Here is a 142,681-nt window from a genome sequence, read left to right as displayed (position 1 = left end):
GGTCCTATGGGTGGCCTCTGCAACTGCCCATTGTTCCTGGTCTGGCTGCACAGTGAATGCCCCCATATCCTCTCGTGCTTCCCCTCTTCCCAACAGGATGTACACTCATGTACGCTGACTGGTAAGCACAGATGCATTTCCTTGGAAGTCAGTCTCTCGGAGCTCAGAATGTGCATGTGTGGTATTGTCTCCTTTTGCCTGGAATTCTGTAGGCTCGAGGGGCTTGTGGCACAGAGCCTAGCCATGCAGGGTGTCTTGTTCTGACCTCTGAGAGTGAAGTTAGGTGAGGGCTTAGTGGCAGAGACTGACTTATTAAAGATCCTGTGGGCAGGGTGCTGAGGTATGGCTTAGCAGTAGAGTTTTTACCTAGCATGTAAGTCCTGGGCTCTATGTCCAGTACTGCAAATAAGTAAATGTATAAATAAACTGAAACCAAAGTACTATTAGGGGCTGGAGAGATGGCTGAGTGGTTAAGCGTTCATACTGCTCTTACAGAGGACCTGAATTTGATTCCTAGCACTTTTATTGGGCAACTTACAGCTGCCTCTAACTTCAGTTCCAGCTCCCACATTCAAGTGTGCATGCCCACCCACATATACATATTTAAAAATAAAAATAAGTATTAAAAAAAACCCTATGAACCATCAGAGTTCAGGCCGGACATTCACATGCCATGTATCACACCGTTGCCTCTACCCCTCTGGCAGCAGCTGATTTGCTTGGCCTCTCTTCTACAGCAAGAAGTTTAAAAGAACCTGGCCCTGATGGTTAGAGAAAGGAAAGCGGTGTGGGGGCTCTGCCCTCAGCCAGTTGTCAAGTAAAGAAAAAGTGTTTGGATATGCTGGGTGCATATCCCTTTACAGTAGCCTTACCCTGTCTGATCCCTTACTCCTCCCAACAGCCCTGGGAAGTAGGGACATCTTTTCTCTTTAAAAAAGAGGGAACCAGGTGAAGGATGTATTTGCACTATGTCATGAGACTAGTGGACTGCAGGGCAAGAAGTCTGGCTTCAGATAGTTCTTAACTACTTATTAATCTCTAGGCTCCCAAGAGCATGTCTGTACCAAGGCCTCCATTCTAATATAGATTACATGCCCTGGGCTCTCCACTACTTTCCCTAGCATTAAGAGAGTATTGGAACCAAGGTCATTTGTGTAGTGGCTGGGGTTCCTCACATGCAGTTCTAGTTTCATTCTTGTGCTGTAATAAAACACTCTGACAGGAAGCAACTTAGGGAAGCCAGGGTTTATTTCAGCTTACAACTCCAGGTTACAACCATCACTGTGGGGAAAAAGCGAAGGCAACAGGAACTTGAACTAGTCACGCTGCATCCACGCGAATGCGTGCACACTTCGTCTGGGCTAGCTTTCTCCACTTTCTAACATTTACTTTTATTTGATGTGCATGACTGTTAGCCTGAATGTTATGTCTGTGCACCACGTACACGCCTAGTACATGCAGAGGTAAAAACAGTGTCAGGTCCCCTGGAACTGGAGTTACGGACAGTTCTGAACCTTTGTGTGGGTGCTGAGAATCAAACTGGGTCCTCCGAAAGATTGAATGCTCGTGACACCTGAGTCACCTCTCCAGCCCCTAATTTATTCTTGTACGGTCCAGGGATCCAAACTAGGTATGCTAGTTTTATGTCAACTTGACACTGCATATAATGATCTGAGAGGAGGGAACCCCAATTGAGAAAATGTCTCTGTAAGATCAGGCTGTAGGCAACCTGCATAACCTTATTTATTTATTTGGGTTTTTCAAGACAGGGTTTCTCTGTGTAGCCTTGGATGTCCTGGACTCACTTTGTAGACAATGCTGGCCTCAAATGCACAGCAATCCACCTGCCTATTCCTCCTTAGTGCTAGAAGTGTGCCACCATGCCCTGCAGAACATTTACTTAATTGATGGGGGAGGTCCCAACCCATTGTGGGTGGTGCCATCCCTGGGCTGGTGGTCCTGAGCTCTATAAGAAAGCAGGCTGAGCAAGCCACAGGAGCAAGCCAATAAGCAATATTCCTCCAGGTTCCTGCCCTTGTTTGCATCCCTGTCCTGACTTCCGTCAGTGATGAAAAATGATGTGGAAGTGTACAACAAATGAAGCCTTTTCCTCCCCAACTTCCTTTTTGGTCATGGTGTTTCATCACAGCAACAGAAACCCTATGATACCAGGGAACAGTGCTTTCCACTTCAGTTAAGACAGTCCTCTACAGACATGCCCACAGGCCAACATGATCCAGACAACCCCTCAACGAGACTCTCTTCCCAGGAGATTCTAGGTTGCATCAAGTTGAGTATTAAAACTAATAGCCAAGTGTAGTGGCCTATGCCTTTAATCCTGGTACTTGGGAGGCAGAGGCAGGCAGATCTCTGTGAGTTCTACACAGTGAGTTCCAGGACAGCCAGAGCTACACAGTTGAAACCGTCTCAAAACAAACAAACAAACAAACAAACAAACAAACAAACAAACAAAAAAAGAACAACAACAAAAAACCCACAACAAAAAACAAACCAAAGCAAACTACAAAACCCCAACCGTCACATGATCCCTCCTTTCCTATTTCAAGACACTAGCTTTTCTCCAGAGACAGAGAAATCTGTGTTTGCCTGAAAACACATCTGCACCAACCAACACGAGGCTAGGGATCAGAATACTGCACCCTTCTCTTTGAGCCACAGCCACTTCTTCACACCTTGAGGTTCTGCCTCAGGAATCCGTGCTTGCACCTTGATGGACCTTATTCACCATGGCTACCTACCTTGGTTGTTTCAATCTAAGAGGCAAAAGTATGACCATGGACAGATGAAGCAAAACACATCAAAAACAGGGAGAAAGTCATGAGCAATTTCCTCACAAATAATTACTCTGAAAATGTTTTTTTCTGGCAGAACACTAACAGCCCTTAACAAGCCACTCCTTTTATTCAATGTTTTATAACCTTGGAGTGCAGTAAGGGCAGAGTGTCGCATTTGAAGATGCCAGATTTACACTCCAGGGTCAGTGTCCTGGAACATGAACTTTGTTTTCCAGCCACGACCTTGAGGTCAACAGACCTGTATAACCTATATCATTCTGATTCTACCAGATTATAGGGTACAGGACACTCCGATGAAGTTATAATTTATGACATCTTTGTTTCTGCTATTCAGTGCCCGACCTTTGGAGATGATAAAGCTGTAGGGAGGGTTTTAGGGCACTCTAAACCAGGTATTCCTGGCTGGAATACTTAACTCTCACTATAGCTCTCATGATTTAAATCTCTCAAGGAGTGGTGACGGGTTAGTTCTGAGCTTAGGCAATAAAACGAAAAGCCAAATGCGCAGAACCAATCTAATATCAGAACTGCATCGTAGAGCATGTAGGGGACCAGGAAGCAATCTTTATTTCAAAAGGATGGGAAAACTTTCAGGACATCCTCTCTCACTGTTTCCTACGTTCTAAAACAGGCGTATTAAAAAAAAAAAAAAAAAAAAAAAAGAAGGAAAATGAACATTGCCTGAAGATCTATTGAGTTCCAGTCACATGCTTCTATCTTAGCTAATATGATTCTCTTCCTTACTCGGTAAGAACTTGGAACCAGAATACCTGAATTAGGACTGCCTGTCGCCACCAAGCCCCGATGAGTAGACAGGAAATGCATCTTTGTTGTGCTTTGCACACAATCCTAACCCGTCCTGCGGTGTCCTCTCACACTGCTAGCATTTCAGGCTCCTGAGCACTCGGACTGAGAGACCTATGGTTTGTTCAAGGTGACACACTGCAGCAAGCTCTGAGTAAGAATCCGAACCCGAAGCAGCATCCTCCCCGCTGCGCCACAGCCGGGGCTCCGAAAACGCAGGTCCGTCGCGGGGAGACTAATGACCCGTGGGTCCCCCTCAGCGCGGTGCCACACACCGGGAGCGCGAGCCTGTCCTCGTGACGCCCGAATCTTTCCATTTTCACCCAAGTGCGTGACTGCGGGAGCGGGGTGGCCACGTGAGAGCCCGCTACCCCCTCCGGGCCGGGCACACGGGTTCGGCCAAGGGCAAGTCCCAGCACACGCGCTCTTCCGCGTCGCCACGGAGCTCACCCGGGCCCGCGCGGGGGAAACTCCCCACGACCTTGGCTGCGGGCCTCCGAGTCCCCGCGCGACGACCTGCGGGGCCGGACGAGACTTCCCCACAGTCCCCGCCCGCGGCCACCCGGCGTGGCCAGCGCAGACAGGACGACCGGGGCGAGGCTGCAGGGAGGAGGCCGGCCAGGCCCACGTGGACCAGCTCCCCGCCGGAGGCGGGGCCTCCGGGGCGCTCGGGCCAATCAGCGTCGCGGCCCCGCTCACCAGGCCAGGCGCGCCCGGCCAGCCTGCGGCTGCGTCACGTCGGGGGCGGGGCTTCGGGCGGGCGCGAGGCCCGGCGGGTCACGTGGGGCGCGGGGCTGGCTATAAATAGGAGCCGGCGGCGTGCTCGCCGGATGATGGCCGCCGGCGTGCGCTGCGCGTCTTCTTCTCTCCGCTGCTGAGGCCACCGCGGCTGCTTTCCGAGCGGGTAGCGAGCTCCCTCCGGGCCGTTCCCGGTGCCGCCGTCCCGGACTGTGCATCCGCGGCCCCAGCCCGCCTCTGCCCCGTTCTCTCGGTCTCTGCTCAACCCTCGGTTTCCTTCGGTGAGTGGCGGCGCGCGCGGCCCCCTTGCAATGCTTCTTTCTTCTCCGGAGCGGGCCCCGGGGCGAGGGGAGCCGGCGGCGGCGGCGGCCGCGGCCCCCGCTGCGTGGCCGCCCGCTGCGTGGCCGCCCGCCGCGCCCTTCCGCGGGCCCTTTCGGCGGTCCTCGGCCGGCGCGCGCGCGCGGGAATGGCCTTTTCCGGTCTTCCACGGAGGGCGCGCGCGGGCGGCGGGCGGGCGGCCGGACACTGAGCTGGACGCGTGGGGCGGGGCGGGACGGCGGCGGTGGGGGTTTGCACAGAGATCGCCATGTGCCCCACCTCGTACGGCCTTTTGGGGACCCAGGGCGGGAGTGGCGGGCGGAGGACACTGCGGTGTCCCAGGCTGCCTCCTTCACGGGGATGCTCCGCTATTGTTATTTTCTCCCACTTCGTCCCTTCAGGATGAACTTGCGTCCCTTCTCTAATCCGCCATGGAATTCTGCTCCGTGCTTTTAGCCCTCCAGAGCCAAAGAAACCTCAAACAACAGACACCCAAACGCAGCGTATAGCAGTAACTCCCCCAGCTCGGTTTCTGTGCCGTAGTTTACAGTATTTAATTTTATATAATATATACTATTTATTGTAGCATTTTGATACCTCATTCCGTTTACACATCTTGAAAGCCGCACAGTAATTGTCCTTGTTAAAGATCCACTACACTCGAGAATGGCATCTACTATGGCACCAATTACTAGTACTCTAGCTGCTGTTACTGCGCCCGCGGCATCGATGGGTGATAATCTATGGATGCTCATCCTGGGCTTCATCATTGCATTTGTCTTGGCGTTCTCCGTGGGAGCCAATGATGTAGCAAATTCGTTTGGTACGGCAGTGGGCTCAGGTGTAGTGACTCTGAAGCAAGCCTGCATCCTAGCTAGCGTCTTCGAAACTGTGGGCTCCGCCTTGCTGGGGGCCAAAGTGAGCGAAACCATCCGGAAGGGCTTGATTGATGTGGAGATGTACAACTCAACTCAAGACCTGCTCATGGCCGGCTCTGTCAGTGCTATGTTTGGTAAGTTCGTGCTATACCGCCTGTTCCCTGCAAGATTAGAGCCAGTTTGTATCCTGGAGTGGTTCCGTTTGTTGTTGTGGTTTTTTGTTTTTTTTTTTTTGTTTTTTTTTTTGTTTTGTTTTTTTTGTCCCGAACCTTTTCCGCTTATTTTTATGAGAATTCACTGCTTACGTAATGGAGTTTTGCCATTTACCTAACAAAATTATTTGGTTGATTCTGTTTCAGGTTCTGCTGTGTGGCAACTAGTGGCTTCGTTTTTGAAGCTCCCCATCTCTGGGACCCACTGTATTGTCGGCGCAACCATTGGTTTCTCCCTCGTGGCAAAGGGGCAGGAGGGTGTCAGGTGGTCTGAACTGATAAAAATTGGTATGTTTAATTCTGGATGGTTTAGGTTTTATTTTTGGCATTTTTATAATACCGCGTAAGGGGAGTGAGGACATGGTATGGAGTAGAGGGGCAGATTTAAGAGTGTATCAGAAATGTAATACCTAACATTTCAGGAGCATGGTTCCTTAGTGTCATTTCTTGACACTTTACTTTGTGTTCTGTTTCAGTGATGTCTTGGTTCGTCTCTCCGCTGCTTTCTGGTATTATGTCTGGAATTTTATTCTTCCTTGTTCGTGCATTCATCCTTCGTAAGGTAACCTTTCTCCTCTATGACCTTTCATGAGTCACATTCAGTCTTGTTCAAACTCAGTGGTATTGTTTCAGATGTGACTGGTATGTAAGTATGTGGCTTTGGGAAGTTAAAAAGTTCTTTGTTATGTACTTCCTGTATGTTGTGGAGTTCTGTTAAAGAAGCAAGTTTTTAATGCCCCAGAGGGCATTCAGGAAGGAAAAACTAGGTAGTTATAAGGGCTGCCGAGAAATAGAGAGACTGGGAGTGAAAAATAAGGACATTTGTTTAAGATGGCTTTGTCTAGCCATGTACAGGTTACTACTTTATCTAAATCGCCATGACATTCAGGATAGTTGGAATTGTAACTTTTGAGTTTAGCTACTCACAAAATCCTTTCTAAATTGCCACTTAAGTGGGTGTCTCCCTTGCTGATTGTCACCTACATATAAGCTAGATGAGACCCCTACTTGTAGGTACTCTGCTTTCTCAGGTAAAAAGAGTGGCTAGAAGTAGGCTGTTGGGTATGGGGTTCTTTTGTTTTGTTTTGTTTTTTGGTTTTTGTTTTTCTTTTTGCTTAAAATAAATCAAGTAGCCATTGAATTTCCTGACCATTTGAGAACCCCTTTTGAGAGACCTAGTGGCATTTCTGTTATCATGGAGTCTGATCCTGGCTCCACAAAAAATGTAGACAACAGGGATTATGTTGGCACTGGACTGAATTACAGTAAGAATAAATGAATTTTTCTCAGGAGACGAGCTGTCCTATTTTCTAGGGTGAATGGCTTTAAACAGTCCTTTGTTAAGTTCTTTCAAAATTTCTGTAAACTGTAGAAATCTGAGTGAGGGGAGATAGGTACCTTATCTTAATGGAAGGAGTGTGTTTAGTTTCCCTACTTCTTGATCTAGTGCTCAGAGTCTCTGGGGAACAATTTATGTCTTTCTCAATAGAAATCTTTCTCTGGCTCCTTCCTGATTCACTATACTCACTATTATGTGTTGAGCATTAGAAATGTCTCCAGCTTGGGACAGTGACTGAGTAAACAGTTCATTGGTGCCCAACTTCTAGATTGGGTATTCGAATCTCATCTAGCAAGCAGGTATGGTTAGCATTCTCCCTGGCCCCCTAACTTTGGGATATGCTAATTTGAGTCTCAGCAGTACTCGGGAATCAGTTTTAAGTGTTTGAGTTAGAGCCATGTATCTCTCGACAGACCAGAATAATTAGTAGGATGCTGTTTGGATTCCTGCTTTACATAAAGGTTGATGATGGCCCCTTTGATTATTGGAAAATAGGTTGTTCTGATTGTGGAGAACTTCCACTTACCTGATCTCCAGAAAACTGACTGGTGGTCATTCCTGGAGAGGGGAACTGAGGTGGAAAAAGGAATCTCTCAATGCCCAGAACCTCTCATCGAATATGTATGCCTAGTATCTTTTCTCTCACTGTGTTACTGAGAGTTCAAGGTGGACATGTTAACGAATTATTCTTGTTTATGGTCTCATGTAGCCCAGGCTAGTCTTAAACTTCTTATCCTCCTGCATTCACCTCCCACGTTCTTCGCTTAGTGGTGCATTCCCCCACTCCCAGCTTAACAGAGTATTTCTTGTAACAGTATGGGAGGGCCATGGTCAAGAATGATTACTGTAGTGCTGACTTTGAGGATCTTCTCTCTGTCTCACCTGCTTACTAATTCCTCACTAACAGATGAGGGACCCTTTCCTGTCCCCGTAAAACTGAGGTGTAGTCACATGATTACTAAGGCTGTAACTACTTTGTCTCACTCCTTCCTATATTGAGCCCAAAATAGTTCCTAGAACTCTGTTGACCTGACTGAGACCTCGTGCATATTTATCACTGTATGTAAAAGGCAGGGAGTTCACATGATGAGAAAACCATCTTATAAAAAAATCACTAGCCTAGTTATAAAGAACTGGGAGGAGGCAGGGAGGGAGAGACCTTAATTTATCATTTTCCTTGACTCTTACAAAGTTACAAACCACTGAGCCTGTATTTTATAGTGTATTAAGACAAGTCATTTCCTACCCTGTGCCAAGCTATATACTTTTTAAAAAATTTATTGTTATTTTGTTACTAAGTCTCTGTAGCCTAGGTTGACCTTGAACAGGTCTTCTGCTTCAGCAAGTGCAGTGCTCTGGTATTCTAGGTATATAACACCAGGTTCACAGTGGCCCCAGTCATGCTACTGCTTACTTTAGGGAATATTTAATTTGGCCCTAAGGGGGGGAAATTTGTAGAGGCTACTTTTTACATGATGAGTCCGTTACTAAATAGCCTTTGAAAATTTGATAAGAGTCCTTACCTAATGCCTACAGAATACTCTTGAAACCCTGGACTAGCTTGTCTACCTCAGGCTCTTGTCTGCCTTTAGGTGTGGCCTGTAACTATTTAGTTATTCAGGGTGAGTCATGGGTTCTGTAGGTTTCTGCTCTGGCATCACACTGTTACTCTCCTCCTAAACAATGGGTAAAGCTTAAAATTAAGTGTTTTTCAGTGAGGGTCTGTATGGATTTGAAAAGATATCCTTTATGAGGAATTTTGTGCTTTTTCTTTAACTTCACTGATTTTTAAGCCACCCCTCCCCCAAAGTCTTGATGATTGTCAGAAACTTATAATCACACTTACCTCTTTCTTACGTCTGTCTCACCCTTAAGATTTTCAACTGGAATTGTGACAAGTGTAGCATTAAACTTTTGTGTTGAAGGTTTGCTATATTCTCATTCTTTTTAAGTGTTTGGCTTGGAAGTTTTTCTAAGGAATTATCTATAGTACATACTTATAACAGGAACTGTTTTCATTTTCAGTCACAATGGCCTTTGGTGATTCTGAAACCTCTCACAGCTTTGCCTTGGGGTCTTACTTGCTCATACCTCTGCCCACTCCACGCCTCCCCTCAGTGGACAAGTGGCTTGCACTTTCCACACTCTTGAGACATTCATATGTCAGCCCTACCTATTTCACTCATACTTCAATTAAAATGTCCCTCTCTTATCAACATCCTCTTGCCCGTTTTTCCCCCTTTAACGCATTTGTCCGCCCAATGTTATTACATAGTAGAGTATGACACTCAGTTCTATGAAAATGGAGAGTTAGTCTGGTTCCTCTTCTAGTCTAGTTCCTTTCAGGGCTACGAACAGTTCTTGACAGTCACTTGACAGAGTGGATGACTAGTTTCACAGTTGACTTGACTTTGTACTTTAGTAAAGTCTTATGCCACGTTGATCAGATAAATAGTTATGATGGTTGTGTAAAATCCTCTTTTTTAAGTTAACGAGGCAGAACGTCGGGAAATCAGGATTTTAACCTGGTCTGTTTGTTTATCTTTTCAGTGCAGTACATCCTGGGCCTGAGTTCAGACTTAGAGATGGACTTTGGATAACCCAGGGGAACTGATTATTTGGGATATCAGCTACCTCCTTGTTATTAAGAATAGGGAGGAAAAGTCACCTATGGAAAGAAGGTAGCATTAGCTTTCTTAGGGAGCAAACGTAGGACAAAGCCCAATTGGCTTTGAAGAAATTATGATGGGAGGCTGTTGTTAGCACCATAATTCCCTAGCTTGTCTTGCCACAGCGTGCTCTGGAAATAGATCTACATTTACAACTTTTAAGATACTGATTTTAATGTTTACAGGCAGATCCAGTTCCTAATGGCTTACGTGCTTTACCAGTTTTTTATGCCTGCACAATTGGGATAAACCTCTTTTCCATTATGTATACTGGAGCACCGTGTAAGTACAAATCAAGATATTTAAATGTAAATTTAAGGTTATTTATAAAACTTTCATTAAATGCCCAATTTACCCCTTTTTGCTTTACAGGGCTGAAATCTCCTAGAAGGTGGCTGTCCTGCGCCCATTTCAGAAGGCTGCAGGCTAGTGTATGCTGAGTTAACCTAGATAGGTTTTCAACCAAAGAGACCTGCTCAGATTCTAAATCACTACAGACCTTTCCTCTTTAGTCTTCACAGGATCCACTGATAATATGACCTTCTCCCTTCCTTTCTCGTACCCATGCTAAGAACGCTGGAAATGATACTGGCCTGAGCTACTTAAGAGTCATTAGTTAAGCCTGCTCTTCAGGAATCGTCACTTAGGACTAGTTGTTGGCTGTCACTCTTCTCTCCTAATGGGAGCAATTTCAGTTTAAGTTCTCAGTTTGCGCCCCTGAATTTACTTGAATGAGCAGAGTTGGGATGTGTGTAATGTGTGCTCTAATTACACTTGGAAGAAGAATTTCCGCAACTAACAGGAAACATTTGAGAGGAATGTAAAGGTTCTAGTGTTGATTGGTTTCATATTGGGACTGAGGGAAGGCAAGAATTCAGTAAGGCAGCTGAGAGATTGACAGCTTGGATGCTGTGAGGCAGAGCAGTACAGTTCTGGTATCTAGGCTCATTTGGCTTGCTGGTTCTTCGCTGCACAGGACCTTAGACACTGACACTTACTCTGCTGACTAATCCATGGGAAGAAGAAAGATTGTGTGCTGCCCGGGGCACCTCATGTCTGTGTGTGTAAATAGAAAGGACTAAAGCAGCAGAATGATTTATCCTTACGTAATATATGCTCTCAGCTTCAGTTCTTAAAGGATTTTAATGCTTGCTGCCTTTAACTTGGTTCTACCTGTAGCTCATGGGTTGTGACCTGTTTATTATTGCCACTGAAGTAAAGTAGTCACTGAGCAAAAGAAAACAGTATTTCTCACATTGTCATTCCTGACTTTATGACAGGACTGGCCATGATGCAGGGACTTTGCTACTTTTGTTCTGTCTTCACAGATCATTTGTGTTAAAAAAAAAAAAAAAAAAAAAAGAACAAAAACAAAAAACCCAGTCCTTTCATTTTCCCTTTGACTTGGAATGTGGACAAATTTAAATTGCAGTAGAGACTGACTAAACCTCATATATTTTACTTTGTGTGATATAACTCCCCAGTCACAGTTGAAAGCAGAACTTAAGATGAAAAGACCAGTAGTCACCACAGAACTTCAGGTCTGAAGGATCTCAGTTTATGTCTGATTCTTAAAGTCTAGTTCTTAGTATTTTTTTGGTCTTTTTTACAATGCTGGGGATTAAATCTAGAGCTTTCTGTAAGCTAGGCTGAGGCACAACCCAGCTTAAACAGTTTTGATGGAACAGTAATGTTTCCATTTTATAAGTGACTTAATATGCAGTAAGCAGAATCAAGTGAAACAAGTGCAGGTGACTAAGCTGCTGTGAGAGGGGACCTTCAGACAGTGGTACCGTGGATGTCCATAGTGAGAAATGGCCAGCAGCCCCAGTTGCCTGAGTACCAGTGGCTAGCTGATGCTGACCAACAATGCTGATCCTGAGATCTTTGACCCAAGGGAAAAGTATTGGAGAACAAGTTTCTCTATGGCTTGTTAGTGAACTACCACCAAACTTGTACTTTTTGAAAGACAATTGTTCAAAGTAACTGTCTTCCCATAGTTAACAGCCCTGTTTTCTGTTAGCTTGATGATGCTTTTGCAGAGAATCAATTTCCCCAAAGGCTGCCTGGTAGAGTGAATGTGGTAACTTTGAACAAGTGTGTCAGCGTGACACTGGCTTGAGACACCTTCCTTTTTGACATTAAAATTAAGCATGTGTAAGTGTAATATGTGGCAGTTAGAATGAGAAGCTGTGTGGAGAAAGGAATGCTTTTGTTGGTTTTATAGCTACAGGTCCTCAGTGTAGTAATTCTTCATATCTACAGAGCCAAGAACATGAAGAAGCTTTGTACAGGAGTCCAGCTAGTGTTTCAGTGGGCCTGGTTGCTGTGGGTGTGAGGTGGTCGTTGGGCTTTTCTCCATGGTCTATTTAGCCACTAGCCTAATGAAACTGGAGTGGCAGCAGCTGTCAAGGGTGACGGGCAGGCTTGGGGAAGCCCTCCTTCCCCTCAGGAGGGTTTACACGTTGTTGCAGGGGGCTGTTGCCCTGGGGTTTTCAAGATGCACCATTTTATCTCGTAGTGCTGGGCTTTGACAAACTTCCTCTGTGGGGTACCATCCTCATCTCGGTGGGATGTGCAGTTTTCTGTGCCCTTATCGTCTGGTTCTTTGTATGTCCCAGGATGAAGAGAAAAATTGAACGTAAGTAATACAGTTTAGTAGTGCTCTCCCTCTCCCTCCGCCACCCTTTCCTTCCCCTCCTCTCTCCCTCCTTCATCTATAAGAGTACACTATTTGGACAGACTGACAACATAGGGATTTTTAATGAACTAAGAGTGGCCCGAGACCTAGCCATTAAGAATATGTGACTAAGGATGGGTACACAGTCATTTTGATAGAGGAAGAATTTGCCTCAGCTGCCTTTGTATACTCAGCTTAGATGTATGTGTGACAATGCGTGCATAACGCAGACACATACGTGTACGTTGTCCTTGTGCTAGAGCTGTAACACATGTAGAAGTAAACAGTGTTAGATATAAGGAATCTCTTTAGGTCATTGAAGACCTAATGGATTAAATACCGAGCAAGTTTTGATTGGTACCAGTCTTTGTATCTTTCTTAGTGGTTAAGATAATCCAGCAGAATCCTGTTCTGTCCTGTCAGTGTGTGGAATGTTAGTCTGTGGACGCACAGCAGTGCAGGCATGCATAGACTGCAGTGGCTTTAGAAGAGTGCTGCGTCATTGCAGCTGAACTGAGGAGCCACCCAGAGCTCTGTGCTAGTCAGCTGTGCCGCATGCACAGAGGGAATGAGGCTGTCAGGACTCTGACCTCATTTTTGTCTCTGTCTGGGAGGAGAGGCAAATTTTACTTTAATGCTATACTAGTGTGAGGTGTCTGAGCTAGTAGGTGACGGTGGTAAGCATTGGCCTGAGGGGCAGAGAGACTGCCTGCCTACTGGATGTGCAAGTGTTTAGGATGGCTGTTATAGCTCAGTTGTCTGTACTCTTGGTTTAAGAGTTGGGAGATCCCTTATGGAAGTCTAGCTCTTTAGTCAGCTGCCACCCCCAGCCTTGAGCTCCTTTTTATGACCAGGAGCTAAGCGGGGAGGGAGTTATGGTGTAAGGTATAAACATAAAAATCAAGAAATGGATCAGAACCCTAAAATATTTGCTATCTGGCTATTCACAGCAGTTTGTCATCCCCCATTTTCCCCCAGTAGAAGGTATGTCACATGGCTGGCTTGTTCCCAAGGGAAAGATGAATTTCTGTAATGAAGAGAGCAGTGATGTTAGCTTGAATTTTTGCTAGAATTTACACCTATTATTTTGAGATGGGTTTTAGGGGTGGATAGAAAGGGGTGTGGAACAAAGTAGTAAAATCAAACCAAAAATCCCCTTTATTTTCTAGGAGAAATAAAGTCTAGTCCCTCTGAAAGTCCCTTAATGGAAAAGAAGAGCAATTTAAAAGAAGACCATGAAGAAACAAAGATGTCTCTTGGGGATGTTGAGAATGGGAATCCCTTGTCTGAGGTGGCGTGTGCCACTGGGCCACTTCGGGCTGTGGTGGAGGAGAGAACAGTGTCATTCAAACTTGGGGACCTGGAGGAAGCTCCAGAGCGAGAACGGCTTCCCATGGACCTGAAGGAGGAGACCAGCATAGACAGCACCATCAATGGTGAGTTGACCTTCTGGGGTTTCCTGATGTCCAGTGGGGTGGAAAGGCTGCATTCTGGACAGCCGAGCTTATCATTGAATGTTCCCTTTTGGTTTTGGCTAGGTACGGTGCAGTTGCCTAATGGGAACCTTGTTCAGTTCAGTCAGACTGTCAGCAACCAGATCAACTCCAATGGCCACTATCAGTATCACACCGTACACAAAGATTCTGGCTTGTACAAAGAGCTGCTCCATAAGTTACATCTGGCCAAGGTGGGAGACTGCATGGGAGACTCTGGGGACAAGCCCTTGAGGCGCAACAACAGCTACACGTCATACACCATGGCAATCTGTGGCATGCCCCTGGATTCCTTCCGTGCCAGAGAAGGTGAACAGAAGGGAGACGAAATGGAGACACTGACGTGGCCCAATGCAGATAGCAAGAAGCGGATTCGGATGGACAGTTACACAAGTTACTGCAATGCTGTGTCTGACCTTCACTCTGAATCTGAAATGGACATGAATGTTAAGGCTGAGATGGGTCTGGGTGACAGAAAAGGAAGCAGCGGCTCTCTTGAAGAGTGGTATGACCAGGATAAGCCTGAAGTCTCCCTCCTCTTCCAGTTTCTGCAGATTCTTACAGCCTGCTTTGGGTCATTTGCCCATGGTGGCAATGATGTCAGGTCAGTCCACATAACTCTTACTGTTACTAACTCTATTTTTGAGCAGACTTACCCTCCTGTGTGTAGTGCTCTACCTCCTGGGGGACACTGGGTAATCTAGACAGGATGAGGTCATAGTTAATAAAGCAAAAGGAAGTTCGTTTAGGTTATGAGAATGTCTTTTCCTTTATTTCTAGACAAGGTAAGTTAAACACATATGTCTCCTGGTGGGAACTGAGTCTTTGGTAAATTGTGACATCAATGATGAAAAAATTAAAATCACTGATTGCACTGAGAATGGACTTAGGGGTTATTAGCCTTGTTTCTCTGGCCTGTAAACTTCACTGGGGCCTGAGCCTTGCTGTGTGTGGGAGGAGAAAGGCCACCAATTACATGTACCTTTCTGTCACAGCAGCCAAGTTTGCCTTCTGTAGGGTGGTTTGCTAAGTGAGCTGGAAAGCTGGGTATAGACAGTTATGCCAGTTGCTTAACAGATTGAGTCTTGACAAGAAGTGGTTCTGCCTAAAAAGTGACCACTGCCCCCTTTCTTTTTCCAGCAATGCCATCGGTCCTCTGGTTGCTTTGTTTCTCATTTATGAAACAGGAGATGTCTCTTCAAAGGTGGCGACACCCATATGGCTTCTGCTTTATGGTGGTGTTGGCATCTGCATGGGGCTGTGGGTTTGGGGAAGAAGAGTTATCCAGACCATGGGGAAGGACCTGACACCAATCACACCCTCCAGGTGAGTAGGTGGATCGTGTCTCACGGTAGAGCTCAAGGTTCTCAGGAGACGCAGTGCTCAATGTATCCGTGGGGCTTGAGCTAAAGAGGGTGGTACAGTGGCTGCTATTATTCTCACAGTTGATCTGATCATTTTCTACTATACTTTCTGACTTGTAAACATTTTTTTGTCATTCTGCTTAGCTTTAGTGATCATGTAATTTGAGTTTTCTGTGAAAGATCTGTTGAGGTAAATAGTTATACATACATGGATTCAGGAGCCAAAAACCTTTACTTTATTCAGAATGAAAGTCTCAGCTGTTTTTTTTTGTTTTTGTTTTTGCTTTTTGCTTTTTGAGTTAGGGTCTCTCCTGGCTGGCCTGGAATTCACTATGTAGAGCAAACTAGCCTTGAACTTGGAAGTTCCTCTTTCTCTGCCTCCCAAGTGCTAGAATTAAAGATGTGTGCCACCATGCCTGGCCTATCCCAGAAGTACTTAATCCTCAGATGTTAGGGCCTTGGCTCAATTTAAGTAGGTTTGGGGGTTAGAAGAGATGAGAATGTCAGGTTTTGTCACTGAGTAGAATGGAGCAAGATTAGATTCAGCGACTTGAGCTAGTGTTGGCTTTTCAGAGAACCCTGAGTTGTTGACCAGCATCTTTGTGTGTCAACAGCGGTTTCAGTATTGAGCTGGCATCTGCCCTCACTGTGGTCATCGCATCCAACATTGGCCTTCCCATCAGCACAACACATTGTAAAGTAAGTGGAATGGGAACGCAACGGGGCCCTCAAATCATCCTAGTAACGTGTGGCTTTACTTCTTTTATTTCATTTAGAAATTGTGTGCAGTTGACAGGCGTAGATAACGACCACATGGAGAAGAGCCGTCATTCTACAATTTACTTGCAGTCCTTTATGTTCTCTTGGGTGGAGATAGCTGTGATTTCTAGCCGTGGACCTTTAGTTGCTCTGTCACTGCAGTCGGTTTCATCTTGAGCTTCGTTTCTACTTAGCACGGTTATGTCATTTTCCATGGGGAAGGCATTCAGTGGCTTGGCTGTTGGGCTGGGTGTAAGTGGACTCCTTCCGCTCGTGGTAGTAAATACACCGATTTTAACAAGCTTGTGAGGCATATTATGAAAGTATCTATCCAGGGCCTCTAGGGCCTGTAGTGCTAAGAAACTGAACTTTCAAAAGTTGCTTGATGATGGTGATGTAATTATTGGATAAAGAGGAACCTGACTTCCTTTGAAGAGCTAAAGCTGGTCCAGGCTGGGGCCTGCCAAGTCACTCTCTGGGTGTTGTTGGATCACATACCAGCTACTCTCTATAGAGTAATTGTCAGGAAACCAGAAATTTAACTTATCAAAAGCAGGAGGGAAGAGTCTTGTCATGTTTTAACACATTTAGCATGAATTTAATGCTTGAATATTTATATTGCCTTCATCTTCCCATAGGTAATTTTAACTTGTTAGAAGTTAGCTTCTGGCTGTGTCACATGCCTGTAATTTCACCTCTTGGGATGCTGAAGTAGGAGGATCACAAGTTTAATCCTGTCTGGATAACTGAGACCGACCGTGTCTCTCTCCAGACAGAAACTGCAATCCATCCATGGAGCTGGGTTCATCGCTTGTCTGAACTCCCTGTCCCAGGTTACTTCTTGCTGAGTAATGTTTGGTCTGTTTCTCCTAGGTGGGCTCTGTTGTGTCTGTTGGCTGGCTCCGATCCAAGAAGGCTGTTGACTGGCGACTGTTTCGCAACATTTTTATGGCCTGGTTTGTCACAGTCCCCATTTCTGGGGTTATCAGTGCTGCTATCATGGCAGTATTCAAATTCATCATCCTGAAAGTGTGAAGCTTCGATCAAAATTTATGTCAGTGTCTGGGACCAACGTACACATTCCTGTTCCTGACAGAATGCTCACAGTGTTGCCGAAGACAGACAAGGGTTTTAAAGTTTGGGAGCCGTGGGAAGGAAGTGTAATTTACACTATAATTGCTTTTGTGCTAAATATGAATTGTCTCAAAATTACCTATGTAAAATAGCCAGGTTTCCATTGATTGATTCTAAGGTCCCTTTTCTTCTGGGCTATGAATTCCTGTACATATTTCTCTACTTTTGTATCAGGCATCAATTCCATTATGTTTTAATGTTGTCTGTAAGATAACTTATGTGGGTTCTTTTTAAACAGCCAGGCAGAGCCATTTGATGGTACATACTCTGCTTTGTTGGCCTCACCAGCTTCTTCCCCAACACGCACAGGGATTAACAAACGTGTAACTGCAGCTTCCCTCGTAGTCTCGTAGATACAGTCACGGCACTCTGCTCCCTGTCAGTCGCGGCAGGCTCTGTCGACATATGTGGGAACCTTAGAGGGCCGAGACTCTTTGGCACGGTGAAAAGGAAAGTTCGTAGTAACTTCTTCGCAAGCAATTCATGGACATGTTGCTAAGAAGTAGGAAGACAAAGTCTCCTGGCAGTTGTGGTTATTCCTTTGAGATTTCTGGCAGTGTGGGATGGGTGAATGAAGTGGAATGTGAACTTTGGGCAAATTCAATGGGACAGCCTTCCATGTTCATCTGTCTACCTCTTAACTGAATAAAAAGCCTACAGTTTTTAGAAAATTGGTTCTTGCGGTTTTTGTTGAGTCCTCAAGAGACCTGATCATATTCAGTTTTATGATATTCTTAGGATATATATACCTTTCCGAATGAAGGTGCTATCCAAGTTCAAGCTCCCCACTACTTGTTTTCTGTGATGCCCTAAATGATGTTGCATCACAGAACAATTCGGCTGATGGTTTCTATCCTGAGAATTACTGGACAATGCTTCTGACAATTTTTTTTTGTCTTAGAGTATTATAATAAAGCTCATGACTCAGCCAGGAGAAGGCTGGGCCCGAGAAGGTAGTCCGCTGGAGAATTCTCAGTAAATGTTCCCACTTACCATCAGGCACTGAACTGTTGACACAGTCCATGTGAACATTGTGGCAGGTCTTACTAGTTCAGAGCACTTTCTTGGTGAGTATTGGCAGAGTAGATGTAAGCTCAGTATGGCTGTCAGTGCAATGGGAGAAGGTGGACCTGAGGGGTTATTGTGGAATTCAGGGCTGGGAGGAGATGCTGAGAACTGGTCCTGGCCTTCACACTTGATCCATGTATGGCATGAAAGCCCAACTCCTTCCACAGTGTTGTGATGACACAGCACAGTGCCCCTAGACATGGGAGGCAACATTGATGTTGCCTTGTTTATTAATAGCTACCTTACTAGCAAGGGCATGTGTTAGTAAGAACCCTGGCCTACTTTTCTTGGCTATAGATGTTGATCTTTAAAAGTTAAGGTTACAGGTAGAGTCAGAAGTAAAGTTTTTGGTAAAAGACAGATCTATTGCTGCCATTTGACTGCTGGGTAAGGTATGTCCAGGTTGGTTGGTTGGTTTGGTATTTACTGCTGCGTAAATAAATGTATTACTAGTTAACCCTCCCCCTTTATTTTCTTGGCCAGTTGTATTAGGTACCTGGCTGTCAGCCCCAGCACTTCTCAACTGGGCTGATTATTCTCCCTGTCTTCACATGGGGAAATACTAGGAGACATTTTGACCAGAGATGTGGCCGTGAGCATTGTGCAGCACCACGGAGGATGAAACCTGATGTAGGATGATTCTAACTGGGCTCTTTACTTGGGGATCTCATAGGGAAACTCAGCGGGTCAAAGTCCCTGTGCTTAGAATCCTGGGCTCAGGGAGGAGAGTGGTCAGCACGTAGTCTAGACTCTTTGAGCACAGGCAGCCTTTGCTTTGTTTGGCTGACTGGATTTCAGTCGCCGTGGTTTAGGTAAATACTGGTCAACAACTTGGCTCACATGTCAGTCACCCTGATGTGTGAGTCATTGCGTAAAAGTGCAAACTTCAATGCTAGCTCTGGAGTCTGAAAATCACATTTAGAAAATACCAGCTACTCATGATCGGTGGTCCAGCTCGGCTTCCAGAGTTTGCAGGTGATTGCACTTTGTGTGTTACTTTACTAGCGACCACAAAGCTTTTGGAGGCATGGCCTTCCTGAAGTAGAAACACTAGGCTGGCTCCCACTGCTGTTGGGCTGTGCTCCAGGCCGTCCTGAGGCTTGAGTGGAAATTGCTTTTAGCATTAGATTCAACTCAGCAGTCCAGGCAATGGACGGCATGACTGCAGTTCTTAAAGCTTTCCGTAGAGTGGCCTTTTACATGCTCTTAGCTATCACATCTAGGGATCCAGCAAATTGTTTACCTGAAGTTGGGAGTAAGTTGAAGGCACCATGACAAAAGTGGGTAAGAACTGTAACCCTGAGTAACCACAGGAGTCAGATCGCGCATGGCCGCACAGGAGGCGAGTGCTGCTGGGGTTCTTGTCTGGTTGGCCTTTTGTATTTTTTATTTTGAGCCCAAGGCTTTGCTATGAAGTGCTGACTGGCCTTAGGGTTTGTGGCTCCCCCTCCACTGCCTTCCCGGTGCTGGAATTACAGGCAGGCACCACTACTCTCATCCGGGGCCACCATCTGAGAGATCGTATATGGCCAGCCAGAGAGACTTATCAAGAGCAGAGGATGAGATTTTGATGACAGGAATGCAGATGTCCCAGATGGAGTGACACTGACCAGACTTGGTAGTAAGGGAGCTCACAGACACGACATGGTAAAGCTGATCCAAAAACGTGCCAAAATTCCAGTATTTTACATTCCAGTAAATGTTAACACGTTGTGTTAAACAGTGTTAAACACGTTGTGCTTGTTGGTTTTCTTCCAGTTATACAGGGTTTCTTTCTCTCCTTGCTTCCTCCAGGATTTGTGGCCCAGGCTGGCCTCAAACTAGCTACGTAGCTGAGGCTGACCTTGTACTTCTGATCCTCCTGCCTCCACCTACTGGGAACACAGGCATGCAGCACACCTGGTTTTATGTGGTGCTGGGGAAATTGAACTCGGAGCTTCCTGCATGCTAGGCAGGTCGTCTGCCAATAAAGCTACATCCTAGCCCTAGGTTTTCAATTTTGGAGCCTTCTAGTGGCCAACTTATCGTTAACCCTTCAGGGTGGAAGTCTGTTTCTGTCTACTGGAACATTTGCAAAGCAATGATGCAGCTCCTTCCACTGTGCCTCAGGATAGTCCTTATGACCATTTTTATGGTGTTGCGGGGAGGTCAAACCCAAGGTTTTCAATATACTTACTCTTCTAGGAATTCTTGAGTGGTTCATAGATTAGTAATACTTTACCTTTTCAAGTGAAAAATTAGGGCTAGGAGTTAGGAGCCTCTGTGGGTAAGACGCTTGATGTGAAAGCATGAGAACTTGGGTTCAGTTCCCCAGTCCTCATGTAAAATGCTGGTCATGGGCTAGCAAGATGGCTCAGTGGATAACGGTATTTGTCAGGTAAGCCTGTAGACCTTAGTTCAGTACTCAGAACCCACGTAAAAGTGAATTGAGAAAATCAGTTGCACAACATTGTCCTCTGACTTCCGTATGCAGAGACGCACACATAAACACACACACTAATAATGAATTTAAAACTTAATCTTTTTAAAGAGTAAAAGAAAAAAAAAAGCTGGCAAGATGGCTTAGTGGATAAGGGTATTTGTGACCAATCCTGATGACCTGAGTTGGATACCCTGATGCCTAGGACCCACACGATGGAAGAAGAAAATCAAATATGTACTATGGCATGTATGTACCCAGTCCCATAAAATTAATAAATATTAAAAATTTAAAAATTAGGTAGGCTGGTGTATGCCTGTAACCACAGCGCTGAGGCAGAAACAGATCTCCGGGGCTTGCTGGCAGCCAGTCTAACAAAAACAGCTCCAGGTGGTGAGGGCCTGTCTCAAAAAGATAAGTCAATAGAGGAAGACAGCCGAAGTCAACCTCTGGCCTCAACGTGCACACACACAGGTGAGCAGCTCCTCCCCCAACACACACACACACACACCGCAGACACGCACAAAGTGAAAAATGTATTGAATGTTTATGGGGAAACTTTTTCAACAATTAGGTATAGGAAAGAATGAGAGAGCTTCACTGCATTCCCCTCCCAGGCTCACCAACCGAGGAAATGATTGTTAAAAGCCTGCATACCTTTGAAAGAATTTTGTTCATGTGTGTATGTAACTAATGTATACATTTGTGGAATCTTTCTGAGAAATGAAGCTGTTTTTTTTTTAAATACTTATTCTTAGACAATTTCATTCATGTTTATAATGTATTTTTGACCATATTCACACAAATCCCATTCCCTTCGATCATCCCCCTCTAATTCATCCTGTAGTTCCTCTTTAACAACATGGCCTCCTATTTTCATGTCTTTGTAAAAACTAACCACTGAGTTTAATAATAGTGGGGTTATCTGTTGGATCATGGGCAACTTATCAGTGGCTATCCCACTGAGGGGAAAAGGACTCTCCTTCTCTTAGCAGCTAACTCCCAGGAGCCCCTCATCGAGGGGTGGGGCATTTCATGTGCAGCTAACAGGGTACTGTGAGCTCATAAGCATAATGCCATGTCCAGAAGACAGCACGTCACAGCTTCACTCTTCTCCACCCTCCAACTTACATTCCTTCTATCCCCTCTTCCATGATTCTGAGTCTTGGGTGGGTTTGGAGATGAAATCCATGTTCCATTTAAAGCACAGAACTTAACAGTTATTTATTCTTAGCCCTTTGATCAATTAATTGCTGCCCACTGACTACAGAAAACACGTCATTGACCAAGGATGAGAGCAGCACGGATCTATGGGTATCAACGTACATGCTTAGAAGGTGTTTTGACATCTTGTCCATTACTTGATAAAGTAGTATAGATTCCCACCTGGGGTCTATGCCCTCTTGAGCTGTGGGCTCTTGGGCACATTTACAGTACCAGGCATTAATTCTCCCTCCTGTAGAGTGGAGCTCAATCAGAAAGTGGTTCCTTACAGACTCCCATCATCTGCATACCACTGTTGCAGCAATGGGCACATCTCATCTGCCAGGTTGGTATTGTAACACCCGGGGACCAGCTGTGAAAGAAGAGTGATGACTTTTCCAGTGGGCTGCATAGCTAACCTGCTAGCACTGTGAAGGCAAGAGGCATTTCCAGGTCAGTTCCAGCCTGATATCCTACAACTAGAGTATGTGTGTCTCCATGATAAGCAAGTTCTAAAGGGCAGCCAAAGAGCAACAGCCATAGTTTGTACTGCTTTGGAGACCTCTGTGGCCTCTGTGACCAACAACCCAAAGGGAGGTATCCCAGTTGGCCCTGGATTTTCGTTTAATGACCCATGGTTTGTGGGAGTAGCATTATTCATCGCCCATGCATGGTGTCTCCACTCAAACTCCCTTTTTAAAAATTATAGCTAGCCAACTTCTTGGACCTAGTAAGGACAGGGGACCTTAGAAGAGAATCCACTACCACTGCTTTGCTAGACCAGCATAATTCCTCAGTAAACCTAAACACTTTAAACTTCCACTGTTTCCTATCTTCTTTTTGATAAATAAGCATAAATCTTATCCTATACCCACAGGGAAGTGTAGCTACCACCCCTCATCACAGAAGCCTCTTTTTACAGCAAATGGCAACCACAACAAAACCACAACTGGACACTTGCAGGGATCAATATGCGAGGAACCCAGCCCCAGTGACTACATCTGCACCACAGTTCCTGCATCTGTCGCTCAGGGGACATTGCGGAAGAGGGGGCAGAAAGACAGTAACACCCAGAGTTCCAGGAAGTCTGCTGTGAAAGAGTCTTTCCTAGAAATGACTGTATAAAAAGGACTAGAACAATGGCAGTAGCAGTGGGCATGTTAACAAGGAAGCGGGAAAATTTCACAGGGCCCCACCCCTAGACAAAGAACGACAGGTAACTACTGACTGCTTGGAGAAGGAGGTTTAGCCTCTCCCAGGAATGAGCCCCCTCACTGTTTGTCCTATCCAGAGTGATACTATATACACTCAGATAGCAAGAATGGACTCAGCAGGGTCTTATATTTATTTGTGTGTGTACACACACATACATGTAATCAAATAAAAAGAGGCTATCAACTTGAGAGTTGAGGGACATGGGAGAGGTTGGAGGGAGGATACTGGAGAGGGCCTGGAGCAAGGAAATAGAGGTCAAGTGATGTAACTGTCTCAATTAAAATATATTCTAAGATAGGGCTGTGGTGGCACATGCCTTTAATCCCAGCACTTGAGGCAGAGGCAGGTGGATCTCTGAGTTCAAGGCCAGCCTGATCTGCAGAGTGAGTTCCAGGACAGCCAGGATTACACAGAGAAACCCCGTCTCAACAAAACAAAAAGTAAAAATCATAGCATATGAAGGTTTGCATAAGGCTTCCCCATACATCCTTAGTTTTGGCTACCTCAGCTTCAACAGCTCTTGTCCTTCCCATTCCCCCTTCCTCATCCCTGAGCTGTTTATTCTTGGTAGGCTCCCGTGGAGTCTAGATGGCTTCATTCCTAGAATGAATGTCAATCTTGAGTCACCCATAAGCCTCCTATCATAATAGACAAACACGGTGCAATCCTGCTAGTGCTTATTTGCAAGTGGCCTTAAGTGTTACAAGCTGGGCCGCACTCGGCCGAGCTGGGCTTTCAATCTTTATTAGCTGCGTGCCTCACTCTTTCACCTTTAGGCAATATAACGCTGCTTGCAGAGCAAAGGTAGCAGGCTAAGACTTGCTCGGTAAACGCTTTGGCATTCCCTGTAAAGCCTCATGGTACCGAGTGCCTGCTCTGCAGGTCCTTCCCTCCCCTGTAACACACAGTGTTTGCACACATTTTAATTGACTATGCTCTTCCCTTGCTTTCACTAAAACCGGGCTTAATGCGTTGGCCTTCTTGCATCCGTTCCTCGAGGTGTGAAATGGTTTCTATTGGTGAGCTGCCTCAGTCTTCACCTGGTCTAAGAAACCTAAACACTAAGCTTCTGCTGTTTCCTGTCTTCTTTTTGATTTATTTGTGGGTCCGTGCACTTGCACGCACATACGGAGGTCAGAGGGCCAGAGGTGTCTACCTCTCTTGCCCACGAATATCTTTTCGATTCAGGGTCTCTCAGAGCCTGAAGTTTGCTGTTTCGGTGAGGTTGGCTGGCCAGCAAGCTCCAGGGGACCTGCCTGTGTCTGCCTCCCAGTGGTGGCGTTACACACTCACTGCCATGCTTGGCTTGTATGCAGGTGCTAGGGATTTGAATTCAGGTCCTCATGTTTGTGCAGCAGGCCCTTGCCCACTGAGCCATCTCTTCAGTCTCCTAAACTCGTTTCATCTGAGAAACAAGAAAACTCAGGGGGTTGGGAAGGGCGAGGGAGCTGGTGAAGATGCTACTACCGGACCCACTTTTGTGATGGCGTGTCCATGAGTCCGTGAACTGAAGCCAGCTGCTCACTAGTAGCGCTTGCCTTCCTGAAGACTGGGCTGTTGCTACAGCCGGGGAGGATGTGGAGAGCTGGGTCTCCGCTGAGAGCACAGCGGTGCAGTACCAAGCGCTTGTTTTTAAAAAGAGCGAGATGGCTATTTGCTGGGAAACGGCAGCAGGTCTCCCTGCCTGGGATATTATTGCCGAAGACCTAGATAGCAGGTCTCCACTTCCATTCATTCTATTTCTGGAAGCGAATGTTCCCTAATTGCAGGCTGGAGCTGAATGCTTCACAGTGTTTCCCACTGTGCTAATTGGAAAAATATAATTTTCAACTCACTGTGTCCTGCTTTGCACAATGATGGCTGGCAGCTGTGTTCCCGGTTCAGTCTCTCAAGTGAACTAGTACTTTGTAGTTTAGCGTGAAGGACAAGAGACCCTCGGGGGTCCCGGAGAGAACCTCTGCAATGTGAAGAACCATTGGAGAATGTCCTCTGGCCTGAAAACATGTACCCATTGACTTCTGGCTTGTTCTAGGAGCCTTTATTAAATTTAATTTCAATTAAAATGTTTGGGGAGGCAGCTCCTGAGAATATTAATCAATATGGCCCATTAGTTGAACTGTCCTACGACGGGTCTTACGTGTGCCTTATTGATCTGGAATGAAGGTAATTTTCTTTTAGCTGACATCTTGGCTCCCAGCAGGCTCCCCATCGGCCTCAGTGTGTTCAGCCTCACCAGCCTCCTGAGAATCCCATCAGCACAGGAGCCGAGAGTGGGTGAGTAGCGCTTGTGTTCAAAATCTGTTTGGTTTTTTTTAAGAGTAGTGGATCTCACCCTTCCTAATGTTGCGACCCTTTAATATGGTTAATCATGTTGTGGTGACCCCCAACCATAAAATTATTTTCGTTGCTGCTTTAGAACTGTAATTTTGTTTACTGTTATGAATCGTTCTGCTAATACCTGTGTTTTCTGGTGGTCTTAGGTGACTCCTGTGGAGGGATCATGCAACCCCAAAGAGATCACGACCCGCAGTCGAGAACCACTGCCTTAGATGGCACTATCTCTTCCCACACAGAAACTCCACCCGCAGTGGAGAGGGCTTTGCACTCATAGCTTCCTGTGAAGGCTGACATCTCACTGTCATGTCACGCCTCCCCGGTGGGGCAGCAGGCTGAGAGGCACAGGCTCTGGGACCCGACCTGTCTGGCCTCAGGCTCCAGCTCCACCGCTTCCAGATGGGTGGCCTGGGAGGCTAGTTCATTCATTCGGTTGCTCACCCAAAGGTTGGTGATGACGATAGCGCTTACGTCCCAGGATTTTCGTGAGGATTAAATAAAACGATGCATGTGATCTGCGCAATGACCTCAGCCCTCTCTGTTGTGTTTATCAGCTGATGCTATTCTCTGAACAGGCTTTTTGCGGCTGCTGCTCATGCATGCCTTCCTTGCCTCTTTCCTGTTTTCCTCTTCCTCCTCCCATGGTTTTGCTGTGTAACGGCTGCATCTCAGCTTCCCAGCTGCTGAGATTACAGGCTTGTTCCACTGTGCCTGGCTTTGCAACTCTTCTGACAAGGTAACAGTCGGCATCGACTCTCCAGGCATCTTATCTCGACTGTGTGGTGTGACAAGCAGGTTTTCTGAACTGGTCACTTCGTCTTATGTCTGAGCTAGATGTGTGCGACCTTGCATTGCTGTGTTTAGGTGGAGCTGTGAAGAGATGAAGAAAGTTTATTTTTTTTTCTCCCCAGAACAAGAAATCCCAGTCTGTTATAACAGGTCTGGGGAGGTCAGGGTACAAGGAGAGGCTCTTTCTTTCTGGTTCTGTCTTCAACGTGTGATTATCTCCAGAGCCGAGTATGGCAAGTCACCAGTCACCTCATTAGCAACAGCAGGTTTGATTACACCATCGAATCCTAATGAGCAGTAAGTAGTACAGACACCCTGGTCAGGTGGATGTGTAAGTCAGCGGGTGGGTACACACCCCACTCCTGGTACTAATCGCATCAGGATCCAGTCAGGAGACAGAAATCATCGGTTGTTCTATTTTCAAAACTGTATGTGTGCTCTGCTCATCACTCTTTACTGCATTCATTGAGACAGCTTCCTCAGTCTGACACAAGGTTTGTAGTTTTGTCTGGCTTTGAGGATGGCCAGCTTGCCTTCAGCATCCCCCATCTCCACCGGTGGCGCTAGAATTCCAGGTGGGCTTCTACGCCTTACCTGACAGTTCTCTCACTTGCATGGGAGCACCTCACCTACCCTGCCATCGCTCCACACCCTGTCCCCAAATAACAGTTATTTCATCAGAGGATTTAGACTTTGAATTTTAGTAGTTGAGTAGGTGTAAGTGCTAGCCAGGTAACCGTGGCAGCGAGGAGTTCTCCAAGGCTTCCCTGAAGTAGCAATAAGAAGACATGAGGAGGAAAGGAAAGGATGGAGTCGCCAACAGGGAGAACCCTGTGCCTCCGAGGACTGGTCATTGCCAGATTTGTGTGCTGTGTGCCTGTGTCTTATAGGTGACTTTTGTGGATGGGACGGGACGAGACTCCCGAGAACAGAGTGCTGGTGGTGGGAGTTCTACTGAGGATTATGGGGTGAGCAGATAGACAGGTGTCAGTCCCTGAGGTTCTTTGTGGCACTCTTAAGTTTGCATGGTCCCTTCATGGTGTTTGAATCCTTGATTGACATGAATTGTAGACATTTGAAGCAGTAAGAAGGAATGACGGCTTGAGCTCACAGCTGGCATCTTTTATTTGGGATCTTTACTCTGGACAGGACCAAAAGGACCTGTGGTTCTAAGCCTGTGCTGCTCGCTGGACTCACCTTGACACTTGGACATAGGTCTCTTCCAGGGACCCTGTGGTCCCTGGTAAAGCATAGGTATCAAGATGTTTAAATCTCTAGTGGGGGCAGTATTCTTGCAGGGCCGAGAACCCTGACAGCCTAGATGGGGTTGTGCCAGGACTCCTGGTTAGAGTCCATTGGGTATGACTGGGTAAATGGAACCAGGAGTGGATGTTGACATGGCTTGCTCTTAAATCAGCACTTTCAAAAACCTATCCACTGGCATAGCTACAGATTTGATTTACCACCTTCCAAAAGGGTTACTGTTCTTATCATTTATTGCAGCTCCCTTGGTTCAGATCCAGGTAATTGGCCTTAAGTACTTTTCATGACCCCAATTTCAAGCTTGTCTGAGCTTTGTAGAAGCAGGAACATGTTCTCTGTCTTAAGGATGGAGTGAGGGGCCGGTTCAGGAAATACAGGGATAAGTAGGTGCTATTACGCACTGGTCCTTCTTTTACGTACTGAATATGGGTGTGGTGGCTTACCCCTGCAATCCTGAAACCAGGGAGGTGGAGCCAGGAGGATTGTTGTGAATTCCTGGCCAGCACAAGATCCTGTCTCAAAAGAGCAAAACCTAGCAAAGCAAGACAAAAACCGCAGATAAAACACCAACTTGTGATCAAGTATTTAATCCACAAAAAGGTATAAGGAATTAATAAGTCAGGCTTGGATATAACTAAGCCATGAAACATGTGCTCAGGCTGCAGGAGGCTGAGGGTCAGTCTCCAGCACCCAAACACAAACCCCAACCAAATATAACAAAGAATTAAATAAAATGATGAACACCTTGGTTCCACATGCCAGAAACATTTATTTCACCATTTTCCTAAGATTATGTTTATAACTTGCTCAACATTTTACCCAAACCTGCACAGAGCTGTAAAGTGCAATGAGATCTTTGCATGAGAGGAACCAACAAAAATACCCGTCAAACACCGACACCATTTCAACTTAGGAAAATTTTTTTTGTGTGCTCTTTTCCAAAATTGCATAGCTATAAACTAAAAAGTGGTGGGGCCAGTGTAATACCCCAGTGGGTAAAGGTGCTTGATTAGAGTTTGAACCCCAGAACTCAAGTAAAGGAGGGAGGAAAGAACCCAGCCCACATAGTTGTCCACTGTTTTTCAATGTGTGTGAAGACATGTGCACCCACATACACACATCAAACACACACACTGACAATAAGCAATTTTCAAAAATTGCACAGTTGTAAGATGATAAAATGATGAAATGTTGGTACCCAATTCCCGGATTCAGGATCTGGGGTTTGGGATTCAGGCCCTTTCTTCCTGTCTTTAACTGCACACAAACACATATCCTTAAGGAATGTACAGCCACATTTTGCCTGTCTTTAGGTTGTATGCAAAAGCTGTTACATTTAATGTAGTCTCATACACATCACTTTCTTTTTGCTTGACATGGCGGTGAAATTCCCCCTCCTCCCCGCCTCGTAAATATGTGTACTCTGGCCACTCATGGCCAATTTATTACCTGTTCTCATCAACATGTTGGTGATTTCAAATTTTGGGCATTTCAAAAGAGTGCTTCTTATTTGAGGATAGAGGAAGATGGTAGAGCACTTGCCTAACATGTGGAGGGCTCTGGGTTCAATTTCTGGGGGGTGGGGGAGGGGAAGAGCTATTCTATTAGCACCCTTTTGGGGTTGGGGTGCCAGGGATAGAACCTAGGGCCTTGACCATGCTAAGTGTGACTTCTCCAGCCACGTTTGCTTTTTATGTTTTCCTTGGGTGGTTCTGCCCAAGGGTAGAGTTGAATGTCTTAGTTTTAGATACTCGATGACTAGGCCAGGCAATATTCTCATGAGCAGTGACTTTTAGATCTGCATGTTGGCTAACATTTGATATTGTCAGACTTTTTTTTACCCCAGATATATTATTTGCTAAACTTAACAATCCTATCAGGTATCTTTTATATTTCAGATAAAGACTCAAGTATTCGGTATTAAATTACATAAAACAAAGCCTATTAAGTAGTAAAGAGGTTAGATCTGAGCCAGATCTGTTAGATTTCAAAGCTCTTGAACATGAAGTCGTGGAAACATGAGGAATCTTCTGAGACTTTCACCAGAGCTGAGGAGCAGCAGGTGTGAGAAATGGGCCAAGATTCAGGATTTAGGCAGGAGTGCAGGAGGAAAAGAGGATGAAGATGTTAATAAAAAAAAGAGGATGAAGATGGACAGACAGCAGGACATGGTGGGAACCATTTGTCTACAGGGCCAACGTGAAAGGCTGATGTTAAAAGAATAACTGACAGCTGAAAACTGGCCATGGATTCTTTGACTCTCTTTCCACAATTAACCTGGGCTGGTCCTCCCTGAAAGGCCTTCAACTGCCTTGCTGCATGGACATTGTCAAAAATGACTGTCAGGTTCTAGGTTCATGCCTAAAGACACAGGAAGCCTCTACTTATCTCTCAGACCTCTTCCTCTGTGGGAAAAGTAATTGCTGTAAAAGAGTTCTGACTGCTACAGGGCGTAGGAGTGCACACCTTTAACCCCAGGACCTGGAAGGCAGAGGCAGGTGAGTTTAAGAGTAGAGAGATCCTGTCTTTAAAAAAAAAAAAATCTGACTGCTTCTCGCTTAAACTGATGCATTGTGGGATACCAGCTACCTCCCACTTACCACCGTAGGAGTCAGCCATCTTGGAAGTTGGCCTTCCAGCCCCATGTGAGAGCCTCCTCATGCAGGAGAAAATACAGTACTTGGTGTAACTGTTAGGCAGGGTTGTGTAGCAATGCTAGGACTCTAGCAAAGGTAGAGCTTGAAGTGAAGATGTTTTTATTCTTTATAGATACCACAGAATATGTTTGTCTCAAGGATGATGTCCCTAATCCAGTTCTCATGACTTAGCTTTCCTTGAGTTACAGAAACAGCACACCGGGACTTGCCAACCTGTGTTCCAACCCTCTGTTTTCATTTTCCCATGTTCTGTTCTGGTGTTGGCTTGAAGTGCACCCTTAATTTATAATTAAATATGTAATTATGAAACAGACAAGTACAATTTAGGTTTCCTATGTTATATAAGTTTTAGATGAGTTTGGCCAAAGGGAAATCAGACGATAATTAGGATGGCACAAATTAGTCAGGACCGGCACTAATTGACCCCCCACTTGTTTTATCTCATTTACTGTTCACAAGAACTCAGTGGGGAAGTTGCACCTTCCCGAGGAGGAGATTAAGGCACTGTGGAGACTGAGAAAGCCCTCTGAGGTCAGAGTCTGTACAAGAGGGAACATGTCATCCAGGGGTGGAGGAAGTAGATGCCCACCTGGCACACCTGCCTGAGGGAGACTGAGGTTTCTGATAGCGCTCCGATTGCTCCTTCCAAGGTAAGTGCGAGTTCAGAGGTCATTTAGAAATGCCAGGCCTGGCTAGCTAAGTTTGATGCCGGGAACCATGTGGTGGGGAGAAAGAAGGACCCCTGCCAGTTGTCTTTGACCTCCACGTGTGCTCCACAGCACATCACAGACGACGGAATTTGAAAATGCAGAGAAGCTGTTTAGAGGCCACCAAAGCAACTTGCTGCGTGCTTCCGCCATTCTTCCCAAAGAAAAGCCTGCAGCCTCAGAGGAATTGGACCCCACAGTGAATACCCCCCAGGCCGCAGTGGGCAGAGAAAGCAGCCTCCACGTGAAACTTGGGGCCTGTGACTTTGAGGGTCTTTAAAGCTAATAAAAACAGGTTAATAATTTGAAAGAGAAGGAAATGGAAGCACAGGGGGTTATTTTTGGCTATTTTGGTATTTGGTCGCTGAGGTCTCAAAGTATTATTAATATTTCCTATATAAACGAACAGTGTAGAGTTGGCAAGAGGGCTCGTTGGGTTGAAGGTGCCTGTTTTCAAGACTGATGACATAAGTACTGGTCCCAGGATCTACATGGTAGAAGTTGAGAACTGACTCCTACAAATAGTCCTCTGACACAGAGGTGCTTTGGCACATGCCTTTCCCCATCACAAACAAGTAAGCAAATGAAGTGTCCAAAAGTGAGCCACGATTCACAAGCAGATTAAAGACAGCGATAACATTACTGAATGACTGGCAGGCAGTGTGGGTTTCCCCAGTGTGGTGTGCAGGAGACCCCTGAGACACAGGAGCATCACAGGCCAAGCCTGGGCTTGACCCCAGCCTCACTCGCCACCTTTGACTTTTTTTTTAAATGTTCTGCTACACAGAGCAGAGTACACGGGTGGGAGGCACTGGGTTCCTTGAGGAGGTGTGGTGATCAGAAAATGCCAGGCCAACGGACAGAATGCATGTTTTGCAGAGATAGGGAGGCTGTTCCTGGTACTGCAGAGCCCTGGGCCGTCGGACAGCAGGTGATGGCTGTGCCTCCTGCTCCTTTCTGTCTAAGCCTTCTAGACAGTCGGGGGCGGGAGCATAATGGGGGCAGGCCAGTTGCGGGTCATCAAGGGCCGTTTGGCTGTCACAACACCATATTGTTTCCCAGACAATTACTACTTCACAGCCTTTGTCACACAGAGTTTTGCCCATGTCTTTTGTGGAGGCACAAGCCAGAGCATGCAGTATGAATTTGGCTTTGTCGGGTGTTGAGGCCATCCGAATTTCCTGTGCTGTTAGCTTTCCCAGGGCTCATAGGTTTTTGGATACTGGGGTTGGCAAGAAATGTTAAAGATGTCATGAAGATAACTCAAGTCTACTCTCTTCCAGAACAGACAGGTGAAGAACTCTAGTCTATTCAGAGTGAATTTGGGGACTTCTGCTGGGATTGTTTGTGAGGGGGCAGCATGTAGTTTTCAGTTTACACCCATGGAGCCTTTGCCAAGGAATCCAGGTGAGAAGCTGGTCCTGGTAAAATCAGTAAGCGACTAGGTGAAACCTTGCTGTGGACTTGCCCTGCCCTTTTCAGGATGGCTAGTGGTCCAGGCTGGTTTGGGCTGCTGCTTCACTTGGAAGAGACAGAAATCCCTGGGGTTTTGGGAGAGATAGACCCAGCCAGGGCCTGAACTCTTAGACTGTAGGATCCTGGGCAGGAAGCCTGGTGGCCCACTCATCCCAGCATCTGCTGGCAGAGGCAGGACCCTTCTTCCTAGAATAAGAGAGGCTTCGGTTCTGTGTGTGTGTGTGTGTGTGTGTGTGAGAGAGAGAGAGAGAGAGAGAGAGAGAGAGAGAGAGAGAGAAAGAGAGAGAGAGAGAGAGAGACAAGGCGAGGTCAGGAAGGTAGGATTCTCCTACCTACTCCGGCTCCTCTCATGCTTAATCCTCTGTAATCAGCACTCCTGAGGGTGTGGGGGGCAGCAGAACTGTATCTACCCTGTGAGCAGGCACCCACATCCTGCCTCCATCCTTCCCCATCTTTGCTTAGTACCAGCAGGCCAAAACTCCGCCTCCTCCCCCTGGGTTTTGCTTTCTGTAGCTCCTTCCCTCTGGGTCCCACAGATGAGCCTATCTGCCGCCTTTTCACCTATCAGCTCCAGGCAGCTGCAGCCTGCGGGTCCCACCCCAAGCGGCACTGCCTTGCCTTTAAAGGTGCTCCCTTGGTGATCCCCTCCTGCAGATTCTGCCAGGGTCTCTCTCGTTCCATTTCTGCCTGATTATTCAATAAGATTATCTTCTTGGGAGGATTTAAAAACAAGAAGAAAAAGAAGGAGAAGAAGAGGAGGAGGAAAAGGAAAAGGAGGAGGCTGAAAGAACAGAAATTATTTAACAATAAATAAGATGAATTTATTCAAAAATAAATAAAATAACGTTTTTAAAATGTATTATAAATAAATAAACTGCAACACTGAAAATAGTTGAACACTACTAGCCCAAGAAAAGGCATCATCTCATTGGAATAGAGTAGGAAATTAAGAACTAGACGTAAGTGCTATTGTATATAAGAATTTTCTGTATGGAGAAAGTGGGCAAAGCCTAAACCAACCTCAGCTGGGGTTGGCCTCCCCTTTCTAAGGATAATTTGAAGTCAGGATTTGAAAAACTTAGTCAGTGGGCTCTCGAATCATCTCCAATAAGGTCTAGAGGAAAACATTTTATCCTTGTGATAAGGACTTTCACAAGCATACAGAGCAGAAGTACTGAAAATAGTATTGGTACAGTTAACCTACAATCATGCAAGAGCACTGATCAGAGCACATGCAAAACAGAGACTGTAACACAGGAGGCAAAGGGTTAATATTCACAATATGCAAAGAGCTTGCAGAAATAACTAAGAGAAAACAAAAGAGATCACAATAAAAATGGGCAAAGGAATTGGATGACTAGGAATATATTACTTAAGAAAAGAAACACGGGATGAATGGGAAAGAGAGTACCCCTTTTCTGAGAAAAAAGGGAGGGGAAGTGGGAGGGTAGGAGGGATGGGGCTACAACAAGGATGTAAGTGAATTAAAAAATTAAGTCTGTGCTCATCAAAAGAAAGAAAGAAAGAAAGAAAGAAAGAAAGCAAGCAAGCAAGCAAGCAAGCAAGAAAGAAAGAAAGACAGCCCAGGGTTGATTGCATAAGACCAGGGCTCCCAGAGCTTGGGAGGCAAAGGTGGACAGATTGCTGAAAGTTCTAGGCCAGCCTGAGTTACATAGTGAGGTCAGATCAGGCAAGGCTTCATGCAAAACTTTGTGGTGGGGTGAGGGAGGGGAGATGAAGAAGGGAAGAAATGACAAGAGGAAAAGAAAGAAGAAAGGAAAGCGTGAGCAGCCAGGGAACACTGTGGTGCAAGCCTGTGATCTTAGCACTTGGGAGGCAGAGGCAGGAGGAGCCAGAGTGTGAGGCCAGCTACCCGCCCTTATCTTTAAAAAGTGGAGAGGGGACTGACTACACATGGCCAGCAAAGGATGTTTAATTTTCTGCAATGAGCAGAGAAACAGAAATTGTGTCTTTACTAATCTGGAAAAGATGAAAAGTGGCTAAAGAAAGACAGCATCCTGTGTCTGTTAGGGTAGATGGAGAAGTACGCACTCTCTTGGATGATGAAAGCTGGAAGGTTACGGCACTCTGCACGCAATAAAATGCACCCGTTTTCAGTATATGACAAGATTTAATAAACGTGTAGACTAAGGTAAATATCATCATCATAAAGTTAAATGGACTTTAACTTTAAAGTTCGAGAGCTGTAATCTTCCACCATCCTAACTCCTTTGCAGCAACCTCCTCTGCTCTTGCTTTCCTTTGTCATAGTTTCACCTTTCTAGAATTTCATGGAAATTAGATTAGGCAATTGTGCCTGGGCCTTTAACAAAATGTCTGTGAGATTTCGTATGTACCTATGGACATCTGTAATAATTCCCTTTTTATTGCTGAGTAATATTTCATTGTATAAGCATACCATAATTTTTAATGACTCATTTTTGAGCTGCAAATATGATCTTTTCAGCCCAACCTTTGGAGCCACTGGAGGTCTACATTTGGGACGTGCTGAACTTTTACCTCCCACCGGCCAAGCTAGGCTTCTTGCCCTCTCTGGGTCTTACCTTAGGCCTAATGAAGAGGAGAGCTGGCCTTTTGCTGCCTGCTTAATATGTTTAAAGGGCCCATTACTGCACACATAATATAAAGTAACATGGAAATGTTTCAACTAAGAAATAAAAATGAGAAGTATATACAATCCTGTCAGCTCTGCAAATTGACTTAGAGCCTCAAGAGTCATTAAGCGACCACCAATCCCTCACCATCTGCCCTTTAAAGGGCCTACCCTTTTACCAGAATGCATACTTTACCTTTCCTTCTATGTAGGCATTAATATATTTGTAGAATAATGCACTGCTTTTTTAAAAAAATTCAAAACATTTAAAAATAATGCATAAATATGGCTTTACATTTTTTTAAAAGGCTCTTTTCTCAGAAGCAGCCTTAGAAGCAGTGAACAGGGTGACGGTACTCTCCCTGACATTTGCAAGGTCCAGCAGGACCATGCATACAACCCGGGGGCTGGAGAGACGGCTCAGGGGGCAAGAGCATGCACTGCTCCTCCAGAGGTTCCACGTTCAGTTCCCAGAGCCTGCAGCTGGAGGCTCACAGCCACTTGAGAGCTCCAAGTGATCCGAGACCATCTTCTGGTCTCCTCAGAGACCTTCCTGCACGCGACTCCCCCTAAAAAAGAAAAGTAAATCTTTTTTAAAATAAAAAAAAAAATAGAGTGGCTGGTAAGATGTTTTCAGTGCACTGGTTAAGAGCATTGGGTTTCTTCTAGAGGACCTGGGTTTAATCCCCACCGCCACATGGGGACTCACGACCTCTGTTGTAACTCCAGTTCCAGGGAATCCAACACCTTCTTTTATACTCTGAGGGAAGCGCCCATATATGCACTCCAGTAAAGTACAAATACAAATAATAATAATAACAACAACACAAAACTGAAAACAAAGCCATGTTTTCATGTTCCCGACTTAGACAGTGACAGGGCAATCGCCCTCATCCCTGCTACCTGGATCAATTATTTATTTATTTATTTATTTATTTACTTATTTATCTATCTATCTGTGTAGTGTGTGTGCACACGGCTGCACAGGTGCACACTGCACGGGACACTCTCTGGTGTCCTGCTCTGTCATCTTCTGCCTTCTTCCGTTGAGGCCTCCAATGGGACTCTTGCTGTTTAGCAGGAAGTGTCTTTCTCCGTAGAGCCGACTCGCTGGCTCTGATGAGTGGGCTTTACGGACGGTTTCATACCACCAGCTTCCAGTCAAATGCTGCATGAGTTTATCTGATAGGTGGAGCCCTGGTCCACCTCTTCTTATGAAGGAACTGGGACCTCGAGCCTCTCGTTTTTCAGTTTTGCAGAAAGTCTCCCCTCTTATAGATGGACTCCCTTAACATAGGGGTTAAAATTTTAGGGGCTCAAGAGGATGGAAATTGCCCACATAGTAGCACCCTGCAAAGCTACAAACATCATGTTTCGTCAGCCCTCAGACCCTTCCTTTCTCTTTATTCTAGGTCCCTCATCCTCATCTTGGGCCATGAGAAGCTCCCTCTTCTCTTAGATGTGCTGTGAAGGCAGATGCTTAGGGTTTAAGATCATCCCCTGCTACCCACACATAGGAAAAAGGACACACTTGCCTGTCTCACCAGAGGAACGCTACACTCTGCATAATGCCTGGTACCTGTTCTGAACTGCAGAGCCTGTTATTTCTTTTTTTTTAAGTATTTGTTCTTTCACAATGTCATATCTGTCTGTAGAGATATGTGTTGTGTATTTTTTATTTTATTTCCCTGTTATCCTTGCTAATTGCCTTTCTCTTCCCACTAAACCCTTTCCCTCTCCCTCCTACTTTCATATCTTGTGCGTGCATGTGTGTGTGTCTGTGTGTGTGAGAAAGAGAGAGAGAGAGAGAGAGAGAGAGAGAGAGAGAGAGAGAGACTATACCACTGGGAAATGTATCTCACCCCCCAGCAAACATTACCATGGGGTATCTAGGGCCTCAGGGAGGGAGGACTTCATGACCCTCTTCCCCACACATGTTGGAATATCAATGAAGGTGATTTCATTCGTTTTTTAAAAAAAAGATTTTATTTTACCTTTAATTATGCATAGGTGTGTGTATCTATATACATGAGTACAGGTGTCAGTGAAGGCCAGGAGAGGGTACTGGATCCCTGAGCTGGAGTTACAGGTACTTGTGAACTTTGAACTTAGCTGGGGTCCTCTGGAAGAATGCTACATGCTCTAGCTACTCAGCCATCTTGCCAGCCTCAAGACCAGTGCTTTGGTGAAAACAACTTCTGCTGGCCACGAGGCCTTCGTCAGCCCTCAGGAACCTGCCCCGGGCTGCACCTGTGTGGCTGTGTCATTAGGAAGCTGGCTTAGCCCAGCTGCAGAGGAATCCTCATCTTTAGCACCTCTGGTGTGAAGTTCTACTGGGCCAAGTGGGCCTCCTAGGAGCTGTTTCTAGCCAAGTCTCCATATGCCTAGTGGGTGGCTGTAGAAACCCGGGTAAAGCTTGGCAGGCGATCTGTTACAATCCAAACAGTCACAGGGTATGCAGGCTTCACATGTCTCTTCCACATGCCTGGAAGTAACCACTAGAAAATGCAAGACTGTGCAAGCCCTAGAAATGGCGATATTAGAGGAAAGTGCCCAGGGCGCACCGGACAACTTGGTATAGTGTCTCCTGGGCATCCTAAAAACCAAACGAGCACTTAGATTGTCATCTGGAGGGAAGCACACCCAGGTCAGTCTTTCCACTTTGGGACTGAAGGAGAGATTTTTTTTGGTCACCTGAGCTCCTGGCATTCAAGCCTTGCTCTGAATGTGACAACTCTCAAGGTCAGATGTGGTTTGGGAGGAAGCATTCCTCACAAGCCAAGTGGAAGGACATGTGCTCCACGCGAGACACAGCCTTTGGACTCCATTCTGGACTTTGACTGCTGCGTGGAGTGAGGCTGGAACTAGGGAAATGTCACCGGACTGACTCACTACGTGGGCTCCCAGTCAGTGAGTGGGTGATCCCTGCTGAGGCATGCAGGGCTCCCCTGGCAAGCTGGGACTTGACCACCAGCTCTGCAGTAACAGAGAAGACAGCCACAAGAGCCACAGGAGCCCCCTCCCCGGCCCCCTGGGTCAGCATCTCTCTACCCTCCCCTGCTTCAGCCATCTCTGTTGCCCGATGCCCCCCCCCACTTTCTTTGCTTCTTCCTCCAGAGCCCTAAACTCTTGGATCTCACCCACGGCAGATGCTGGAATCACTGACTTCCAGGTATTGTGGCAGTGTTTCCCTGGTTCTGTGACTTCTGTCCCAGGTCACCCTGGGCAGCTAGGTGTGAACAATCAGGGGTGGGAGAGAGGGCACAAGGTCTGTGATGCTCTGGGAGTGAGGGCTTAGCTGATGAACACTGAAGCACTCCAGAATGTTCTTCCCTGTAGCTGCACTATGCTACTGCAGGATCCTTAGATCCTTTGAGAAAATGAAAGCGTTCCTGCTGGGAATCCACTAAAACCCAGATACTGTCATTTGTGTGTTTCTTTCTGAGGCCTAGGAAAAATAGCTGGAGAGATGGCTCCGTGCTAAGAGCCATCTTGGCTACTCTTGAAGAGGAGTTGGTTACGTTCCTAGCACCCAAGTGCTGGCTCATAACCATTTATAACCCCCATTCCAGGGGATCTGATGTCTTCTTTTGGTTTCTGTGGACACTGCATGCATGTGGCGCACAAACAAACATGAAGGCAAAACACCCATGTGCATAAAATAAAATGGAAAAAGAAAAGACCCAGTAAACAGGGCTGGGGGGTGGGAGACCTCAGCCGGTAAAGAGTTTGCTGAGCAAGCACATCAGAGTTCTGCTCCCAGCATCCGGGTAATATCTGAGCACAAACCCTGGCCATGGGTTGGCAGAGACTAGCTGAAATTGAAGGCTTGCTGGCCGTACTGTCTAGCAGAAAGGACAATCTCCTGTCTTAAAAATAACATGGAGAGTGAGAGAGGATGATATCTGATGACCTCTGGTAAGTCCTCTACCCCAACATATGTACACACACACACACACACACACACACACACACAGAGAGAGAGAGAGAGGACACAGGGTGCGGTAGCACATGCCTATAATGCCAGCACTCGGGGAGACAGAGGCAAGCAGATCTCTGTGAGTTCCAGGCCAGCCTGGTCTACAGAGCAAGTCTAGAACAGCCAAGGCTACACAGAGAAACCCTGCCTCAAGCAGAAACAAAACAAAAACAACAACAAAGAAGAAAGGACATAGGCTTGGTGCTTCAGAAATAAAGAAAAGCAAACCAGGAACTGGATTTGAGAGCTGGGATCTTCCTCGACACTGACTTTCTCATCTCTGCGGCACAGAGCAATCCCTTGAGTCCTTTACTTTGTAGGCTATCTGGGGGAGGAGCTTTGAACCGCTGTTAGTGTGAGTGGGGTCACTCCCTGCTGCTGCTTCTCTCCAAAAGAAGCAGATACATGTCTGCCCTTCTCTGCCCCAGTCCTGGGGCTTGAGTCTTATGGGCACAACAGCAAATGAAAGGGGCTTTGTCTGAGCAGGCCTCTTCAGACAGAGCTGAGACAGAAGCTGGGCCTGTCTTCAGACCAAAGCCTGTGATAAGCCTCTGGGCTCAGAGATACAGAAAGTCTCTGTGGGCCTGTCTAAAGCACTCTGTTTGTCTGGGCTATTATTTCATTGCTGTTGGTGGTGTTTTTATTTTTAGTTTTTGAATTCTATTTTGAGATGGGGTCCCCCTGGCTGCCTTGGAGCTCGCTATGTAGACCAGGCTAGCCTCAAACTCAAGGAGATCTGCTTACTTCTGTCTCCCAAGTGCTGGGGTTGAAGGTGTGCTTCACTCTGTTCAGCCTTTAGTTGGCTTGTCCTGTTAATAAAATATCATGAACAGGGTAACTTGTGAACAATAAAAAACTTCCTCCTTACTTCCTAGAGCAATAAAAAACTTCCTCCTTACTTCCTAGAGACTTACCAATGTAAGATCAAACCATTTTCTGGCTATCTTCAAATGGTAGCTCTCCAGGGACTATTATGAGGGCAAGTTCCAATTCCAGAGGCTCCTACCTAGTGGCCTCATCACTTAAGGGCCTCACCTCTCTCACAGCCAAGTGGAGGCTAAGCATTTTAGCATACAAATTCAGGATGGCATAAGTATTCAGCTTGTTAGACCCTCTAAACACCCTCTGTCTCTGATTGTTTTCAACTTCCCAGCATAAGTATCTTTTGTACCTGGAGCCATAATGGCGTTCTATAGAAACGAGAGTAAAGGGACTGCGCAGGATCTAGAGGGACTTCCTGCCTGCCCATTCTGCATCTGCCTGGACAGAACCCTGCTCTGGCGGTCTGCTGGCTACAGAGAAGTGCCTGTCCTTTCTGGAACAAGGTGAGGTACCTCTCCAGTGAAAGCTGAGAGGGCTCAGCCAAAACTAGGCCTGGACTAGAAAGAGATGGGGTTTCGGGAAACAAAAGAAAGAGAGGAATCTGTCATAGGCAGCATGGCTGGAGGAGTGTGAATGAAGGAGCTGATGAAGTCAGGGAGACAGACCAACAGGGACAAGGCAAAAAGGGGTGCGAGTCCAAACCTCAGAGGTGTTAAGTAACACACCAGGGCACTCAGCACACTGTATCCCATTCGTGATGATCTCCTTTGTGTGGAGAATATCAGGTGACACACGGAGGATAAGCATTTTAGCCTGTGAACTGGGCAAAAGAGACTGCCTCTGACCTGGAAGGGAAACCGGAAGGATAGAAGTGGGGTGCCCACAATCCCTGCTGCTCCCATGATTCCCCAGGCAGTCCCCTATACCCACTTTCAGGTCCTCGAATCCCTCCCCCATGTTTCCATGGAAATGAGGCATCCAAGCCTGAACAAGTGCTTGAGGCAGTCAGCCTCCTTAGTCTGTGGTTATTGTGTAGAGGGAAAGGACGGAGAAAACTCTAATTATCTGGTCGCCTAAATGCAGCAAGCTGGTGGGAAACTCGGGAATCGTCCACTAGGTGAAATGGACTAGCCTCCAGAGGAGTTATGTGTCCAAAAATGGCACAAAGGACATATAACTTAAGAATATAACTTAAGAAATCCTGTTCTGCTGGGCTTAGTCGTGCACACTTTCAGTCCTGACACGTGCAAGGTAGAGGCAGGCAGATGTCTGTGAGTTCAAGGCCAGCCTGTTCTACACAGTAAGTTCTAGGACAGTCAAGGTTCCATAGTAAGATCCTGTGTCAAATAAGCAAGGAAGCAAGCAACTAAACAACCAACCAACCAGCCAACCAACCAACCAAAACAAAGACAAACTGACCAAAAGAAGTCTTGTCCAGCTAGTTGGAAACCTACTTGTTCCTGGATAGCCTCAAGCAAAGTTTTTGCTACACTTGGGATCTGTGATGCTTCTAGATTGATCCTGAAGCTGTTCAAAAAGCTGGCTGGGTTTTGTATACAGTAGCTTTTCAAACAACATTGTATCATGGGCTCTGGAATGCCTGTGGGGGTTCTTGTAGATTGATCTCTTTCTTTCTTTCTTTCTTTCTTTCTTTCTTTCTTTCTTTCTTTCTTTCTTTCTTTCTTTCTTTCTTTCTTTCTTTTTTTCTTCCTTCCTTCCTTCCTTCCTTCCTTCCTTCCTTCCTTCCTTCCTTTCTTTCCTTCCTTCTTTTTTCCTTCCTTCTTTCTTTCCATCTATTCATCATGTAAGCAGATAAAAAAAACTGTACATTTTCCATAGAAACAGAACAAAAAAAAAATTAATAAAATGTCCACTGTAGTGGTGGCTCATGCTTGTGATCCCAGGACTCAGGAGACCTCTGTAGGAGGACTGTCATGCATTAAAGACTAGCCTGGGCTATGGTGTGAAGCCCTGTCTCAAAACAAAAACTCAATAAAAAAAAAAAAACCAAGATGTACACTAATTCTCTAGTTTGTTAATCCAGGTTTATTTAACATGTTTCTATGACATATCATTTTGAACTTTTTTTAATCTTAGGCATGGTTTTATATCTTGCAAAGACAAATTTTTCCTTTGTTTTCTTGAAGCAAAGTTGGAGTTTGTTGAGAGAACGTTTTAATATAGATTTAAGCATGGGCAGGGAAAGAGAGACTGACTTAGAGAAAGAATAGGACACACCCGATTATCAACATAAAATTTAAAACAGATCTTTTATCCTAGGGTGTGACTGTGGTACCTGGAGTATAATTTTGGTTTTGGTTATAATGACCTCTTCTTATATGGTAATTACCCACAGTGTTTCATTGACTTTTATGAACAGGTAACATAGCACCTTGTTCAGGACTGTTGAACACGAAATTGTGGGCAAAACCTTTGTCCATATTTATGCACTCTCTTTCCCACCATCTTTTCTGTTTTCTGAAGTTTGGTGTTTAGTTTCTTACATACCCTCCCAGTGTTTCTTATATAGATATGAGCCAATCCAAACACAGACTCTCATCCCTTCTTCTCAGAGACTGAGACACCCTATTTGTTCTTCAGGCTCCCGACTTGCCCAGCGTATCTTGGAAACATTTTCTTCTTGATAGATGAAGGGCTTCTGCACCCTTTTATTACAAATGGAGTGGGACAGACTTTCACAAAAGTTATGTGTATTTCCCGTGTCCATCTTCATGAGTTGAATGAGCATAAACTTAGCTGTTACCCTCCAAGAGCTTCCTCTCTTCCTCCTTTCCTGGTGACAAGAGCTTTTTCTCCCAAGCTAGCCCGGATGGGGCTTACTATATATAACAGGCTGATCTTTAATTCCTGGCAATCCTCCTGCCTCCTAAATACTGAGATTACAGTGAATGCCACCATGCCCCGCATTGCTGCTTGCATTTGGGGGGATACAGTACAATGATGCGAGCACCGGGCGCCGGGCTGTGCAGCAGGTCTCCTCGTCTCTTCTAACGGAAAGCCTCTCAACCATGTCTTTTAGTTCCTCCTCCCCCTGCCCAGGAACCTCCTCAATCATTGCCCTCGTTCCTTTCTTTTTTAAAATTAATTATTTTTTTGTTAATTACAGTTTATTCATTTTGTATCCTTGCTGTAGCCCCCTCCCCTATCCCCTCCCAATCCCACCCTCCCTCCCTCTTCTCCTTCCATGCTCCTCTCCAAGTCCACTGATAGGGGAGGTCCTCCTCCCCTTCCCTCTGGCCCTAGCCTAGCAGGTCTCATCAGGACTGGTGGCATTGTCTTCCTCTGTGGCCCAATAAGGCTTCCCCCCACCCCCGATCAGGAATAGGTAATCAAAGAACCAGCCACTGAGTTCATATCCCACTTGGAGACTGAGCTGCCATGGGCTACATCTGAGCAGGGGTTCTAGGTTATCTCCATGAATGTCCTTGGTTGGAGTATCAGACTCAGAAAAGACCCCTGGGCCCAGATTTTTTTGGTTCTGTTGCTCTCCTTGTGGAGCTCCTGTCCCCTCCAGGTCTTTCCTCTCCCGCTTCTTTCATAAGACTCCCTGCACTCTGCCCAGAGTTTGGCTGTGAGTCTCGGCCTCTGCTTTGATACCCCGCCGGGTGCAGTTGCCCTCATTCCTTTCTAATAGTCATGTGCATACATGTGTACAAGGCATTCCATTATGGGGGGGTCTTAGCCCGTCACGCAGCATGTGTCTTACTCCCGTGCCGCCGTGAGTGTCTGTGTCTGGCTGGCTCTTCTGGGTCTATGCAAGCCAGTCTCACGTGTGAAGAGGACTTCTCTCAGTTTTGATAGATGCTGCCGAGTTGCCTTCCCAAAGGGGCCGTGCCAATTTACACCTTTACGGAGACGGTGATGCGAAAGGCCCACCGCCTCGTTCGGCCTTGGAGAGCGCTCTCCACCGCTTGGACTCTTACCGATCTCATAGGTGAAAATTGGCATCTGTGGCTTTAATTTGCAATTCTCTGATGAGTTTGGTGGTGGTTTTTATACAGTCAAGAGCCTCTTGCTCATTTGTCTCTGTTTATTGATCTTCTTTTAGGAACTGTGTATTTTAGGAAGCGTCCCCTGTGAGAGAAGATGGGAAGCCTCTGCCCTGCAGCTTGTAACACACCGTTTGTCTTCATCTCTAGGGGTCCCTTTCTAGGTTCCTTTCTTCATTCATTTGTTGGTTGATTTATTTATTCACTCACCCACACATGCATAAGATCTGATTCCATAGTCCAGGCTGGCCTGGAACTCACTTTGTGCCCAAGATGAGCTCAAGCTTACGCAACACTTTTACCTCAAGGTCAACCTACTGGGATTACAGGTATGCACCAACACCTCTTTTTTTTAAATTATAAGCTATAATATTTGGTGCACACACACACGCACCACTCTTTTCTTTTCTTTTCTTTTTTCTTTCTTTCTTTCTTTTCTGAGACAGAGTTTCTCTGTGTAGTCTTGGCTGTTCTGGACTCACTTTATAGATCAGGCTGGCCTCGAACTTACAGAGATCTGCCTGTCTCTGCCTCTTCCCCCCCAGAGGCAGGACTGTGCCACCTCACCTAGCTCACTCTTGTTTTTTGGAGACAGGATCTTGATATTTAGCCCTTGGCTGGCCTTGGACCTCTACAAATGTTTCTGCCTCAGCCTCCTGAGTTCTGGGGTTACAGGTGTGTGCCAACTCTCCTGACTTTGCTTACAATGTATGCCATCGTACTACTTAATCACGTTTTCTTTGTTCCACGGGACCCTGAGAATGTCATGTTCACCTCTGGGTCTGAGGAAGACACTCAAGAAGCCGGGGAACTTGTGCTAGTCCATCTGAACATGTCTCTTGCACCAAGGAAATCCAGCGAATCGCTCCAGTCAGTGCCTCGGTGACTGTGTGTCTCTGCAAACGCACATTTCCTTAGGGGCTGTGGGGTCTTGCCAGAGTGGGAGGAAGGGTTCCAAGCACGTGTGCATCTTCAACCAACCCCATAGCACGTTAGCAGTAATGCGGTCCACCCCCTCCAGCATCTATGCGAGGCCATTCTGTGTGAGCCCCTGTGCTCAGGCCCTACTGACCACTGTGGGCTCCGGGCCTTACTGTGTTCGTCAGTTTTCTGCCACTGTACCAAAATTCCCCGAGACAAAATTTACAGAGAAGAAAGGTCTATTTTGGCTCACAGTTTGGAGGTTTCAGCCCATGGCTGGCTGGACCCACTGCTTTTGAGTTTGTTGAAAGGTGAGGCATCATGGCAGGAAGTTCACGGAGGGGCAAAATTGTTCATCTCTTAGTCATGCCTCCCAAGAGAGGAAGAGAAAAAGGCTGGGGTGCCAGCGTCCTCTTAGGAGTCCCACCACTTCCTGATTGACGTACAGGCTGGTGACTGACACCGGTGCTCGGAGGTCCTGGATCCAAATCAAGCTCTCGTTTATTTAGACACAAGTTTGTCTGAATTTCAAATTTTACGCCTTCTAGCAATCTTCAGCACTCCTCAGGAATCCCACTCTCTCCCCAGGGACTGTGTCCTCGCACTATTTCCGACTCCTGTGCCTGTTCCCATTGGTGTTGTCTCTGTTCTTTGCCTCCAGATGGCAAATATCAGGCCTTTCAGTTTCTGCAAAGGGAACTGCCCACACAGTCATGAAGGGCAAAGAGGCTCCACCGAAGACTGGGAACAGGAGCGGGATGTGTGGGTGGCAGGGGAGGGGTCTCTGCATGGAATGGTACAACAGGCATCTGCTTGTGGATTGCTCTGACTTGGGGGGACCACTGGCCTTGAACTTCAGCCATCCTGAGTGCTTTTGTCACGTTGCCACTCTCTCTGTTGTTTTCCCAGTCTCTGCTCCTCCTTGCCTGGGTGGGACTCCTGACTCATGCCTGAGTTTAGCCTAATCTTTCTATCTCACCCCACTCAGGGCTTATCTGGAGGCGGCTAGTCATCATTTGCTATTCATTCCAGGGGCCTCCTCTATTGGAGTGTGGACTCTTTGGTTTTTGCTTTGTAATTGTTGATGTTTGTTCTTGCCTTGTCTGGTGCTCTCTGGAAACCCCTGATTTCTCAAGCTCTGGGACTAGGAGTCAGGGCCTGTTCCAATGAGGCGTCACTGAAGGAAGGAAGGGTAGACGGAGGGCCACGTGAGAGCATGGGTCAGAGAGAAAGGACCAGTAAAAATGTTGTTGAGAGAAAATCGGGAGGAGGGAGAATGTAACACAAACACAATGAAAAGCAAGCCATTCCCCCACCTCCAGTCATTTAGTTCTGGTCTCAAAAATAACAGGCATCACCAGAGCTTTTGTTTTGGCCTCTTGGAAGATATTTTATCCTTAAAACAAACAATAGAAAAAAATAGAAATGGTTGTAAAGTTCCGCAGTGGAGTCCAGACTGTGCAAGGCCCCAAGGTCATTCCCCAGTACTGAAAACAAAAGTAAAGAAAAAAAAGTGAAGCAAGAAGGTAGCTGGTTACCCGTATGGCTTTACTATTTTAAGTAATTCAGCAGTGTCTTAATACCGCTAATGGAGCTACACCCTCACTCCCTCACTGGAGAAGGTGTTCAGGGTGAGGCATGTTCTAGAAGGAAGAGAAACTCTGGTGGCCAACATCCCTGATGTCAGATTTAGTAGCAGGGTGTGATGGAGGTCTGACTGCCCATCCTGCAGAGACTGTCCCTCCCAGCTGTCACTGACCACTCAGGAAGGCCATTCTGAATCTTCCCACCCCAGGGTGAGCTGCAGCACCTTCCTGAGAGAAAAGTGAATTCTCTTCTCTCCTAGGCCTCAGGCTTGGCTGGCCACATGACCTCTTTGGGCCAATGGGAAGAAAACGGAGTGAGGCAGGCCATGTGCCAATCAGACGGTAAGTGCCAATGTGCTTTTCTACTTGATGTCATTAACCCGTGACCGTGTGCCTGCAATGTGAGCCTCTGGATAGGAAGAAAACAAAAGTCATAGTTGATTCACATCTTAAGTAATTAGGCATGAAATCTTGTAGTAATCCTCCCAAAGTTTGGGGTTGTCACTGCAGCCTCACCTCGTGAGAGCTGACTAAGGCTGGGGAGGGGTGCTGGGCTAGGCTTGGTCGCAAAGTCCTGCATGGATCCAAGATGAAGTCACCAGCTCCCCGGTGGCCTCTGGGTTCGATCCGGTTTGATCTGGATCTACCACTGACTGGTATAAGTTCTCGATGTTGATAAAGAGTCAGGATGTGTCACCTGCATTGTGACATCCCTGACTTAATTAGTGGTGATATCAGGTGCTGCGAACAATTAGGAAATCATTTTGCAACGTGTAACAAGAGTCCTAAGTAACTTCTTGCTTCTAAAATCTAGCTTCAGTTTAAGCAAATTCACTGCTGAGTTATTTGAAAAAACAAACAACAACAATAACAAAAAAAATACCAACCAAGATCCAAAAAACAAGATGCCCCATTCAGGAGATATATTGTATACATTGCATGATAGAAATTTGAAGTAATTGAAAATCAAGTTACTGGGACTGCGGAGATGGCCTGGTGTGTAAGTCATACAAGTGTGAGCCTTTGGCCTGGTGTGTAAATCACTTGTCATACAAGTGTGAGCCTCAGTTTGCATCCTGTCTGGAGGGACCCTGCTGTTTGAGGTTACAGTCCTCCCAGTCCAGATAGCCATTCTGAGCATTAAGGTGCAGGACTCCCCTGAGCAGGGCCTCCTGCTCTCTGCTTGACTTCATCTGGAGAGTGTCTCTAGACAGATGCCCCTAGCCACATTGATATATGGCCTTTGACACAGCTCCCTGCTAGCTCTCCCCTCCCTGGGCCTATAGGCTAATTAGTTACTGTGTTCCTGTTTGTATGATAAAAGCGTGCTGTATAAAGCAAATCCAGCGTCCGTGAAGGGCCTGATTCCAAGCAATTATGTACACCTATCCTTGGATCCCCTTACCACTCCCCAGGGGGTATTTGCTCTCTGGAATTAAAGTTGAACGAGCTCGTTGCCGTGGCGCCAGGGGTGTGTGATTCCTGTGCCGTGCTCCTTGCCCTTTCCAGGCACGCTCCTCGTCTCACGCCCCTCCTGACTTCGTGGGAGACGGCTCCCAGGCAGGAGGAGAACCACAGAGCCCCTATAAGGAAGCCAGGCATGGTAGCACACGGCTATAAATCCAGTGCTCTTAGGGAGAGATGGAACATGTGTGCTATGGTAAGCACACGTCTTCACTCACACACCTGAAGTGAAATAGCCGAATGCGTAATGACACAGGGAGGGTGGTTCTATAATCACGAGTGAGAGAAACACGGCAAGAACTACAGACATAGGACAGGCTGAACTTACACAGCAGATTAGGGGTCATTCAAACCCAAATATATATATGAGTTTAAAAGGATATATATATATATATCCTTTTAACATATTCTGTGAACAAGTATTTTTCCCTCAGTTGTCAGATACATAAATGTGTATAAAAAAGAGCAGGGGGCTTTGCCAGGCAGGGTGATGCAGACTTATAATCCCAGCACTTGGGAGGCAGAGGTAAGTAGATCTCTGTGGGTCTGAAGCCAGCCTGGTCTACATAAGAGAGCTTTAGGCCAACTGGGGCTGTGTAGTTAGACTCTGCCTCAAAACCAAAGAAGATTTGAAAACAAACAAACAACAATGGGGAGGGAAAAAAAAAACATAAGAAAACAAGCCCAACCAGCAAGTTTTTGAGGTTATCATTTTCTTCTCTGCATTTACAATGTCTTACAACCATCCTGTGAAGACTGTGTGGTACCTTCAGCCATCACAAACAAGCAAGTGCCATTTAAAAGTCTTGTGTGGTCACCCCTCGGTCTGTGCCTCTGGGCTGGGCCACCCAGGGGCCTTAACTGGGCCTCCTGGTCTAAGAATAAGCCTGTGTGTTTAATTAGGTCACTCTCCTGCCGACCTAGAATCTCTGCTTAGGGCTTAGTGTGGGCTGCCAGAAGCCGGAGGAGACTTTGCAAGTCCTTTGGGGCTGTGACAGGCAGGCGCCACTGTGCTGCTGCCTGCCTTTAGCTTCCTGTGAAGTTGAGAAACTTGTCAACTGTCACACGGGTGGGACTGCCACCCTCATGCCTCTCTAACACATCCTCTTGAAAATTCAATTTGGCCTGTTTTATTGAAGAGAAAGTGAAGTGCTCATGAACTAAACATCCAAACCACGTGAGACGGAGAATAATTCACTAATTTGGAGTAGCCCTGCTGTGGCAGACAGCCACTGTTCATTGTTCCCTCCACCTTCCTGGTATATGCCCTGTATTGCATACATCCAGGCCTCGGAGTGGCTGGTGAGTAGGTGGGGGAGGGGAGGTGACTTCTCAGAAGTTGCTTGGCATGGGCACCAAAAAAACCTCCTGGGGGAAGCATCCGGTGGGGCCGGGTGTGTGTGGAGGGCAGCGAAGCCTCTTATTCTGCCTCTCTAAAATCTGTATCCCGTGGGCCATTGTGCTAGTGCGGGGCACGGCACGGCACGCGTGCACCTGTGTTCCCAATGAGAGACACTGTGTGTGGGCAATGTACATGCGAGTGCACGAGCCTGAGGAAGCCCGAAGAGGGAGTCGGATTCCCCTGAAGCCGGAGTCACAGGCAGAAAGACCACCCACGACGGGCACTGAGTCCTGAACTCCTGTCCTTGGGTCCTCTGGAAGAGCAGTGCCTACTCTTAACCACTGAGCCGTCATCCCTCAGGCACCTCTTACAACACTTGGATTTGGAGCTGTCCTTCCTTCAGCCCCTTGGCTGTTCTCTGAGAGCCCCGGTTCTGTTTCTTGGTGGAGAGTCTAGCGAGGGAGGCTTTCCACTGTAAGGGCTGCTTACTGTCCTTGTCATCTGCTTCCTTTCAACGCTTGCCAGGTCTCAGCTCAGGGCTCCACTGCTGCCAGTTCCATCCGAGTCTTCTACTTGGCAGCAGGGTTTGCCCCTGCTCTGGGGTTCTGCTCAGCATCTCTTGGTTTTTCTCCTGGCTTTCTGCCTGTACCCCAGAGCTTCCTCTGCAGGATCCTTCCCCTGTCTCCACTCCTCTCTCATTATTCTCAGACTCCTTAGTCCTCAGCTTTGGCACCTCTCCCTCTTCACCTCAGTCTAGCCATCCCGCTTCTGAGTCTCCAGGTGCCACAGATGCTGATGCAAGGTCCCTTACCTCAGTCCTTAGAACCCAAACCAGAGAGGTTTCCATGCTCATTCAGTGGCAAGCTCTGACCGGCCACCACCTAATGACCTAATGAGGCTTTTTTTTGTTTTGTTTTGTTTTGTTTTTCCTTTACATATTCACATAGTGGGAATGAGTATTCATCCCGATTACAGTGGCTGCTGCTCTGGGTCCCACCAATGCGCACAGTAAATCATATTACTCTCACCAACGTGGGGTTCTGAGGCCTATCTGACTGCAGTGTTTCAGATTAGGGATGACAGACTGGCAACTCCCACAGCTGTCCTGGCCTGTGTCTTCCCAGTTCATGGGTAGCAAAGCTAACCCTTGCTAGCTGCTGAGACTGACTGACTGCCGGAGCCCAGGCAGACGCTCTTGAGGTGCCTGCATGCCGAGCCCCCGTGGATGGATGGGCGGCCAGCCAGGGGGTTATTTGGCTAATCAGGATGCGGGGAGTCCAGAGAAGGAAGCATGCTAGGGAGGATGAGGAAAAAACCCCCAAGACAGCAGCCAACATAACAAACTCCCTCCCTCCCCCCCCCACAGTCCTACCTTGTGACACCAAAACAGCTCCAGCTTCTCGGGAGAAAGCAGCACCTGTCTAGAGGAGAGAATCTGTTATTTTTAAACAGTTGGGCACGACACTATCTAGATTAGTCCATTTGCAGGCCTGCAGGCTGCACAGGGCGGGGTGAAGGCAGGGGGGCTGGGGGAGAGTTGGGGGTGCCCGTGCGCACGCACGTGTGTGTGTGTGTGTGTGTGTGTGTGTGTGTATGGCTTCTCCAGAAGTCAGGGACTGACAGAGAACTATCACTTCTGTCCCAGCAGAGCACAGTAGTGCCCTCTTGCACTGCTCCCTGTGGAGTGTTGGTCCCGGGAGCCCTTCCTGACCACTGCTGTCTCCTAAGGCACGCTGTCCTATCTTCCTTGCGAGACTGTGGACAGAAAGATGACCAGTAACACAAGGGACTCAGTCCTGACTCAGCTCTTAGCCCAGGCCGGGCCTGAGGCAGAAGCTCAATGATTCCCTTCTCACCACAGCTACCTCTGGGCGGGAAGCAGAGGATGTGTGGGGTCGCAGGCTCCTGGGCAGTGTCGGTGTGCTCTGGGCCCCTCTGCTCTGGCCTGTGTAACCGGCCCCACTCCACCCGTGTTGTTCTTGTTTTGTGGAGTTCTGGAAATCACACCCACGATCACACACACTGCTCAAGGGCTCTCCCCAGAGGACCCCACTACAGTCTGGCTCCCACAGGTTGCAGTAAGGGAAGCTAGGAATCTTGTTGAGGAGGTCCTATCCTCTGCCGGGATCTCTGGAAATGAGCACGTTTGCTGTGGCATGGGCGGCCTTTCCTCAGGCCCAGGCCTTGCCTCAGGCGCTTCTTCATTAAATCTGCTCCCCCCCCATTAGAGCCTTCACATGCGCCTCACACGTCTCTCAAGCATGAGACATAACTGCTCCTTGAGCTCACTGTATACCCCCCTCCCAGTTGGGACTCTTAGACTCTTGCACGAGGCTGCACAGCTGCTGAGCTGTGGCCCCTCGGCTCCTCCTCAGCGATCAGTTCCAATTAAAGAAGGAGCCCTGGAAGCTCTTGGTTTTCCTCTCTTTCTTTGACACAGACTCTCATGTAGTCTAGGTTAGCCTCAAACTTGCCATGAAACTGGAAGATGGCCTTGAACTACAAACTCTCCTGCCTCTACCTCCCAAGTGCTGGGAGTATGTGCCAACATGCCTAGCTGAGAGCCTTGCTCGGATGGTACAGTACAGCGGAGAGTCCTTGGCTTCTGGCTTCCCCAGCACCAAAGCTCCCCTTTGACAGGATGGGCTGTGTGGCTGACATGTTTGCTCTCTGCTCCCTTCTCAACTCCAGTCCCCCAGCGGTTCCAGCCTGAGCTGGGGGTGCAGTGACGGGCACACCCTCTTCCCAACCCTGGGCCTTCCTCAGAATATGCCTCCTCCCTTCCCCCATATCCTCACACTCACACAGATCCACGTTCACACACACCCTCATACGCACAAGTGCCCACATCCACATCACACTCATGTTGCCAACTCCCAGCAGCCTCCACTGTTGTGATGGAAGCAACGGAGTTCTTGGGAATTTCCTAAGCTCTCATCCGAAAATTCTCCCTTCATGATCTCCACCCAAGGAGGGGAGCAGCCTTTGTCCTGGGAAGGGCAGAGCTATTTCTGGGACTTAGCGTTCCACACCCTCCCCAGCAAATGGAGTTTAACCCTCTGGCCAAAGTCTAGTCAAGGTCCCTCCCTGGAGTATGCCTGCTGGCAATGCACCATAGCCGAGTGAAGGCTGCTGAGGCCACAACCCTGGCTGGCTACTGAGAGCCCAGCCAGAGCCTCAGCCCATCCTTTGCTGTCTCCTAAGGTCCACTTCCTCTCTACCTGCTAGCACTGAGCTGATTACTGAGTATGTGAAAATACAAGCCCTATTTTCTTTATTTCTTTGTTATAAATGTCCCCTTGTCTGACTGAGTTCTAGCAACTACTCTAGGGGATACTGCCAGCCAGAGGGATTTTCCAAGTTAAAGGGGGTAGAAGCCCCCTCCCTCTAACCCTGGAGCATGGGTCTCGTGTTGCCAAATCTGCCATAGCTAGACTGGGGTGACCTAGGAGTGGTGCGGAAGACCTTTGCCTGCTCTGTTGACCTCTCCGAGTGCAGGCATTCAGGGGTACAAAGCTTGACTTGGATACATGTGTGTTTGTGCACGTATTGTACCCTTGTATATGTGTGTGTATGTGTGTGCTGACATGTGGAAGCCATATGTCAGCACCAAGTACCTTCCTCTATTGCTGGGTTTCCCTCTTTTAAAATAGTTTTCTTCCTTCCTTCCTTCCTTCCTTCCTTCCTTCCTTCCTTCCTTCCTTCCTTTCTTTCCTTTAAGATGTATTCATTTCTTTTAGGTGTAAAATTGCTCTGTTTTCATGCACACCAGAAGAGGGAATCAGATTCCATTATTCCACATGGTTCCACATGGTTGTGAGCCACCATGTGATTGCTGAGAATTGAACTCAGGACCTCTGGGAGAGCAGACAGTGCTCTTAACCTCTGAGCCATCTCTCCAGCCTCCCTATTGCTGGTTTTCCATCATTTTGTTTCTTTTTTCTTTGTCTTTCTCTCTCTCTCTCTCTCTTTCTTTCCTCCTCCTCCTCCTCCTTCTTTTTCTTCTGAGGCAGGGTCTGCCCAGGTAGCCTTGACTGTCCTGGAACTCACAATGTAGACCAAGATGGTCTCGTGGAGATCCACAGGTCTCAGTCTTCCGAGTGTTGGAATTAAAGGCACGTGCCACCACACCCAGCCTTCCTCTTTGCTTTTTGAGCATGGTCTCTCATTGAACATGTTGTTTACTGATTGGCTAAACTAGCTGGCCAGCAAGCCTCAGGGATCCTTCCGTTTCGGCGCTGCCCTCTTGACCCGCAGGGCTGGAGCTACAGCTGTGCTCCGCTATGCCTACTAGTACTATGGGTACTAGGGATTTGAATTCAGGGCCTCATGCTTGCTTGAGTTACCAATCCAGTCCCAACCTCGACACTTCTTTTAGAATTTTTTAAATTTATCTTTAAAAAATTATTTATTTTATATGTATGAATATTTTGGCTGTACATATGTATATATGTATATAACGTGTCCATGTTGCCTGCAGAGGCCAGAATAGGGCTTTGGATCCCCCAGAATTAGAGTTACAGCTGGTTGTGGGCCACCATGGGGATGTTAGGAATCAGGCCTGTGTCCTCCGGAAAAGCAATCAGTACGCTTAGCTGCTGAGCCATCTTTCTAGCCCCACTCTTGACACTTCTTTTTTTTTAACAGTTTTGTTTTTTTACATTTATTTTTCTTTTATGTGTATATTTTGCCTGCCTGTATGTCTATGCATCACACGTGTGCCTGGTGCCCGTGGAGGTCAGAAGAGAACATCAGATCCGTTGGAAGGAACAGGAGTTATAGACAGTTGTGAGTGGCTATGTGGGTGCTGGGTATTGAACCCAGGTCAGTGCTCTTAACCGTGGGGCCATCTCTCCAGCCCCAGTCTTGACGCTTGTTATACAGACAAGTGCAGAAAGTCATCATGGTCTACTTCTAGGTAGGAGAGTCAAGGGAACTCTGAGCTGCTTGATCCTGTTTCCGCTTCCTGCATCCGCTCCCAAGCATTGATGAGCGGGCAGGGGTGTGTGTCTATACATTTCCAGCTTGGGAATAATTTGAAGTTTATGAAAAGTTATAAAATGGAAGTATGTGGGAAAATGACTTTATACATGCTTTTCAAAACCAAGATTGACCTGCTGCTAACATAGAAGCTCTTTAATTTTATTATATTTATTGGTTTATTTGTTTGTTTATTTCATGGTATGTCTGTGTGTGTGTACATGTGTACACCCACCGTGCATACGTGTAGGTCAGGAAAAAAAAATTGCAGGAGTCTTTCTACTGTGTAGGCCCCTGTGATGGAGCTCAGGTTGCCAGGATTGGTGGCAACCCCCACTTTTGCCCAGTGAGCCATCTCCGTGGCTTTTATTGCTGACATTTTGCTCCATGTGTTTTTCCACTGCACTGCTCCCCACCCTGTTCGCCTACATATTTGTGTGTAAGTATGTCTAGATCCTTGATTGCTTTTTCTGAAACATTTGAAGGTTAGTGACCACGTTGTGACATTTCTCCTAAATCCTTCAGTCAGTATTTCCCAAGACTGGAGATAATGTCTTATATTACTGCAGTAAAGCTAGCTGTATCTTAAGTTTACATCGAGACAGCACTTTCCTTTAATCTAGCGCTCTTACTGCAATTGTATTTGTAGATCTAACAATGTCCTCAGCACTGCTTGTCATAGTTCGCTAGCCTCCTCTGAGCTAGAACCTTTCCCCAGTCTTCCTTGATCTTTTAGGACGTGGAAAAGTCAAAGGACTTTCGTGAGGCTGTTGGGCAGAGGAGGTATTGCCTGGTGGTTTAAAATAAAGACATGGGTGCCCAGCTGTCAGGACCTAGCCCTGCTCTGTCACTCCTTAGCTCTGTAAGACTGGCAAAGGTTGTCCTAGCACTGTATCATGGCTGATCGCCCTTACGTCCTGTGAACGATGGCCCACCTGGAGGGTAGTGATGAGGCCTGATACATGGCGAAATCTATTCTTGAAGTGGCTTGGAAGGCGGTCCCTGCTCTTGTAGTCACGGCTTAAGGTCGAGGCCAAGCAGGGCCCCGTGATGACCCTTTGTGGTACACCCTGCTAGCTCTTCAGTTATTCAAGGGGTTCTGTGCATACCTATATATGTCTAAAAAGCGACCTGCTCAGTCTGTGCAGTGTTGCTGGTATGTGTAATTCTCTGCACTGACCATTTGGTATTGGACAACCAATTGGTGTGTGCTTCCCTGGGGAACACTTTCTCTCACTCTGAGTCCTCCTTGGTTTTTTGTGTAGATTGAGGCCTTGTGGTCCTTCCTCCCATCCACTCTGGTATGTCTGTTGTCTGTGCGCAGCTCCTGTTTAGTCAGCCATGTTGGAGAAATTCTTCTCTGACAATTCCAGGAGTCACACCCTCACAGCAAACTCCCTGATCCTCTGGCTTCTGAAATCTTTTTGTTGTTGTCGTTGTTTTTGTTTTGTTTTCTGAGACAGGGTTTTTCTGTGTAGCCTTGGCTGTCCTGGACTTGCTCTGAAGACCAGGTTGGCCTTGAACTCTGCTTCCCCATGTGCTGGGATCAAAGGTGTGCACCTGGCTTGCTCTTACAATCCTTTCTCCCCATCTTTCAAAAAGTTTCTTGAGCCTTAGGTGCAGGAGTTTTGTTATAGATGTACCTATTGGGGCTGGGCTGCTCAACAACTGAATTTTAATTGGTTGTGGTTTTCTGTAATGGTCTCTGTTGCAAAGAGAAGTTTCCTTGATGAAGGGTGAGGCCTATACTTATCTGTGGCTATCAGGATAAATATTTAGAATGTAGTTAGGGGTTATGCTGATTTGATAAAGTGTGGTTGTAGGTTTTCCTCCAAGATCCATGACTTCACTAGCCTAGTGAGTTGGCTAGGTTGCCAGTAGTGGATATGATTTCCCTCTTGTTGAGACAGTCTTCAGTCTGATGACAGAGCTGTTGATTGCCACTATTGCGGTCTTGGGGCTATTCTGCCATGGTGGTCATTACTGTGGTTTGTAGGCATCAGGAGAATGTGGTTTGCTTCCCTCCACTGAAAGCTTGCTTGTTGTCTTCTGGTACCATGAAACTTAGTCCTCAGGGAAGAGACACTCAGGCGGGTCTTCAACAATAGGAACTTACCTCCCACCTCTGGTGGTGAACCAAGAGCGAAGTAACAGCCTGCATGTTTTAGGAGTCTTGGATAACTTCAACCACCAACTCAAAACAGCGCCTACATGCCTGGTGTTGGGGTCTTGTTAGGTATTACTTTGGCTCTTGGGGGGCATTGTCAGCCCTGCTGAGATGGTTTAGGAATGTCCTGATGCCTTCCTAAGGAGAAGTGCCTAAAGTGGGAAAGAACACTTGAAGGGATCTGTGAGGTCAGCAGGTAGCGAGGGATCACGGGTGGAAGGGACTCCAGAATTCTCCATTTCTGAAGCTTGATTTAGCTCTGACTTCATCAATTCAGGCTGCCATAAATGGCCTGCCAACTCTTCATCCATCCATGCAGGCACGAATCCATCCATGCCTTCATCCATCCAACCAGACCTAACATCTGAGGACTCTTTCTCACTTCCTAATATTTGCTCATCTGACATTGTCAACAAAGGAGCCATTCCATAACATGCCTTTATTTTTTGTTTTGCATTGTTTGTTTATTTGCTTATTTTTGAGTGTGTGTGTGTGTGCCTTCTTGCTGTCTTGGAAGGCATTAATAGTGTCCTCCTCTATCATATTCCACCTATTCCTTGCGAGAAGGTCTCTCCCTGTACCTGGCCTTGTGCTTCAGCTAGCTTGGAAGCCACAAAGTCATTATGGTTTCTCTGTCTCTGCCTCCTCAGAGCTGAGGTTACAGGCAGATGAGGGATGCTCAGAATGTTACATAGTATCCAAATTCAGTCTTCATGGTTGATCAGCAAGCTCATTTAACCACTGAGCCACCTCTCTGGTCCTCTTGTCTCCAGCTACCCAGTCTCAGCTTAGGCTGGCCTCAAAGCCTCTGTGTGGTAGAGGATGACCTTGAATGTCTAACTTCCTGCCTTCATCCCTGAGTGCTGAGACAGCAGATGTACATGACCATAACTAACTCTGCAGCGCTGGGGCTGAACCCAAGCATCCCAGGGGTCCTTGTGAGCCTAGGGATCAGCATTTGCCCAGACCTGTTTTTAAATGTTTCACTTTAGGTGTTTTGGAGAGATTTTTTTTTTCCTAAAACAAACCGCAAATCTAAACTTCTTTAAGTTTTTTACTTAAAAATGTTTGCGTGTGGGTATTTTGCCTGCATAGATGTCTGTGTGCCACTTGTGTAGCTGGTGCCTGGGGAGGGCAGAAAAGGGCTTTGGATGCCAAGAAGGGAGCTGGAGTTGGAGATGCGGTGAGCTGCCATGTGAGTTGCTGGAATTGAACCTGCGCCATCTGGAAGGGTTGTCACTTAACCATTTAGGCATCTCTCCAGCCCACGAGTTGTCTTCCTTTTAACGAGTCCACACCTGTCATCCAAGTCTTCCCGGACGATCCAGGCCACGTTCCTGGCGAAAGTGGCTGTTTGGCTGTAGGAGCAGTGGGGGCGGGGGTGGGGCGTCGGGCCTGTTTGCTGTCTACACAGGGTGGTCCCGCTTGCCCTGCTTTCATTGCCTCCTTTTTGTCTCCAGAGAGTCTGTGATCCTGCTCTCAAGCAATTTCTCCTTTCGTGTTCTTGAGCCGGGAAATTTATTAACCGATACTAGACTTGCGTATAAAGAAGAGCCCGAGTTCTTGAGGTATTTACGAAAGACTCTTTTATAGTTTTATTGTTTGTTGTTAAAGCGCAGAGTCCCCACCTTGTAACTCCTATGTTTGCTTGATTTCCAAACTGCCTCAGCTTAGGAGGTCCTTGGCTGCCTAAGTCCTGGAAATGCCCTGGGTAGATTAGCTGTTCTCTCTTGATTCTTACTGCCGGCTGTCCTGGGCAAGGAGGAGATGGAAGAGCCATCCTTGTTGACTCCTCCAGAAGAGGAGGGCAGCAGAGGAAGGAACACAGCAGGGGGCCAGCTGTGTCAGAGGGGTCCCAGATTGCTGTGGGACAAGAGAACAGCTTGGCTACAAGGATAGTGTGCAGGCGACTGGGGAAGGGGTCGATGCCTTCTCCTCACTCTGGGTGATGCCCAGCCAGGACCTAGAGAGCCTGGTTTCTTCTCAAGGCCTCATGCACGGTTGGCACCAGAAGTGAGATGGGCATTTGGGATGGGGGTGGGTCAGCTTCTAAATGCCCCACATGTCACAGTAACACACAAGAACTCCTCTCAGTACAGTTAGGCACGGGCATTGTAGGGACACTTTTCTACATGGCTCTGACTTGTCATGGAACACTGACAGGAAACAGTACTAGGGAACCCCTTTCATGATCCCCCCCAAAGAATCCCCGCCTTTCACCCTAGCGGCATGTGCTACCCAACTGTGACAAGCACGTTTCTGAGCGTGGACATACGGACACCATCCTTCAGAAGCCGACAGCCCACACCTCTCACTCCAAAGGTGAATGCTGCTAACAGGTTTCCAAACAAGCCGATTATGAGCTTCTGACTGTGTACACTAACACACAACCCCCACAGTACACTCTCACGTGCAAACACAGACATGCAAACCGATTCTTCATACTTACTTATGGGCTCAACACACACACACAACCATTCTGCACCCTTACACACATAGTCAGACACACACACCTAGTCTGTCTGCTCTCCTGCACACACAGACGCTAGCACCCACTCTGCATACACACATATGTTCTCAGACACAGTTACCCATTCTGCACACTCACAAGTATGCTCCAACACATGAACCCACTCTGTACCTTTGCATGCATGTATTGCCACATGTACCCATTCTTACACTTGCATGCATGTGCACAGGCCCATTTTACACACTTACATACGTATTCAGACATACCCACCTACTCTACACAGAAAGACACGCGGAATCACACATACTAGAACTCACGTGGAGAAACACGGGGCCCAGCTGAGGCCATAGGTTGGCTTTACTCTCTATCATTTTTGCAGTTACAGAGCATTCTGCACCCCCTGCCGGGTCTTGAATTCTGGGTTTTTTGGGGTGGGAGGGGACCAGACTGATGGGTCTGGGCGGGGACATCCCACACTCTTCTCTCTCCAGGGTTTTTGTCAGCTGCATCTTGGCTCTGGGGAAGATTTGTTGCTTAAGCTTCAACATGGGCTCCGCTCTGGCTGGTAGAGGGGGCTGGAGCACAGAACACTGGGAGATGGGAGGATCAAGGAAAAGGCAATCAGGCACATGCCAGCCTGGGTCTGCTTGAGACTCTTGCATTCACGATGCTGCTGGAAGGGCTGGTGTGCATCGGGATCCCCGTGAGACCCTACAATACACCTATATGGCCATCTTCCTGATCAGGTGCAGGAGCATGGTCGAGTGGCAGGCTGTGGCTGCTCTGGAAAACCCAGCAACAGCTCCCGTACCCTTTCCCCGGGGGCTGGTGTTTGGCTCGCTCTGCGGGAACCTGCTGAATGTGGGCTCATCATGGAAACATGCTGCTGGATGTGCATGGCTGCGCCTTCCTTTCAGAGTGAGGGTCAAGAGGAAGAGGGTGGGACGTGAGACAAAGGGGAGACAGCTGGACGAAGGAGGGACTGGGGGAGAGAAGAGTGGCTCTGGCAGACTGTGCAGAAACCACGAAGCAAATGCTAGCTAGACAAGACAGAGGGGTAGTGCTGTGTGTGTGTGTGTGTGTGTGTGTGCCAGTAAAGTACAAATACAAATAATAGCAAGTGTGCCCCGCCTTACCTGGCCCGGGGTGACAAATAGAATGCTGTTGTCCAGGGACCAAACCCCCAAATGGAGGCCCCATCAAGGGGCAAAGGATCCTCATGCAGAGCCAGAGGGGCTCCAGGAGCACAGGAGGAAGGCCTGAGGATGACCTTGAACCTTGCTGACCCTGAGAGGGGCTCTCAGCACAGGGTGACAAGCCCAGGCTACCCCAGTGAGGCTAGAGGGCTCACTGCGGTACAGGCTCCAGGGCTGGTGGACACGACGGTGCTCCTCATCCGTTTCCTTTGTCCCTCTTGGTCTGTTTCAGTGTGACACTGGCTAGCATCGTGGGAGCCTCTTTGTGTCCTCCTGAAGCCTCTTCCAGGATGTGACTGTTGCTATGCCCACCTGTCAGCCAGTGCCCGGAATCTCCTGCAGGGCTGTCTCAAAGAAAATGCTCCGGAGGACTTGAGGAAATACGTAAAGAAGAATCCCAGTGGCAACAGAGTGGTGGTGCAGGCCTTTAATCCTAGCACTCAGGGAGGCAGAGCCAGTCGGATCTCCATGAGCTCGAGGCCAGCCTGGTCTACAAAGCCAGTCCAGGACAGCCAAGGCTACACAGAGAAACCCTGTCTTGGGGGAAAAAAAGTGGCTATAGGCCATAGATTCTGACGAGCTTGTCCCGGGCACTGTAGTAGGCAGCCCTCTTCCTGCTCATCTCCCTCAAGGTTTACACAGACCCTTGGCTCACTACTATGGAACCTTGGTTGTGGGTGACACCAGGGCTTGAAAGCCGTGAAGAACATGTCAGCACATCCCTGGGAGGCCCACAGCCGGGAGGTTGGGAAATCATTCCTTTGCCCTAGGCATGAATCCCCATCGGGCCACGCAAGATGAATGAGGTTGGGAAAGTGGTTTTGGCCACCAACAGTGATTGCAACTATACTGATGGGAGTGTGTACACAGAGGGCGAGGCCCTGGTTTTCTTTATGGCCCCAGGGGACACTGGGACACTGGAAGGGAGGAACAAAGGCCTTCTCACCCCCATCTCCCGGCATCTTGGGTTCTAATTTCTTGGCCTTTCCACCCCAATTTTCCTACCATCTTGTACCCGAGGGCGCAGAATAGGGGATGATGAAGTGAAGGCCGAGGCTGGATGCCCTCTGACCTAGCCTAGCTCTGATCCGTGGTCCCTGCCTTGTCCACACCAGGCCATCACAACTTACCTGTTTGCTGTCTCTTGAGTTTGGGGAGTTGGGTAGGTATGTGGAAAGGGCAGGAGGGAGACTCTCCTAGTCCAAGCTTTCTCTGAGGGAGAGGTATGTGAATTGTCATTTCCCATGGCTGGGCCTCTCTGGAGTCTCCGAGTGGATCAGGTAGGACCACATATGTCCTCTTCAAAGGCCCGTTAAGAGACAGTAAGAGATTTGGGGAGGCCTTGGGTGAGATGAGCTAAGTGTCTGGCAGGCTCAGGAGGTCACAGGACATGCCTTGAGCTCTGGGTACGATCGAGTATTGCTGGGTGGGTGGTGACTGTGTCCCCAGGGCTCTTCGCTGTGGGGCTCTCCTGAGAGTTCACATGCAGGTAACCGTGTCGTCCTGTCCCGCCCCCTCCCCCACCTCCTTGTCCCACACAATCACCACGGATCATTTATTGTCTGGCTTGGCTGGGAATGCTTTGGATAAAGACCTCCTGGTTTCTGGGCCCAGGGATGTCTCACTAGACTCTCATTAGATGGGCAAGAGGCAGACAGCAGTGGGGTCACACCTCAGGTTGTGTGGGCCTTTGTATATATCCGTGTTCCTGTACCCTGCCCCACAGGTTGAGGTTGAGGGCCCACCCAGAATCTGGAGGTCCTATTTTAACCTGATTGTGGTAGACACAAAAAGACCCCACTATCTATCTATCTATCTATCTATCTATCTATCTATCTATCTATGTATCTATGTATCTATCTATGTATCTATCTATCTATCTATCTATTGTAGAAGGGGCAAAAAACTACTTTAGGGCCTGGTGACATCCTCCATCATTGCCAGAGTAGTCTTGTCACACAACACACCTCTCCCCGGCCCTCTCTGACCAATGATGGCATGGTCCTCTTGGCATAGGCCTCCCTCTGCCCCTCCAGGACTCTGGGAAGCTCCATGTGGGTACCTACAGAGGTACCCACCAGCTCTTTGCTGGTTTCTTTAGAGGTATCAACCTCAGCTGCCTTATATGCCACCAAAGCTAGTTTCCGCTCCAGGGAAGAATGGAGAGCACACATTTGTCTTTCTTTTCTGAGGCAGACTCATTAGACATGGAATGTGAGCTTCTCGGAGTGTGTGTGTGTGTTGGTGGGGGGGGGTTGTTGAGGAGGTGACGGACATTCTGTATACCAGGGGCCACTGCCAAATTTAAGAGGTGGCAGGGTGGGTGTTCCTGCCCTGTCTTAGTGTCCTAGGAGCTGAGCATCTGGGTGAAGGAGAGGGGTGAGCCTGGAGAGCGGCTATATTTCTGTCTCCTGGAAGGGAAGCTCATCTGCTATGTGGTTTATGGGAGGAGATCTGTTTTTCTACACAAGGAAGCGGAGACCCGGGAAAGTTAAGAAGTTTGTCCAAAATCACACAGGTGACAGGGGTCAAGCCAGGACGAAGGTCCCCATTTTCTGACGTGAGGTCCCTGAACTATTCCCAGGGTGGGTATTCTCTCCCCGTCTCCTGCCCTGAGGATTCAGCACGCTTCCTCATCCGCGAGATTGCAGGGCTCGCTAGCTCTGAGCTCACACAATCGCAGGTGTGTGGTTAGCGCTGCTGGATTCCAGTCATCGCCTTGTGACTTTTGAAGGCTGGCCACTCGACGCTCTGGCGCGTCTGTCACCTGTCACACGCAGTCCATGGCGTCTCTTCTTTGCTCTGGGCTTAGTCTTACCTGACGTAAGGGGGTGACGGATGGGTGTTGTGGCTGGGGGGTCACAGTCCTCTGGTTGGGGCTAACAGACAAAGGTGACCAGGGACAGTGCACAACCCAAGGCTGTCACTCATCCTTGCTGCCTCCAGTCCCTGTTCTTTAGAGTAGTCAGAGCAGCTGCAGAGGCCACACACACACATCTGGCAGATCTGCTGACTTTCCTGAGGGTGGTCAGGATGAGGGATGAGGGATGAGGGATGAGGGCTGGGGTCCTGGCAGTAGGACTGGGCTGAAGTCACACAGATGCCAAAAGGATGTGTTTTGGATCAGACTCCCCTAGTGACCCTGATGAATGCCCTTGGTGTGTGGGGGGGGTCGCACTCACTCTGCCTCCCTTAAGCTTTTCCTCCTAACCCACTGGGCACAGATTCAGGGGCTTGTCCTCTCACGCAGGTGCCCACACCGCCCATGGACGTACCCCTTCCCATACTCCCCCTCTGACTCTCACTCTTTGTGCCCTGTATCCACTAATGTCTGTGTCCCCTTTCCAGATGGGGCTAGGGAAGGTTACACCGGATCACGCTGCTATTTTTGGAGCAGGAACATGGAAGGGGCTACGCGCCATCAACTCCATTAAGGAGATGCAGGTAAGTGCTTTGTGGTGAGTGAAGAGGGCTAAACCAGAGGAGGTGAGCGAGCCTTCCCCGCCCTGTCTATATCTAATTTGTTTCCATGTACAATCAATTATTACAACCCCAGCCTGCCTTATGCCTCCTGAACTTGTCCTACAGTGCCCTCTGCTGATCATTATTCTAAATGACAGCACGCTCTACTGAAAGGGTTGCAATCCACCTTGTTGCTGGGACTTGCCTCTTTCTGGACCCTCAGTACTCACCATGAACACTCCCCAGGCATGCCTGATGGCTGGACAGGGCCTCATGTGGCTGACTAGATAACTTGATAGGTGTTTGGGGTCACTGGAGAAGGAGTATGAGAAAATGGGATTCTGGGTCAGTGACCTGATGGGTCTTGGTGGGGAGGGGGCATTCCCAACAGTGAAGGTGGGAGGTTCCCACAGATCATTCAGGCTGAACAGTTACAGAAAAACCTGACAATCCTAGGCTCAGCTGAATCAGCAATGAAGGACCTTGGCAGAGCCTTTTTACGCTTGAGGTGACTAGAATGCAGCTCTGGTCAGGCGGGCTGGCGGGAGCTCATGTTTCCACAGATGAGGAGGCCGGAGTGTAGAGACAGCTCTCCTTCTGGGTTTGGGAGCAGCTGGAGGGCTGCACCTGTGGGCCTTGCCTAACCTGTTGTGCTCAGACATGGCTGATCACCATTTCCAGCCGGGCAGGTTACACTGGGGGAAGACAGGCGCAGGGCCTGGGCAACGTGGAGTGATACCCTGTCTCTAAAACTCCGCAGGGGGCACTCATCTAGCATTCACGAGGTCCTGGGTGCTAGCCTAGCACCGATAGTAAAAACCTTACAGAATGAGCACTGGGTATGATGGCACATGCCTGTAATCCGATCACTTGGAGTACTGAGGCAGGGGAATTGCAAGCTCTAAGCTAGCCTGGGCTATGTAATCTAGACCCTGTCACACACACACACACACACACACACACACACACACACAATCAGCCAACCAACCAACCAACCTTATCTTACAGGCTAAAATAGGGAGGTCCATTGCCCAACCCCAACCAACTTCAAGTACCCAAGCTACTTGTGTGCAGCCTGTAGTTTTAAAAGCGGCAGCTCCTTTCCTGCAGGTGAGCATGACCCTCTCAGTCCCCAGGAAGTTTGGGCACAGGCGGGACTGGCTTGTCCCCATTAGGGTGTGTGCTCAGTGCTGCAGGTGGTGCGGGAAGAGGTGGGCCGGATCTGTATTCATCAAGTTTCCCTCAGGCTAAAGGGTAGCCAGGGAGTTGGGCCCGTGCCACAGCGCCCGGGGCAGCCTTCCACTGTGGCTGCCTTCAGATGCTCTTCTCTAGCCAGGCGGTGCCCTGCTCAGACTTCTACACCACCGCGGGCCTCAGCTTCCTCACTTCCCACTCAGCTCGACCCGCCGGACAATCCCTGAGCTGGCGAGTCTCTGGAGCAGCCCCTCAAGCGGCTCTGATTCTCCACCTAAGAGGGACTCAAGGGTTCCCCACTCCTTCAGGGCTTTGCAAGGTCCTCAGGCCCCTGAATCAACTTCTAGGCACGTGGGGTCACAAACACAAGAACAGAGACCTGGAGTTCCGTTTGCGTAGAGAAGATGCTGACAGCATTCATCCTCATGTCTAACCTTGCCGCCTGCTCTGGAGCGAGATCCTGCTATCGCCCTCCCCCCAGACAGAAACAACGCCCGAAGTAAGGGAAGGCGCACAGCCCTCCGCAGGCGTGAGGGGCTTCTGGGCACCAAGAAGGAGATGATTCAGGAGTGGCGGTGGGATGCTCCGGAAGCGGAGGGAAATAAGGATAGCAAGGGTTCGCGGGGGACAGTCCTGGGGGGCTTCCTGGAACTTGTTGGTCCATGCAACGGACCTCCCTGTTTTATCCTGTAAGCTAGAAAGCTGGGTTCAGGATCTGGACTCCAAAGGAGACACAGGAGTTTCCCTGATCCCTTTCTCACATGCCCCAGATGTTTAAGAGGGGACCAGCTCCTGAGTACTGTTGGTGCGTCTTGCAGTGGGGTGCTTTTCACAGGTTCTGCTTAACGCTTCATGCGGACCACCTAAGTTCCCGCCTCGCCTCCCCGCCCCCGCCCCCTTTACCGTCGCTGAAATGCCAGTTCGGAGAATCGGAGTCATTTCCTGTTCCACCGCTAGCAGACCGCAGGGCTGGGGGCTCAGCCCAGGGTGGCAAGGACACGCGCCGTCACCTCCATTGCGCTGCTTCCCTTAGCTGGGCTGTTATGGAGAGCTCTTGGCAAGGCCGAGGGACCCAGCCACAAGCACCTGTGCTGTTAGGTGTCATTGCTAAGGCAGGGAAGGGAAAGACAGGTCCAAAGGACAAGGAGAAACACTGAAAGAAATCTGACCTCTTGGCCTGGGGATTTTGAGGAAATGGAACTGCCAGAACCTTCCATGCACTGCACTCTCTCTGGGCTCCTTCTACAGCATACGTGGGTGGGGAGACCACCCCTATCTCAGAAGCCTTGGGGGTTCATCCACATCCATATTCATCCCAAAAGATGCCTCATGAGTTGCTTGTGGAGTAAGAACGGGCTAGCCTGGACCCTGCCTCCTGCTTCCTCTCCTATAGTCCCGAGGTGCGTGACTGAGATGCTGTGGTGGGCTTTGCTTCCTAGAACAGAGCCGGGAAACTCCGTGGCTGGTGGCCGAGAAGCTCCATGGCTTGTGGCTATTATGGAATAGAGCAGTAGTGGCCAACACAGAATTAGGAAGTTCACAGAGACCTTTCGCTTTCGAGTACAGTAATTCGTATTTACGTAGGAAGACATACAATTACAAGTTGCTTTCATTTTTAATATTTCCATTTGATTTTGATTAGATAATTATATTGATTTTTTAAATTATGGGGATAATGATTTTTTAAATGAATTTCAATTCAGGTTAATCTTGGGATTTTGCTTTCAAAATTAGGGACATTAGGTTTTTCAAGGCCACAGGATCTGCTCAACAGCTGGTGCCCTGTAATCAACCTTTGCGGTTGACTGTTGGTTGGTTCATCTTCTGAACCTACCCTCTCTGCTCTGGAGGAGAGGGCCGGATTGCTCTCCTGAGCCGGAGTCTTTAGACATCAAGGAGGAGGTGATCCTTTGACCTCAGGGCTGAGACTCCTGTTGTCAAGGGGGAGCTTATTTCCACCTTGACGCTCCTGGGGCTTGCTTGTTAAAATGTTCCCTGGGGGGTCCTCTTCCAATGGGTGTGAGATGCAGTGCGCTCCCGCTCCTGCTTGGTGGTGAGGGTAGAATGGGAAGGAAAAGGAACTGTAAACCAGTCCTGCTCAGGGACTCCCCGGGCAGTCTAATCTTGAACCTGTGCTTTGCACATCTTTTCACAGTTGACTTGGTTCAGGACATGGGCTGGCAGCGTGAGATTTTTTTCTTTTTCTTTTTTGAGACAGGGTTTCTCTGCATAGCCCTGCCTGTCCTGCAACTTGCACTGTAGACCAGACTAGGCTTGAACTCACAGAGATCCCCCTGCTTCTGCCTTCTGAATGCTGGGATCAAAGATGTGCGCCACCACATCTGGCCACATCGAAAGCACTCAATGAACCAATTTGGTGCCCAAGAGCTCTTTGGAGGTGCGGTGGGGCAGTATTGCTGTTACCTTAGAAGTCATCCTTGATGGCGGTGAAACATTTTGAGAATGCGTGCAGCAAATGGAAATGCAAATATTTTAACTAGCTCTTCTAGGGTTGCACCATGGTGACATATAATTTTATTTCTAAAACTGTCTTTTAGAAATAGTTCTGTGGACTTTGACTGTGCTTCAAAATTTCTAAAACTTTGTGGGCTGGATTATCTCGTTAAGCCTGGATTGGATTGTCTCAAGTGTCTTTATCATCCTGGGTCACTGTGACAGGTGATTCATACATGCACCAAAACACATCAAAAGTCATCCTAATGACTGGATTATTTTGCTAGGAGCCTCTCACAGAGCCTGGAGCCTCAATGTTCTGAGTCCTGACTTTAATTCCTTCCTACTGTTCAGTTTTTGTCTTCCTGGAGACAGCTGTTGTTATGTGGTAGCTCAGATTGGCCTTGCCCATTGGGGATGACAAAGTGAAGCCTTTACGGCACAGGCCTGACAGTGCTGTTCTCCAAAGTCACTCTCTGGGTCAGAATGTGAGCATTTAGAATGAGGATGGATGAGGGCACAGGCCATGCGCTCAGGCAGTTCACTTTTCTTGCCTCCTGTGTGTTCCAGGTTTGGCACTATTAAGGCCTCCCCCCCCCCAAAGTGCTACTGGGCCCAGAGTCTACAGGGTCCCACTTTTTCAGACACAGGTCGGGTGCACTGGCTTTGTGTCTTTGAACACTAGTTCATTCTGAGGGGTTAGCAGTATTGTTTGATTTTAATCCCCTAAGGCCCACACTTCTCTGGGAAAGTCCTGGAATACACTATAAAGCCATTGTAAAACCTCCCAGGGTTTCTTTCCTGGGTGGAGGACAGAGGGCTAAACCATCACAACACCTGAGGGGCTCAGGGAGGGAGGAGAGAAAAGGGAAAGAGGAACAGGGAGAAGGAAAAGAGAGGAGCAGTGGCCAAAGGGCCTTTATAACTTTTATAACTTTTCCCACGGGGAACCCGGTCCCTCAGGGCACACTGCTACCTACCCTGGCTAGACTGGTGTGTTTTCATCTCCTGACCTTAGACAGCTCTTTGGGGGGCTTAAACATACATTTGTGACTCAGCCCCTCAGATCCTCAGGGCCAGGCCATTTTGGCTCACCATGGTTATCTCTGGTGTCTGCAGCACCCTGTCTTTTACTGAATGAGTTACCACCTGTTGTTCCCTGGAGAACTGCAGGGGAAGGGTGGAGCGAAGGATAAGGAGTCAGGAAGAGGAAGTGGAACTTGTTATGAAACTTTGACATAGAACTCTGGCTTCAGGAACTTGTCTGAGGCAAGATGGGGTAGGACAGAGACCTCGGCTCGAGGACTATTCATATGGTGCAGGCTTTGTTTTTAAACCTGGTGTACGTCACTTACTGTACTTTAGAGATGTATGACATCACCTCCAGGGAGGTGTGGAGACACTGTCAGTCCCCTCCATACATGCATATGTACATACACTTTTTTGTTTGTTTTTTTGAGACAAGGTTTTTCTGTGTAGCCATGGCTGTCTTGGAACTTACTTTGTAGACCAGGCTGGCCTCGAACTCAGAGAGATCCATCTGCCAGAGTGCTAGGATTAAAGGTGTGCACCACCATGCCTGCCCATCTGTACCCTCTTAAGTTTATAGACCTGATAGACATTTCCAAGCTTTCTTTGAAGATGGGCAGAGACATGTGAGCTTTTCTTCTTCCTTCCCATGGCTAAGCTGGCTGTGAGCTGGCTGTGAGCTGGCTGTGAGCTGACTTTGGCCGCTTCCATCAGGCTTACAAACAGGGATGGCAGAGCCCCAGGATGAATATGAACCGTGCCTGTCTCCATCTTAGCAACGTACACTTTCTCTGGGCCTGCTGAGGTGAGAGCTGTGTTTCCATGTGGGACTAGTTCCAGCAGCTGAGCCAGCACTTTGATGCTGGTCCCGCGTCTCAGGACGGCACTTTCTCCGTCTGCGGCCCCGTTTCTACCGTCCTCCTCTTTTTGTTTGGTGTGTGTGTGTGTGTGTGTGTGTGTGTGTGTGTGTGTGTGTTATATGCACAGACACGTGGAGGCCAGAGGACCTTGGGGGTCCTGCTCTATCACTCTCTGCCTTTTAGGCTGTCTCCTTGGCGGCCAGCAAGCCCCAGAGGTCCTGCTGTGTCTGCTCCGCACAGCTCTGGGTTACAGGTGCACTCACGACTGTGCTCACCCTTGTGTGTAGGTGTTGGGGCTCCGAGAGCACGTTCTTATATCCGTGCAGCAAGTGTGTCCACACCGAGTTGTCTTCTCGGCCCAGGTGGCTCTCGCTTCCTGAACCGGGAGCAGTTCAGGCTGACTCAGGTTTGCTAGTTCTACCACCGCTTTCTCACTCCTTTGTGTTAGCTAGGTGTCTGGACCTGGAGCCCAGACAGCTCTGAGACAGATCCCACCTTGTCCCTCACTGTGTGTCTTAGCTACTTTTCTATGGCTGTGACAAAACACCACGACCAAGGAACTTACAGAAGATGGCGTTTAGCAAAGGCTTGTGGCTTCAGAGGGCGAGTCCATGACTTTCATGGTGGGGGCATGAGAGCAGGCAGACAGGCATGACGCCAGAAGCAGAGGCTGAGAGCTTGTGTGATCCACAGGCAGGCGGCAGAGACTAACTGGGAATGGCTCTTGAAACCTCAAAGCCTCCTGCCAGGGACACATCCCTTCTAACAAGGTCACACCTCCTAATCCCTCCCAAAGAGCTCCATCAACTGTGGCAGAAGCATTCAAATATATGAGCCCATTTCTTTTGAAGATTTATTTACTTTTATTTTATGTGTATGGGTGCCTTGGCTGTGTGTTATGTGCCCACAGAGGCCAGAAGAGGTGTCAGATCTCCTGGAAATGGACTTACAGATGGTTGGGAGCTGCCATGTGGGTGCTGGGAATTGAATGTGGGTCCTCTGGAAAAGCAAGCCGGCAAGGCTCTTAACCTCTGAGCCAGCTCTCCAACCTAGGCCTTTCTTATTCAAATCGTCACATTGTCTAACTGTCCATTTTTCTATCTATGTCACAGTTGGTGAGAGACAGTGAACGGATATGTGAGAGCAAGCACCAATCAGGTCCCTGTCCAGTGATGAAGTTGTGTGTTTATGTATGTGGACACTATATATATATTTCTCTTTTCCCCCCTCACACACGTGTGTGTATACATGTATATACATATGTATATATGTATGTATTCAGGATTTTTTTTTCATTAGCAACTGATGAGACCTAACAAAATGAGCTTAAGAAAAAGAGGAATTTACTAGCTCACTAAACTGAAAGCCCAGGTTCAGGCCAGCTCCATGCATAGCATTAGCCATATTTGTGTTGGAACTATTTTCTAGGTTTTGTCTATACAGTAAATGAGATGCCTAGCCTTAGGCCTTAGATTTGCAGCTCCATCAGGATGCCTCTTTCTAGAGGAGCGTGGGAAGGCTATCTCCTGGTCCTGACTGAGGCATGACCCCTTGTCCAGCCAGTGTTCCTGGCTGTGGTGATGCTGGGATCTCATTGTTCGGGCTTGAGTCACATGCACACCCCTGGCCAAGTCCATTCCTCTTCATCTATTTAGAGTGGAGGTGAGAAAGGGGATTCTAAGAACATCTCCACTGTATGTTTTTCTTAGAAATAACACCAGTCTTTTCTAGTATGCGGAAGGCTGAGCAGTTTCCTGGCAGCGAGGACTGATAAGTACACCCTCCCATATATAGTCTTCCATAGCTTTCAAGAGACTTTATAGTAATTCCCTCTAAAAAGCCATCTCCAATCCCCATGGGCTTCACCCACACAAAGGCCCACTTTTCTGTTACAATTCCCTGTACACTTGCCTCCCAGGTGGTTGGGGCTTGCCTCACTTCTTCTTGCTCTCTCTCCTGACTCTCTGTTAGGAAACATCCATTGAGCAAATGAGAGCTTCAAGAAATACCTGGAAAGTGTCTCAGAATAAGGTGGTTTTCTGCAGCATCAATTGTTCTCATGACAGGAAGGCTCTGTTTAGTCTGATCAGGCTTTGAAAAGTCTCCAATTAGTCCTGAAATAAAACATTATCAGATACCACCAGTTCAGCCCACACTGTATTGTCAGTGTCAGGGAGGGACGGCCAGACATCCTGCAAGGAACTGGTGATGAAGAAGGCAAAACTGCTCCAGCAGCAAACGATAAAGCCAGTGCTGGATCAAGTGGTTCTCAGGCCTGGGGAGGTGAGGGCACAGGCAACTGAGCCATTCTAGTCTAGGAAGGCGCTGCAGGCCCCATCCTGAGGGCCTGTGAGGGCTGCATCTGGAGTCTGAAGCAAGTTCCTTCCTCCCCGGAGGGCCTGGCTTCAGACTCTAGCTTGCTGACTTTAAGGCAACCCTCTGAGCTGGCTTGCACACATTCCTGCATGCTGGTGGCGACGGATATCTATCTCTCACAGAGGGCTAGTCTTCTGTCATGAAGGCTTTCTAGGTCAGCTTTATGAATCTTGGTGTTATAAGCCTGATCTTGAGAGGTGGACCTTTTTTCCTCACAGTAAAAAATTCATTTCTTCATGAGGCTCATGGTCAGACTCTTCATCCAGGCTACAAATGTACCCAGAGAAAACCCTACATCTCTTGCTAAAGCCATCACCACAATACTAAAGTGAACAAACAAGCAGGAACGAACAACTATTCAATAGTTTTATTTTAGATATTAGTAATAATTGTAACATAACTGAAATTTTAAAATGTGCTGACTAGGTTTTCTATACATTATATTTACAAAACAAGTCTGGTTTTTCTTTCTAAGAGCAACCGAGGAGAAGAAAAAAGCCCCCGCCATGGGGTCTGGGGCTCACATGGCCTCTTCAGGCCACAAATCCCCTGGCAGAGAAAAGATTGGATGCAGCGAGTGCTGTCTGTTTTCACTTGGAGCATTTATGAATAGCAAGTGCAGAATGAGGGCTGTGCATAAGAAAACCGGGTGGCCACCTCAATCGTGGACTGTGCTTCGCTGGAGGAAGCCTCCCCAGAGAGGACAAGTCAGTCTCCTCTACAGGATCACTGGGATGGAAGACAAAGGTCTGAGTGAAGGCTAGCCTAAACCTTACTCTCTGAAATGTGTAATTGACAGTCCAGCCTGGTGATCGAGTTTCAAAACTCAATTCTTCCCACTCTAGGAACCTGCCCTTGGGGTGAGGTGACACGGGAGGGAAAAGTCAGTCATACCACAGCTTCAGCCTTTGAGTATGAAAATAGTTACAACAGGATCATTGCAGAACAGCACAGTGGCTTTTCCCCTCTACATTTGAGAAAAACTAATATTTGATATTCTGAAACTTATGTATGCTGTAAAGCTGTTGAAAATTATATAACAAAACACACGAACCGAAAGTTTTCTCATGGGGATCTACAATCTGAGCGTACTCAGTGCACTAGTTCCTCAGACCCAAGAGCCTATCATCTGCACCATGGTGTCTCAGTATACATTTAATTCAGGGCATTTTGACAAGGGCACTCATCTCTTGCAAGCCCTAAAAAACAAAAACAAAAAACTATTAAAATATTAAAAGACAAAAACAAACTTCAAAAGATCATGATTCAAGGATTTCAAAACCTAGCGTCACAGGCAAAGCCTCATTCTCACGGAAGACAAAGCAATCTCCCTTTTCTGCCTCCAATAGCGCGTCAAGAGAGGCCACAACGACGTCGTGGTCCTGCAGCATTTCCGGGTAGCGGGCCGCAGCTCGCTCGATCCTGGCAGAGCGCCGCACGGGAGTGATCAGCTTCAGGTCTTGTGCTTCTGGCAAGCCGCATATTCTGAAAGAGACCAAAGGGTGTATCCACGCCTTCACAGAAACATGCTGTTTTATTCCCTATTTCTTATTCCATGAGAAAGCATAACCGGCACTTCAGAGTAAGCTGGACAAGAGGCAAGTCTAGAGTAGTTCTCAACCTGCAACGGCTTTTCCACGATGCACAGGAAGTCCTGGATGGTGCTAGCATTAGGATGCTATGAACAAAGGGTGAAATGGTTCTTATGTGGGGTCAACTGCTTTACAGTTGCTATGTGTTCAGCTCATAAATGTTTACAGGTTGTGAGGAAATCGGGCTCAACACCAAGCTTGACTGCACTAATGACTTCTAAGACTCATTTTCATGCTGACTGTAAATTATTCAACATCTCTTATGATGCTGGACCAAACCATGTCTTGAAACTGGAACAACTGTGCATCTTCCTTGCAAACCTGCCAATGTGTTCAGGAATCTTTCTATGAACGACTAACCTAAAATTCACAAAACCAGTGGCTGCATTCCCTTATGTGAAACCAGCAGGTGGGTCAGTTGCTCTTGAAGCTCTTAAAATAGTAATTCTGGAGCCAATGGCAGGTGAGCTTTGGACAGAATGGCTGCTTCCATGCACCCATGAGCCAGTAGCAGTGGGGCAATGACGGGTAAGGGGTCAGTCTAGCTGTGCCTTCCAGGGAGAGGAGGGCACAGAATGGCCTTGGTGCTCCTGTGTGGAGCCCTTTCAGAAGAACCAACAGAGAAGAGTTTGCTAAACTTACTTTTTGGAAACAACATCGGTACTGTCCTACTGCCTCAACATACAACCGACAGAAGCAAAGAGCAAGCAGAAGGCCCCAAGCGGTCTGACTGTGGCCTGCTCTGCTGCCCTTGCTGTTCTCAGGGCTGCCACTGCCCGTCTCCTCCACACTAACTTGGGAGTTGGCACTCTCCAGCTCTTGCTGTAAAATGTTTATTAAACTCTAGGTTGCTATTCTATGACCTGGCTAGGCCCTGCAAATTGAGACAGAGACCCATCGGCTTATTAAAACAGCTTCAGCACTGGGTAGGTATGATTAAACTAATTTTCTAAGCTAGTCTGGCTACTACCCAGTTGCATTTCCCAAGTAACTGGTCAGTAAGTCATCCTGTCTGGGCTGAATCTGTTTCATCAGTCTACGTCCTTTTTCTCCATCTTTTTTCTTCTCCCCCTCTCCAGCTTCTACTGGCCTCATGGTCCATATCTCAGACCCTAGCCTGGGAAGTGAAGCTCCGCCTACCTATACTCTGCCCAGCAACTGGCTGTTAGCAACTTTATTTAACACATCAAAGACTATTGGGGAATAAAGTTTACACATCATTTGGTGAAAATGTACTCATCTGGACTGCAACCAGATCTTGGAGGCCAGTATTTAGCACTTCAATACACAGCAGCACCAGACCAAGCCCTGACAAGCTCCCTTCTGTGCCAGGCTGGCAGGACAAATGAGAGTGGAGAGGTGGGGCTGGATGCAGGAGGGGTGTGGATTCATGCTAATACCTGCCTGACTGCAGCACTGACTTCACTGCAGTCATGACTTAGGGTGGGAGGAGGGGCTTGCAAGCTCTAACCTATACTTACCTCAGCTCCTTCCTAATGACAGACAGGATATCTTTCCTGATTGAAGCTGGATCCCAGATCTCCTTTCAGCACTTGATCTTGTGTCTTTTTCAGTCTCACTAAAGCTCTGAGGCTACTTACTAACCTACACTTTTCACCACACCCTGGGCCCTTGGATCTGAAGCAGAGGTATCTATAAATCACTGCTTCTCTGAAAGTGTGAAAACAAAAACAAACCAAAAAACAAAAAATGAGAACTCAGCTAGAATTCGGTCTGCTTACCTAGGGACTGGGGCGATCTGTAATTTGATACCAGTGTTATCCCACTCTGTTGTGGGCTTCTGAGGTGCTGCAACCTGCTCCCTTTCGGTTAGACCAGGACTCGGCTGCCCAGACTCCTCCTCCTTGGCCAGCTCTTCCACAGCTGTGGCATTAGGTTCAGCAGCTAAGGAGTCAGAGGTGACTGCTGTTCACACAGGGACAGGAAGGGAAGTAATAATAAGTAACTTAACAGTGAAACAACAAATCAATAAAACAAGAAGCAATATATACAGTGACTTTCCAGTGATCCTCATGGACTCTGGATAGTCAATAAAGAAGTATGACTCCAATGGCATTTATGGTTTTTTTTCCCCTTGCTATATTTAAAAAAAAAATAGTATTTTTTTATTCTTTGAAATGTTCATACATTTATAAAATGTATATTGATCAATCCATCCACAGTTACTCCCCTCTCATTCCTCCTGGTGCCTCCCTTTCCTGCCAAGATCCCTTTAACATCAGGCCACCCCACTAGGCATCCCTGCAGACACCCTCTGAGCATTTTTGCCAATTGAAGATGGATCTGAGATCCCCTTATAGCACTGATCACATTCTCATCCTATTCGCTCTCAGGAGAGTTCTGAGAGGCTAGCCACTCTCCTTCCACCCTCTTCCCATACCGTAGAGCAATTTTCTTGTCATTATTAGAATTAATTTACTCAGTCTCTTAATCCCTTCATATCCTAGGGGTGACTACCTTGGTATTAGGTTGTGAATAAAAAATGTCATAGTAACATTTTTTATGACAGCTCAAAAACAAACATTAAAGAAAGTAAACAAGACAGAGATGGGCAGACACTGACTGAGTCTAGAGGCTGAGACCCTACGGGAGGTCAGTAAGGCCAACAATTCAAAGGCATGAGTTCCCATTTCTTCCTTTACACTATAAATACATGTGGCAGGTATCTGAGCCCACCATCAAATATTATTCTCTGTTCCTCTAAGTACTAGCTACTTTGTCTGTAGCAGTTAGTCTATATGATGTTATGGTCCCTAGTTAAATCTCCTCCTCTTCCTCCTCTTTTCCTCTCTCCCCATTTTTTAAAAAAGTCTTATTTTGTAGACTAGGCTGGCCTTGAATTCAATGTAAACCTCAGCCAGGATTATAAGAATAAACTACCATGGCCACCTTAAATCTATTCTTAAAGGAAAAATATTTGATGTCCAGGATAATAAGAGCCTATTTTTTTTAACTTTTTTTTTATTAATTACACTTTATTCACTTTGTATCCCCCCTGTAGTTCCCTCCCTCCTCCCCTCCCAATCCCTCCCTTCTTCTTCCTTCTCCATGTATGCCCCTCCCCAAGTCCACTGGTAGGAGAGGTCTTCTTTTCCTTCCTTCTGATCCTAGTCTGTTAGGTCTCATCAGGAGTGGCTGCATGTCTTCCTTTGTGGCCTGGTAAAGCTGCTGCCCCCTCAGGGGGAGGTGATCAAAGAGCAGGTCAATCAGATTATGTCAGAGACAGTCTCTGTTCCCATTACTATGGAGCCCACTTGGATACTGAATTGTCATGGGCTACATCTGTGCAGGGGTTCTGGGTTATCTCCATGCATGCTTCTGGGTTGGAGTATCAGTCTCAGGGAAGACCCCTGTGCTCAGATTTTTTGGTTCTGTTGCTCCCCTTGTGGAGTTCCTGTCCTCTCTAGGTCTTACTATTTCCCACTTCTTTCATAAGACTCCCTGCACTCTGCCCAAAGGTTGCCCATAAGTCTCAGCATAAGAGCCTATTTTTATCTTCTAAAGATACAGCACATCTTCCCTTTCCACTCACATAGACAGTATGTTGACCATTTACTAAATGTCACTGAGTTTGTACAGTTACTCCCATGGACACACTCTGAGTAGAAACAGTGACAGCTAAGGGGGGAGACTCTCGGGGGAACATGGATTTAGATAGGTGATAGTGGCTCACTGTGGTGGTTTGGATAGGTCCGGCTCCCATAGGCTCATTTGCTTGAATGCTTGGCCATAGGGAATGGCGCCACTAGGAGGTGTGGCCTTGCTGGAGGAAGCATGTCACTGCGGAGGTGGGCTTTGAGGTCATATATGCTCAAGTCACACCCAGTGGGGCAGGTTCCTTCTGCTGCCTGCAGATCAAGATGTAGTACTTCTCCAGCACCATGTCTGCCTGCATGCTGCCATGCTAATAATGGACTAACCCTCTGAAACTGTAAGCCAGCCCCAATTAAGTGTTTTCCTTTATAAAGAGTTGTGGTGGTCACGGTGTCTCTTTCCAGGAACAAAACCCTAATTAATGACATTTACGATGATTAAACACAGAACTTGAACCATGGCATCTCTTTCTTTTGTCTTTCTTTTTGAAAAACTGCCATTTTGTTTTCCCATGGAGGATTCCAGGCAAGCAGTACACACTGCCCAGGCTGCTGAACACACATAACCTTTGCTCAGTGTTGGGAATATACTTACTTATAATTATAGAAGCAAATCAGTGGATGATTACAGCTAAAAACGATAGGCCATAAAGACCAAGAGACAGGAGGTGATTCAGGGCACTCATTTCTCACATCAACTATATCTTCCTCAAGGGTTTTTACTTGTATATCTCAAGAGAGGGAATTAAACGCAATGTCAACCATACCTTCTGTGTTTCTGTTTGGATCTTGCAAAATGTTCAGCACTTCCCACAGTTCTTGTATTGGCTGGAGGCAACAAAATAAACAACTGGTATTAAAAGCATTCACGGAAACACTGAGCTAAGGACTTTTGTTTAGCATCAAATAAACTTTCTAAAAAAGAAAATGTTTTCTTTTTAAGTCCCATATGCAGTGATAAACACATTTAAAATGATTCAGCTTTAAATATTCATGAGAGAAAAAAAGAATAGAAAATGTTGACTAAACACAGGCATACCCAATTTTGTTGAAGAGATGTGTTCAGAGTTGTTATAATAAATTTCTGTAAGTCAAATTCTCTTTCCCTATTAATTTATATCATATCATTAAAGATGTATTCCTAATAAAGATTCTGCCTCAAAGACATAAATAGATAGAAAATGTATCATGTACTGGTGTTGCCAATTTAATTCTTGTTTTCATGATAAAAGTTGTGTACTGTATTTCAGAAAGATTGAACCATAGGTTAAACTCAAGGAAATTTTCACCCACAGTCCCATCATGCAGTCTTTTTTAGCCTTTTCTGTGTCTTTCCCTGGCCACTTCTTTCTTTCCTTTATTTAGTTAACGTATCTTAAGACCAAGGAAAAAAAAATCACCCAAGCAAAGAAAAACAAAGAGCTCCATTGCGTAGAAAAGCACATAAACCACATCACAGAGCCAGATGCTGCCTTACTGTGGGAACATTAGATTTGGAATTTTTTTAATCCTGGTACTCTGGAGGTAAAGGCAGGCAGATTTTCCAGGTTAGCCTGATCTAGATAGTGAGACCATACGTTTGTCTCAACAAAGCAAAACAAAACACCCCACTCCAAAAAAAAAAAAAAAAAAAAAAAAAAAGACAAACAAAATTCAAACCAAAGATCCAAGCCAACCAAACAAGTTACGCTGTAAGCGTCTGTAGTGGGGAATACACAACACACATACTGTAATGACTATGAATTATAAAATACTTGCATCAAGACAAGGTATTACTCAGTAGTCTAAACTAAGCTAAGTCAGGCTATGTAGACCAATCTAGTCTCAAATTCATTGCAATTCTACTGCTTTAGCCTTCCAAGTGTTGGGATAATTGGATAAGGGCAGGATATGAAGCATATTTTGTATTTGTATAGGTTTCTGTTCAAGATGGTAGACAGAATACACATTTATTTCTAATCTCTCTTGAAATTCTACTGAAATGAAAAAATGAAGGATTAAAAAGAGTCACAGGAGAAAATGAACAGCAACAAGGTTTTAGAAGCTGGAATGCTGGAAGGAAAGCCAACTGGTCCCTGGGAGAGCTGAATCTTGGGCTGGGAGTGTGGCTAGGAAAACCCTGATGCATACCACGGAGTTTCCAAACTCCAGAACAGGAGGTGAGGACTCTGGAGCATCTACCGAAGGGTCAGACCTCCAATTCTAACCTAGATTTCCAACCCCATGCAGCCTGGCGACTGCCCTCCCCCCTTCACCTAACAGAAAACGGGACATATTCTCCACTTTCCCCAGGGTTATCATGCAAGACTTGGGTGGGTGTCTACCTGAAAGCAGGGTACACCCAAGTCTTCAGGCTGAGGAGGCTCCCAGCTTTCTTCTCCCCAATGCTGAGGCACAGTTTCTAGCTCACAGGAAGGAGCCTAGCAGACTTCCCCTAATACTCTGACTAGTTACAGAGGAAAGAGCTGACGATCCTAATACTGAGGGTTCTCTAGCCCAGCAGGGCAGCCATATCACTCTATGAGGAAGCCCATTGCGTATGGCCGGAGCCTTCTTTTGCTTGTTTTTGATGTGTGGATACATGTATACACATTCAGTGTGTATGTGACTGTGTGCACATGTGTGCATATATATATATGGAGGCTAGAGGTCATCCTTTGTTATTCCTTAAGAGCCACCCACCTTCTTTTCTGTGACAGCATCTTTCTCTAGGACCTGAGAGTCACAACTAGGCTTGGCTAGCTGGTCAGAAAGCTCCAGGGATCCACCTGTCTGCCTTACCAGTGCTGGGAGTGTAAGTGTGTCACCATGACTGGCTACTTTATATATGTGCTGGGGCTCAAACTCAAGATTTTTTTTTTTTTTTTGGTTTTTGTTTGTTTGTTTTGAGACAGGGTTTCTCTGTGTAGTCCTGGCTGTCCTGGACTTGCTTTGGAGACCAGGCTGGCCTAGAATTTACAGAGATCTGCCTGCCTCTGCCTCCTAAGTGCTGGGATTACAGGTGTGCACCACTGCGCCCAGTTCAAACTCAGATTTTTATGTTTTTCAGCAAGCACTTTACTGACTGAGCACCTCCCCCAGCCTCCAGAGCCTTTTATACATTTTTCAAATCAATGTGTGTATGTGTGTGTGTGTCCCAGTTTCACCAGCATCTGGGTAAATCCTTCAATGAATAATGGAGACTGAAATAACAGGCAGAGAGGAGAAAAGCACTGGAGAAGGAACAGGCAAGGCAGGAGACAAGTGTGGAAAGAGTGACTGGATGGTGGAGAACAGCCGGAAGGGCAGCTGCTGAAGAGAGATGCTAAGAGCCTGGAGTAAACTAGACTAGTCGCTAAGAAAAATAAACCAATAGATTATCCGAAGTCTTGACATGATTTAGAAAATTAAAGAACATGAAAATTAGTATGTAATAAATACTCAGAAAACTAAACATAGGCGAAATAAAGTGCTAATTCTAGGAAAAGTAGAAGATGTGTTTGAAATCATAGTACACACTCCATTGCTCAGTACAGCCATGTATTTCTTACACATGAGTAACTGAGGACGCCAGAGTGACCAGAATTTTCATACGGTGCTAACGGAAACATGGAGGATGGCAAAGGCCCACAAGAATAGGCAGGGCTGTGTGCATGTGTGTGGGAGTGCTGGGGACATGGACACATCTGTGGAAAAGAAGGTTAAGGCCATGTCTTCATCTGCTAGTCCACAAGTTATGTCTGAAAGTGAAAAATCTAAAATAGCAACAGAAGAGTGTTTTTTGAAACCACAGAGGCAGAAACGGAATCAGTTTGCTCTGGGAAGTGGAAAACATGAGGAGGGTAGGTGAGGAAAAGACATCACTGAGTGAAAACAAACAAACTGTGTACAACATGTGCGCAGTCACAGACGTGAGTAGCTGAGGGCAGGAGTCAGGGAGGCAATGACATTTAACTACTGCATTGTGATGCTGTACTGTAACTTTCCACTGTGCCTTCCCAAACTGCTTATTTCTACAATTAGTGTTAAGTGAGACACAAGTACTTGACAAAAAAAAAAAAATTCTACTGGTATAAATTTAACTCTATTTTCTAAGAAGTAATTTAATTGATGCATTGATAAAGAGTACCTTCTAGGGGGCTGGAGAGATGGCTCAGAGGTTAAGAGCACTGGCTGTTCTTCCAAAAGTCCTGAGTTCAATTCCCAGCAACCACATGGTGGCTCACAACCAATCTATAATGAGATCTGGTGCCCTCTTTCTGGCTTATAGGCATACATGCAGGCAGAATACTATATACTGTATAAATAATAAATAAATAAATCTAAAAAAAAAAAAAGAGTACCTTCTATAGCTGGGTAGTAGTGGTGCACGCCTTTAATCCTAGCACTTGGGATGCAGAGGCAGGTGGATCTCTGCGAGCTTGAGGGCAGTCTGCTCTACAGAGCAAGTTTCAGGATAGCCAGGGCTACACAGTGAGACCCTGTCTCAAAAGCCAAAAAGAAAAACCAAACCAACCAACCAACCAAAAACCCCAAAACCAACAAAACAAAACAACCATCAAACAAACAAACAAACAGAAACCAAGGCTACACTCTACTTCACATTCGGTGATTGCCTCGTGAATTGAGCAAGTTTTTGCTACCAGGTACTGACTGTACAAAACAATGGGCTTCTCTGTGACACGGCCCCATGTGCATATAATGCACATTGATCTGATTTACCCTCGTATTCTTTCTTCTCCCTATGAATGGAAGCCGTGCATATAGGACCACATGATAGCCAGCACCGAAGAGAGCACACGCAAGGCGCCCATCCGAGACATATACTCACTGCTGCCCCACTTTTCACGGCCTCTTCACACAGTCCGATGGCATCAAATGGGCCTTCACCTGCCAGCAGCTTCGCTTTACACACCCAGAACTTGGCAAACTTTTCAGCCTCAGGAATGCTCGACAGTATGGTAAATATTTCATTAGGAAGTACACCCTGGGAAAAGAAATACCAGATATAATTTTTGCCATTTCACTGTTAACGGTCATGTCTTTGAAGGTATAAGCATTAATCTTTCTGAAGTTAAAATTTCAGTTTTGCTGAGTTATAAGTACATCTATAGCAAACATATAACACCACCATTTTAATTGTACATTTCAATAAAAATTTTTAACATTAATCTTTAGATTTTAAGAGTTATACAGACAAAATAGACAGAAAAACATTTACCACAGAATAAGGTAAAGAATATGTTCTATATTTCTGTGGGATGAAAGACTCAAACAGAATTAAGAGCTAGTGTAATAAATACTGCTTACATATTAAAAATACTCAAAATACCACATATTCATAGTAATATGGACATTAAGTCACGGTTATTTCCCACGTGACTAAGTGCAGCATGCATGAAGAGCAGCAGAAGTATGAAAATGTCAAGGTATGTATGTGGAGGTATGCTGGGCATTTAGGCAAGTAGATATATAACAGGGTGAATTCCACACAAAGGGACTTAGAAATGGCTTCTGATGTAGGCCAAGGTCAGAGCTGTGACATGGACTCAGAAGTCCAGGCTCTGCTATACTCAGAAACTCCTCTGGAGACATGGAGGCATAACTGTACACTCCCAACTGAGAAGCACCAATGGTGAAGAAGAGCAACATGACATAAAAGGTCTCTACAACTCAACAAAGAATGAAGACCAGCATAAAAGGGAGCAAAGGAGACAGTATCAGCAGAGTGGCAAGGGAACATGGCTACCATAGAGCCCAGGCAGTTATAAGGAATTCTCCCAGAGCCCAGTGAAACACAACAGAACGAGCAATGCAAAATGAAAATTCAGAGTTCCCACGGGCATACCTCCTGCCCACTAATTTCAATATCCATAAAAAAGAATTTCCTGATGTTTGACAGCAAAGTTGAACACACACCCAAATGAGCTATACCAAAAAAAGTTTAAGGACTGGACAGATTAATAATTGTTCACACTGAAGGTTCTTGGAGAGTTAACTGGTATATATGCATGTAGAGTTAGTTAACTAGTATATATGTATATATGTATGCATGTATGTATATTTAGAAAACAAAGGATAAAAATATAACTTAAGGCCAGGCAGTGGTGGCACACACCTTTAAACCCAGTATTTGGGAGGCAGAAGCAAGTGGATCTTTGTGAGTTCAAGGCCAGCCTGGTCTACAGAGCAAGTTCCAGGACAGCCAGCGATACAAAGAGAAACCCTGCCTTGAAAAAAACAACAAACAAACAAACAAACAAACAAAAACCTAAAACTAATTATTAAATAACTTAAAAGGATCTAGACAAGAGAAAATAAGGGATTACTTACAAGGAATGATAGTCAAATAGACATGACTCAATAAATCAAAAATTCTAGACACAAGGAAAAAACTAAAGCAGAAGCTTCAAAATTTTTAGAGAAAATAACTTGTAGTTAGAAATTTCCTAAAACTATGAATAGAATATGAAGACAAGATAATGGTGCTTGTCCAAGCATAAGCACATGTCATTAGCAAACCTGCTTGAATTTATATCTAGCATGTTATTTTGTTTCATCAATTTATAAGTTCCTTTATGAAACATGGACAAGACAGTAGATACAGAAATGAAAGAACATGAATACAGCAGAATCCTGTAGTGAAATTACAAAGTCAAGTGTCAGGGCTAAGTTCAGATGTGTGAGCAACCACTGACTGTGGAGGGTGAGATCTGTTCACATGCTGCTTAAAGCAGTGTTTCCATCTGTATACACCCACAATACATCTCTAATATAAACCAACCCAGAGATTTAAAACTAAAGAGATGGAAAGAGATCTCACAGATGAACAAACAAACAAACAAAAAAGAAAAAGAAAAAAGAAAGAAAGAGAAGGAAGAGGTTTGGCAATATCAGAGAAATCAAAGCAAGTCATGAATCTATGTAACACTTAAAATCTAGACAGTAAAAGTGGACAAACATAAGGAAAAACTCTCATTAAGGAGTCCTTCTAGAGCAACTCTGACATCATTCTTTCAGAAAGGAGCACACTGGGTATTCTGTTTTTATGATCTGACCCTGGCTGAAGAGTATTAGTTATATATGTATACATATATACCTAACATATATTATTAATACTGATATATTATTATAATATGTTATTATAATATATTACATATTGTAATAATATTATCTATTATATTATGTATGTAATATATGTATTAGTAATACTAATAATAGTTATATATGACAAGTAGTAGAAAGAAAAACCAGGAGGCAAGTTTATAGCATTAATCATATTTATAAGAAACTAAGACTGATTAAATCATCTAAGCTTTTAACTAAATGCTCGGAAAACAATTGGCAGATGTAGATAATGACAAAACAAAACAAAACAAAACAAAACAAAACAAAAAACAAAAAACCAAAAACCCTGCCTCTTTAGTTTTTTGAGATAGGGCTCACTGTGCATTTGAGGCTGGCTATGAACTCTCTCTGTACCCTGGGCTGGCCTTGAATCTGATCTGCCTGCTTCAGCCTATACACTATACATTCAGTCCAAGAGACAAGAACAACCAGTGACCACAGAAGGATGTGAAAAGATATACAAACTATTTTCAGAGTGTAAACAAAAAGGGAAAATACCCAACTCATTTGATCAAAACTAGGAAAACATAAATAAAAATGTGAAGTAAAAGAACTGTGACTAGAAAAACAAAACAATCTGTCTCATTTCTCTACACATCTACACTATCTCACATATGTAAAAACTGGAGGGACAGCCGGCAATGGGTGATCACCACCTTCAAGGAGCAGGTTGGGATGGGAAGGGTGGGCTAGGTGGTGTCTGGTCACTCATCTGTATTATTATTTGAAATTATTTAACATTAAGAACATGCTGATTTGGGGAGTGCTGTGTGGAGAGAGAGCTCGGTAGCTCCGTGTTGTGCTGCAAGTAAAAGGACACTATGCGATAGCCAGAAACCTGCCCAAAGCTGGGGCTGCTAGTGCATGCTTGCAATCCCAGCACCGGGGAGGTGGAGACGAGCAGATCCCGGGGGCTCACTGGCCAGTCAGCCTCCAGCCCAGCCTACGTGGGAGTGTCAGGCCTGTGAGACCCTGCCTCAAAACACCCACAACAACAAAAACCCAACCCGAAGCATAGCAATCCCTAGCCATCCCCCCACCCTGAACAAGGAAGCCAGTGCCTGAGGAATGACACCTGAGGCTGCCCTCTGGCCTGCTCATGAATGTGCACATAAGCGCACCTACCCTTGGCCCCACACAAAAGAATGTGTTCATGTGTTTTTAAAAATGAAAACAAGAGCAAATCAAACAGACCTCTGAAGTTTAATTCCGCAAAGGAGAAATAGTTACTGTTTACTGGGGTGAAAACTATAAAATAATGGTTGCCTTCCCCCCTCCCTCCCGCCAAGGCCAACACTACCAGACCGGCTTACTTTTACTTAACCTCTGCCTAGAGGTTAAGCATATCAGTTTTCACTAATGTATTTTTCTCTAAGGCAAACCTTAGGTTTCTACTCAAACCTTTCGTCTCCCACCCACTTGAACCTCATCTGTAGGCTTCAAGTGCATGCGTACAATTAGGTTACCATTTCCAGCTACCCAAAGTACCCAGGGGTGCTAGGGAGATGGCTCACTGGCTAAAGGCATTGGCTGCTCTTCCAGGGGACCAGTGGTCTGTAACTCCAGTTACAGGGATTTAGTGCCCTCTTCTGGCCTCCATGGGCACTGCACACACATGCTGCAGCTACGCATGCAAAGCACCCACACGCAAAAAGAAAAACAAATCCTAAACTACCCGTCAACCAAGAGTATTTAGGAAATTCTAATTTGAAAGAAACCTTGCACTGACTTAGATTTCAATCCAAATGTTTTTGTTTTTTAAGATTTATTTATTTATTGTATATGAGTGCTCTATCTGCATACACACCTGCATGCCAGAAGAGGGCATCAGATTCCAGTATACATGCTTGTGAGTCAACATGTGGTTGCTGGGAGTTGAACTCAGGACCTCTGAAAGAGCAGACAGTGCTCTTAACCCCTGAGCCATCTCTCCAGCCCCCTCCAAATGTTGTTTATTCTTTGGACCCTTACACCAGAAGAAAGTTTTTTTGTCTCTTTTTGGAGCCAAATGGCTTAGGCTAGCCCCCCAACTTCTGAGCTGCCATTTCATCATTATTACTGCTCTACATTTAAAACAGGGCTGGATTCCTGCTGAGGTGAAGGCCATTTCCGCGGCTCCGTAAGGAAAACGCTTTAAGCAACAGGACCCAGAGCCCTGCACGCCCACCCTTCTCACTCACCTCCTCAATGAGCCGCAGGCATTCTGTCAGAGTGCTGTCAATTTTACTGGACAGCTCCAGCTGGGCTTTCTTTTCTTCTTCTTCTTCTCTTTCAATGCTCTTCCAGAACGAAATGTTCATTTCCTCTATGATTTTTCTCTTTTTTTTCAGTTTCATGGGAGGTCGTTTATAGGTTTTCCCTTTAGATTTCTGCCACTCTAACAGCTGTTTCCTGCAACGTGATGGAGGTTGGGGATTAGTTCTCTCCCTCTACCTTCTTAGTATGTCTGCTTCTAAGACAGATGACTGGCGGAGCCTGGGCACAACTAACCTTCCACCATAGAAAAGGTCAGGAGGGCAGAATGAAGAACAATGTACAAAAGGGCAATGGCCACGCTGGGTTGACCGTGCCCCTTAGGGCTGGTGGGATTATGGAGGCCTGACTGGTGCTTCAGTTTTGCACTCCTTGACCCTTGATGACTTTCCATTATTTTCTCTAAGCTTTCACTTCCTCGTGAGCTTGCTGTCCTGGATCCCACCCCCCTTAAGATACCCCAGCCCTCCATTTCTGCCGCCAGCAGCTTCTGAACTCCCAGACCCACCAAGCACTGTCTTCTGCAGGTCCCGGTGCTCACAACCCACTTCACTTAGTTCCTTAGGGCTCGTTGGACCACGGATGGGTCCCTTTCCTCATTAATCAATAATCTGAAGGTTCTCTTCTCTCCAATGCTGGTTTTCTGCCACTACTCATATTTTCCACCCCTACTTAGAAGCAAACAGACTATTATTTTGGAGGGCAGGGGACGGACGCAGACACTGTGTGTAGAGGTAGGCACGCTAGCTTCTCAGCTCACTCCCTGGAGCCCCAAACCATGTTCAAGCCACTGCCTTATTTGTACCTTCTATTTGTTGTCCAGCAGCCTTTTCGAATCAAGACCACAGCAAACAAAGCCCCTGATACTTCCCTCCCAATCCTTTCCCAGTTCCCTGTATTTTGATAAACAGTAGGCCCTACACTCAGGAGCGGCCTTTGAGTAGTTGCTTTCCCTTGTCTGACACCGTAGAGACTCGGTGTTGGCTCTGTCCACATGAGCACCGTGCCAAGCCACACATGCCACCTTCTGTCTGAAATGTGAAGCATCCACTCTAACCCCTGACCAGTAAAATGTAAAGTAGACTGTGAACTTCCCATGGCTCTTGAAATAAAATTAACAACGTTCTCTATGGCTGTCTGCCATCCTTTCCAACTTCACATCACAGTTGCTACCCTCACGGAGCTCTGGCATCTTTTTAACATCCTGATCCAGGCTCATTCCTGCTTCAGGACCTTGCATCTTTGGTCCTCTGCTCAAAGGATTGAAGAGTAATTATCTGCAATTATTCTGCTCCTCCACTGTCATAAGCTCAATGAAGGCAGAACTGAATGCCTAGTGCCTACCACAATGCCTGGTACACACAGGATTTCAGTGACAATGCAGTAAAACCCACCTTTTCAAAGTGTGTGATTCTGTGAGTGGAAATTCACAGGACCATTTGGCTGTACCTGCAATCAAGATATAATTCAGGCTCCAAATCTCTTCAGAGAGCCAAGCTTACCTCTAATCTCCAGTCCCTGAAAAATCACTGTTCTGCCTTTTGTCTTTATGGTTTTGCCTTCCGCAGAATGTCAATAATTATAACTAAAAGAAAGTTATTACCTGTCATTTCCCTCTGACTCTATCTAGAATGTAAGTGATCTCACAATCTACGCAGTGCTTGTTAGCAGCATGTTCCATGCAACAAAGCTGAGACATGTGATCTTTGTTTCCTCCAGTCCAGTGCCTCTCAAACTTCCTAATGCTTTAATACAGTTCCTCATGCTGTGTGGTCCCAACCATAACATTATTTTTGTTGCTACTTCATAACTGTAATTTTGCTACTGTTATGAATTATAATGTAAATGTCTGCTATGTGGACCCCCAGGGTTGTGATCCACAGGCTGAGGCCTGCTGCTCCAGTCCTTAGCATTTGTCTTATCTCCCCAGTCTCCTTCTAATCACAGTGAAGACAATGTTCCTTTTCTAAAATCAGTGTACTTCTAGGACTTCGATGCCATGATTAACTTTCCATATTTACCCCAAAAGTCTTCCTTGCTCGCTCAAGCCTGGCACAATGTGGGCGACAAGGGAACACTCATCATGAGTGGATGGAACTAACCTTTTCCACAGATTATTCTTTTTGCAACCAGACACTTTCAACATGCCACACGCTGTCACATGGCCAATATGTGACCCGGGCTGGGAGTTCTAGAGCAGACAGCAACTTCTCACTGAGACATCACTGTTGGAAGACCTTCCCCTGAACCTCCTGTTTAAACAGCCACCCTGGTCCCACCCTCACGGCCTTCTTTGTAGGAAGGCCAAGAACTCTGCTCAGAGATCAGCTCCTGCCCTCCCTCCCTCTGCTGCAACTCTCAGCCACCATCAACTTTGCATGCTTCCTTCACTCTTGTCGGGTGTATATTCTCTGCTCCAAGCAGGTATTTACAAATGCACTCTAAGGAGGCTCATCGCATTTGGGAACCATGACTGGTCTTGGGCAGAAATAGGAGAAAAAGCCCTTCAACTCACCTTCAAGAATCATGTGCTGCACTGAGCCGCACAACTGAGGGTCTGGATTTCTAACACCTGCACGCCACATCTGAACCCCTTTGCAACTTACTTTCCCCAGCCTGGCCCACCCATGCTCATAGAAGCTTCCCATTCCTTCCTCTGATAACTCTGCCATACTTAGTCACTGGTTTCTTTCCTAGCTACATGCACTCCCTACTCTGGCTCCTTTCAACCTGTCCTGTTGCTCTTCAGGCTCTACAGGACACTTCTTTCGAGACTGGTCTATATTAGTAACTCCACTTTCATTTTTTAAAAAACAACTTCATAGAAAATTATAAAGAATGATCTATAAAACACTTGTAGGCTGTCTAGTTTTGTTAAGTGTTAATGTTTATTACAGCTCTTCTTTTCAGGCTCAAGCCAGGCACCCCTTAAAAGCTCTCAACCAAGTATATACACACACATAAAAATGTGTGCATATGTTGGTGGTGCCAGGAGTTGAATTTAGGGCCTCACACATGCTAGCTAAGTGCTTTATCACTGAGCTATGGCCCCAATCCCACCATTATCAGTTTGCCCAATAATCTTAAATTGCAATGTCATGAACTTAAGGCAAAGTACCTTCGATCCTCTGCTTTGGTCTGTTTAACATGTGGATGAGTCTGGCTTGCACTCGGGGCTCCCTTCCTACTTGCTTGCTCCCTTTCTACTTGAGGTTTGAGAGCAGTCTTGCTCAGAAAATGGCTCTGGGGAAGAACCTTTTTGAACCTGGAGTCCAAAGTCTGTGCTTTCTGTTGAAAGATGCTATTGCATTTATTGTTATAGGTTTTATTTGTTCTTATGCTAGGCGTGCTTGGAATAACTGAGTTAAAGTTGCCAGCTGTCAAATTAGGCCTCTGGCTTGTAGTTCTTGATTTTTGCAGAACACATGGTGTCCGGGGTCCAAGACAAGGCTTCACTGGCTTCTGATCCTGTGTCATGTTTAAATGCCTGTTGTTAGGTCCTCCCTGAACCATGCTGGGATGGGAACAAGGCTTGGCATGTTTTACTTTCTGTTCACCAGCAGGGCATGACTGTACCTTAGTTTCATTTGGTTTTCCACATCTAACCCTGTCAGCCTTTACATCCTGTGTGTCCTTGACCACTGGCTTCTTTGATGTCTGAGTCCTATTATGGGCTGGAATGAAGTGAGAGGGAGCTGTCCGAGACGGTTTTTCTCTTGGCTGTGCAGAATCTGCAGCTGTACAGAGTTGCTGTGACTTTACTGGCTGAGCTCTGGTCTGTGCATTTCTAACAAACTGCTTGTTAGCTCTGTCTTTCAAAACAGCACGATTAACTGAACTTTTGTTCAAGGTCTGTTTAGGAGCCAGACTTCTCTGAGTCTGATTAAAAGAGCCAGTGTTTGTCTTTTTTATGGTGCGTGAGTCAAGATCTGGCTTCTTCGGTTCTAACAAGGTTTGGGGCAAATTCTCTTTGTTCATCTTGTCTAAAAAGCCATCCAAAGATTGCTTTTCAACATGGGTATTAGCCACGGGATCTGTACATTTAGCATTTCCTTGAAGTGATTCCTGTAGCCTTCTGGTTTTCAGTTCCTCTGTAGAAGGGGACCGCCGAGGCCTTCTTGACAGTTCTGTAGTGGATGACACAGCTTTGTGAGGCTGCCGAATCTGGCTGGGCTGTTTATAGTCTGAGTTAGAAGAAAAACACCTTGACTTGAACCCCTTGCCTGGAGGTCTTGGTGGCTCCAACTCTGGCTTCTGGGACCCTGTGATATTGGCTGGTTTAGTCTGCAGTTTAATGTTGGCGGGCCTTGTAGTTTTGATAGGCAAAGCAGCATGACCGGAAACATCTTTTTTGGGTCCAGGAGTCTGAAAACATATTTAAAAACTCATTACAATAGCTCACTTACTGCCCCTTATGTTCCAAAGAACAACCCTAACTGGCCTGGACAGACACACCCCAGTCTCCTAGCACAACAGCCTATAGTAGGTTTCTCTTAGCAAGCCCCCGCTGTACTTACACAGACACTCTGTGTAAGTCTGTACTTACACAGACACACCAAACACTCCTTTCCCTTTAGATCCTTGCCTAGAAGATGTCTTAATCCTGGAAGTTAGTGCCATCAGTGAGCATCAGTGGGGGTGGGGTAAAGACAGGAGGGAGAGAACATTTCAACATGAGAGAGTCTTATATACCCTTTCTCCTTCCCCTTTCAACAGTCAAAACCCAGAAAAACAAAAGGAAATAAAAAAGTTTCTGAGGTCACAATGTGAAGTCAAGATAGAATTAGTTCTTCTATAGAAAATAGATTTCTTTCATACAGTATATTCTGATCATAGTTCCTCTGCCTCAATTCCTCCCAGATCCTCTCCTGCTGGATTGGGGGGGGGGAGTAGAGGAGGTAAGGAGGGGAGGGAGGGCTTTCCAGGCACTGGGAGAAGAGAGTGGAGGACATACAAAGTCATCAAGAGGAGGGAGTGAGCCAGACATGATGGTCAGAAGAATCTCAAGCTGACTGCCTAGCAATCAGATCTGTTAGGTGCTGACTCTCTAGCTAGAGTTAGGCAACCAGGTGCTTCTTTATTTATGCAAGCTTCACAGAACAAAGATAGACTAATGGTTATCCAAGTGGCACAGAGTGTGTGCTCGATTTTTCATTACATGTTCAGGGCTGCAAGTTCAGTTACAATACAAACAGGAGAGACTTTATTATTATTAGACCTATAACTCCAATTTAAAGAATCTAAAGAATGTCTCCTCCAAAGCAAACACATTTAACATACAACAGTCTGCTTTTAGGCTGGGAATGTTTGCAGAATGACAGCACTCCAGACAAACAGAAAATTTCCGAACCAGTCTTTTCATGAATAGCAAATACTAACACCAAATTTCTTTTACTATATGTATCGTTGTCTATGCTATAAAGTAGGAAAAGTGTATTTTAGTCACTTTATTTTATTTACTGAGTTCTATTTCTTCAGGAGTGTACCCTGTACAACCCCCTATCTTTAAACCACATTTTAGAGACCTCTAAGCCTACAATAAAAAGAGGCCTTGAATTGGTAACCTATTCTCCTGGCCAGTCAGTGTTTACCAATTGTCTCTGTTTACCCTGCACCAATTATACTGATTGAGTTAATTCAAGGACAGATAACCCAAGATTCCTTGAGTAATGGTCTCATCTAGCTATGTGCTTATTTGTGCCTAATGATCTCCAGGGCATAAGAAAGACTTCCAAATATGCTCAGATAAAGTTAATTTTAGGATTTTCTTAAAAAGACTCAGACATAATTTTTCTCAGGAAAAGACATACATTGAGTTGTAATGCAGAAAGTCCCCAATAATGAAACATGCAGAGACCAGGACTCATCAGTTAGAGAAGGAAGGACAGCGATTACATCAATCCACTCAGCTTTGCTAGAACTGTGTTAAGCAGCAATGCTGGCTTCATGACTCTGCTTCCAGTGACTATGGCTATGCCACTCCCCATCTCTCTTCCCATCCAAATCTTGACCTTTTCTTTTGTTAGAAAAGAAACGGCATCTAAAAATATTAATAAAATAAGATAAAAAATGAACTAACTAGAATAGGACAAAACAAACATTAAAAAAGCCAAAGAAAACACCCAAGAAACAGATTTAGATAGAGACACACACACAAGATTTTTTTTAGATTAGTAAGTACCATAGTTAGTTTGTATTGTTAACTTGAACTTGAGAAGAGAAAATATCAGTTGAAAAACTGTCCAAATCAGATTGACCCGAGCCATATCTGTGAGATTGTCTTGATTGATATGGGATGGACCAGCCCACTGTAGGTGGTACTAATCCCTTTGTATGTGGTCCTGGGTGGCAGGAGAAAGCTAGTTAGCACTCTGGAGGTAGAGGCAGGTGGATCTCTGAGTTCAAAGCTAGCCTGCTTAACCAAAATGAGAGAGAGAGACAGACAGACAGAGACAGAGAAAGAGGGGCGGGGGAAGGACAGAAAAGGAAAGAAGCTAACTGAGCATGATCCTGGGAGTGAAACCGAGAAATGAGCCAGAAAACAGCACTCTTCCATGGTTTCCATCTCAGTGCCTGGCCTGGCTTCACTTGGTGATAGACTACGACCAGGAAATACAAGCCAATTCAGCCTCAAGGTGCTTTTGGGATAAATGTTTTATCACAGCAACTGAAAAGAAACCAGAACAAGCAGATGTTTTAGTCAAGTGACTTAATTTTGGACAAAAAGAGAATTGGTTATAGGAAACTAAAAACTAGAGAGGGGAGAACTTCCTGGTAAATTATGGGAAGAGAGTACTGGAGTATCCACAGGGAAAGCAATTACCCGGGAAGGAGAATCTGGCATATTGAAGGACATGTACCTCCAAGAGAAGATACAGAAAGGTTCAAACTACTACTCCCTTGATCATATTGTGAAGAATAGCTAGGTAAATACATAAAGGAAATCTCAAACAAGAAGCACATGGCATCAGGGCAAAGAGACACCAGCCCTGAAATGCTTTCAGTGTGTGGTGTTGCTGGGGTGAGATGGAGGGCTGGAGGTGGAAGGCAGAGTGAGAGGCTGTACTTATATTTGGGTTACCACGTGGACCTTACATTCACTTCAGAGCTCCACATCAGTGTTTAATTAGAAAGTGGTGATGTTGGTATGAAAAATGTCTAAATGTCTGTTTTTCTGGCCTCTATTTCTTATACATTTAATAAATTTGAGATTTGATTAATATGTCATAAAATTTAGTGTTTTAAAGCCTCCAAATTCAATGGGTTTTAGAATGTTTACAAGTTGTCCAACCATCTCCTCAGAATGTCATACATCTTATCACCCAGAAAGAGAATTCAGTAGTTACTCTCCCTCTCCCTTTCTCTACAGGTCTTAGCAACCACTGTGCTATTTCCCCCCACACCTATGCAGCTGGAGCTATTGAATAGGTGGAATCATTGTATGTTTTGTGTGGATGTGTCTGGCTTGTCTTGTTTCTCTTCTAGCATAACATTCTTAAGACTCATTCATGTTGTACCACGTATCAGCACTTTATTTTTGTTCTGACAGATTCTCATGTAGGCCAGGCTACCCTTGAACTTGATAAGCAGTCAAGGATGTCCTTACACTGTTAATCCTCCCACTTCCTTCCCCAGAGTGCTAGGATTACAGGCGTGTGCTATCACACCTAGCTTACGTGATGCCGGGGTCAGACTCAGAGCTTTGTGCATGCCAAGCAACTGAGCTGCACCTTCACCCCAGTACTTCATTATTTAAAAAAAAAAAAAAATGTAAAGAAGCTTCCTTTTAGAGAAGCTTTATGCTCTTAGAAAACAAAAATGAGCATGAAATACAGATGGTTCCCCTAAACCTTATTCCCAAATATGCACTCCATTACTTGCTCAGGGTTGAATAACATTACATATTCATCCATTAGCTATACATATTCATCCACTAGTCAATGAACATTTGGGCTACTTTCGAATTTGGGGGTTTATAAATACATTACTATGAATATTTGTGTACAGTTTTTATGTGAGCATATGTTTTCAATTTTAGGGTATATACCTACAGAATTTCAGTATCATTTGGTAAATCTATGCTTACCTTTTGGGAAACTATAAAAGTTATGTATGAGGGTTCCAGGTTTTCTACATCCTTCCCAACACTATCTGTCTTTGTGAATGTAGCTATTATAGTAAGTATGATGTTTTTTTCACGATTTTTTTTTTAGTTTGTTTTGTTCTTGTTTTTGGTGTGTGTGTTTTCCTGGGGATTGAACCTAGAGCCTGGTGCATGCCAGGTAAGCATGTTTCCACTGATCTATATTCCCCAGACTTATTTTCATTTTATATTTTGAGACAGGGTCTTTCTAGATTGCCCAGCCTGACCTTCAATCACCCTGCTCTTAGCCTCCCCGTATCAGGGATTATAAGCCTGTTCTAGCAGGCCTGCCTCTTACTGTCATTCTGATTTGTGTTTTCCCAATGGTTAATAGTATTGAACATCTCTTCTTGTCTTTAACATCTTTTGAGAAATGTCTACTCAGACTCTGCCCATTTCAAAACTGAAATCATTTGTCTTTTAATTGTTTGAGCTGAAAGAGTCATACATATATGCTGGATACTAGATCCTCATAAGATATGTGATTTGCAAATGTTTCTTTTGGACATTTTCATATCTTGATTTTAGATCAGTCTGACCTGACTAAAGTACTACAAGTCGTAGAACTGGTCATGCAGTTTCAAGCCCTCCAGTGAGAGACAAAAGCTATACTTAAAATAGAACATTAGAGCTGGGAGCAGGGCGGGAGGGGGTTAGAAGCTGAGTTAAGGTTAGAACTTCAGTTTCTGACTCTCAGAACAGACACATGAAGCTGAAAAACAAAATAAAACAATAAACATACAAGAAGGAATAATTGCTTTAATCTAAATTGACTTTCACTCACTCTGAGCATCTGAGGTAGAAGGGAGAAAATTCACAAAGGAGTTAAGGAGGGCTTGAACCAAGAGAGATTTATTCAAGGTTGACTAGAAAAGGCACTTTGCTAGACTCTAGGGGATGACGCTGAGGCCCCTTACTAGGAATGATATAAGACAAGAAAATAATGACACAATGAAACAGAGGCCATCTTAAGGTTAGGAAAAATAATGTATGTCAGTGGCTTTATATACTCCCGGAATAATTTCTAAAAACTCTTTAAGTAGCCCATGTAGTCAATATAATTTATTACTAGAATGAGACAGGACTTGACTGTTACTGGTTGTATAATTAGGCCAAGGACTTAATCTCTTTGCATCTCATTTCTCCTATATATAAATGGGCACAAGAGCACTAATAGCAGTAATATATTTTTTTTTCTAGAATCTATTTTTTTCTATCTTATGTCCTTGGGTTTCACAAGATAGTCTTGATTTAGACTTCTTGGTCAAGTACTTTATTTTATTCCAAAAGCATTCTGGTTTGAATGTTAAGTCATACAACATAGGGCTATTTACTTACATATTTAGAAGGTGGTGGTTTGGGGCAGATATTCTTGGCTTTTAGATAAGGCCTATGAAAGATAAAAATAAAATTAATCCTTGTTACAGAAGACTCAGAAGAGCTTAGAAAGAATAGTGATTAAAACATTATCATTAGGATTTTAAACCAATAGACTTTCTGTATAAGGTAAGAAAAATTCAAAATTATTATTTAATAAGAAGTATCCTCACTGTTCCTTCCTTGGCCCTGTATCCCTCACCCCAAAGATAACAGCTGCTTTTACCAATTCCTTTTGTGATTTTTCTTTTCAGGCTATTTTATACACAAATGTAGCATTCTAATACCACTAATGAAATGTATGTGGCCTCTTCATAGTTACAGTCTTATTTAGGAGTCAAATAAGGAGGGCCAGACGTGAGCAAGAAGACAACCAACGGCTTTGTTAAGAAACTTCCTTGCTGAATGTATTTTTTGTGTTTTTCAGTGGTAGAGGGGAGTTGCAATATAACCAACTCTCCAGATCATGGGTTCCACATTTATGATTTTAACCAACCTCTGATTAAAGAAAGATGAAAAACAAAACTGTATTCCTACTAAACTATTTTCCATGGCATTATATTGTACTGGGAATCATAAGCAGCTTAAAGATGATTTCAAGTCTATAAAAGGATACGAATAGGTTACATATAAACACTAGTATTTCATGGAAGGGACTGGACCTTCTGCTGATTCTGGTACCTGTGAGGACATAACCTGAAGCTGAAATCTAGCTAGTGAAACAAAAGGAAAGATAGAAGAGAGCACAAGTTAGAAGGACTCAGTCTCTATGGACCCAAACCCAAGATAAACAGAGTCTTTGATGAACATAAATCATGGGAGGGCAGGGATGCTTCTAACTTAGGAAGTTCTGTGTCTTTATGCGTTAAGAGTGATTGACAGGCCTGGGGAACATATATCAGTGCTGGAGTGCTTGTTGTGTAGCACGTGACAGGCCTGGGTTCCAGTCACAGGAGAGGAGAGGGAAGAAGACAGACATCATAGGTACTAAATGAATCTTTGTTGAGTAAATGATTTTGGTTCATTTCATCAAGGAAGTAGAGGTGAGGAAAAGCCCAAGGTAAAATTATGTGGGCTAGGAAGACGGCTCAGAGGAAGAGCACTTGCTTAGTTCAGATCCACCAGCCACATAAAGATCCGGCATGGTGAGTGTGCCTACAGCCCTGGGGTCTAGGGGGCAGAGATGAGTGTATCAAGGGAGAGTGCTAGCCAGCTCTTAACCTAAACAGTGAGCTTCAGGTTCAGTGAGAGATCCTGTCTTTTGTTTGTTTGTTTTTGTTTATACAGGGTTTCTCTGTGTAGTCCTGGCTGTCCTGGTCTCACTTTGTATACCAGGCTGGCCTTGAACTCACAGCAACACCCCACCCCCACCCCCACACACATACCTCTGCCTCCCTGAATGCTGGGATTAAAGGTGTGAGCCACCATGCCCATGGAGAGATCCCATCTTAAGAGAATAAGGTGGAGAGTGATGGCTATCCAGCATCCCCTCTGGCATACACACATAGAACTGAGCCATCCAAATGGGAAGAAACTACGCCTAGGCTAAGCAAGAGGGAGAAATACCAGGACAACGATGGTGAGGTGCTGACAGAAGGAAAGGGTAAAGTGGTTAGGTTCTGTCCACCTCAAATATACAAGAGAAGATTGAAGGATACCTCCAAGCGGGAGGAGGTTGGTGTGCCACTACTGTGGACAGCTCCCCATCTTGGTAAGCAAACACCAGTAACAGTGTCCTCCAATTCCTTGATCAAAGACTGCTTTGCTGGGAACCAGCTTTCCCAGGAAAAAGAAGGAAGCAGAAAGGCTTCCAAAGATGTAGGTCATACTGTAGACCCTTTCTTCCTCTGAGGACTGTTAGAGACAAAAAATGCTTAAATCTCTGCCAATGGGCAAGACACTGCATAGGTCTTTTGTTCTGTTTTGAAATCATGCCTGGACTGAAATGTTCCTTTTGTTATTACAGGATCACCATGCAAGTCAAACAGACCGGAAACCAAAAGGGCTGGTACCTTCACTGCTGTTAGCAACCAGGGCAACAAAACCAGTGTAACTATGGGAAGGCGAACTCACTTGGTGTTCGGGTCCTTCAGCTTTCCCTTGGCTGCCAAGTACGCCTGGAGCTTTTGCCACCGCTCTTCTGTAAAAGACGGACATGAATGAATAACAGAAACTTACCAGAAAACCCTTTATGTTCTTAAATATGATGCTTTCCTTTAGCTAATTTGGCCTTGATAAAGTGACCAGTCCTGTTATGCTTGCTTTCAAATTAACATCAACACCAACCTGGTATCCGGTTAGTGTCAAACTCTTTACGAAGCTGTTTACACTAACACAACAATCCTATGAGGTGTTTTGCTGTTTGGGTAAGTGACATGCTTAAATTAACTCACTAATAGGCAACAAAGCCAGGATTTGAAATCAAGATTTTAAAAAAACCTTTCATTAAAAAAAAGTGTGCGGGGCTGGAGAGATGGCTCAGAGATTACGAACACTCACTGTTCTTCCTAAGGTCCTGAGTTCAATTCCCAGCAACCACATGGTGGCTCAGAACCATCTATAGTAAGATCTGGTGTGCAGGCAGAATGCTGTATAAATAATAACTAAATCTTAAAAAAAAAAAAAAAAAAGTACGCCTAGGGTGGTGCACAGAACAACCAATACAGCCCATGAGCGAGGATAACGCATGCATCTTGAAGATGACACAGGGGTGGGGAATAGACTCCAGGTCCCTCACAGAGATCAGGATCCATGTTCTTAAACCTCAGCCCACACTTAATCAAACAACCTCCAGAGAGCGCTCATTTTTTTATCAGTCAACCTGCAGAGGAGCAGAGACTTGGACTGGGGCAGGAACCGGCCTCCTGACTCCTGTCAAAGCTCGGGCCATAACCAGCAACGCCCGGGTGTCCACCGGCGGCAACGAAGCGTGTCACTCTCCGCCGTGACCCGGCTCCAGTGTCCTTAACCCAGCTGAGCCCAGGGGAGACTGAGGCAGGCAGGGGGCGGCCTGGCAGCTTTGGCGGGCGGCCGGCGACCACACTTACCCGCGGCAGCGCTGGCAGCGGGGCCGGGCCCCACCATGACTCTACCGCGACAGTTTCTTTCTTCAAAGGGCGCGCCTTGGTCTGGTTCGAGAACCCCGCCCCCGCCTGGACGCTCCCATTGGCTTCCGCGACTTTGAAATTCGCCAATAGGAAGGCTGAGGGGGCGGGCTAACAGGAAATAGGCTCTTTGCGGTTGGCCACGGGGCCTCCCCGAGGCGCTGCGATTGGAGAGTCTCCAAGAAGCTCCGCCCAGCGAATAGGTCACTTCCGCAGCGGCATTTTCCGGCCGGGAGTCGTAGGAGCTGACAGGCTGGGCGGGCAAAATAGACTTTATTGTAGCCAAATTTGGGTTGAGGACACTAGTGGCAGTTAGACAACCACGGGGAAGCAAGTCAGAGGCAAAGTCTTTGTGCAGCGCTGTGTCGGTTAGGCTGGCTTTGGCTGCAAATAATAGCTTGCCAAAGGAAAATGGTCCATATTGGTTCTTGTTTTCCTTCTTGTGGCCAAATACCTTGCAGAAACAACGGTAAGAACCGGGCTTGTGGTTTCAGATTCACGACGGGTTTGCGTCCCAGCATAGGGAATGTGTGGCCGAGGCTGTTCTTTGCCTCGTTGCGGACAGGAGGCAGAGAGGCGGTGGGTACAGGAAGCGGACAGGGCAAGAGAAAGCCCCCATTGATAGCTCTAACGATCTAGCCTTTTTTTCAGGTCCCATTTGGAGCCCCTGAGCAGCGCGCAGCAGGATCTGTCCTATCAAAGTTGGACAAGCCAAGCCAACAGAAAGATAAAAGAGCCCCTAGAAAAGAAGGCACAAGAATCAGAAACCTACTCATTCACACATTCAAGAGCCCCACAAGAAGCACTGAAAACTCTAGTATGTAGGCAGAGAACCTGTGTAGGCCCTGTGACTGCCTCTTCAGTCTCTGTGAATTCATATGGGCTTTGCTCAGATGTTATAGAGGGCCTGTTCTCTCGGTGTCCTCTGTCCTCTCTGTCTCGCCTACTCCTGCCTCCACTTCTTGCAGGGTGCCCTGAGCTCTGATGGGAGGGATTTGCTGCAGATACCTTCTTTAGAGCCGTGTGGGAACCTGGTTTGGTAAAGTCATACCAACTGTAGTGCATTATGTGAATGCCTACCAACTTGCATTCAGTGGGGCAATGAAAACAACAAATAACAACAACGAAAGACCCTTCACAATAGTTAAAAAAAAAATCAAAACAACGAACCCATTTCATTGCAAAACCCAAACAAAAAAAAATATAACGAAGAAATTAATGTTCAAACTTGTTTTATTTAATTATGATCAATGATACTGAACTATTATTGTTGATAGACATGTGACACTGTGGTGTGAGAACAAATCTGTAACCCATAGGAAACACTGGTTACAACCTAGAAAAGAAACTTCAGGTAACAGTGATGTGGCTGCCATAGTTAAAGTCTTCCCATGTTTAGGTGCTTGGATTGAGTTACAGGTGAGGTTAAATGGTGTAAGATTATCCAGACAGCTTTAAGGACAGGAGGCCAATTATTTTAAATGAGCAAAGTAGACTAGACAGACTCGTGGTCATGGTGACAGGGGTCCCATGTATGAAAATGTAGAGAGAGCTTTATGGCTGTGGAAAAAGCATAACGTCTATGGCATGGTGGCTGAGAGTAACTACATCTAACTGACTTAGAAGACCCTGCTGCCGAGGCTCCCCATCAAGCTCAGAGAACCTAAGGATGTGCCATAAATAATATAATTATCATAAATATATTTATAAATACATAAATAACTTAAAAAATAACCTTCAACAGCCTGTCTTCTTCTTGAGGTTTGTTACAGGAGGAGATCATTTTATCCAAATGATCTCACTGGAATAAGACCCACTGAGGTAGGAAAGATGTGGCTGTTGTTCCTTCCTTTTGAAAATGACAGCATTGAGTTCTTATAAATATATCACACTCAGTCAGCAATTTAGAAGCAGAAGTGCACAGTTAGATTGACATCATGGCTCTGGATTCTCATTCCAGCTGCAACTGAGTGTACTTTTTAGTTTTCTTATGCCTTAGTTAACCCATCTGTAATATGGGTAGAGTCTTTTTGATCCTCCTAAGAATGCCTTGAAGAATAATAATTAAAATGATTAGTACCGTGCAAAGTATAGGGTGCTCTTTAAATAACAAATAATATCATATGTCTGGGTTGATTCCATTAGGCTTTGCTCTACTCTTACAAAGAGGGTAAACATTCATTTAGAATTACGAAGACTCAGCACATGCTGTGCAAGTGACTCAGGGCGAGGAACGTTCCTGTACATGGTACATACAGATGGTCAGCACTTCTCGAGTAAGTAGACTCTTGAAATAGGGCTGCTTTTATGATATCTGGAAGTCTGTCATCGAGGGCAGCCCCCGGGCCAGGTGCACCTGACTTTGTTCTTTTGTGGCAATAAGCAGCTCCGGATAGGCAGCTGATATGAAGTAGTTCTTGGAGCTGACATTTTTCCAGAAGAAAATGAGGTCATTGTCACTACCCATGATAAATTTTGGTATTTCTGGCATCTCCTGTGATAAGCAAAACAAATCTGTTAGTGCACAAGAAGGCATTGGAAAAAAACTCTGGTATCTGGCCTTCATGAGAAACAGCACTATAGAAGCCTGACTCAGATATAATCTGGGTTCCATCATTTATTCACTCAATAAGCATTTATCTCATGCCTATTTGAGAAATGGTCCAGTCGATTCATAAGAGTAGATTTCTTTAGTTAACTGGAGAGAAATCCAAATGAATCATGAAGACTGTCAATGATACCAGCAACCCCCTCTATCCAGACAAGTGGGGTGAAATACTGCCTGTGTGTATCCTGTCTTTAATGCTGGCACAGAGTACTCTCATCTAAACTCTAGTGATTCTCCTACTTCTAAACATTCTGACCCCGAAGTATTCAAATTAAACACTTCTGAAAACAGTAGAGCACTGAGATGGTGTTTATCTGTACAGGTCAGTTACAGTCTGAAAGTTAACCGCACACCTACATACCAAAGTGAATAACTAAACCCCACTATGCTGCCCTGATTGACTAGTAGCTGCTTGCTCTGAACACAACCTTATTAGACTGTACTCTTTCTCTGAGTGTGAATAAAATCCATCAATAGCCTTCATGGAAAAATACTTTGAGAATTGTGTTTGGTTAAGGCTCCTTTTTTCTTTTTTTTTTTTTTTGTACTTTTATTAAATCTATGAGTAAATAATCCTATTAGCTTCGTTTGCGTTTTCAATATCAGCAAGTACTGTACTGTCCAAACCTTTCCATCTCCTATGTTTACTGCTTTTCTTTGGTCATTCTACCTCCAAATGACTAGCCAGCTCCATTCCCTTCTACATGTTTGCCTTATTCTTCGGCCGTGCTTCCTCTGTAACTTCTCAGCCAAGCCTTCTGCTTTCTCTAGTGCTTTCCTTCTAGACTATTGTCCATTTAAGACATAGAAATGGTACCTGCACCCTGCACTGTCTGAAACCTATTAGTGGCTTTTGATTGTATACCAAATGACTAAGGCCAAGAGTGTTCCACTGATATTTGCAGCTGGCCTGTGGGCTCATGAAGCTCTAGGGAACCCAGATTCTCAGGTGTCCCAGCTACACCTCTTGTCTCTCAGGGAGCTCTAGCTCTTGTCCCTCCCTGTAAATAACTCTCTGCCATCTTTCTGTCCTAGTGCCTTAAGCATTTTCTGTCCAACATCTTACTTTTGTTGTTGTTGTCTATTTGATTTATCTATTGTCTGTGTAGTGAAGGACCTATAAGGTTGGGGATTTTGTCTCACCATTCTCCATAGCCTTCATGCTGTACTTGAAAAAATAGAAAGCTTTCAATAAATAATGGCTTGTTGGATGAATTCATGAATGAAGCTACTGCCCTACTCAGTAGATAACACTTTCATCTTACTTGATTCTGGCAAAGAAATACACCCACATACATTTTAGGTGGAAATAGGAAGCATTGGATTATACACTTACTGAATGAAAGTCACATTCTTCTCTATGATAAAAAAATGTCCAATGCTAAAATGTGAATGTGTGTGTGTATGTTTGAGGGAGATGGTCATAGGGGACATGAGGATGGGATGAGAGACAACAGTATCATCAGTGCACCACTGGAGCCGAAAAGCGAAGGCTTGAGTGCTGTGGCTCCTAGCTTTTGGCTTCACATGCATTAGCAAGTGGTTAATCCTCTCTGATCTCAGTGGGTTTCTTTGAGATTTTCAGAGACTGGCTCCATTGTCATAATGCTCTGTACCACATAAATCAGATGGTAGATGTCACTAAAGATCAACAGAACAAATGGACGCTCTGGGATGGGAGGCAAACGGGGTCAAGGAGGGGAAAGAGAGCATGTGGTGACTGCCTGAAAGGAGTCAGTGCCATCCTCCAAGGGACATCTGCTCACTGTGATTGTTTACAAGCACTGGGGAGTAAATGAGGGCACATTTGAGATGGAAGTCAACTGACCTTGAGTGACACCGGCTGGTCTTCCCCTTGAGCACTCACAAACAGGTGAGTATTTGAGATTTTTAGAGTAACCGGATATTTAGAGTCATCTCCTGATGAGTAGGCATACATGTCAAACTTCACTGCCAAAGAAAGAGCCAGAAAGAAAGTAAATCCACTATTATTTATATAAAAAAGGAGTTTAGACAGAGGTGTGTGTGTGTGAGATTAGGCCGCCAATAATGTTGTAAATGAATACACCATATTTGTTTGTGGAGGTCAGGAGTGGGGCTTTATATTATTGTAGCCTTTACAATGCTACTGGATGGGTAAATAATGCTGCTAAAGTTTTCTATGTCAGTAGAAATGCTGAAGGACGAATTTCTTGCTGAATTTTTCTGGTTCTAATAGTGGAATAAGACCTTGGCATTTGTTGGCTTCTGAGTTCCTGATAACTTGGAATGGAGTGATTTAAGAAGCCATGAATCATCTGAAGGAATGGGCGGGCATGGGAGTGTTAGCAGGCCTTCTGGTGTTGGTCTCCTTGGTTTGCCTGTGGTATCTATGCAAGATTAGAGTCTCACAACAGTGTGATGCAGCCATGATCATTCAGGCCTTTACAGCCATTGAAGCAGGACATTCTCCCCAAGCATGGTTGGATACCATAAAAAGCTAAAATGATACGCTCAGGATGCGAGGCTAAGCACTGCACTCAGGGTCAGCCGCTTTGGACCCAGAGAAGAGCATGTCTGATTGCATGCGGGTTGATGCCCCAGGTCCCGCCTCTGAGAAAAAGGTATCGGACGGTCTGATGCTCTTTGGGTGGATGACACCTAAATGAACATCTGTACAAAGTCCCAATTTATTTCTAATATCAGAGATCAGACCTCTACTCTTGCCTGATGTGTCTAAAACAAAAAGGGGGAACTGTAGAGAGCTGCGGAATGCTATGCCTTAAAGATGGAGCTGGTTTCCGCCTTCCACCTTCCCGATGGTGAGTGCTCTCTGTCACGAACAACTCCACATTTGGCTAAGGCCGAGGATCTGGCTTGCTTCCATGTATGTGGACCTATCTGCATTGCCCCCGTGGCACGCCTGGGTTGGCTACCCAGAGGCTATTTAAGCTGTGGGCTGGCTTTCCCCGGGGTCCGAGGATTGTTCAATGTTCCTGAATAAACTGCATTGAAAAAAAAAAAAAAAAAAAAAAAAAGAAGCCCTGTCAGCCTGTCAGCACCCCCTCCCCCAACATCTAGCAAAGTAACATGGCTGACTGCTCTAGTATCTCTAGAAAAGTAAATAATAGGAATTATAGGGACAGAACTGTGGTCAATGACAGAGCACTTGCTTAGTATGGGTTTGATCTCTTGCACCAAGAAGCAAGTGTGAGGGGGCTAGAAAATACGACTACTAAGTCACTATACGGGGGAAATCATGTGAGATAAGTATGGAATAGAAAACACAATTGTTTGCAAATGTCATAGAGTAGAAAGCACTTTAACTGAAAGTGTGCACAGTTTCTCTAGCCAGAAAGAACCCTGCCTGCTTCTTTGTTGTTTCTCTGGGTCTTTGAAAACAAATTTGTATATTGATGATGCATTCTGCATCTAAAACAGGTTTATTACGGAAACTGCATCTGTGTAACAGGAAATTTTGGGCATTGAATTTCATCCTTCAGATCTTATGGCAGTTAAGGGCTGTTTGGCTTTCCTGTTACATTACCAAAGTTCATCCTAGAAGAATGCTTGATGTAGTTCTGATCATCAGGCTTCCTAACACATACTGACTGACTACTCCTTGTTAGTGTCTGGGTAAATCTGGATAAGTCATTCAATATTTGTGATGCTCAGTTTTCTCTTCTTGGTTTTTTGAGGCAGGGTTTCACTGTGTAGCCCGGCTATCCTGGAGCTTGCTCTGTAGACCAGGCTGGCCTCAAATTCATCTGCCTCTGCCTCCTGAGTGCTGAGATTAGAATAGGGAGGTCATGATGAGAACATATGTAAGTACCAAGGAGAAGGTGCATCAGAAAGCTCTCAGTTTCAAGTAGTGAGCTCAGGTAAGGGACTGCTCTCTGGTGGAACTCATATTCTGGGATTCTCTGTAGGGGGTGGAATTCTTCATTCTATTCTAGAAGAATTGTGCAAAGGCAGGAATGTAGATACGTTTGTGCTCTAAAAGAAGCAAAGAAATTCAAAGAGGTGAAGAGTGACAGGCTGGTCATTTACCTTCATGTTGCAGGTCAGTTAATGAAGCAGCTTTGAGATGCACATTGTCGGCGTCCCGATAGATATTCTGATTGAGGGAATCATTCATTACAAACTCCTGCTTGACAAGTCTGATCAGTTTGTATCTCACGTCATTCTGGAAGGTGCGAGCTGCTGACCATGGCTGGATGGTTTCTAAAATCATTATCACAAGTTCAGGTCATTGCCTAGTTACAAACATAGATGATGTATACATACCACTACAAGCATAAGGCATAGCTCTGAGAAAGACTGTAGGCATAGCCAATCCAGGTGGAACAGCTAGAGTTGAAATCAATCAGCAGAAGGCTTGATTTGAGCTAGGGCTGTATTATTGGTCTTTCTGTTTTTCTTTCTTTTTTCCTTCTTCTTTCCTTCCTTCCTTCCTTCCTTCCTTCCTTCCTTCCTTCCTTCCTTCCTTCTCTTCTTTATTTTTTAAAGAAAGTTTTTTAAAAACTTTAACATTTTTGCTAGCCGTTTTATTTTCTTTCATTCCATTTGGGTCTCATTATAAAGCTATGGCTGGTTTGGAATTCACTCCATAGACAAGAATAGTCTTGAACTCACAGAGATTCTCCTGCCTCTGCCTTCCACTGGGATTAAAAGTATGAACCCCCAAGCCTGGCCCTGTTAGCAGGTTTCCAAGTGACAAGGAAGACTACCAGTATTCTCAATCTGTTTTCAGATGGATGTATGCCAAGATAAAAGTAAATATGTTAAAAATTGTATACCACAATGATATGTCACCATATTTATAAATAATACGTTACATATATATGCATATACTTACATTTTGTTTTATTGTAAAATCTAGGCAGAGAGGTCTTATATTGACTTGAATACTTGGTTTATGTTTCTTGTGAAGGAATGTATAGCAAAGACATGAGAAACCCAGGGTTTTTATAGTCAGAGTGGATTGAATTAGCTGTGAAGGATCCCACTTAGAGATTGAGCCTCATTTCCTCAGATGTGAAAGGAGAGTAGAGGGTTGTTTTGGAGCTTAGAGAGAATGTAGCCATTAATACATCAGCAGTGCTAGCAGCAGTTACAAAGGCTATGGGAGTAATAACAATGGTTGACATTTCTTGGGTAGTGATGTCACACTAGGCATTCTTCTAGTCTAAGTGTTTTGAAGTATTGGCTTATTTAATCTTTACGGGAACCTAATGAGCTGTAAGACTTGGTCATCCCTATTCATAGTATAGGGAACTGAAGCCCAGAGAAATTAAGGGACATGACTAACAAGGTGGCAGCTAGTAGAGGTCATAAGCTAATAAACCATGACTTCTTTCTATCCAACTAAAGACCTTTACGACCTTAACAATACAGCCAAGAAAGGAGGCCTTGAGCGAGTGTTCTAGATTCAGGCTAGAATTCATCTCATTCCTCTGAAGAAGAGCAGCATTTACTTTTTTGTTATAGTTATTGAGCTAATGTTTGGTTGCTTATTTTTGTTCTAGGCTTTATTTTCTTTCCACTCCATTGTCACCATTTACTTAAAACTGAAAAAATTCAAACTTGTGTTTTACCCTGTTACCTTCTAAATTATGGGTTATGGCCTCCAAGTCATCTTCAGCAAAGGCCTGATTGAAACTCAGCCGTCTCTTCTTCAGAATCTTCCCTTCATTTGATGTTGCTGACACCATCACCAGACTCTCTTTGAAGGTGAAGTTGGACATCTTTGATGTTTCAGAGGTTCTCAGAGATACAAATTTATCCGTGCAACTCTCATGAAATGAGCCATAGCTTGCATCATAGAAGGATTTCTATGAGGAGGCAAAGTGGAAGCTGAGAGGTAATCTATGACCTTGAGATGAGACTCTTTAGTAGGATCTGTAGCCTACAGACTTACTGAGAGGGATCTCCATTCTGGCTGAGTGTAACCAACCTGTGCGCCATCCCTCCCTCCCTCCCTTTCTCATCCTCCCACTGTCCCTCCTTCCCTCCCCATTCCATTCCTTCTTTTTTCCTTGCTTAGAGTTCCCTGAAACCATGTGATTTGGGGGAGGGAGCCTTTTTAGCCCATCTTTAGGCTAAAAAAATAAAGCATTTTAATGAAATAGGTTAATATATGATCCTGGTAAGTCAGATCCTTCCATCAAGAGGTCTGACATCTACTTGAGAGTGCTCAAAATATCTTAGAAAATACATTTGGCCTTCTGAATTGCCTGCCAGCATTCTCAAATTTAACCAACCTTAAGATTCAGAATATTTTCTAAACATAAGTGACATCTTTACTGAACATGTGCATTTTGGTCATTATTTCCTAAACAATATAATCATTGCTTCATAAGCATAATGTTTATTCCCATAGCATCTGCATTGTGGCAGGTATTGTTAAGTCACCTAGATAGGACTTAAAGTCATCTGAGAATACATGTATACTTTACACAAATAGAAGGTCATTTAATATATGGGACTTGAGCATCTACAGAAGGTGGTCTCCCTTGATTCCAAGCCCCCATGGATGCCTTTGGTATGGCTGTTCTGAAAACAGCTTTTAAAGCTAGTATCACAGATACACAAAGTAACAGAATTTGGTTAGTCTGTGTAACATTTTCTCTTTCTCTTGGCTAGCCAGCTTCCTGTACCTCAGCTCTGTGGGCTATTGGGCTATCTCCAGCCTCCATGTCTTAGGAACAGACCCAAGGTGAGGCAGAATGAAGCAACTGGCTAAGGATGACAAAATCAACATTTGGAAGGAACCTGGCTCAGAAGTTCTTAGGACTTTAGATAGCTCTCTGTTATGGAAGAGCCAGTGACCATGAAGAATGCCAGTTAACTACAAGTATAAAGAGGCAAGTGGTATCATTTATAATGAATGAAAGTATTTTAGACCTTTAGTGAGAATGAAACAAAAATATAATAATCAACCCTCATTGTGCTTTTCTGGTAGAGTAACTAGTGTGGAGAGAAACAAAGAAAGAGAGAGAGAGAAAGAAAGAAAAAAAGAAAGGAAAAACCCAGATATGTAAGAATGGTAATCATGTGCTTACCTGATTCAGAGACAGATGGTCAATGGCAGAACTGTATTCTTCATTTTCACTGTGAAAGACATATAGTGAAACTGTACTTTTGTCCATTATTTTACTATGGTCAGTGGGGATCAGATTTTGATGGGCCACATTTTCCTTGGGTAACATTCCTGAATACCGATTTAGGCACAGGCACTATTGAGTTCAAATGCTCTAACACATTAAGAGCTGTTCTTAGGAGAACTTGATCCCTGTCAGGATTAAGAATCAGCTCTACAGTAACTGAGCACACACACACACACACACACACACACACTCATTACTCTTTGAAAAGTTAAAGACTTTAACACATTCATGTCAACACACGTAATTCATTTATCACTGATTTGGAATTAGTAATTATTAGCAGAGCTTTGTGCTTTATCTATAAAAATTAGGCATGACTAATGAACCAAAGAGCCTTAACTGAACTTCAGGGAAGACTTAAGCTTCTTAAGAGAAAGGAAAAAAAAAAAAAACTTTTGAAGCATCACAGACATGCTTTGTCATACACTGTTTTCATGTACTCACTAAAACAGATCTAACATTTAACATTTTGTAGCCTCATTAGCATTAACATTAATTGCAAACAAGAACATCATGTTAAGAATGTTCTGGGATTTCAACTCTCTGCTCATTTATCTTCTGTATCACGGTACAGTTTGACTGTATGTGCAAGTTCATGTGCCCAAAAGCCGTTTCCTCCTCTTGACTGGAAACAGGTTCTTCTGAGAATGGATTCTCTCTCAAACAGTTCATTAAACCCACAACTGTATCAGAGCACACAAACTCTAGAGTGCCTAAGTTTGTATTGATATAAACATGTAGGATTCAGTATACCTCAAAATATTTTCTGCAATCTCCATTTTTCTGCCAATTTTTCATTTTAGTATGCTGGATTCCTGGTCTTTCTTGTTCTTGCCTGGCCCTTCCTGGACTTCAGGGTCAATGTATATCTCTATAGCCACTGCCACCCTGGCCCCTGGCTGGTCACTTTAACTCTTAGTTAGATTCAAGGAAACTTGGAGCTCCTCATTGAATCACAAAAGGAAGACTGTGTTTCTTACCTATAACAGTTCTTTAGGTCCTCAAACAAGTCAGGAACTTTGGCCATCTTGATATCTACAAAAGAACAACAGTGGCTGTCAGCAGCGTCCACGTCTGAATCTTGTGCTTGCAAGGGCAGTGACCCTGCTTTGCTCTTCTTGAGAAACTCCAGTGAGTGACTTATCACAAGGCAAGCATTTCCTGTATTTTTCTTCGTACTCTCTTACATTATTTGTGTATGCTTTGGTCTCCTCTACTAGCTTGTACATTCGTTTTAGAACATTTTCTCTGTCTTGGTATCCTTTATGTCTAGTCCATTGTATTACACGTAATAGGCATTCAATGAAAGGTGGGTAGAAGAATCTGCCTAATATAGAAGCAAGGGCGATACAGAATGGGAACCTGCTCTCTCTCCCTTTTGTCAGTAGATAGTTCTTATTTCCAGGATAAGATTCAGCTGTACTGATGGATTCTCTCACAGGAATCCTGCTCAGCTCCCCCTCAGTTCCCTATTACTAGAAAGACATATCCTTTCTGAAATCTGTGGTTCCAAATCAGGAAACAAGAAGAAACAAGAACAGACTGTAGCCTTACAGAAGGCGCCTTGAGAGAGGACAGTCAAGGAGCAACAAAATACAATTTCCATAGCCTTAGATATGATAAGGACAATACCTTTGCCAATTCAAGCGCCAATGAGGTGACTCCTCTCTGCCTTGGAGACTTACTCTGAGTCAGGCTTCTCTGTCTTTTATAGTCTTCCTCAAGTAGGTGTGGACATGAATGTGTCACGGGGAATTTACAGATACTTTGTATCTATGCTCACTCTGTATCTATGCTCACTCTGCTTGATACCAGGGAGAAGGTAATAATGTTGCTTGCAAAGGTTCCACAGGCTGTGGACTTACTCCATTTATTTATCACTTGCTCCATGTGCTTATAAACATGTAGTTTTCCAAAAATGGAAGAGCAGCAGGAAGCTCACTAAGATTGGAAAAGCATTCAATGGAAGAGGAAGGAAGAAATCCTCAAATCAGAACGATAAACTGAACAGGATGGGAACTCGCTCCATAGCTGTACTTTGTGTTTTGACCTAATTTGCTTATTGTGCTTCAGAACTGAATATGGATGGGCAGGATAATTGGCAGCTAAGACATGACATTTGAGGGAAAATGAGCTTCTCCCCTTCTCTCTGAAGGGGAAGATTTGTTTGAAGAAGTCAGCAGTCTGAGTATGGAACAATAGTCTTATGGTTAGAGGGTGGAGGAGATAAAAGTGACATTGACCATATAGATCTGGCTCCTCTTACTTCTCTGAATAATGTCAGCACATAAACAGAGATGACAGCTTCGAAAGAGCTCTCAGCCTCCCCCATGTTACGGCAAAGTGACCCTGTCCCACTCTCTAAAGACAAAGTCTAGTTTTCCTAAGGATACATCAGAGCTGACCAAAGGATAGCTGCCCACTTATGGAGGCAGGAACAAAGGCCCAGCCAGGATAGAGGCTGTGGAACAGGAAGGTATGGATTCTTACATGGAATTGGCATTGCCTGATTAGAGGCATCTTCTGTGCCCACTCTAGGGGGTAGGATACCAGACTCAGCAAATCAGTGGTTCAGCTTTTCTAGTTGGCATAAGCCACATAAATTTTAAATAAAGGAAGTGGGTGGTAGACAAGGAAAGAACAAAAATGGCAAAGAGGGAAAAGCAAGCCACTGAAACATGGAATTAAAAAAAAACAAAAAACAAAACACCATGGGGCTAGGAGTAAAGTAGCTTATGTAAGTTGGATGTAGTATTCCCTCTGGTCCTGTTTAATCATAAGGAGTGGAGCTGTTTAGATGTTCATTGGTTCTACTGCATATGTAAAATCTCCAATTCCAATTCTTCTGCCCAGTCTATTTCTCCCTGTGTTGTATTTATAAACAAAAGTCAAAGATGAGTGGTGTTGTAAACAAAGGCAGTATAAGCACAGAAACAGGCTGGAGCCAAAGTTAAAGTGGGTGTCTCTAAACAGCTCTGACGGCAGTCAGCCAGCTCTACAGCTCTGCTCATCCTAGTTTCCCTTTAGGCAACACAGATAGGTTAATCTTCTGCCTGTAGGACATCTTGTGAGGATAATCACTAAGAAACAATTGCAAGGTGCATTGTGAATGTGGGCTGCCATGGAGGTGCAATACACACTAATGATGGCTTCAGTCGCTTGAGAGTCTGTGGAGTCGTCACTGGGATGCTTTACTTCTCAGCAGAAAATAGAGGTCTTATGAAAACAGGGCTTTGAAAACTTCGGAAGGGAAGACATTTTCAAGTGAAGGCCACTACTGAGGCCCCAACACTGTCTGGTTTCTGAGAACAATGCAGAGTGCCTCTTTGGCAATCTGGGAAACACCCTGGTTCTACCATCTGCAGCAACACCCAGCCCAGCTCCATCTTCATTCCAGTCCTGTAGAGAATTCCCCAGATGAGAGTTTGGTTGAGAAACAGCCAATTTAGGTCAGTGTCTCTCTCGAGCTACTCTTTCACATGCCCTTCTTGGAAAGTGGTTTTAAGGGGAAAAGACAGGGCAGAAGGGTCAGAGTGAGAGTTCTGAAACTTTTTTGATGGGGAGCTTACTCTCCTGTGAGTTTACCAAAAATGTCTAAACCAACTCTTTTAGGAAAGGGAGAGAGGAATGCATTGGGTAGGCTCTACTAAGCTCAATGTATTTGGCTCAGGGCTTCCTAAATAATTTAGAAAAAAATATTGTGTGCTTATTCTGTTCTATAGGCTTTGCTGTACATTAATATTTTCCTTTCAGGAGCCACAAAATTCAGCACGCAAGATGAAATGATGTGTGTCAGAAGGTGACTGGATATGCTTTGCAAGCCCAGATGTTATGGCTCCAAAGGATGTGTCTTTTTCTCTCTACTTCTCTTCATTCTTCCATCTGATCCCTCTTTTCTCCCTCTGTCTTTCATTCTCACTCTACATCCGAGTCTGCATCAAACTCTGGCTCCTCCTGCTTCAGCCTTCTGAGTGCTGCGATTATAGGCTTAGCTGTGCACTTATCCCAAGGATCCGAAGAACCTTGGTGAGGCTTTTCATGTGACAATTGCCTTATGGTTTGCAAAGTGCTCTCACACCAACCTCCAACTGCATATACTCGATGTGGCTACTCTTATTTCCTTTTATGTCTGAAGACCTTGGAAGAAGGAAATGCCAACTGAAAGTCACAGAAACTGAGTTGCAGGCTTAGACTGCACTTGAAACTCAGGATTCAGATTCTAGGTCAGATCTCGTTTGCAGTCTGAATCCTAGAATGCTTCATCACCAACACTGTCAATTTTTTGCTGAAGTCTTTAAGGTCTTCCTCACCTCAGATGACCTGTTGTATAATGATCCTAGGATTTTATAAAAATAAAAGATAGTCTGGGGAGAGCTAAAGAGATTGCCGGAAGAGCAAGGGGACCAGATTTTCACAACCCACGTAATTGTTGAGTGGCCACTGTGGCCTCCTTGTCATTCCACCATCAGAAAGTAGACCCAGGGAGTCTGGAGCATTCTGGAGTTAGATTAACCATATCTGCAAGCTCTGGGTTGCACTAAGAGACAAGCAAAAACAACCGCCCCAAAGATCAGAAAGGTTTTTTCTTTTCTGTCTTCTAGTGAAATCTCCTTTTATTCTGTGATGCCCTGAATCCAGAAGGGAGGCCACCAATGGGATGAGTGCTGACTGGCAGTGGAGTATGGCTGTGAACTCTGGCCATGGTCTTTCCATTGTACCCTGAAGATGGGAAACATTTGTGAACATCCTCAGGATCAACTTTAAAATTAGCACATGATACCTGGATATGAAAGAAATCACCTGAATGCAGAGAGAAGCACAACTAAATTATCTGGGAGAAATTTGGCCCTCTGTGTCCCTGGGTTCTGCATTCCTAGATTGAACCAACTATAGGTAGAAATACATGGGGAGGGAGTCGGGGAGAGAAGTATCTGTATTGAATTTGTGCAGACCTTTTCTTGTCATTATTCCATAAACAATGCAGAATAATGGCTGTTTACAGAGTTTACACTGTTAGGTGTTATAAGGGATATAGAAATGATTAAGGCATACAGGGGCTATGTATAGGTTATGTGAACACAGAGCTACGTTCTTTCATTTACAGAGTTTGGAATAGAGATCCTGGAATTACCTACTCACTTGAGGACCTCAAGGGAAAGGCATTTCTCTTCAGGTGATATGAGGTCTCTTTAGAGGAGTGAAACATGAAGAGACAGGTGAGTGTTCCGTCTCCATTCATGCCCTACTTAGTTTTAAACTGCCTTTTCATTCCATGACAGTTAGGAAGGGGAAAAGGATGTCTATAACACCCTATTAGCCTCCAGGTTTTACAATATAGTACCTCATTTAATCCTCTCTTCAGACCAGAGAGGTAGGTAATCCCATCACATTTTACAGAAGAGGAAGTAAAGTTCTGACAAAGTTAAGTAACCAGCCTGAGGTTGCAAGGTTAAGCTGCTTGCAGAAATGGGATTCAGACAAAGTCTACACTCAACCACAAGGCTGTCTCTCTTGTCTTAATATAGTCTCTCTCTCTCTCCGTCTCTGTCGCTCTGTCTCTCTCTTTCTCTCTCTCTCTCTACACACACACACACACACACACACACTTTCTAGTTCTCTTTTAAATTTCTCTTTCTATGTTGTCTTGGTCTGTAGGAAGTCCTAGGTTTGTATGTTTCAGGAGTCTGTGCTTGGGAGACCACCTGTTTTAAACTCCCATAAAGGAGCTTAGGCTTACATGGAGACTTCATATGAGAGCAGGAAGTGAAATTAAAAACTCAGCTCTTGATTTCGCCTCACAGTATCCTACTTCTGAAGGACCGAGGCTCTTCAGCCAAGTGGGGAAAGATAAGAAGTAATTTCTCCTGCGGCTTCTTACTCTTAAAAAGGACTTGCAGGGCTGTGACTGTAGCTCAGCAAAATGCACGAAGCCCTGAGTCTGATTCCTAGCACTGAAAAACATGGTTGTGGTGGTAAATGCCTATAATTCTAGCACTGGGGAGGTGGAGGCAGGAGGATCAAGAGATCTTTTGCTACATAATAAATTTAAGTCAGCCTGAGATACATAAAACCAGGTAAGCAAGCAAACAAACAGATAAAATAAGTAAATAAAATGCTTATCACGGATTTGATGTTCAAAATGGTTTTTTTTTTTTTTTAAGAGTTACAGGGGGCTGTGAGATGGCTCAGTGGTTAAGAACACTTGCTGTTCTTTCAGAGGCACCACGTTTAGTTCCCAGCGTCCGCCTGAGGTGGTTCAGAACCGCTGGAACTCCAACCACCTGGAACTCCAGCTCCAGAGAATCCATCCTCTTCTGGCTTCCATGGGTATCCACATGCCTCCCAACCCCCTCACTTGCACACACGCGCGCGCGCACACACACACACACACATAATTTTTAAAGGAGTTACAAAGAATGAAGGAAATTTATGACGCTTCTGAACTTTTTTTTTTTTTTTTTTTCTGTCATCAAGTGAGCACAAGCAGCCATGGTCTTTGATCTGAAAGCAGACAATGAAGCCAGTGGTGACCCTTGACCCCACGTAGCATGTTGCAGTTAAGTGTATTGAAGGTATGAAACTGAAGCACTAGTCGGTCTTGGACTGGGAGAGGGTTTATTTAGTGGGGAGAGAAGAGAGAACGTTCTGGGCTAAGCAGGTGCTATGAGGGTCAAATAAATGGAAGCAAGTCATGAAGGCTGGAGCTCAGAGCTGCCCGTGGAGGGGGATGGGCTGGGAGAAAAGCAGGAGCCAGACCGTCAAGGCTTCATGTAGTCCTCATAAAGTCTCTCCTGGAGGGTTAGTGGGAAGACATTCAAGTTCTGCCTGTTAGTACCTCGATCCGCTTTGTCCATCTGTTTTTTGCTGCCAGGGATTGAGCCAGGAGGTACTAGTCAAGCACTGCACCATCGAGCTGCATCCCCAGCTGGCTTTGTCCTCGTCAATGATAACAGCTCTGTGTCTGAGAACTATTGTTGAACAGTACACGGGGAGATGACAATGTATCTCTAAGTCTATCTAAAGCAGTCTAGAAAGAGACTACCTGAACTCAAAAGTGTATAGGGCTAAGATGTTCTGGGTGCCCAGGAGCAGAGCGACAGCCCTGGCTTGGAGGTGATAGGAGACTCAGAAGTGTGCAGCCGGAGGGACTCACACAGATGAAGTTCAGTCATTGAATCGGCTGGTAGCCGGCTGGCTGTGACCCCTTCTCTCTGCTCTGGTCCATCCCTTCCCATTTGGATGTTTTCTGTTTCTGAATTCCCTTTCTCCCCGCTCTCGAGAGGCTGAGTAAGGAGGCTTTGCCTCTTCCGTGCCCTCTTTCCTGGATGCCCTTCAGAAATGAGCTCTCGTCGCCGGCTTCCTGTGTAGCAACCCTTGTGTCTGGACCTTGTCTCCTACTTATCTTCTTCCAGGTTAATTGCGATCTTCTTTCCTCGCTGGAGTCATGGTTGTCTCCGGTTTGAACTTATTTCTCAATTAAAAAATTAGTATGATTAAAATGTTTTATTAAATATTGCTGTTGGAGAAATACATAAAAAGACTAAAATAACGCCGATAAAAATGTATTAACTAGAGGTAATTACTACTGTTTATTCTTATGTAATTTCTGTAAGCCCTTCTGTCGTTAAGGCCTATGTGACTTCTCTGTTAGATCACTGGAGCACTCTGAAATCTTCTGATGTAGGCTTTCCTGGAATCACTGTGTAGAAGCTAATTGCTCACTAAATACCCATCTGCTCCTATGTGGGATTACCGGACGGGTAACCGTCTTCCTGGTCTCCTTTGCAGTTAGACGAGGACACATGGCAAACCCTGGCCATCAAAGTGTGGGCAGGATGTGGCTGATGTTCTGCTGATGCAACCAGGGCCAGCAAGTTCGTCACACTCAACTTCCCTCGATGCGGCAACCACCGAGGTCACATGATCAGATGCTGCTGTGGCAAAGGCTCCGGGCTAGAACACCCGCGCCAGACTCGGCGGCTGTGAGAAACACATCTTTAACTGTGGCAAATCCCTGAGATCTCGGTTCGTTTCTGTGGTAAAACCAGACCTATTCTGACTAAGGCTGTGTGTGAGCCTCTCTCTCTCCCTTCTTTACCACAGACCAGGATGACATACATTCTCTCGAGCTTCCTCTCTAACACAGCCCTGCCTGGACAGCACCACATCTACGTTAGCGTTCTTCTCCCGACGCTCTGCCCTCGGGGAGACAAGTCAGCATCCTAACTAGGTGCTTTCAGTGGGGCCGAATCTGGATTTCAGATCTGCTGGCTGGGAGAACAAAATGGATGATAATAAAGTTGGTAATGTTGAGTTAATATGTCAGACAAATAATAAAATAACCTAATACTTAGGTAGTGCTTTATGGTTTTTTCAAGTATTTAACTGTTTTTATGTGTGTATAATGCATTCATGTATGTATCTGTGAGTGTGTGTTCACATGCACATGTGAGTGCATGCCGGTGAGTGCTCCCACGTGACCAGAGGGCCACCAGGTGTCAGTCCGAACCTTTCGCTTAGTTTGAGACAGGGTCTCTTTTCTTGTTTCGTCACTGTGCACTCCAGCCTGGTGGGCCTGTGAGCGTCTAACGCTGTGTCCTCTCATCCTGCTGTAGGAGTGATGAGGTTACGTATACACGCTACCACATCCAACTTTATGTGGCTCGAACTCAGGTCTTTATGCTCTAGTGACAAGTACTTTACCTACTGAGCCGTTTCCCCAGACCTCAAGGTATTTTTAATAAAAAGAATAACAAGAATATAATATGCTAACATTTTTAGTACAAAAATATACAAGAATCTAATACACCAGGAGGCTGGCTTTTTATGAAAACCAACAGTCCTATGCCTGGGGTGTGGTTTTCTGCTTCCTTCCTTCTTATTTATTTATTTATCTATTTATTTTTGAGACAGGGTCTCTCTGTGTAGCCTTGACTGTCCTGGAACTTTCTCTGTAGACCAGGCTGGCCTGGAACTCAGGGATTCACTTGCCTCTTCCCTTCCTGCTTTCTACTATGGGCTGTTGGCTGAAGATGAAGGGCTTCCGACCGAGGAGCTAGGATGCAGGGTGGGATCAAAAGGTGTGGCACCCTGTGTGGACAGACAGCTAGCTTCTCATCCTGGTATTGATGTTGACCACTGTCTGACCTTGAACAACCCCACGCTTCTTAGGACTCCCTTATTTATGAGGTGGGAGCTTGGTTGTTTGTCCCCCACTTCATGATGATCCTGAACATGACCCTGTTCTGCTGTGGCTTCCTGGTGTCCCTGAAAGCCAGTGTCTGTCTCCTAGTGTCCTTCCCAGACCCTCCCATTACCCTCCTCTTGTAAATCTTTTGCTGTTGAACAGACAGTTGAGTGACAGTTATGTGCTAAGTTCTCCCTGTGTTTTTTCTTCATGAAGGTAAACTGGACATTTTGACTCCTAAACTAAACAGAAATAAATCCTTTCGTAGAATAGGTGTATTTACTGACAAGCTAGAAGGAATTGGCCTTTCTACCACGGCTGTGAAAGAGTGATTGATCACTTAGTCTTGCTTTCAAGAAAGCCTGGTGTATATGAAAGACTGTCAGGGCCCTTTATAACCCTTAAAAAAATTATGTTTCCGAGACTGAAAATCTGGACAAGTTTTAAAGTGTTTTGATCAAAAACTATTCAAGGGAGGAGGAATATGCTTTTAGCTTCCTCCTTTTTGCTTTTTTTCCTGGAGGGCATATTTCAGCCTACACAGGGTTGCTCAAAGGCAATGTGGTTCTCTTGAAAGAGGAGCTAGCTACAGAGCTTGGGCTATGGAGTGGAGGGGTGTGACCCAGCGCAGGTGTTCCTCAGGAGTGCAAATCTGTATGAGTCAGCTCGGTAGCTGGCTTGCTTCGAGGCTCACTCAACAGTGAAGTAGGTGGGGCTGTGGGAGAGAAGCAGCAAAGAGCCCCACGGTTTTTAAGTCCTAGGAACAAGGGAAGATGTGAGAATTCGGGAAGGACTGGACGGGAGACGGAAGTTGGGGGTTGGGGTGGGTGGGGAGCGCCGGAAGTGGGAGGGAGCTAAGGCCAGCCTTCAGGGAGGCTGCCACTTAGCTTGGGAACCTAGATTTGCATAGCGGAGACTGGCTCTTCCCGGCTGAGGAAACTGGGTGAGCCAGGCATAAGGCATGCATTTGTGTCCCCTACTGTGTGGTAATGGGTAAGCTGCTCGCCTTTCAGAGCTTGAGTTGCCTCCCTCGCAAAACTGCACTCGGAATTCCTCATGGGGTTTTAGAAGCATCGCCTTAGACTGTGCTTGCGAATGCTCAAGTTCGTGTTGGTGGCCTTTCCATCCAATCTAGATGCCACATTTCTCCGGCTTGACTCCTTGGTGCCGTTCATTCTTTCTCTGAAATCTATTTTTCTTCTACTCATGGAACTCAGACATCTTTACTCGTTGTCCCGGCCCCTCCCTGACACAGGATGGAAAGCATGGCTTTCTGAAAGTAGGGACTGTCAAACCTGGCTAGGCAAAATCAGTCAGACTACACTGAAAAGGAATCAGTATAATAATACAAACCTGTCTACGAAGGCATAACAGCCTGGGGTAATTATTAAACGTCATCTCTTCATTCCTTCACTCATGCACATATTCATTCATAGAAGACGGAAATGTTCCCATTTGACCTGGGAATGTACTGAGAGCTGAGTGTAAGACAGACAAGGTTTTTAACGTCATGAATGTTGTCTCTGTCAGAAGAGAAGCCGCACCTTCTTACCATGAATGTGGTGTTGTCTTAGTCTGTTAGCACAGCTATAGCAAACCACCATGAACTTGATGGCTTATAGACAACAGAAAGCTATAGTCTCAGAGAAAAAATGCTGTCTAACTCTGGTGAGGCCCTACTTTCTGGTTCATAAATCGCAGTTTTCCTGAAGCCTTATGTGACAGAGGGGGCAAAGGAGCTCTCAAGGAGATTTCTTTTATAAGGTTTCCAGGTAGTGCCTTCAAAAGAGAGACCATCTCCACCCAAGGCCTCATCTCCTAATATCCTTCCATGTGAGGTTTGGATTCAACATGTGAATTGTGGGGGACTTGGCATACAACCATTTCATACTATAGCAGGTGATCATTAAAGAAGTGTGGGGTGCTAGGAAGAAATGGTGGAGGTTAGAAACCTCCCCTGAAAAATCAGCATGCCATCTAGGTAGGGAAGGAAGAGACATAGGGTCGTTAGTTGGGTCACATCCCAACTAACCCGAGCATCTCATACGGTTCCCTGAGGCTGGAAGACCCTGTGTATTGGAAAAGCTGAGAGCAAGCCAGTGAAGAAGGCCTGGAAGTGAGAAACAATGCATAAAAACAGGGATGGAGGGAGGTACAGGAAGGGCAGCTTGCCATAAGATACCAAAATCCTTATTGGCAAGACCGTTGAACTTTGGATTCTACTTTTAGAGATTGATCTTAAAATATTCATCCCCAGGATTACCTAAAAATTGGCCTGTGCTATCTCTTGGTGGTTTATAATTTAGTGTTTTATGTTTAAGTCTTTAATTTATCTGGGATTTAGTTAGGTATGGCTTGAAATCCTGGAAGAGTGGCATTGAAGTGTATCCTGTTGCTCTTACGTGACCTTTGAGGAAATCAGGGAACCAGAGGGGCAGAAACCTCTGTTTCCTTTCTTAGAGGGATGTGACTGTCACTCCCCCCCCCCCACTCTCTGTTTCTACGAATTCTTTCTTTCCATACTGCAGGGCCCACTAGTCAGTTCTTTAGAAATTCCCACGGGCTGAAGGCAAAGCAGAACTGAACGGTGGGGAAATCTGGGTAATGCGGCCATCTGTGGGAAGCTCACCCTGGCAGTGACTCAGACGGTCCAGAGAGCTCGTCACTTTCCTCTAGACTTCTCCATTCTTCTAGTCCAGACTGGTCACCACAGCCTTTTTCTGCTCTCCTGCACACCCAGGTGACCACCCATCAGCACCCCCCATCCTTCTGCCCATCTACTCCTTCCATCCCCTTGCCCCAACCACCGGTCTCATCACTGCTTTCCTCACTGTGCGCTCAGAGCTGAGTTCCCGCTTTCGGTCACTTCTTCTGCTTAACCTCTTCATTCCCAGGAATTTTTCATTGTCCACAAGTGAAGGTTCAAACGCTAAAGTTCGGTAATCGTTGGCGCCTGACACAAGTTTGTCACCTGAATTAAATGAGATTATTGTTGTCTTTGGTTGGCTTGCATTGGGAGGCAGGAGCTTGCTACTATACTTTGCCTATACAAATACCTCAACCTACATTCAGTTTCATACAAGGACCCAAGGAAGTTACTGGTCTGCGCTTTTGATTGGTTAGCATTAATCGTCAGCCAGACAACACCTAGGATCACCGGGGAAAGTGAGGGATTGTCTACATCAGGCTGGCCTGTACATGGCTGTCTTAATTAAGTTCATTGAGATGGGAAGACCCATTCCACGGGGGAGGGGAGTGGCGGCGTCATTCCCTAGACAAGGGAATCTGAATTGTGTGGAGAGATGGAACTGAGAACAAGCAAGCAGGTAAGTGAGCATGTACGCATTGATTTCTCTCTGTTCTTGTCTGGGCAGTGTGACCGGCTGTTTGAAGCCCCTGCCTTGACTTACCTGCAATGAGGGACTGTAAACCTGGATTTTTTTTTTCCCTTTGGTTTTCTGAAACAGGGTTTCTCTGTGTACCAAGTCAGGGTTTCTCTGTGTAACCTTGGCTGTCCTGGAACTCACTCTGTAGATCAGGCTGGCCTCAAACTTACAGTGATCTGCCTGCCTCTGCCTCTGCCTCTGCCTTTGGAGTGTTGGGATTAAAGGTGTGCACCACCACCACCTGGTGTAAACCTGGATTTTAAAAAGCCAAATAAATCCTTTCTTCTAAGTTGCTTTTTTTTTTTAAATTTTATGTGCATTGGTGTTTTGCCTGCACGAGGGTGTTGGATCCCGGACTTACAGACAGTTGTGAGCTGCCGTGCGGGTGCTGGGAATTGAACCCGAGTCCTCTGGGACTCAGTGCTCTTAACCACTGAGCCATCTCTCCAGCCCCGAAAGTTGCTTTTGTCAGGTTATTTTACCACAGCAACAGAAATTAAACTAGGGCAGCTCATATGGTTGCTTCTTTTTGGAACGTTGGAGTTGTTTCTCTAATCCAGCCTCATTCTCAGAAGGGTAAGTCGTGTGTACTGTATTCCCGGGAACACGGGGAACAGCTTACAGCCCACTGAGAAACTGCACAGCTCCGATTCAAGTATGCCTTTCCTTCTGGCACAGCTGATATCTGTGGGTCCCTGGCCCCCATGTGCTTACCCTGGTGTTTCCTCACAGATTCACAGAAGGCTCTGTACCTCAAGGGAGCCCTTAGAATCCTGTGGTGTTTCTTTGTGCCTCCCCGTGTCTCTTCTAACTGGCCCTCACAGAACTTTTCTGTTTGATCCCCACAGAGTTGATGCTCTTCGTGGCAGGCAGGTTCAGTCTGTCAAGGCCCTTATGAAATAAGGTTGACCCCCAACATTCAATGTGAAATATAGGGTGGTTATTGTTCTTGTCCAGTTGTGGGCTTCAGTCCCACTCCCATGGGGCAGAGCGACTTTGACAATGAGCTACATTGTTTTTTCTTGACATTCTTAACACTGTTATCTCTTGAAGCAAGGCCTGGCTGGGTAATGATTGTTATGGCTCAAGGACAAGTGAGATTCGTGCAAAACTATAATATATTCTGGGTATGGTGGTATGTGCCTGAAATTACAGCACCTGAGAGACTGAGGCAAGAGAATCTCTAGCTTTAAGGCCAGGCTGGGCTATGTAGCAAGACCCTGCCTTCTTCCAAAAAAAAAAAAAAAAAATCCAGCTATTTAACACTCCCTTCCCCCAAAAAGTTTTGGTTGGAGCAGAACTCACATGTGACGTGCGGCCCTGATGGAAACTAGTTGTTTCATTTCTCATTCTAGAAAGAAGAACCTGGGCTTGGTGGGAGGGCAGATGAGAGTTTCTATCATCTGGAATGGAGACAGCTCCATCTTCTTCATAAGACAGTTGTAAACAATGAAATAAAAATGCGCGCTTCTTGGTGAAAATAAGAAAGATTTGATAATACTTTTCTATCTCATGTAACCTTAAAGTACTTGGAATCTTGGTGTTCCCATTATCTAGACAGGAAACTGAGCCCATGGGAAGGTAGGGGAGTTGCCCAAGGACACTTAGGTAATGTTTTACAAGTTGAGGACTAGAACTAGAGGCCCATTTTACCTTAACCAGTCTTTCGCTCTGTCTCTGAACCACACTCTGCCCTGGGTTGGCACTGGTACCCATTCGCCTGGTGGAACAGCAACAAATTCCACTCACTGTGACAGAGACCAATTCTCTGAGTATTTCCTCTAAGCTTGATAAAATGTTGAAAACTAAAGAGAACATAAAAGTAATTCACGGCTCTCGGAATAATCACACACTTATCAGTGTACTCAAAATTAAAAAGGGTGAGAAAGCAGTGGAATTTTCTTATGTGGTTGGTTGGAATGTAAAGTGATACAATCACTTTGGGAAGCCATTCATGTTTTTTTAAAAAGCTAAATGTATGTTGAACGTGAGGCTCCACCTTTCCATTCCTAGGCCTTTATTTACGCGAGAGAAAGGAAAGGCTATCCTTATGTAATGTTCATAGCAATATTTTTTTTGTCATTGCTAAAAATAGAAACAACTCAAAGTCCTCAACACGTGACTGGATAAACCATATGATGGGACACTTCTACATAGCAATAAACAGGAATGAATTATGGATGGTGGTGTTGCACACCTTTAATCCCAGCGCTCTGGAGGCTGAGGCAGGAAGACCTCTGTGAGTTCAAGACCAGCCTTGTCTCTAGGACAGCCAAGACTACACAAAGAAACCCTGTCTTAAAAATCAAAACCAAACCAAAACAAAAGGGATGGATTGATGACACATGGGCCAAAATGGATGAGTCTCAGCCTAATGGTGCAAAATTCCAGGTAGAAAGAGTGTATACGTATATGCTCCATTTATACCAAATTCTAGAAAGTCCATGGGGACAGAATGCATCAACACTTGTGTGGTGATGGGAGTGAGGATGGAGTGGAAATAAAAGGGCAAGAGAAATAAAAGGGCAGGCACGATGTTCAGCATCGTGGTCATACCACTTGGTTTCGTTGTATATACTTTTGTCAAATTATTGAACTGTGCATTTTAAATTTGCAGGTTTTTTTTTTAAAGACTTAATGATATATTTAACATTATTCTTTTTATAACCAAGGACTTTTAAAATAAAAAGTTAGTTTTTTGAAAAATTTATCTATCTATCTTATCTATCTATCTATCTGTCTATCTGTCTATCTAACTAGTGTGTGTGTGTGTGTGTGCGTGTGTGTGTGTGAACATTCACTCAAGCATGCATGTGACAGTCAGATGACAACCTGTGGGATTCCGTTCTCTCCTACAGTGTAAGGCCAGGGGATCAAACCCAGGGCTTCAAGCTTGGCAGCAGGTGCTTTTCACCCAACTGAGCCGTCTCTCTGGTCCCTAAGTTTGTATATTTCATGTTAACCATAGCCCAGTAGAGCTGTTAAGAGAATATATCAGAGGATAAACAAATACATGCTTATTCCTGCATCTCACAAGTTTGTGGTAATCAAGGGTACTCGGTAGTAATGACTCTACTTTCCCTGACTGTCCTTGCCTGCACACCATGGCTGTCTTATAAACCCAAGAACCTGTGGTGGTCCCTCAGCTTCCTCTTGTCATGCAGGAGAGAGAGCTAGGCCTTTGCATCCTCATTCACCTCATTCACAAGTGCGCTTCATAGCCTTTTCTCAAACCCCTTTTTTGAACACCTTTTTCTGTGATTTCCTATGGCTTAGCAAAGACACCTGCTCAATAAAGCTGTTTGTTCATTCAGGGGCCCCTCCTTCACAGGCATTGCACATCCAGCATGCAAGTCAGCTCATACCAGGGCAGGTTTTCGAGCTGCGCGTGCCACAGTGCCCCTTCAGGTCACAGGATGTGCCTGGGCGTAATGGATCTTTGGGTAGTGACAAGGCCTGTCTGGGAATTCCCACCTCCTGTGCCGAAGTCCCGTGGAGCCATCACCTGCACTGGTAAACCCCACAGTCTGAAGACTTTCCATTTCTAGAATTGGAGGAGGAGGGAAGTGCCAGAGGAGGAAGGGGAAGGAGATAAGGCAAGAATGTGTCTTTTTCCAGAGCTTGTGTGGTGGGAAGGGAGGGACTGGCTTGGGAGTGTGGCTGCAGGGCTTCCTTACCTTTCTCTCACCCTTGCTTCTCATCATGACAGTTTTTAAAGGATTCTACGCACGCACGCACGCACGCACGCACGCACGCGCGCACGCGCCTGCACGTTGACTCAGTGAGCTGATATTTGTCACGTCCAAAGGCAACTCCAGTTCCCCAAACTCCAGTCCAAATATCCAGAAATGAGCTCACCCTGGACTATAGGAGGCTTTCTGGCAGTTAGATAAAAAGCGAGCATTCCTCAGGAACTTGTGAAGCTGGCTCCAGTCTATCAGGACTCATTTTCCCTTACCTCTGGCAAATGGGACATACAGCTCTCTAATTAACATACATCTGCAGTGCCTACGAGCACCATCAAGGTCCAGCCTAGTCTCGAGGCAAGCTCAGTCCATACGCACAAGTACCTGTTAAACATTTTAATGCCTCCATGGGTCCTTTTCTCTCCCCCCTGCCCCCAGCTAATCACCTTTATTTTATGTTTGATTTTTCAAGATAGAGTCTCTCTGTGTGTAGTCTTGGCTGTCTTAGACTCATTTTGTAGTCCAGGCTGGCCTTGAACTCACAGAGATCCGTCTGCCTCTGCCTCCTTGAGTTACTCATTATTCTTATCACCTGCTATTGTCACTAATTTTGGCTCCTACTCCAGCTTCTGCTATTCTCATTGTTTTCTCTGTTCTCTATCCTCTGCTATGCTCCCCACTGGCAGATAACCCTCATCACGTTCAGTCTGCTAGCCATGTTCAGTCTACGTCTTTCTCTCTCTGCTCTGGGCTCTTCTAGACTCTGGGTGTTCTCTCTCTCTCACCTCTACAATAAAACTTTCCCCTTAGCCACGGAGAAGTCATGTCAGCAGGTCATACAATGTGGAAATGAGTTTTAATTGCTCAAACAATGGTGTTTTATTCTTTTTTTTCCAAAACCAAGTTTTAAACATGGCGCTATTGTTAATTTTTGTTTTGTTTTCTTTCAGTTTTGTTTTAAAGTCAGTTTTGTATAGAGTTCAGTAGTTTTCTAAAGAAATTTCCTCTCTCTCTTTCTTTCTCTTTCTCTCTGTCTCTCTCCCTGTGTGTACATGCTGCAAAACCTGCACTCCCGGTGTAGGGTCCCTACCGCTCCCTCCCCCAAAGAGACTCACAGACCGCGGTTCGATGCAAAAGCAAGGGGCAGTTTATTTCGATCGCGATGGGGGTCGTCCCTTCAAAGCAGGAGACGACCCCGAGCATACAAAGCACAGAGTTTTTATTCCTAAAAAATCAGGCCTTTACATTGATTAGTCAGCAGAAAAGAAAAAAAGCTGGCAGCTGTAGCGGGGAGCTCACAGCTCCAAGGACAGTCCTCCCCTCATCTCTCTGTTCTGTAGCGGGCCACTTACAGCTTCAAGGACAGTCCTCCCCTCTTTTCCCATAGCGGGCCTAAATCACCTGACTTGTTCTTCTTTCTTAGCTGGCCCTTATTCAAGGTCCAGTTGTTTTTCTTTCTAATTTGGGATGGTCCCATTTCTCAATGCATGCATGTAAATGCACAGGTATGGAAGCCGGAAATCCAGATTAGGCATTTCCCTCAATTGCTCTTCACCTCAGTTTTGAGGCAGGGTCTCTCAGGGGATCTGGAGCTTGTTGACTGGCTAGACTTGCTGGATGTCAGACTCCCAGGCCGCACCCCTTCCCTGCTCCCTGGCACTGGGGCTGTAGATGTGTGATAATGTCAGTGGGTGCTAGGGCTTCAAACTCGCTTTCCTGCTCGTGTGGCAGGCACTGGACGGATTGAGCGTCCCAGCCTTAGTTCTTCTTTCTTAACGACACACGTGTAGTGTTAAGTCTTAAACTCAGAGGTTTAGGCTTACAGAACACTTCCTCTTCCAGAAATGAAACAGATTCTTTGTTCTCCTCCAGTCTTCAACTGACACATATGCCCCTCTCATCTGCTAATCCTCATAATATGGTTACACCTTAATTTTCTTAGATCAATGATTGGTATTGCTGTTATTGTGATATATAAATATTCTGAGACCCGATATACCTAGTCAATTTGGCATTCTTTCTCTCCAGCTAATCATTTTGTATTTCCTTAGTAACTGTCTTCTCTTTTTCATTTTCTTAGTTTTCTATCAGTAGGATGGTGTATAATTTCTGTTGGCAGGCCTGGTTAAGAGAAGAAATGCATGCTGGGCCTGCTGTCAGAGGCCTTTAATCCAGCTACTCAGGAGGCTCAGGCAGCAGGATTGCATATTCAAGGATTGGCCGGACAGTCTAGTGACACCCTATGTCAGAAAATGAAAGAGCTGTGGCAGCTTGCTTGCCCAGCATAAGAAGGGCTCTAGTTTAATTTCCAGTAACATGCACACAGACAGACAGACAGACTGAAATACAAAACACAGACAGAGAGACCGAGACAGAAGAAACAGAAATAGGGAGAGAGACAGAAAGCGTAGAGACGTAATTATAAACGATCTTCTAACCAAACACATGGAAATAAAAGATTCCAAAATTTAAGTTTGGTATCTTCACAGAAGATTCATCTAAGACTATCACTAACTGTCTTACAAACTTGCCAGTACTTATTTAAATCTTCCCTTTGATTCAGATATATTAGGCAGCTTGTTTCTACCTCTGAGGGAACTCCCTAGACCTCTGCATCAGTTTGGACTGTGGTTATTTGGTGTCGTTCCTAGTTTCACCCTGTTCTCTCTCTGTAGCACCAGCTCCCTTCGCTTCCCTCCTGTCCTGGATCTTGTTTCCCACCTGGGAAATGGTGTGTGAGTAGTAGAAATTTCTTTAGGAATTTGCCTGTGTGGCAATATCTCCATCCTGACATTTGCCTGATAGTACATCTGGGTATATAATTCTAGGTTGGAGTTGGTTTTGCTTTCTGACTTGGCAAGCATGGCTCCATTTCATCCTTGCTTCCAATATTGCTGTGAAGAAGTCGGACTCCATTCAAATGTCGAGTTCGTTTCATGTGGCTATTATTTTCTGTCTGGAATGTCGTAGAAATATCTTCTTATTCTTAATACTTTGGAATTTTATTATGTACTTAGGTTCTGTGAGGCATTTAGCAGGCCATTGAATCTGAAAACGTGTGTTCTTTAAGTTTTAAAAACTGTTATTTTGTTTTATTGTTTTTTACCTTTAATTAAGAAATTATGCATGTATTTGTGTGTATGCATGCTCGTGTGTGTGTGTGTGTGTGTGTGTGTGTGTGTGTACATGCATGTGTGAGCGCACACATGTGGTGCAGAGGACAACTTAGGGTGTCATCCTTAGGAATGCTATTCACCTCCTTTAGTCATTTATTGGTTTTATCAGCATTGATAAGGTTAGCTGGCTAGTAAGTCCCAGGAATTCTCCTATCTCCTCTCCCCTGCTGGAAGTACAAACCTGGGCCTCCTTGCCTGGCATTTTTATGTGAGCTCTGGGGATTGAATTCAGCCCCTTGTGCTTGCAAGGCAAGTACTTTACCAACTGAGCCATCCACTCCAGCCCTAACTCTAATACTCTTATCCTATTTTTCAAGTCTTTATCCTTTACTTTCTGGCAGGTTTACCTAACCATTATCTCTCAGCTCTTTTATTGTTTTCATTTCTCTGACATTTTAATATATTTCATTGCTTGAATATTCCACCTGCTGAACATCATAGTATTTTATTATTTCAGTTTGACTGTCTTATTATTGTAGTGCCTTGTGTTATATACAGAGATACTTACCTACTTAATATATTATTTGGTCTTTCTATGGTTGTTCAGGCTAATCTTCCCTCCTGCCTCGGCCTTCTGAGCGTCTAGAACTACAGGAGCATGTAGTTAACTCATGTGGGTAGCACATACCAGCTTTTGTTTGTTTTTCAGTTTTTTTCCTCTTTGAATGCTCTTTTTTCTCCCTCTCTGCCCTTATGAGTTGATTTATTTGATGTTCTTCTTGTAAGAAATCTGCAGGTGTTTAATGATCTTACATTCTAGAATGGGTGTCTCTGTAGTGGCTTGGAACATCTGAGTCCATGGTGAAGCTTGCAGGCTGCAGAGACCATTGGCTCATGTCTTTTCAGGGCTGTTGGTTGAGGAGCCCTTGATAATAATTTTGACTTAGTTCCCAGGGAAGTCCCTTTTAATTTTCTGCCTAGAGGAGAAACACTTTCTGTCTTAGTTCTTTGTCTATTCCTGGGGTAAGACACTATGACCAAGGCAACTTACAGCTTCAGAGGGTGAGTCTATGACTGTCACGTCACAGAGCATGGCGGGCATGAAGCTGGAGCAGTAGCTGAGTATGCTTCCATCCATAAGCATGAGGCAGAGAGAAGGGGATGTTGGAAATGAAGTGAGTCTTTTGGAACCCCAAAGCCTGCTCCTAGTGACACACCTCCCCTACCAAGGCCTCATCTCCTAGTCCTTTCCAAACAGTTCCACCAGCTGGGGACCACATATTCTATATGCTTATGGGGGCTAGAGATCAGTTCACGTTAGCTGTGGGCACAGAGACTGGGGTTCTTCATAGAAGGCTTCCTGCCTCCATTAACTATCCTGTTTGCAAGACCCGTTTCTTATCTTAAAACACACTTGGCATCCTCCAGTCCAAAAACACTTCATTTTCCAGTTTTTACAGAATAAGATTCCCAGTAGTTTGGCAAGAAGTGTTCTAGGAATCTAATCATTCATTTTTCCTGATTATTCCATTTTTATTTTTCTGCCATATGTTAAATTATTATCATACTGTTCCCCAAAATCACAGAACATGTATGTATATGTTTGCTATATGTGTGTGTGTGTGTGTGTACCCACACTTATGTTTATGAAGGCCAGGGGAGAAATCAGGTACCTTGATCCATTATTGTTTGGACATGTCTCTCGCTGAACCTGTTTTAGTTAGGCTGGCTGTCCAGAAAGTTCCTAGGACCCCCTTGTCTCTGATTCCCAGGGATGGGCTGTACTTTTCCATGCCTAGCTTTTTACATGGGTACTGGGGATTTAAACTCAGGTCCTCTTGCTTTCACAGCAATCACACTTAACCACTCAAGCTGTTTTTGTAAACACACACACACTCAGTATTTTAAACTATAGCTTTCTTGTATTAACTTATTCTTTGGCAATTTCATATATGTATCTAATTATTCTGGTCACACTTATTCCCCATCATCTCTTAATGCTCTCCCACTCCCACAAACCCCTCCTCCCCCACATTCCCATCACACTTTCATGTCTTATGTGGTTTTGCTTTGTGACCCACTGTATTGAACCAGGGCTGCCTGTGTGGGCATGGGTGTGGAGACCGAAGGAGGCATGAGTGGCTACATCATTGAAGACAATGACTTCCTTTTCCTCACAGCTCTGGATAGTCAATAGCTCTCCTGGACAGGGCTGGGCCTCCCTCATGAGCCTCTCCCACATCTGTGACTGAATGCTTATAGGCCCAGCCTTGTACAAATCCTATGGAGGCAGCCACAGCTGCTATGGAATTGTGAAAACCACACCTTTTCCTGACCACAGACAGTGTTGTTTCAGGGTTCTCCTTCCCATCCTCTGGCTCTTACATTCTTTCCATCCCCTCTTCCTTGATGTCTTGTGAGCCTTGGAGTGAGCGATATGACTGACCCATTTAAGGATTTAAGGCTAAGCACTCAGTGGTCATTTGTTCATAGCACCTTGCCTTAGCCTCTGCATTAACAATGCTTAAATGACAGCTTTGCCAAGGTAAAACTGTTCATATCTAAGTTAGTCAATTTATGTGTTTTGATATATGCATACCAAACCATCACCACCACAGAGGACATGCACATCTGCTCTCAGGTCTCTCCAGAGTCCTTTGTAATTGTATCCCTTTTCCCCCTTCACTCCAGGCAAACCCAGGTCTGCTTTTGTCCCTGTAGATTGCTTCATCTTTTCTATAGTTTTATGTGAATGGAATCCTACATGATTCACTCTTTTGTGGGGGTGAGGAGTCTATTGTTCTTAGTCATCTTACAAACAAACTTATTTATCATCTCATTCCCAAAGGTGCAAGATCCTGACTGGTTCTTTGCCTTTCTCCTGTCCACTTAGGTTCAGCCTCCTCTTGTCCATCTGCTCTCCATTTTCAAAACCAGTGTATTTGTTGTTCAAAGTTTTTATTATTTTATTTCTTTATTGTGTGAGTGTATGTCAGTCATACATGTGCAAGTTAGAAGAAAACAACTTACAGAGTGTATTTCTTCTCCTTCCACCATTTGAGTACTGGGACTCAAACTCAGAGCATCATGCTTGGCAGTCTCACTATCCCTCAGATAGTAAATAGTTTTGAACTTAAAATTTTACATGGTAAAATTTTACCATGTAAAATTTTACCAGTTCTGTCCTTCCATCATGTGGGTACTGGAGAATCAAACTCAGGGCATCATGCTTGGCAACAAACACCATCTGACTGCCCCTCAAAGACAAGTTATTTATTTATTTATTTTCGCTTACACAACTCCAGTGGGAAGCTGGAGTTGCTGTTGAGAGTGTGAACTCAGTGAAATGAAGAACTGCCTGGCCAATCTAAAGAATTCATGTTCCCACTCCCTGCTCCTTGTTCTCACTATTTTCTTTTCTGTTCTCAGCATCCTTACATTTTAAAAAGAAAGGAAAGTGAAACGCAACAAAACCCTTTAATGTTCTTTTAATGGGGTTTGGGGAAAGGAACAGCATTATCTGTAACAATGCAAATTTATACCATTATTCTGAAATCTGGAATTGTTTATAGCAGAAGAGTGTTTAACAGAAGGTTCTGCAGGAGATTAAGATTCCCTTAGGTCTGAAAGTACAATTACGGTAAGAAAAAAAAAAAAAGAACAATTTGTGTTTTATACATCACTTGGTTATGAATAACAAGTAGCACCCCAACCCATTCGTTCTTTCCTTCCTTCCCCCTCCCCCTCCTCCCCCTCCCCTCCTTCCTTTCCTTTCTCTAACTGTTGCGGCTGCCTTGGAAACATCTTAAGAGGGGACTGTGCCAGCCCAAGGATGAAGGCGATATTTTGTAAAGAAACCGGGCAACTTGATTTAGGATGCTATGAAGGTCGTGGTGGTATCTCTGGTGGCAGTTAGGGCTAGGCCTTCCTGTCAGGGAAGAGGGGAGGAGATGTGGGAGGGAGGCAGAGATGCCCTGCTGAGTATGGACACACCAGAGTCTGGAGGGGCTTGGCTAATGGTGAGCTTCAAGTTTAGAGAAAACTTTTTAGTGGCTAGGCACAAAGTTTTTTTTGTTTTGTTTTGTTTTTTGTTTTTTTTTTTTTTTTTCCTCACAGAAAAAGGCGCAGTGGAGGTTCAGTGACAAATGAGCTAGGACACGGAGTGGGGTATCTGGGAACCGGGCTCAGGTAGAGACTACCAACTTCTCATCTTTTCATTCCTGATCTTTGAACACGGAGGATAAAGATCCCTGGAACGCAGGTAGAAGAACAAACTTGGATGGTGCTGTAATCCAATGGACCCCTAGCCACTGCCTAGCTTTCTCTTGGAGCCTCTACCGAGGTTATACCAAAGGCTCTTAGCCCTGCTGGGTGGCATCAACGGAAGGAACCTTAGAATGGTGTCTACTTCTGTCTCTTTCGATGAATTTAGAGGTCACTATTTCCTTTTGCAGAGGAAGTTCTACAAACATTCCATTCCTAGCCTTAAAAATAGCAAAGTATCAAGGCATTGAAAACTCTCTATGCTGGGGAATTCCCAAGGAAGTAGAGGCCGAGTTTTGTGGGCACAAAGTGAATTCAGAGTGATTACTCAGTAGCAGTTTGTAGTAACAGCAGCAGAAACCAGAATTTCCACTCACATTTGCCAACTCGCTATCTAATGATTTCAATGGATAGGGGGAAAAATAGCTGTGGGTACAAGAGTTCAGCTACAGGCCTCCGCCTGTCATTGTATACCCAGAAACCTGTTTCTCTCTCGAGATGTCCTTGGAACTAGCTGTGGGAAAAGGGAGTGAGTGGGTCTACTTGGAGCCCTTGTCACAACAAGTAGAGATGACTTCCAAGTGTGCAGACATTCCAAAGACTGCCATAGTCCCAGACTGCGGCTTCTAAGGAGTGGGTGAGGAATGTCAGCGGTGCAGGGAAGACCCAGCTTTTGCTTTGTGGGGGTGGATGGCCACTGGATAGAGGTCAGTATGTGAATAACACATCTGTTCATGACACCAAGGCTGTTGTGTGTTTATTCCCAGATGCTGCTCCTAATCTGCCCATGTGAAAAGTCATGCTATGGGGTCCAAGGTCAAGGACTCTCTATTGGAACAGAAATCCTCAACCAGCCTGGATTTGGGGGGCTGACGGGGTATATTATTTCCTCACATAAAACTATGTTTTAAAACATAGTTATCTTACCCAAGAGATTGAGTACAGTGGTGAGTCAGCGTGGGGCCAGAGGAAGCAGCCTCCCAAGAAAAGGAGGGCAAAGTTAAGGGCACAGAGAATTACCACATTTTTGGGGGCAAAAGGGAATTAGCTAGCCAGGAGGTAGAAGTTATATCCTCAGTTCTCTCTGGATCTCAGTTTCCTTATCCAAAAACATCACCACACATTTGTGGGGCACTTGTTAAACTTTCTGGCACCAGGTGCTAGATTGAACACCAAACTCACTCCTGTAAATTGCTCCGAGGGCAACACATGAATCATGCAAAAAGCACAGTATAGTACTTTCGTTGCTTCTAGGTCATATTTGGTCTGTGATCTGGGATACTTCTTACCACTTAAATAACCAAGGAGACAAAAACACTTTGTAAAGAGAGGAATGAAGCACAGAACCAGTTTCCTCCGGGAAAGGCCTGGAAGGCCAGATAAAAGGAACTCCGCAAAGGCAGAATGGTTGGAGCCCATGTCTTTGTGCAGTGGCAAGTTTAGATGCCAATCAGGGCACCCACGGTTTTTTTTTTTTTTTTGTTTTTTGTTTTTTGTTTTTTTTAAATATATTTGGAAGGTTCCTTGATACTGTCAGTTTTACTGTGGTAAAAGTACGAGAAGAAGACAGGAGCAGCCATGGGTCAGTGGACGAGTTTGTATAAAGGCTGGGATTCCTAACGCAGTGGACTTACCTCAGAACCTCATGACTAAGTTTAGATTTTTTTTTGGAGTGTGGAAACAGAAGCACTAATACTGGTATATCTCAAGCTGGTCTTTGGGGGCTAAAGCTAGACCTACTGGTCTAGCAGTCAGGGGCAGAGGCTCAGTGTGTGTGTGTGTGTGTGTGTGTGGTGTATGCATGTATAGTATATGTGTGTACATATCCAATGTGTATGCGTGCATGTGCGTGCATGTGGAGGCCGGAGTTTGATATCCAGTGTTTTCATTGTTGCTTTCCATCTTGTTTTTCAAGACCCAGTCTCTCCCTGGACCCAGAACTTACTGTGTGGCTACACCAGCTGATCAGTGAGCTCTGTGGATCCACTTGTCTGTCTCCCTGACTTCTGCTTTCGGGTAACAGACGTGCATGACCACACTGGGCTTTTGTGTGGTTCCTGAGATCTGAAATCAGGTCCTCATGCTGGCGCAGTAAGACACTTAACTGCTGAGCCATCTCCCCAGCCCTCCAACCAGTGTTTTGAGGATGGAGTTTTGTCTTTGTTTTGATTATAACAAACCACAGGTCTTTTCTCTGCCTCTGTTCTTATTTCTTCTCAAAGGGTAGGGAATGGTACATCTATTGTTATGAAGTCACGCCATAGGACTGAGGTGACCCTCAGCTTTGTTTCTGAACTGTGGCGTTGTAGGTTTCCCGAACACCTGCCATACTGTCTTTCCCGCCTTGGCACAGCTGGCATTGCCCCTGCCTTCTCTCCCTTTCCCCTAGTATATGTCTGGTAGTAAAAGCTCTTCTCATTTTGAGGGCTTCTACCTCAGCTATGGAAATTTCTGGAACTTCCTCTCCCCCCCCCCCCCCCCGCCTTTCCTCAAACCAGAGTTTCTTTCTTTTTGTAGCTAAGGGGCTTTGCCTTCACATTTCCGTGCTTAACACGGACCTCAACTGCCTGGGGCAACGAGCACCTCTGGTGTGTGGCCCCAAACCTGCCATACTCCAGCGTCTCTGCCCTGACTCAGGAATGTCTTGAATCATAAACTCAGGGCCAAGATCGTTCATGTTTTCACTTCCTTTCTTCTGCACGTGGCTCTCTTGGGTGTCGGGAGCCCTAGGGCTGCTCCTCATTGTGCGGCATGCGTGGGAAGGAGCCTTCTGTGGTTGTGTTGTTGGAAATTCCCACAGAGCTGCCATGTTTTCAGGTCCCAGCCTTCCCTGTTCCTTGCCTGATCTCTTTCTGCTCTCTCTAGAGATGAGCATGACCAAGCGCCCTGCATGAAATGGCACAGCGTTTGCCTGGAGCCCGGGGCATTCTCCCACAGACTCTACGTCAGATCTAATGGTGTCGCACCTATTACAACACAAGCGCCATTCGAGAGGGTGAGGCTGGATCGCTAGGCACTAAGAACAAGGAAAGCCTGCATTTGCTCAGCACAGAGGCAAGCGTTTCCCATGCAAATTTGATTTACATTGATTGACTATAGAGGGAAGGCTAGCAGACAATACCTGTACATACGCTTGTACTCCTCATATATGCAGTTATTTACATGCGTAGGTAGCTTCACATATAAACATGGATATTTCACATGCACATATATGGAATTATGTGTATGTATTATATATTTGATATAGGCAGTCATAGGATTGGAATAAAATTCCGTACTTAAACTGTACTCTTACGTTTATCAAACACTCAAAAAAGAACGCTTACTTATAAGATATTTTCCTTCAAAGCAGTTTTTAACAACTGCAGAATGTGACTGTACTAAATATTAATTAGTTGGTCCCTGGTTTATTTTTTTCACTGTTTTGAATAAAAATGCAACAAACACTGATAAAATACATAACATTTGTTGCACATCCTTAATTTAATAGAATTTATTTCTTGATATTTATCATAAGTAGAATTGGGGCCAAAGCAGGAGCATTTTGAATATTTCAGCGTCTATTGCTCAATTAAATCTTTCCGTTTGGGATTTACCGAGTTCAGCATGACTCAGAGTTTTGAGAGGAGCGCGAGGTGGGGTGCGTGTGGTTCCCTCCCTGCCTTCCCAGACATCCCTTGGGTGAGGTCAGAATCAGGGCAGGTAAGATTGGGCAGTGCCCCAGCAGGTCCTGCTTCCTGCACTTTATTTCTTCCCTCAAGCTTTGTTCTCTCCATCCAGTTCTAGCTCTCCCAGCCCTGGCATCTGGGAGGAGGTGGGGCTACAGAGCCTCTAAGACCTAGAAACAGGTTGTATAGTCTGCCCAAGTGATTTTAGTTCCAAAGGGAAAGAAGAAAAAAAAAATGATACAGAAATTGTCAAAGTAAAAACATTTGCCACTTAGGAACTATAACTTTCTCACTAATATATAGTAGACTTGTGTCAGAGATGTATTCAACAAATTATTGGGAGAGCCAATTAAAGGAGCAAGACTGGAATCTATGTTTTCATGCATAGGTACTTGTTAATACCCAGCGGAAAAAAGACTGAGTCAGGGTAGCATAACTGATGTTTCTTTCTCCATGCCTAGTCTTGTCTATTTGGGGGTCACAATGAAGAATTCAAAAGTAGTTCAGCTTGGGTTTGAACCCCAGACCTCTAGATGGTGCTTTACCAACTGAGCTACCTGAGGTTCCTGGTCTTCTTGCCGCCACCACTCTTCAGCTAATGTCTTTATTGCTTAACAAAAGGCAATCTTAATTAGACTGACAAAGAGCTCCTGGCTATTTCACTCAGTGCATTGAACCTGGATTCCTGTGGTCTCTCTGAGGTGGGCACAATCAGAGCTAATTGCTTGGTGCTGTTAGGCCAAGCTCAGACAGCTGGTAGAGATTAGAGGCCCGTTAACCCTCTGTGAACCAGAGAGAAAGGGAGAGAAAAGAAAGAACAAGGTCTCTCTCACACACACATTCACTCAAAAGATGGATGAAACAAGAATTTCCACCAACAAATTCCCACAAACTTACATATGTTGATAATGTTGATTTCAGCTAGTATCTCCTCTGCAGAAACTGCAAATTCAGGCTGCCCTAGGGAAAAACATTTTCCCTGACCAGCTCCTATGGACGTTTCCATAATATCAGCTTATATGTACATATAGAAAAATGATCAGACATACAGACCTGTACATATTCATATACATATTCAATGGATGATACAAAAGGAGCTCCTTACATACAGACAATTAACATACAACCATGTAACATGTACAAAACAACCAGATGGACACATTTACATGCAAACACATCATCTATATACATATTTACAACTCATGGATAAAGCGAATTCCAGTGGGTTTCAGTCAGTGTTTATTGTCTGGTCATAATTTTATACTTCTGAGACAAAGCTCTTTATGTCAGAAAAGGAATTACCTCATAGTCAAAAAGGCAATTAATCACAAAACAGGTGAATTTGAAAATGCAACAGGTTACATGTTTGTTTGTTGTTATTGTTTTTTTATTAAAACTGAACATTTGTTATCTGTGTATCCATTACCTAAGTTCAGAATGACAAAGGTTGACAAGGTCTGAAGATCCAAGAGGTTACAACAAGATATATGTCTTAAATCAGGACTGACCTGGCTACACATTTTCCAACATCTCTTAGTTTATAGTGAGTTCAGGGCAATAATTTTGTCTTTCATTCCAAGATACAAACTAAATTTAGAATGACAGTATTTTATGCCATAAGCTGACAAGTTATAAGGAATTATAACGGAACAGTTTGTATTTGTTGACATTAAGGTTTGTACTTAATTTAGACATTTCTTGGTAGCTCCATTATATTTTGAGTTCATGGGAAGTTCACACCAACTTGCCTACATTTATGATTCATACCAGGATTCCTGTTGCCATCTTCAGAGTGAAAGCTCATCTGAAGCCACAAATCTGTCTCAAGCATCTGGAGGACCACAAAAAGTATTTACTAGAGCCGTAGACATCTAAAATTGTTTGATTCAAATCAGGAACTCCACAATCAGGAATCAATTTGTCTGAACAGCAGTGCATCTTCCTAACGATCCCTTGAAGTTTGTTCAAGCAGAGTGGGTAAATACTCAGAACTTGATGGTTCACCCCATGCCAGGTTTTTGAGAGATATAGCAGTACAGAAAGAAGGAGGCTGGAAGCAATTCTGGAGGTGCATCATGGTACAGACCTTGCAAAATACCGGCCTGTCTTCCAGAAAGCCCACATGCTTACTGAGGTTCCCCAACTCAATGGCTCTTGGCAGAGAGTGGCAGAAAATTGTAAGGTTAGATACAAAACAGGACAGCATGGTGTAGTGACACATGCCCGTAGTCCTAGCACTCGGGAACTGGAGACAGAGGATCAGGAGTTCAAAGCCCTGGATACCTGAGACCCTGTCTCAAAAAACTAAAACCCACATCAACCAATCAACCAACCAGAGAACTGGGACAATTACATGGCATTTGGCTTTACTTTTTTGCTGGCCTGGAATAATTGGTTATACTGGACAATAGTGCCCTGACACTTATCAATCTCTTTGCAAGGTGACATCAGCTTGTGGAGTTTGGGCCTGACTCAGTAACCAGTAATCACATAGGCACTGTTCTCTAGAGGTGTCAGCAAAGGGTCATGGGTCCGTCTGGCCTCCTGTGAGCATGCATATCTGTTGTGTGTTGTCGGTGCTACAGGGGCACTAAAAGACTGCTAAGAGACTGACAGAGACCTCAAGGGCCTCAGGCCTGAAGGATTACTGTCTCGTCCTTTACAGAAAAAGGAGAGTTGTGGGTCTCTGACATAGACCATTAAACGCTACAGAAGTGGGCCGCTTAGATTATTTTACTCTTTTTCTAAATTTGGATCACATGATTTATATAATGTATGTTTGTGTTTGTGTGTGTGTGTGTGTGTGTGTGATGTGAGCATATAATTTTTTTTTCTTTAAGATAGGGTGTCACTCCACAGCCCAAGCTGGCTTAGAATTCACCAGACTTGAAGCATTTCTGATGCCTGAGCCTCCCATGTGTTGGTATTACAGTCATGTGCCATCATGCTCAGCTTTGGCCATTTTTCTTAATGCTGTGCTTTAGTCTCTTTCATCCTGACCCTTCTGTCTGAAGTCTCCTTGGTTGACTTTTTATGATGTCAAGGCTCAAAAATGATCCAGGGGTCTAGAGAGTTGGGTCTAGATTGCTATAAGTTTGGAAGAAAAAGGGTAGAGATGTGCGCACTGGGCCAAAGATGATGCTTGGGGTTGTGTCCATACCCCATATGGTTCTTGGAAGCAAGGAGATCTGAACTATTAATATGACCTTTTGGGGGGGTTACTGGAATGTGTGTGTGTGTGTGTGTGTGTGTGTGTGTGTGTGTAGGGGGTATATCACTGATGAGTGGGTGGAATTTTACAGAGTAGGTCTCAGTTTTGAGACTGAGCAGCACAATTGGGACCTTAAGAGACTGGCGGGGACCAGGTAGCCTGTGTGTTGGGAGGAGAGGGATGGCAGAGTTTTGTAATGTCACTGAACACGGTGTTCTTCCGACTTGAAATGCTGCAAGGAAGCACTGGAGCATTCCAGATGCTTCCTCTGGTGTCTGGCTGATTTTCCAAATTTTCTTTCGAAGTTTAAGGCATTTGCAGTTACTTGAACTCAATGCCTATCATTAAATGTATTGTAATTATAGACTGAAACACCTGCAGTTTCTTAACATTTTAGATTTGACTTATAAATTGTGTATTTACAAAGCTGTTTTCTTTCATATAACAAAGAGGAAAACCACTTTATTTTTAAAGCCAAAACTCACTTATTGTCATTGCTTGCTGTCTTGGCCCCCTTGCTCCGTCTGCCCCACCCAAACTGAATATTTAACTCTGTTTTCCAGCATACTCCACCTCTTTCCTGTCTTTTGGGGTCTGTGCAGTTCAGGATGGCCTTGAACTCATAGTAATTCTTCTGCCTTAGCTTTCTGAGTGTCAGGTTAAGTCAGTGCGAAATAAGGTTGGAGCTCATTAAGAAAGGTTTTAACATAGATTTCAGCACGGCTGTTGCGAGGGAGAGGCACTGAATAAAAGGGCATCGTGACCACAATGCCCTTGGCAGTCTGCAAGCTGTGGGCCAGCTCATTAAGAAAGAAGACAGGCAGGATGGGGCTGCCAGGCGCGTCTGTTCTAGCGCTGCCCAGCCTATTTGCATCGGCACCCATGGTCTGCACCTTTCTTCATCTCCCCTGCAGGTTTTTTTAGGAAACTGATCTCCCACATTCCTGATTTCTCCCTCGTAATTACAGGCTTCATCTTCATTCACAAATCCATTATATATATATATATATATATATATATATATATATATATATATATATAACCCTTAAAGGATCCCACAGTGTTGTTCAGCTACCGTCTGCCCTGTCCTGACTTCCCATCCCTCTCCGAATGTATTTTCATCTTACAAAATTTTATTCAAAGGAGTCTCTTTTGAAAGAGGGTCTTGCTGTGTCGCCCAGAGTAATCCCTAACTCCCAGTTCCCTGCCCAAGCCTCGCCACCATGCCCTGGTTTCAGAGGCCCCATTCACTGGCTCTACCAGTGTGCCCTTCGTTCCTTTCTTAGCCCGTTCCAATTAGGTTGTTTTGTCCTCAGATTCTTCCTCGCTTTTTGTTTTAGGGCTATTAGTGAATGAAAAAAAAAAAAGAAAAAAGAAAAGAAAGGAAAAGGAAAGGAAATGTGACTGCTCCTATGTATAGTGGAGGAATGTTGTGTTGTGCAGATGATTCAACTGGCCTTCCCTTAGGGACCTTCAGAGTCCTGACAAGTCCTATGTCAGTACCTGTGTCCTATGACATCATCTGGGCCAGGTACACAGTGACCTGTCGGCCCCTCCCTCTTCCTCTTAGCTCTTGCTCTTTTGCTCTTCCCTTCTTTTGCTTTCTCTCCCTTCTGTCTGTCAGGGAGCCCCCTCCTCCCACCATATCTCTCTCTCTCTTTCTCTTTCCATCCAATAAATTTCATTGGATTTAAGATTGGTTGTGTGCATGGCATTTTTTATCTAAATCCTAACAGGAGCCACATTTAAAAGCTGTATAAAAGAGCATAGCCAGAGGCAGGGACGTCTGGAAGAATCCAGAGTGGACCTGGCTCTGAGCTGGGCACATGAGAAAGGGGGAAGGGCAGGGACGAGGGGAGAGAGTGCAGCAACCAGGAGGCTCAAAGGCACGAAAAGGGCAGGTAAACAAAATGGTTGGGTGACATAGGGATGAGCAACCCAGCCCTCTGGGCTGTAACGGTCAGGGTAAGGGGAGGGGTACGTCCACAGGAGGACCCGTATTAGGCTGGGACTGAAGGACGCAGGGAGAGCTTGGCAGCCTCTTCAGCCATTTGTCCCAGGTTTGAAACTTAACAACCAGATACCGGATTGCTGGAAGCGTGTGGCCAGTCCTCGCCCCACCTGGTGGACACGCTATCTGTTGCCATTCTTTTCCAGGTGTCTCTTTTCCCCTGTGCTTTTCTCAGCTCACTAGCTACCACTAGTCTCTTGATGGCTCCGATTCCTCCTTCCAGATTCTCTGTGCTGGTGTGCACATTGCTGTTTCTGACCTGCTGTCTTTTCTAGCTCCTTCTCTTGTGTGGTCTAAGGTGGCATCATATTCTTCTACATGCCAGTTGCCCTTGGTTCTGATTATTAAAGGAGATTTGGATTTTATATGCATCTGATTCTTGGACATCTTCATGAGGATCTATAACAGGTGTCTCAAATATAACTTGATCAAAATGCAAAACTTTTGATCTCGCACGCACATTTCCCACTGCCCTTCCTGGCTGCTCCATGCCTGTTAAACATTTATGCACTCACTCCTCCAGCCTGTAAGTCCTTCTGGATTCCTCTTTCCCCATTGTGTCTGTTACTAAATCAGCCAGCTCTGTGGCCTTTAGGACCAGAATAGATCCTTGCCATCTACTCTGTTACCCCAGGCCCAAATCTGTTCTCTCCTAGTCTAGTCCACTGCTTTCTTGACACTCGCCCCAGGATCTGTTCTTCACAAAATAGCAAGAGTGGAAGAGCTATTCTTTTCCATACCTAAGAATCTCTAGTGACTTGGAAAAGGCTCTAATCCCAAACTTCTTATATCTGGCCCTTCCTTCCTTCCTTCCTTCCTTCCTTCCTTCCTTCCTTCCTTCCTTCCTATCCACTCTTAAACAAACTGCCCTTTGTTCCTTATTCACTCTGCTTCAGCCTTGTGGTAAAACAAGAACAGGATCATTAGGTCCAGAATGGAAGCTGACACACTAATTACCTTCAGAAGAAGGCGTTTATTAGGAAAAAGGACCTTCAAGGCCCCAATGGTAACTTGATGTGGGAAGGAGGACATTAGATAGAAACAATACAATATTTGTAGATCTAAACATGCTGGGATGATGTCTTCAAAGGGAAAGAGAGGCTTCCCCTTAAAACGTGAAAAGAAGAGAGAGAAAGACACACACACACACACACACACACACACACACACACACACACGAGCGCTCCAAAATCAGAGGGATAGCAGGAGGCCAAAGGAGCCTCCAGTTCCCAAAATCAACGTGTAAGCAGCACCTGTCCAGGAACCAGGTAACTTTCAGGAATGCTGGGAATTGTAGTCTTGGGGAATAACAATGTCTCATGGGAAAGTAAGGTGAGTGGCCTATTGGTTTGTTCTTTTAAGAACCTGCAACATGTAGCTCGAGGCCATTCCAGCTGGGAAATTTTGCAGAATGGTCCTCATCAAAGCCCATTCTTTGGCCAGTATTTGATATCTAATAAATGCTTGCTTTAAATTTGTCTTAAAATGGTGGAGTTGCTTTTTTGTTTTTTATTTTTTATTTTTGGAGAATTGCAGGATTAACACTTCTACAAAGGAGCCACCATTAGAACATTCTCCCAGAATTCCCCTTAAGAGCCTTTCTGGCCAAATCCCGTAAACAAAGAATTTTATAACTTTTTAGGGATAGTGGGAAGTTTTATATCAGGTGATTTAGTTCAGCATAGTGTACATGACAAAGAGTGTGGAGGAGCAAACTTCCATAAATCGAGAGCTGTCAAATGACAGCACAGACTTTTTCTTAATTCTCTGTCACAGAGAGCAGAGGGAGGCACAGCCTGACTCAGACAATGGGGTCTTTCCTAATGGCGCAAACCCAAATTCTATCAAAGCCTTGGTCTTGGCTGTGTTCTGCTGGTGTCAAACCCACATCCAGTCTTGGGCCTTTATGCTCCAGGTTCCTCTTGGCATGCTGTTTCCCCAGTTCT

At 45.4% G+C, this 142,681-nt stretch overlaps 3 protein-coding genes and 2 long non-coding RNA genes across 6 annotated transcripts; 3 read left to right on the top strand and 2 right to left on the bottom strand.

The window, feature by feature from the left end:
• Positions 1–4,499: 4,499 nt before the first annotated feature.
• On the top strand, positions 4,500–17,875 carry Slc20a1 (solute carrier family 20 member 1). 2 transcript variants are annotated; one of them, XM_021641946.2, is made up of 11 exons: positions 4,500–4,639; positions 5,078–5,688; positions 5,914–6,054; positions 6,243–6,328; positions 9,960–10,056; positions 12,296–12,415; positions 13,624–13,890; positions 13,993–14,551; positions 15,088–15,273; positions 15,926–16,010; positions 16,944–17,875. In XM_021641946.2, the coding sequence occupies exons 2-11, from the start codon at positions 5,343–5,345 to the stop codon at positions 17,103–17,105; spliced, it is 2,049 nt and encodes a 682-aa protein (XP_021497621.1). In that variant the 5' UTR covers positions 4,500–4,639; positions 5,078–5,342; the 3' UTR covers positions 17,106–17,875. The 2 variants fall into 2 exon arrangements, with proteins under 2 accessions (XP_021497621.1, XP_021497624.1); XM_021641949.2 differs by lacking the exons at positions 12,296–12,415; positions 13,624–13,890; positions 13,993–14,551; ... (1 more) ...; positions 15,926–16,010; positions 16,944–17,875 and adding an exon at positions 10,147–10,214.
• Positions 17,876–60,140: 42,265 nt separating this feature from the next.
• Positions 60,141–97,432, top strand: LOC132648939 (uncharacterized). The gene is made up of 3 exons (XR_009587336.1): positions 60,141–60,692; positions 63,235–63,330; positions 97,314–97,432. It is a non-coding gene; the product is annotated as an uncharacterized LOC132648939 (long non-coding RNA).
• On the bottom strand, positions 71,614–98,484 carry Ckap2l (cytoskeleton associated protein 2 like). The gene is made up of 9 exons (XM_021641951.2): positions 98,395–98,484; positions 97,421–97,487; positions 95,309–95,360; positions 88,946–90,192; positions 85,755–85,965; positions 81,278–81,433; positions 77,235–77,295; positions 74,596–74,779; positions 71,614–72,746 (listed from the first exon to the last, which is right to left on the bottom strand). Exons 1-9 carry the CDS (start codon positions 98,429–98,431, stop codon positions 72,521–72,523), a joined length of 2,241 nt encoding a protein of 746 aa, XP_021497626.1. The 5' UTR covers positions 98,432–98,484; the 3' UTR covers positions 71,614–72,520.
• A 1,182-nt stretch (positions 98,485–99,666) lies between these two features.
• Positions 99,667–109,884, bottom strand: Il1a (interleukin 1 alpha). The gene is made up of 7 exons (XM_021641958.2): positions 109,840–109,884; positions 109,188–109,242; positions 108,103–108,151; positions 106,644–106,872; positions 105,089–105,262; positions 102,888–103,009; positions 99,667–100,945 (listed from the first exon to the last, which is right to left on the bottom strand). Exons 2-7 carry the CDS (start codon positions 109,232–109,234, stop codon positions 100,757–100,759), a joined length of 810 nt encoding a protein of 269 aa, XP_021497633.1. The 5' UTR covers positions 109,235–109,242; positions 109,840–109,884; the 3' UTR covers positions 99,667–100,756.
• A 4,498-nt stretch (positions 109,885–114,382) lies between these two features.
• Positions 114,383–116,534, top strand: LOC132648978 (uncharacterized). Its single transcript, XR_009587369.1, has 3 exons — positions 114,383–114,534; positions 114,682–114,779; positions 115,996–116,534. It is a non-coding gene; the product is annotated as an uncharacterized LOC132648978 (long non-coding RNA).
• The last annotated feature ends 26,147 nt before the right edge of the window (positions 116,535–142,681 follow it).

The sequence above is a fragment of the Meriones unguiculatus genome, chromosome 18 (genome assembly GCF_030254825.1).
Source record: "Meriones unguiculatus strain TT.TT164.6M chromosome 18, Bangor_MerUng_6.1, whole genome shotgun sequence".
Lineage (NCBI taxonomy): Eukaryota > Metazoa > Chordata > Mammalia > Rodentia > Muridae > Meriones > Meriones unguiculatus.
The sequence above is the reverse complement of the archived record's forward strand: the minus strand, read 5'-3'. Positions and strand labels throughout refer to the sequence as shown.

Bases quoted from the DNA above. Each gene is read 5' to 3' on its own strand.
- Slc20a1 (XM_021641946.2), top strand. From the start codon at position 5,343: ATGGCATCTACTATGGCACCAATTACTAGTACTCTAGCTGCTGTTACT. The intron at 12,416-13,623 runs GTAAGTAATACA...TTTATTTTCTAG, and splicing joins GATGAAGAGAAAAATTGAAC to GAGAAATAAAGTCTAGTCCC. The intron at 15,274-15,925 runs GTGAGTAGGTGG...GTGTGTCAACAG, and splicing joins ACACCAATCACACCCTCCAG to CGGTTTCAGTATTGAGCTGG.
- Ckap2l (XM_021641951.2), bottom strand. From the start codon at position 98,431: ATGGTGGGGCCCGGCCCCGCTGCCAGCGCTGCCGCGG. The intron at 90,193-95,308 runs GTAAGTAAATAG...ATATGTTTTCAG, and splicing joins AACCACCACCTTCTAAATAT to ACTCCTGGACCCAAAAAAGA. The intron at 72,747-74,595 runs GTAAGCAGACCG...GGTCTCTTTCAG, and splicing joins CAGATCGCCCCAGTCCCTAG to AATATGCGGCTTGCCAGAAG.
- Il1a (XM_021641958.2), bottom strand. From the start codon at position 109,234: ATGGCCAAAGTTCCTGACTTGTTTGAGGACCTAAAGAACTGTTATAG. The intron at 108,152-109,187 runs GTAAGAAACACA...TGTCTTTCACAG, and splicing joins GACCTAAAGAACTGTTATAG to TGAAAATGAAGAATACAGTT. The intron at 103,010-105,088 runs GTAAATGACCAG...TTTCTTTGGCAG, and splicing joins AACTGACCTGCAACATGAAG to TGAAGTTTGACATGTATGCC.